Genomic DNA, 142,534 nt, shown 5'->3' on the forward strand with positions numbered 1-142,534 from the left:
GTGACCTAATGGATAGAGTTCTGAGCTTGAAGTCAAGAGCTCCTGAATTCTGATACTCCAAGATTCACTGGATATGCCATCATAAGAAATCCACTTAACCTCAAACAGCTCTTTAGGATTTACCAACATCATAAATAGATTATGATTTGTATTAATGGAAGTTTCCTCTTATCCAGAGTGCCCATACAGGAAATACACATTAACAGGAGAAAGACATATGCTGAAGGGGCTATGGGAAAACAAATATATTAATTCACTGTTGGTGGAGCTGTAAACTGTTTCAGCAATTTGAAGCTATGCCCAAAAAGCTGCTAAATTGTCTACATTCTTTTTTCCAACAATTGTCTACATTCTTTTTTCCAACAATACCATTTCTATGAGATCAAAGAAAGAGGAAAAGGATCCGTATATGTACAAAAATATTTTGTGGGAGCAAAGGATTGGAAATCGAGAGGGTTTTCCTAAAGTGAAGAATGGCTGAACAAGTTATCAACTACATATGTGATGGAATACTATTTTGCTGGAAAAAATGATGGAAATTATTTCAGAGAAACATTGGAGGAGACTTGAATGAATTAATGCACAATGATGTGAGTGGAACCAAGAGTTCAACTGACACAATAAAAGCAATATCAGGAAGGCAAACAAAAAAAAGACTGGAACTCTGATAAACACAATGACAAATAACAATACCAAAGGACTCGAGATGAAACAGGCTACACAATTTCTGCTAGAGAGATGATGGATTAAGAATATGGATTGGAACTTTTTTAAATCAAGTTCCATTAGGAAATTTCTTTTGCTAGACTATACATGTTTTTAACCAGGATTTCACTTTTTTGTTTTTCCAATGTAGAGGAGCAGCAAAGAACAAAAATCTGGAAAGAAAATGTAATTAGTTAAAAAAAAAGTGACCAGGGAAAAGATATAATCCAATATGACCCTAGGAGTGGTGATACATGATGGAAGAAGCAAACATTCAACCATAACCTTTCTCTCCCCAGAAGTCACAAACTGAACAGTGCAGTCCCCCTTGGAGACAATTAATTCTGATAAAAGTGGCATGTATTTGTATAATTACTTATCTGTTTTAAATTAGCACTCATATATCATACATATTTAAATACTACCATAGGAGCTTTAAGTTCAAACGGTTTATATTCATAAGCACTTCTAGTTTCCTCAGATGCTTCTCTCCTTTCCTCCAGGGGTGAGTGAAAGGGCTTCATATAGTAAAACATAATTATTTTTTAAACATTCTTTTTAATTTTTGGTTGGTATTTTCTTTCACAGGATAACTAATAAGGAAAGATATATTTGATTGACTACAAGCATAAAACCAATGTCAAATTGTCTGCCTTCTCAATAAGGTGAGTGAGGGAGAAAGATAATTTTAAATTCAAAATTTAAAAAAAATGAATAGTAAAACATAATTCTTAAATGCTGATCCTCTCACAGTTTACAAGGAAATTACATAAAGTAAGTGGCCCTAACTTTTGATACCATTATTTTTCTATTAAAATGGCATTATATGCAGGAATCTCTGATCCTCTTTCTACTATTTCATGTTCATTGGTTGAGCTATGTAGAATTAATCCTCTCCCCCCATTCACCATCTCTTACAAGTTTATTCATCAAGTCAGGTTACTAAATATTTATTAATTGCCTACTATGTTTTCCAGGTACTGTGCTAAGTACTGTGAATATAAAGAAAGACAACTGCTCTCATGGAGTTCACAATCTAATGGGAAGACAACCTTAAAATGACTAATAAACACAGACACACACCTATATATAGACTATGTATGTATGCAAGTAAACAGATAGATATAATATAGATACAAATATGCATATAAATATAATACACACACACACACACACACACATATATCTGATAGGGAAGGCATTAGCAACGTGGAGGACTGGGAAAGGTTTCATGAAGAAGGCAGGATTTTAGCTGAGACTTCCAAAAGGCAGAATAAGGATAAAAAGCTGTCTCGGGGCGGGGGGTGGTAGGGGACAGTCAGTGAAAATGCTCAGAGTTGGGACGTGGTGTGATTTGTACAAGGAACAGCAAGTAGGTGGTGAAGTTGGAATAGTCTCATTGCTAATGGAGTATCCAGATATAGTCAATGTCAGATCAAATGCAGAATAAGACTCTCCCTGCCTCAATGGTCATCGTATTTCCTCTCTGTCTTTGCATTTGTTTTACCCATGTCCTTTCCTCAAATTCATGTTCAACATATCCTAAAATCATATTATTTCTCTTTCTCTTTAAGTCCTCTTAACCACTTCAGTTGGCATCAACCTGGGATTCTATCAGATAAAGCATACCTCTAACCCCTGTTCATTAGAAAGCATTTCAATTTTTTTAAACAAGTATTTATTAAGCATCTACTATCTTCCAGGCAGTGTTCTTTATAAAACTTTATTCTGAACTTTACAAAATTGTCTCATTTGATCCTCTCAACAACCCTGGGAAGTAAATGTTATTATCTGTTTGACACATGGTGAAACTGAGGCAGAGAGAGAGGATAAGTGACTTGCTCAGGGTCACATAGCTAATTTAAGTGTCTAATAATAATAATAATAATAATAATAATAATAATAATAATAGTAAATAATGTTTGTCCTTCATTTTTTTTAGGTTTTTTGCAAGGCAAATGGGGTTAAGTGGCTTGCCCAGGACCACACAGCTAGGTAATTATTATTAAGTGTATGAGGCCAGATTTGAACTCAGGTACTCCTAACTCCAGGGCTGGTGCTCTATCCACTGTACCACCTAGCCACCCCAGTGCCACCTAGCTGCCCCTTGTCCTTCATTTTCAAAGAAAACTAGGGAGATGGCAGGTGATGCCATGTCAATCAGAAGGAGTGATGTCATGACAAACAGAAGAATTGTATTTGAATGAAGAGGTGCTGCGCGAAGTCACCAGCCTCACCTTTCTCCTCCAGAGCCACCTGGGTCCAGTGGCCAGATATGACTGGAGATAGCCCTGGAAGTGAGGCAATCAGGGTTAAGTAACTTGTCCAAGGTCACACAGCTAGTAAGTGTCAGAGGCTGGATTCAAATTCCTGTTCTCCTGATTCCAAGACTGGTGTTCTATCACTGTGCCATCTAGCTACTCAATTTAAGTGTCTAAGGTCAGATCTGAATTCATGTTTTTCTGACTTTGGTCTCAGAGCTCTGTTGACCACTACTCTCTCAATAGTCTGTGGCATAAAACCAGTGTTGAATTATGCATGATAAAGGTCATAAGAGTATATACAGGTTTGCAAAGCACCTCCTTAGTCACTTAATCTAACTAGTTTAACTCTGTGGAAACTGAGAACAGTATATGGTTATGTCATGCAAAAGCTTGCACCAACTAGAGGATGGTTAAGATGTTATCAACTGCAAATAGAATTTAATGAGCATTCTGTGGCCATAATCCAATTCAGAGTGAATTAGTTTCCACCAGAGTACCAGAATTATTGAGCTCTCAGGAAGTCCTTCCAATATCATATTTGTTTCTTCTAATGATGCCTAAGAACTCCCCAGATTCAGTCTTACTCATCAGCCCCCACTAGCAACTAAATATATGTGATTTGTACAATCAATTTATTAAACACTCCATCAAGAAAAAAATGGATTTTACTTGGTTTTATTACTTCATGATTTGACAGCATGTACTCATCAGTGAGAGGTCTAAATATGGTTTGTATCATTTTTGATGGACTGGGCATAAGTTAAAGGGCCCTGAGACTGACTCCAAAAACTTCTTTGATGAACTCCATATTTTCTCTGGATTTGAAAACTTTGCTACCAAGGGAATTCTAAACTTACTGTGTCCAGAAGTATTTTGGGGGATATTCCAGCGAATAGTCTTAGATTTGTTCCCTGGAGTATCTGCTAGTGTGCAGGCATAAAAAAAAGGTTGGGTGTTTTTTCTCCTAAAATTAAAATAGTTATTATTTTCCTGCTGATGTTTTAAATTTGATTTAGGTTTATTTAAAGAATGCCATTCTAGATTTTCTAAATCAAAGTCATATACTTTCTCTTGTATTTTCTGTTTCTTTTTAGTCTCTGTAAAATTGCAAGAATGATCCATTTTCATAGCCTTCTCTTTGGGCAGTTCAACATTATGCTTCTTTTCATCTTTTTTGTCCAAACTTAGAATAATTTTCTCATTACTTTTTTTGCATCTCAGTCTGATGCTTGAGTCTTTTAGGGAAGCCAACGGATAGCTTAAATGACTCCATGTCTTCCTTGGAAGCCTCTCTTCTCTGAGTAATGAATTTGTCATGGATTGAGTTTCTAATGAGCTATCTGACAACAAATAAGGTGAATTAATTTTAGGGTGCAATTTCCTTTTTCTATGTTGATGAGTTTTATAGTAAGGTAGTGATATAAGGGAGTTTTGCCCTGCAGAAGCTTGATTATTTTGAGGAATTAAATTTCCTTTCTGGCAAACTGGCTTTGTTTTATTCTTGACTTGTTTTGTCTTGAATTTGTTCAAAGAACTGAATTCCTCTAACTTAAATGGAATGTCAAAATATATTTCCTTCTGATCCTGGCTTACAGGACCACCTTCTGATAAAGGTACATTTTCCCAGGATTTTTTAAAAGTCCTAAAGATCACAGTTGGTGTCTGGAAATGCATTTCTATATCTTCTTTTTCCTTGGAAGGAGGTGGAGAGTTCTTTAATTCAACAGATCCCTGGACGTTTTCCTCAATTTGAATGGAATCTTTAGACTTGGGAAAGGGGGCTTTTAAGTTATCACTATCAACATTTACTTCAGCTCCCTTCACTTTCTGAAGGTCAGATACTTTTGAGTCCACAGAGCTATCAATATTTGCTAGTGTAGCTTTTGGAGGACCAGGGGTAGTTTTGTTTATCTTTGGAGATGTTTTGAAACAGTCATTGAGTTTCTCTTCTTCTGGATGTTTTCTAGAGGAAGATTCACTATCTTTCTGTGTTAAACACTGAAAGTCAAGAACAGTGCTGGAGCAATTAAGAGAAAGGTTTTTTCCTGAATTTGTCCTGTTGTCCAATACTGTAGGAATGTCTTCAGAAGGCCAAAGTGATACTGTAAATGACCTCAGTGATTTTATAATTGATGGAGGCACTTTATAGGGGTTCTGCTTTTTGAAAGACATGTGTTCTTCTAATTTCTCTTTATCAATAGACAAGTGAATTTGACTTCCAACATCATTTACAGTCTTACATTTTTTATTAAGCTTAGGTCTAGGGGGAATAGCTACTGTGGGGGACAATGCCTCACCAGGAAGACCCAAGAGAAACATAAGATATTTGTGTTGTAAATTAAGAATTATTTGATGAAGACAATTGGGCTCCATAAATGGCAATTTTGTGCTCCTTGACTTTGTGATTTTATTAGTAGGATAAACTGAGTCTAATCGAGATTTTCTTTGGACCTGATTATTTACCATTTTAATGGATTCTTCCACTACTCCAGGAATCATATTCATTTTGACCTCTAATGTTTTCACTAAAAAATGTATAACAAGTTTTTTTAAATCATTGGTTGTGAATCTCTGGAAAACTAGAGGCAGCGATCCTCTCTTATTTTCAGCAGGCATATATAAAGACTTTTGATTTAACCTTAACTGCATATTGACCGCCACAGCTTGTTCAATGTTTTTATTGATGTAATTTGTGACATTTAATTTGTTAACAATCACTGCATTCATACTGCTGACAGGGAATAATTCTTTTGTTGCATTCTCACATTTTGTTAATTTTGAGGGAATACCACCTTTCTGTTCAGCTGCCATTTCTTCCAAATGACATGGCAAACTCCTCCTTGTTTCATCTTCAATGAACAGTGAAGAGATGACACTTTTCACAGTTTTTCCTTCTTCTGGACCACATATGTTTTTTGGAAGACTGGGGATAAAGCTTTGGGAAGGGGAACACATGAGTGAATTTGAAAAACCAAGTTTCTGTTTTTCACGGATGTGTGATTCTAATTTTTCCTTAACTTCTCTTTTAATAACTATCATATTTTTTTCAATATGTTTAGCCTTACATTTCTGATACATCATTGCAGATATTGGAGTTATAATCTTTGGAATGCTTTTCTTAAATGAATTCTGGTTATTAAAAGGGAGTCCAAAAAGAAACATCAGATATTTGTGCTTTAAGTTCATCTCTATGGAATCAACCTCTTCCTGAGGGATAAAGTTTAATTTTCTACATCTTGGAAATACTCGCCTATCACTGTGAGCTTCTTTTGAAATACATGGTATGATGAGAGAAGATAATTTTTGGTAAGATTCAATTACTATTTTATGGATCCTTCCCTGAATCAATTCAAGTACCTTTTTATGGAAATGAAAAATAAGATTTGCTTTTTCATTAGCAGTGAGCCTATCAAGAACAGAGTTAGAGGATAATTGTGATTTGACGTTCCCATCTACTACATTGTCTCCAGCCTTAAGAAAATTTTTCTTTCTTCCACCAGGGTGTGTAGAGACCATTTCTTCTGTGATATGTGCCATAATTTGCTCGTGACCCTCTTTCACAAGAAGTGTATCCTCCTTAGGAAGCTTCTCTGTTTTTCTATCAATTTCCAAGTTTCTCTTAGGAGGAATTTTTAGGCGAATCTCAAGGGAACTCTGCATTTCTCCACAGACTGGAGGAGAAAATGCTGTTTTTTTCACGTTTGGTGAAAATTGTGATATTTTTTTTTGAAGTGAAACAGGAATGGATGTGCTTCTAGGCTCCATAACACCTCTAGTTTTCATGTAGCGTTCAAGAGACTTTTTTGTTTCTTCAGGAATTGGAAGAGAAAATAATTTTTTTTTCAAATCCAATATGACTTCTACTGATTTCTTTTTAATGGAGCATGGACTATGAGCAGAAGCATCTATAGAATTTGAAACAGCTTCAGTGATATGAGACTCTAAGGACTTTATGATTTCATCACAAATCGGAGAACATACTGATTTTTTCACATCTTCTAGTGTTTGTATTGATTTTTTTTCAGGAGGAAGGGAAATAGATGAATCTGAAAGTTGACCAACTGCAGAATGTAAATTGTTCATGTCTGCTTTTCCTTGTACAGTTTTCATTTTCCTGGAGTTTTGACTGGGTGTAAAATTAAAGATAGATTCTAAAATATTTTTTGTTGTTTTATGGGTTCTAAGGGACTTTTTGACTTTTTCTTCACAATTTAAAGATAATGAATTTGATTCATCTGAAGGTGCATCACCAGATTTTGAAATGTGATCAGAAGACTTTGGAATGTTTTCAGAAACCAAATAAGCCACTGACTCTTTTACATTTTCTCCTGAGCAAGAATAAGGCTTGGAGGTAATGTTTGATTCTGAAGAGTCTTCAGATTTTGGCTGTTTCTCAAGAGATAAGTTGATTTCTTCACAAACTGGAACACAACACTCTGAACTGTTAACATCAATTACTGATTCTGCTGTGGTTGTCTTTAGATCTGTATTTGACTTTGCTAGATTTGAATCAATTTCATTTATTCCACAAAATTCAGAATTTTTTATTTCTGGAGATGGTATTACATTTTTAATGTCTTCCATTATTTGCATGTCCATTGTACCTGGACATGGATTGGACATGGTCGTGTTCCTACATTTTGAATCAATTTCAGTTTCTACTTTGGACTCAGACTGTTTGATTTCTTCACAAATTAGAGGAATACATACTGAATTATTATTGTCTTTCATTATTTTTACATATTTGATTTTAATTTTAGGGGAACTGAGAAAAGTGGTATGGATAGCTTGTAAAATATCTGTTGTTTTTATGTGACTCTCAAGTGATCCTTCGATTTCTTCAAAACTTGGAGGACATACTGATTTTTTTGATTTTTCCAAGGTTTCTTCTGATGTGTGTTTAAGTGAAGGTATACAGGACTTATCACTCTGAGATTTTGAAATTGTTATTGGTAAACAATTTTGGTCCTGCTGCTCCTCCTTATTGGTAGTGAAACATTCTTGCTGATTTGCATATTCTGTCTGGGTCATGCAATCTCTTGGGCCAACACACTCTACCTGCTGTGCCTTAATTAGTGATTCTTCTTCTTGGGAGGGTGCAGTTTGGAGACTGGAACCCCCTTTCAAGTCAAGTAGAGGTTCACTCTTGACTTTACTTAATGACACCTCTGCTTCTTGAGATTGATCTTGTATTATTTTGTCCACGTCTTCCCCTAATGCTTCTCTTTTCTTCTGTTTTTCACTTTGAAGTGGAGCAAAAATAGAACAGAGAAAAGATTTTAATACCACTCTTGGATGCAGAGTCTTCTGTAATTTAAGTCTTTTTCCAGATCTGGAACAGTCATACCCATACATGTTCGTTTTATTTGGTTCTTTCTTTCCCAGTAAATTTGACATTTCACAAGTCTTTGGGTCAATAGCATAATTTATTTTCTTTGTATCGTGTATTTTATTTGCCTTCTCAACTTGAAATGAAAACTTCTTGGGGGGAGAAATAGAATTCAAAACAGTTTGATGTGTATACTTGGTTTGGGGGGTAACTTGCTCTAAAGCAAGAAATTCTGTCTTAGTTGTATATGGTGGGCAAATGTTTTCTTTGTTGTTTGCTCTGATTATATCAGTGTCTTGGCTTTGTTGTGTTTTGTCATCTGAGTACTCTGAACTAAGTGTACAGGTATCTGCTGTTTTTTTAAATTCACATTTATTTTTCAATGATTGAGGCGTTTTCTGTGCATATATCTTCTCTGGTGACTTTTTGTTCTGTCCCTGTGAAGGAGGTTTGATTTTTGTGCCTCCTAACTTATCTACCCTTGTCCTTCCTCTATAATGACCAATATATGAGTTGGGCACAGAAACCCGTAGAGTTCTCAAGGCTGAATCTGGTAAGATGTTCCATAGATTCATTTCATAAATACTATATGTTTTTCCAATGTTACATTCCAATTTCCTTTTAGTAGCTAATGTACTATAATATGGGTTATTAAATAGGTGTGAAAATGGAGTTTTTTTTGCCTTGAGACTTATAATTCTGGGACGCATTGTACTTTTCAAGTTTGTTGAACACATTTCATTTTTGTACTTTCTTTGAGATGAGATAGATACACAAGTACTAGGCACTACTGAACACTCTTGCAGCTCTTCCTTTGAATTTAAAATGTTTAGATTCTTCATAATATTTAGTAAATGTGGATTTACTGCTTCATCACTTCTCAGAGATAAAATTGGTGGACTTTGATCTAAAAAGTTAGTTGTAAATTGTTCCTGCTTCTCATAATAAGAATTCTGGAACTTTGAAAACCCTTGGACTTTTACTGAAGTTTGGATATTTATGTTGTTTTGGATCTGATTACTATCTTGGTCCTGGTTTGGGATTTCAGTCTGGACTGAAACTTCAGATTGTGATGAAGCCTGAGAACGGACAAAAATTTTGGACCTGTTATCATCATAGCTATGAAATGATGACTCTGGGGTCATTTTCCCTCTTTTATGAGAAATTTTTTCAAATGGGTACAGCGGTGCTTGATTCAATTTGGCAAAGCTGGAGCTTTGATAAGTAGTTTTAATCTTTAATACAGGCTGAGATTTTGAAGGGATTTGATTTTTCAAATTCTCTTCTAGAAGCTTAATTTGGTTTCTAGGAAGATATAAATGAGCTGAAGGGCATGGTGTCCAGTCTAGGTCATCATTTTCTACTGTTATCTTGGATTTTCTGAAAAAGTTATGATCAGAAGAAAATCGTACATTCTTATTTTTATTTACACGCATTTTCCTTACTGGTAATAATTTTCTTGATGAAGTGGAGTTTAGTGGAGATTCAAACATAACATGAGAAAATCTCCCATGGTTTGGAGGGGGCTTTCTCTGTACTAAATTTAAAACCGAAGGAGATGAAATAGCTTCACTTGAAAATGACAGTCGACTTCCACTCACACTTGGCCAACTTAATTGACTTTCACTAGTCCCAGACCATGTATTATATGAACCTGAAAGCATTTCATTGATGATGGCTTCTGTATTCTGGGGGTCAAGTGAAGAAAGAAGTTGATTTTTTGATAAAGCTCCAAATCTATAAGAAAATACAGAATGTGTACATAGAGTCACATGGCACATCTTTCTAATCTAGGTATGCTCTGATTAAGGAAAAAACTATGAAAGTAACAAATTTACAAAATAACTAAAGCATGAAGCTAAGCTACATTACACAAGAATTTGTTATTCAATCAACAAATCAGTTGATTAGGTGAAAGGAATTATTTTTATAAATTTTCAAGAATTTATTTTCCCCCTACCAAGATTGTAAGGTTTAAAAAACAAACAAACCAGGATCTGTATCAATCTATGGTTGTTGAGAATATGGCAATCCAGCATGGTGCAGTAAAATCAAATTAAGAGTTTGACTTTGACTCAGTTTTAATTTATATTTCAATTTGGAGTTTTGATAGAATTTTATTTTTCAGATTATATTCCAGAAGCCTACTGTATGGCCTACTAGTAAAAAGAGGATGTTGAATATTTTATATTATATCATTTTTGCCATTCATATCATCCTGATCTTTGTTCATGTTTTGGCTTTATTATACTGTTAATTACCCTGGGTAATTCATTTCACTACTCTTAGTCTCAATTTTCTCATCAGTAAATTGGAAATAATAATACTTATACTACTTATTTCCAGAAATCTTGTTTTTGATTACTTTTTGTTAAAGCACTACATAAACATGAATGAGCTATTGTTATTGTTGAGTCATTTCAGTTGTGTCTGACTTTCTGTGACAACATTTGAGGTTTTCTTGGAAAAGACATTAGAATGGTTTGCCATTTCCTTCTTCAGCTCATTTTTACAGAGGAGGACACTAAAACAAACAGGGTAAAATGACTTGCCCAGGTTTACAAGTTAGTGTCTAAGATCATATTTGAACTCAGGTCTTCCTGACTCTAGGTCTGGTGCTCTTTCTGCTGCTTCAGAGCACATAAGTTCAAATCCACACTCTAGTACATAAATGTCAAAATTTTCTCAAAATTTTACAACTACTAAGTCAAAGAGTTAATAATCTTAATTCCTCTGATTCTAAAATCAGTGTATTTCTTATTACACCAATAAAAGAGTTGGCATGTCAAATACTAATCATTCATTAAAACAAGATCCTTAGAGATCTCTCAAAACCACCAATGGATAGATTAAATGAATGCTAGACTACTAAACTAGTTTGAGTGATTGCATAAAGTGGAAAAATAACAAAATGTTCAAATTTGAACTCCCTAATTGAGTTGGTCTCTGCCTCCAATCAAATCAATTTAAATTAGTACTATAATCTAATATTCTACAAATTTCAGAAATGATACAGATGACAGTTCTCTCAACACAGGGAGTTTACATATAAATGTTTCAGATTTTTTTTTAAAGTCCTAAATGTAAGACAGGTAAGGTATTTTTCTAACTCCACTAAACATGAGAAGAAATGGTAATAATAGCATTTTATTGAAATTTAAGGTTTATTAAAGACACATTGCCTTGAATCATATCTGATGAATGTTAAGTAGGCATGAGTAGCATGCCTACTTAATATAAAGAATGACCTCAGCAAGTTAAATCACTGGGCAAATGCAATTAGACAATTATAGAGTAGCCTATTTAAAAAAGAACAGATTATAGAAATATAGGAGAACTAACATGATTACAATATTGTACTTAGATTCAGAAGAGATGTAGATTCAAATCCTGCCTCTGATGTTTATTAACTGAATGAATACAGGCTAATTATAAACTCTCTCAGAACTTCAGTTTTCTTATCTGTAAAATGCAGATAATACTAATTATACCCATATTTCTTTTTTGTTACAAAATTGTTTGTAAAGATTGTATGAGAAAAGGTAGGTAAACTGGTTTACAGATCTTTAAAGAGCTATATAAAAATGCCATTTGTTAGAAGATAGGGATAGTTTGCCTAAGTTGACCATAAAAATATGAATACAGAAAGACTAGGCAATGGGATCATATAAACTAATGAAGACTTTGAGAGTCTGCTGAGCTTGTCACTCCATCCTCAAAATCTGGGAAGATAGTTAGGACTGTCTTACAAACTTTCACTTTTTGAAGAGGCCAAATTTACTGCCAGACTCCTCCATCAAGGTCATTAATGTCAGATATCTCCAGGGGACTTACAATATGTAAACAATGCTTTGAGACAATATAACACTTAAGACCTAATCAAAGTCTCTAAACTGAGGACCTTCTACATATTATATGATTTTTTTAAATTATATGGGGATGGCTAGGTGGCACAGTGGATAGAGCACCGACCCTGGAGCGAGGAGTAACTGAGTTCAAATCCGACCTCAGACACTTAATAATTACCTAGCTGTGTGGCCTTGGGCAAGCCACTTAACCCCATTTGCCTTGCAAAAATCTAAAAAAAAATTACATTGCATTCCAAAATAGTCAAGGGAAATAATAAATTTATATTTCCTTTTATAATGTTTTATTTGAACTTTCCATTACTTCAGATTGGGTTTTAAAATTTTATATACTGTTTTAAAATTATATATGCCTTTGTCAGTGATATTGTTAGAAAATATCTCAGTACAAGGAGATTGTGTATAAATGTTTTAGATAGTAAGAGAGGAAAAGAAAGGAAAGAGGGAAAAAAAAGAACCCCACTAATAAAAGGTAGTATATCCTACTTCTAACTCCCTTAATCTGTTAGAATTTCCATGACAGGTATCATAACTAGGCAAAGAACATATGAAGTTAGGTAGCCAAGACTTTCTCAAGACTAAGGGGAAATAATGTCATAAGATAGAGAGGCAGAAGGCCTAGGGAGAATGAGTTTCTAAGTTTACCAGGCTAAGAAAGCAATGCATCCAAAGAGAAATCCAGGAAGCAGATTAAAGCATAAAACGCAGAATCATCTGGACTTGGTTCTTTTGCTTCGTTATTGGAGAAAACCAAAATGACATCACTATGTTTAAGGCAAATTACAGTGTGCCAACTGTGGCTGATCAGACCAATATGAGCTCAGAATGCTCTACCACAGGTCGGGCACAAATAGTCCATGGGAACTTTGTGCAGTGGCATATAAAACTAGAATGATTCAGAGAAGATTAGCAGGACCCTTGAGCAAGTATGGTACACAAATTCCTGAAGCATTCCATATTAGTTGGAGTGATAGTTCTAAAACAGAGATTCTTAACCTGAGGTACACAGAAACCCAAGAATTTAGTGGACAGATTTCAAGGCATCTGAAAAACTTACATGGGTACAAATACATCTTTAGTGTCACTAATCACTAAGCAAAACTTATCATTTCCTTCAATTATAAATGTAGGTAACAAACATTAACCTGAGTAATAAACTAGGGGCGGCTAAGTGGCGTAGTAGATAAAGCACTGGCGTTGGAGTCAGGAGTACCTGGGTTCAAATCCAGTCTCAGACACTTAATTACCTAGCTGTGTGGCCTTGGGCAAGCCACTTAACCTCATTTGCCTTGCAAAAAACCTGAGTAATAAACTGCCAAAAAGTAGAGTGGGATGATCAGAGACAAAGAAGACTTCTTGGCTGCTAAAGGTGCCTTTTGAGGACCCCTTACCTATGTGATTCTTCCAATTCCATTCCTCCTGTTTTTTAAAGACCCAAACTAGTTAACAGCTAGACTGACTCCCTGTTGTCTTTCTAAGAAGTTAGAGACACTTCATTCTGACCATTAAAAAAGAATTGCTCTGTAAAGTAGTAGTAATGGGAAACAAGAAAAAGTGATCATGCCATCTTAGAATTGATACTAGCAATGAAAAGTAATGCACAGATAAGCATCCAAAATCTTTAAAATGTTTAGGAAAAAGATACCCATGATTCTATATTACACATTTGAGCCTCTAAGAGAATTAGGAGTTTTTAGAAAACAAAATTCTGACAATGTCATCACAAATAATATCAAAGAAGAAAAGGAGAGTCCATTTTAAAAAATCAAAGTATTCATTTTGAATATTAAGACCATATTAATACAAGAAATAAGATAAAACAAATGTAACATGTATAAAATTAAATGGAAATAGTTTGAATTCACTAATTAAAAATCAAAGATTTAAAATTTGCACTTTAATTTGCCTGATCACAAAGGAAACTGCACCTCACATATCAAGGGACACCTGGAAATTTTGCCCAGACCCTCACTGGCTTAATGCACTAGAGGAATCATGGAAGAGTTTTCAAGCAGGCATTCTAGTTTCTCACCTGAAGAGGAGGGGTTGGTTTCTAGCTGGACCCAGTTCCTAAATACCTGTGAGAAGAATTCCAAGTTATCTGGAAAGACAGGGACCAGGCTTTTTTCTGAAATGAAAACTATTTTCTTTGCCTTTTTCCATCAGTGCCTTTGGGTTGGGGAAGCCCATTTTCAGATTTAAGGCCTTTGGTGAGAACTCAGTAAGCAACAACATGGTTGTTTTCACTTGTTTTATATAACTCAGCAAGTGGAGACAATTATGATTTTTGCTTACATGTGCAGGATTGTTTAAATCTGTGCCACACTGACTGATTTCTCTTTAGCCTTTAGAAAACAATAGAAAAGGCTGCTTATGCCTCCCCAGGACTTCAGAGGACTGTTCTGGATTGGGGAAAGAAACATAGCATGCCAAATGCACTTGTCAATTGACCTAAATAGCAAATTTTATAAGGGAGGAGAATGTAAGGGGGAATTGGTCAGTGAGGATCCAGTTCTGAAAGCATGTAGTTTTTGGTAAGACTGCTTCTGGTTGAGGCAGCTAGGTGGCGCAGTGGATAAAGCACCAGCCCTGGAGTCAGGAGTACCTGGGTTCAAATCCCGTCTCAGACACTTATTACCTAGCTAAGCGGCCTTGGGCAAGCCACTTAACCCCGTTTGCCTTGAAAAACCTATTAAAAAAAAGACTGCTTCTGGATGTTCCCCCCAGATATCCCATGGTCAGGGGGAAATCTCTTCTCCCTTCTTCCTTCACAGTCTCAATTTGTGTTTCTCTCTTCTCCAAAAAAGACACTTAGATTATCAAATAACATCTTCCTCTGCATCACAGGGCTATCCAGAATATTGTCAAATACACAAAAAGTGCCTCTCCACTTCAAAACACATTCAGTGTTTTGTAACTGTTTCCTGTGTGCTTATTATATGATGAAAAATAGCCTTTGAATTGACCACTGAACTGGAGCTGAGTATGCATGCAAATGGCTCTAAAGCAGATATGACCAGTTGGTTATCAGGTATAAGGATTGTTCCTTGAGTTGCAGATTGATAAAAATGGTGAGGTCTGTGGGAGGTGTTGAGCTTCTTAACGAAAAACAAAGAGTGACCTGGATAACATGGAATTTTATTTTGCTTGACTATGTATAACTGTTACAAAGGTTTTTTTTTTCTTTTTTTCAATTGGAGGAAAGATAGAAGTGAAAGTAAATACTTATGAGCTGAACATTTTTTTTAAATCAAAAAGTGACTTAGCTTTTTGATGATAGCACCAAGAGTCTGGAAAGGGCAATAAAATCAAATGGTGTGAATTCCAAAGGAGATGAGGTTGAAGATGTGATATCTAGCTGAATGACAAAAGCAGAGGAAGGGCATGGAAGTGGCAATGGAATGGTACCCAAAGGACAAACTCTGCATATCCTTTGACAGATTACTAATCAGTTTGTAACCCAGTTCAGAATAAAGGGGAAAGAATCTGCATGTACAAAAATATTTATGGCAACTCTTTTTGTGGTGACAATGAATTGGAAATTGAGGGGATGACCATTAATTGGGGAATGGCTGAACAAGTTATGTTATATGAATGTAATGTAATGCTATTTTGCTATAAGAAATGATGAGCAGAAAAACCTAGAGAGTCTTAAGTGAACTGATGCTGAGAGAAGTGAGCAGAACCAGAGAACATTGTACACAGTAACAGTAACTTTGTACAATAATTAATTAGGATTGATTTAGCGCTTCTCAACAATACAGCAATTCAAGACAATTTCAAAAGACTCATGATGGAAAAACCATGTCCAGAGGAAGAATTATGGAGTCTGAATGCAGGTCAAAGAATACTATTTTCCCCTTTTTTGGCTTTTTTTCTTTCTTGTGATTTTTCCTTTTTTTTGTTCTGATTCTTCTTCCACAACAAGACTAATGTGGAAATATGTTTAACGTGATTAGACATGTAAACCTATATCAGATTGCTTAATGTCTTGGTAAGGAGGGAGGAAAGAAAGAAAGAAAATTTTGGAACTCAAAATCTTACAGAAATGAATATTGAAAACTATCTTTATAGATAATTTTAAAAATAAAAATAAGTTTTCAAAAAAAGAGACCTAGGTCTTATACTAAAAAAATACTTCTATCCCACCATGATCAGAACTAATCTGCAGTATTGTTTCAGTTCTGAGTAAACATATTTTAGGAAGAACATGTATATGCTAGAAAATGGAAAGATAGGAACTAGGTTAAGTGAAAGATCTGTGAATAGTTTGTGAAAATTGATTGAATGAATAGGAATGACTAGCCTAGAAAAGACAAAATTCAGGTTTATCAAGAAATTAGTTTTGGTTTGCTTGTTGCCAGAAAGCAGAACTAGGATGAGTGGGTAGAAGTTTCAAAATGGGTAGATTTAGAATTTAAAAAAAATCAGTGTAACATACTACTTCAGAAACTGTTGAAAAAGTAATGGTTCTACAAATAAATATAGTGCTTTTAGTTAAAAAAAAAGTAAATAGACTGCTTTTTTAAAGTTGCAGTGGTGCCACAAAGGTTGTATCCTTACAATTGCTATTCCTCATATTATAACCATTTTTTTAATTACATCCCTAAACATCTTAGAATTGAAAACCTTTTCTGAAAATAAAAAAATGAATAAAATTTGACAAAGATTGGCTAATGTAGCTTAATGCCAAGATGTTTCACTTACCTTCTTTCTGGAGGTAATTGAGTACATGGCCAGTTCTCTATAGGCAAATAGGGGAAAAATCAATTAATAAGATAGCTCAATTAGGGTATGTTTTATATCAAATAGGAAGTTGTCAAAATGGCACTATATTTACCATATCCCAAGTTTTTCAGGAAAGGATTTTCTTCCTCCTATTTTAAAGAAGAAAGTGATGAGTTAGAAAAGTAAACCAATGTGCTTTTCTATTTTTATATGAAGTTGGTGGACTTGAAAGGGGTAGGAGCAAGCTGCCTATTAGTGATAGATTCAAAATAAGTATATCAGCAAAAAGTGACAAAAATAACCAAGATTTCTGACTTGGATGTTTAATCAAATTGGAGACAACAAAATAAACCTCCTCTCCTTAAATTCACCACATTGACTCTTACCTCCAAAGAATCTGAGCTGCTTTCCCTCTGGATATTTCCTTTTGAACTCTTTTTCTGACAAGTCCTACAAAGTTCCAGGAAGAGTAGCTCAAAAGAAACGACCAGGAAGGTTATGACAAAAACAACTTTCCAGTCATAGACAGAACCCCAGGACTCAAGATAGTCCCATAATATATCAAATGCTTCTTCTTCCATTATTGTTATCTCTCCTCCCTAAACTCAACAATATCAGCTTTTTAGAGTAATATAATATAATAGTTTGGGGATGATGTTCCATTCTTAAATCCTCAAATTAGAATGCCCCCAAACACTCATAGTTGGAATAGCCAATTTTTCATAACCACAGTCAGTGCTCTGACAGGGAAGTATCACTACATCTATTATGCTATCAAGTCTAGCAGTGATTGGTCTTGGCCTTGGTTGTAGTATGAAACGTGTCATAGTGGGTCTAAATATGATATGAGCTCAGGCTCATATCAAATGAGTCTAACTACCAAGAGACACATTCAGGACCATTAGTCCCCTAATCTATTAAAACCTAGAAGATCTAGAAAAATAAACCCTACTGATTTCGGAAAGTATCATAAAACTTGTCTTGTTTTCAGTCATGTCTCTATTCTTTGTGACCGTATTTAGAATTTTCTTGGCAAAGAACTAGAGTGGTTGACTATTTCCTTCTTCAGTTCATTTTATAGATGAAGAAACTGAGACAAACAGGGTTAAGTGACTTATCCAGAGTCACCCAACTAGTAAATTCTGGAGCTGGATCTGAAGTCAGATCTTGATTTCAAGCCTGGAACTCTATCCATTGTGCCATTTATTTGCCTTTTACAAATTTTCATGATTCCCCTTTAGGGTTTTTTTGGCAAAGATACTGGAGTGGTCTGTAATTTCCTTTTTTCCACTTAACCTTTAGAGGTTGAGTGACTTGTATAAGGGTCATAGAGTTAATAAGCACCTGAAGTCAATCATTCTTTAAATTGACTAACAAGCATTTATTAAACAAAAAATTCTGGGAATATAAAGTCAAAAATAAAATGACCCAAGCTTCAAGCAGATTAAATCCTATAAGAATAAAGAATTAGATCTAGAAAGTATGTTAAAGTACTCTTAGTTTTACCATTTCATTTAGTTGAAATTTAAAAGGTCACCCAGGTATCAACTGTCAAAACTGAGGGAAACAATTTTTAGGAGCAACCATTCTCTTGCCAAATCCTAAAAAGCTTCTATAGGTAGAAATTGTGTTTTTTTGTTGTTAATTATTTAACTGTTGAGAACCTATTAAAAGAATTTAAAGGGATTATTTGTATGTTGTCTTTTGATGAGTTGCTTCAGTCATATCTGACTTTTTGTAACCTTATTTTGAGTTTTCTTTCTTTTGGGGGCGGGGAGATTTGAAAGGCAGTGGGGTTAAGTGATTTGCCCAAGGTCATACAGCTAGGTAATTATTAAGTGTCTTGAGTTCAAATTTGAACTCAGGTCCTCTTAACTCCAGGGCCTACCCACTATGCCACCTAGCTGCCTTCTATTTTGAGTTTTCTTGGCAAAGATACTGAATGGTTTGCCATTTCATAGATGATGAACTGAGGCAAAGAAGATTATAGTCACTTACCCAGGGCCAGATTTGAACTCCTGAAGGTGAGTCTTCCTGATTTCAAGTCCAGTGCTCCATTCAATGTGCAACCTAGCTGCTCTCTGTATTTTGTTTGACTGTGGTATTGTAGAGTTAGGCTCGGAAATTGGGATTCCTGCATGCACTTTCAGGCTCAGATACTTTCTAGATATGGGAACCCTACATGGCTGTTTTTTTTTAACTTTGCTGAGAGTCATGTTCCTTCTCTATAAACAGGGTCACATAAAATTCACCACAGACCTTGAAGAATTGTTAGGAGGAAGCTGTAAGCCACAAAGTTCTATAAATGTGAGCTATTGTGCATTAATTTTGTCATCAATTCTCCAGTAGTATGGTCAATATGGTGCAATGGAATGGACACTGGAAATGGAATCAGAGGATTATGAACCCATTATTAATTTCTATCTGTGTGATCTTGGGAAGTTCCTCAAATCTAGAACAAAAAAGTTGGACTAGATTACCTTTAAGATCTCTTCCAGTTCTAAAATCTAGGTTCCTAAGGACTAAATACTGATTTGTAGACATGGCTATTGTTTGAAGAAAATGATGATTTCTAGTTCTGTCTCTTACAGACTACAAGGAAACATTAGTTAACATCATCATCATCATCATCATAATAACAACAATAATAATAAAAATAAAAATAATAATGATAATAATCTTCCTTAGTAAAATCTTGAGCCAAATTGAATTCTTATAATTGTGGAATGGCTAAAAAATATTAGTAGGAAGCTACAGGAAGTCATGAAATCCTGATTATTAAGTTCATTACAAATTTGTTTCCTGATCTCAATTGGACCCTCACTGGCTCAAGGAGGCAAGTTTTCCATTCAATTAGTCCATAAATATTTATTAAGCACCTATTAAGTGTCTCATACTGTGCTAAATGCTGGAGCTATAAAAAAGAGTGAAAAGCCCTCAAGAAGTTTACAATCTAATGGGAGAAACAACATGCAAATAAATATATAAACAAATATATGCATATATACATACATATATAAATATAATATATATAATACTATAAATACATACTATAGATATATATAAAATATATATACAAAATAAATAGGAAATAATTAGAATAAAGAGGGGTTGTAGAAGGATTCCTGTAAAAGATGCAATTTCAGTTGTCTTCAAAGTTCAATAGGAGGAGGAAGAAGAAAGAGGAAGAATATTTTAAGGCTGGGTGACAGTGAAAGAAAATCCCTGGAGGTGAGAGCTAGTTTATGGAACAGCCAAGAAGTATACTCTTGCCTAACTGATTTTCTTTCACACTTAAGAGTGACTGTTCTAGGTGCTCTAGTCTTTTCTCAAGTCTCCCTAAGCACTTTATGTCTGCACTATTCAGTTGAGGAGCTCACTTCATACTTCACTGAAAAAGCTGAGGTCATATAAGTATTCTGTCTTCTCACCTTCTCATATGCATCCACCTGACATCATCACTCATTATCTCTTGTATTTCTATCTTTCTTCCAAATCTTGACCCTCTATGTGTACCTTTGATTCTACCACCTCTCATCTTCTCTAGAAAATTGCTCCCATTCTTTTTTCTTCAGTCTCTCCCAATTGAGTGGCTCCTTCCCTGTGGCCTATGAAAATACCCATGTCATTCCTCCTACCCCATGCTTAAAAAATTCCTCACTTGATCCTCCCATTCCTTTTACCTCTATCCCTTTATGGCTCCTCCCCTTCTTGCTGAAGTGCCTTGAGAAAGCCATTATAGGACTTCTGACCAAGATGACTGAGAGAAGACAGGCACAGTTCTAAAGTCTCCTGAACTTTCTCCATCTATCATATGAAACAAAACTCTCTTAACAGAAATCTGATCCACAAAAACCAGAAAGAAAAGCCAGGATAAAGAACATCTACCTCAGAATTTGTCTCCTGCAGCAGCATTAGAGGAATTCAGGCAGGTGAGTCTGGGCTCAGCTCAGTCCCAGATCAGCCAGATTAGCAGCTGAATTAGAGCAGGGGAGTGTGAGGACCTGATATAACAGCAGTGGGCTACACAGCAGGGGCTTGAGTCAACTAGGGAGCTTGGTACTGTCCCTCTGGAGCATGCTGACAGGGCTCGGGGGAGAGTTCCAGTGGAGGAGAGCTGCAGACACCATCGCTGGGCTCCTCTGGTCTGAGGAACTCTGAGTCCACACCTCCATTGTGGCTGAGGCCTCTTCCCAGAACAAACAATTGCAGACTACTTCTGCCTCAGACACAGGTGTGTGAGCAGAAGAACCAGCCCAGCTGAAAATAGGGAGAGGAATGACCTCACCCCAGGGTAAAGCCCACCATTGACTGAAGGCAAAAGAATTCAATAGCTACAACTCCTTCCTTCAAGCAAAGGGAGAAGGCCTCAATCAAGGTCACAGACACTCCAGAGAAAGCAACCAGCACCTTCTACTGGCCAGCCAGAGAAATTGCATTCAGTGAGTAAAGCCTCTAGTGATCCCAAACCCCTGTGAATCAGCCCCTCCCCAACTCAAGGTCTTAGCAAAATGAGGAAGGGTCAGCAGAAAGGTGGAGCCATAGAAAAATTCTTGGAAGGAAAAGACCCTAATTCAGAGAGATCTAGAACCTCTGAGAAGAATACAATCTGGTTTTCAGCACAGAAAGACTTGCTTGAAGAAATAAGGAAGGAGTTTAAAAATCAACTGGAAAATTTGGGAGAGACAAATGAATACCTTGCAACAAGAAAACAAATCCTTAGAAAATACAATTAGACAAATACAAAGGAGAATAAGTCTCTCAGATCCTCAATAGGACAAATACAAAATGAGAATAAATCTTTCAGATCCTCAATTGGGCAAATACAAAATGAAAATAATTCTCTCAGATCCTCAATTGGGCAAATGCAAAAAGAAAATAATTCTCTCAAAACCTCAATTGGTCAAATGGAAAGCTCTTTCAAAAGTAGAATTGACCAATTGGAAAAGGAGTTGCAAAAGGTTAATGAAGAAAACTTCTCCCTAAAAAAAAAAAGAATGGAGTCTGCAGAAACTAATGACTCCATGAGACAGCAAGAACCAGTTAAACAAAATCAAAAATAGAAAAAATAGAAGAAAATGTAAAATAACTCATCAGCAAAACCACTGACCTTGAGAAAAGATCGAGGAGGGACAACCTGAGAATTATTGGACTTCCTGAAAACATTGATGAGAAAAAAAGCCTGGACTTAATATTACAGCATCTAGTGATAGAAAACTGCCCTGATATCATGGAACCAGGGAGCAAAGTAATTATTGAAAGAATACATCGATCCCTTCCAGAAAAAGATCCTAAAATGAAAACACCTAGGAATGTTGTGGCTAAATTCCAGAACTATCAGATAAAAGAGAAAATCCTGAGAGCAGCCAGAAAGAAACAATTTGAATATCAAGGAGCCACAGTAAGGATTACACAGGACCTGGCTGCATCAACATTAAGAGATTGAAGGGCCTGGAACAAGATATTTAGAAGAGCAAAGGAGCTTGGAATGCAGCCAAGAATCCACTATTCCAAAAAGCTGAGCCTTCTCTTCTAGGGAAAAAGATGTAGATTTAATGAAATGGAAGAATTCCAAAAATTCCTGATGAAAAGACCAGAGCTAAATAGAAAATTTGGACATCAAACAGAAGGTTCAAGAGACACATGAAAAGGTAAAAAAAAACCCCAAGCAAACAGGGGGTGGTAAAAGAAAAAAACCCCCTACAATACAATAAGTTGAAACTGGCTATATCCCAGCATGGGGAAAAAGATTCTCACAAATCTTGAGAATTGTAACTCTAACAGAGAGAATATACCTAGCCAGAAATGATGAACATTCATGATCTATCCATGAGACTGCTATCTAATGGGATGTAACTGGCTTTAATCCCACTTGGGAGAAAGACTAATAACTCTCAAGAATTTTAACTCTATTAGATAGAATGTACTTAGCTAGAAGTGACAGATACTCAGAATTTTCTATGACTCAGATAGAATGATCTAAAAAACACTAGCTCCTTAAAAAGGGGGACAGGAAAGAGACAGGAGGAGGGAAGGGATTGAATGGGGGTAAGTCTCATTACACTAAGAGATACAAAATACCTATGGTAATAGAGGGGAAGAAGGGAGGAGATGAGAAACACCTGGATCTTCTCATCTGACTTGGCTTAAAGTCAACCTACACATACTTAGTTAACTTATAAAACATCTAACCTTTTAAGTATTAAAAGGGGAAAAGGGGAGGGGGGAAGGAGAAATGGAGGGGGAGTGGGGGGAAAAGTGGAACTAACAAAAGGAAGGGAAGGGAAAAGGGAGAAAGGGAAAGGGGAAAGAAAGGGAAGGGGGTGATATAGGAGGGCAAACCCACTGAAGGGGGTGGTCCTCAGAAACAAAATATTGGGGAATTCTGATAAGGGGGAGAAGGGGGAAAATACAAACAGAGGGAAGATAGCATGAAGGACAGTAAAGAATTAGTAATCATAACTTTGAATGTGAATGGGATGAACTCTCCCTCAAAACTAAGTTAATAGCAGAGTGCATTAAAAACCAGAATCCTACAATATGCTGCTTACAAGAAACTCATTTGAAGCAGAGAGATGCATATAGAGTAAAGGTAAAAGGTTGGAACAAAATATATTTTGCTTCAGCTGAAGTAAAAAAAAAGCAGGGGTAGCAATCCTTATCTAAGAAAAAGCAGCAGCAAAAATAGATAGCATTAAAAGAGATAAGGAAGGAAACTTTATTCTCCTAAAAGGTACCATAGACAATAAAATGATTTCAATACTGAATAGATATGCACCCAATGGGATAGCATCCAAATTCTTAGAGGAGAAGCTGAAAGAACTACAGGAAGACATAGACCACAAAACTCTACTCGTGAGAGACCTCAACCTCTTGATCTCAGATCTAATATAAATAGAATCATAGAATTAACAAGAAAGAAGTTAAAGAGGTAAATAGATTGTTAGAAAAACTACATATGGTAGAATTATGGAGGAAATTGAATGGGTATAGAAAGGAATATAGATTTTTTTTCCTGCAGTACATGGAACTTACATAAAAATTGACCATACTAGGACATAAAAACCTAATGATCAACTGCAGAAAGGCAGAAATAGTGAACACATCTTTCTCAAATCACAATGCAATAAAAGTCATACAAAATATTGGGCCAAGGAGATATAGACCCACAACAAATTGGAAACTGAATAACCTCATTTTACAGAATGAGTCGACCAAAAAACGAATTATAGAAAGAATTAACCATTTTATCCTAGATAATGACAATAGTGAAACAACATACCTAAGCCTATGGAATTCATTCAAAGAGACTCTCAGGGGATATATGATAGCTTTAAAAGCTTACATGAATAAATTGGAGAAAGAGGAAATCAATGAACTAAATATGCAACTAAAAAATAGAGAAAGAACAAATCAAAAATCCTCAATTAAATACCAAATTATAAATTCTAAAAATTAAAGGAGAAATTAATAAAATAGAAAGCAAAAAAAACTATTGAATTAATAAATAAAACCAAAAGTTAGTATTATGAAAAAAACAATAAAATTCATAAACCTCTGGTCAATTTGATTTTAAAAAAAGAAGAAAACCAAATTGCTAGTATCATAAATGAAAATGGTGAACTCACCACCAATGAGGAGGAAATTAAAGTAATAATTCAAAATTATTTTGCCCAACTCTATGCCAATAAATTTGATAATCTAAGTGAAGTGGATGAATATTTACAAAAATATAAGTTACTGAGGTTAAATGAATAGTAGATTAAATACCTAAACAGCCCTATTTCAGAAAAAGAAATTCAACAAGCCATCATTGAACTCCCTAAGAAAAAATCTCCAGGGCCTGATGGATTCACAAGTGAATTCTACCAAACATTTAAGGGACAATTGGTTCCAATTCTATATAAACTCTTTGGAAAAATAGGGAAAGATGGAACTCTGCCTAACTCTTTCTATGAAACCAATATGGTGCTTTTACCTAAACCAGGAAGAGTTAAAACAGAGAAAGAAAATTATTGACCTATCTCCCTGATGAATATAGATGCAAAAATCTTAAATAAAATCTTAGCAAAACAATTACAACAAGTTATCACTTGGATAATACATTATGATCAAGAAGGATTTATCCCAGGAACGCAGGGTTGGTTCAATATTAGTAAAACTGTTAGTATACTCAATAATATCAACAACAAACCTATCAGAAATTATATGATCATATCAATAGATGCTGAAAAAGCCTTTGACAAAATAAAGCACTCATTCCTACTAAAAACAGTAGAGAGAGTGTAGGAATAAATGGACTGTTCCTTAGAATAATTAGCAGTATCTATTTGAAACCATCAACAAGCATTATATTCAATGAGGAGAGGCTAGAGGCATTCCCAGTAAGATCAGGGGTGAAACAAGGGTGCCCATTATGACCACTACTATTCAATATTTTATTAGAAATGTTAGCTTCAGCAATTAGAGAAGAAAAAGAAATTGAAGGAATTAGAATTGGGAAGGAAGAGACAAAACTCTCACTCTTTGCAGATGACGTGATGGTCTACCTAGAGAATCCAAAGAAATCATCCAACAAACTACTGGAAACAATTTGCAATTTTAGCAAAGTTACAGGTTATAACATAAACCCTCATAAATCCTCAACTTTTCTATATATGTCTAGCAAGATACAGCAGGAAGAGCTAGAAAGAGAAATCCCATTTAAAGTAACCTCAGACAATATAAAATACCTGGGAGTCTATTTGCTTTTTTAAAACAATTATAAAACACTTCTCACACAAATTAAATCAGATTTAAATAACTGGGCAAATATCAACTGCTCATGGATAGGTAGAGCTAATATAATAAAAATGATAATTCTACCAAAACTAAACTACCTGTTTAGTGCCCTACCAATCAAAATTCCAAAAAATTACTTTAATGAATTAGAAAAAAATTGTAAGTAAATTCATCTGGAGAAATAAAAAGTCAAGAATTTCCAGGAACTTAATAAAAAAAGTTCAAAAGAATGGGGCTTAGACCTATCTGATCTAAAATTATATTATAAAGCATCAATCATCAAAACTGTTTCATATTAGCTAAAAAGTAGAGTGGTGGACCAGTGGAATAGATAAGGTACAAAAACAGGACAGGATTATAGTAATCTGCTGTTTGATAAACCCAAAAGTCCAGCTATTGGGATAAAAACTCTCTCTTTGATAAAAACTGCTGGGAAAATTGGAAGTTAGTATGGAAGAAACTTAGATTAGATCAACACCTAACACCCTTTACCAAGATAAGATCCAAATGGATACGGGATTTAGACATAAAAATAATACTATAAGCAAATTAGAAGATCAAGGACTAGTTTACCTGTCAGATCTATGGAAAGGGGAGCAGTTTATAACTAAGGAAGAGTTGGAGAACATCACCAAAAACCAACTAGATGATTTTGATTACATTAAATTAAAAAGCTTTTGCACAGATAAAAACCACTGTAACCAAGATCAAAAGAAATGTAGTAAATTGGGAAACAATCTTTACAACTAATTATTCTGACAAAGGACTCATTTCTAAAATATACAGAGAACTGAGTCATATTTTTAAAACAAAAAGTCATTCCCCAGTTGACAAATGGTCAAAGGATATGCAAAGGCAATTTACAGATGAGATCAAAGTACTCCATAGCCATACGAAAAATTGATCTAAATCATTAATTATTAGAGAAATGCAAATTAAAACTTCTCTGAGGTACCACCTCACACCTCTCAGACTGGCTAATATGACCAGAAAGGATAATGATCATTGTTGTAAGGGTTGTGGGAAATCTGGGACACTATTACACTATTGGTGGAGCTGTGAACTCATCCAAGCTTTCTGGAGAGAAATTTGGACCTACACCCAATAGGCAACAAAAATGTGCATACCCTTTGACCCAGCAATACCACTACTGGGTCTATACCCTGAAGCGATCATGAAAAAGGACAAAAACATCACTTGTACAAAAATATTTATAGCCCCCCTGTTTGTGGTGGCAAAGAATTGGAAATCAAGTAAATGCCCTTCAGTTGGGGAATGACTTGGCAAACTGTGGTATATGTATGTCATGGGACACTATTGTTCTATTAGAAACCAGGAAGGGTAGGATTTCAGGGAAGCCTGGAGGGATTTGCCAGAGCTGATGCTGAGTGAGATGAGCAGAACCAGAAAAACACTGTACACCCTAAGAGCAATATAGGGGTGATATTCAGCCTTGAAGGACTCGCTCATTCCATCAGTGCAACAATCAGGAACAATTTTGGTATGTCTGCAAAGGGGAGTGTCCTCTGTATCCAGATGAGTGGAGTTTGAACAAATTTCAAAGATTATTCCCTTAAATTTAGAAAAAAACACAGATATCTTATTGTCAGATCATTTTATCTCTAAGACTTTTTGTCTCTTCCTTAAGGATATGATTTCTCTCTCATCACACTTAATTTGGATCAGTGTACAACAGGGAAACAAAGTAAAGACTGACATATTGCTTTCAGTGGGGGTGGGGTGGGGGGGGAAGTGATATTGGGGGGGAAATTAAAAAAAAAGAAAGCCATCATACTCTGTGTCTCTAGTTTCTCTCCTCTCACTCTCTTCTAAAACCTCTGCACCTCATCTTCCTATATCATCATTCAAATGAAACTGCTCTCTCTGAAGTTGTGATCTTAATTCCCAAATTTAATTCCCTTTTTTCAATCTTCATCTTTTTCTGTACAATCTGACAGTTTGGGATCACTTCCTCTTCCTCAATACTTTTTGGTCCCTGGGTCTTCCCTTTTTTCTGACCACTTTTCAGCCTCTTTTTTTGGATTTCATTCCATGTCACACTTATTATCCATGGGTATCCCCAAGGCTCTTGTAAGCCCTTTTCTCCATTTTATACTATATCATTTGATGATCTCATCATTTCCCATTGATTTAATTATCATCTTTCTGCAGATGATTCCAAGATCATCAGCCACCTGCTTAACATTCCATATCAGATTTCTATAAACATCTCAAATTCAACTTGTCTAAAACAGAACTTATCTTTTCTCCAAAACTCTAGCTTTTCCAACTTACCTAGCACTATCAATATTACCACAATCCTCCGGTTTCCTTAGGCTCACGACCTTAATGTTAATCTTGATGTCACTCTCTAATTTTCAACATCTCTTATTACATAAAACCAACCAGTTACCAAAGCTTGTCATTTCTACCTTCTAAATATCTCATTTACATCTTTTCCCCAATGACACAGCCAGTTCTCTAGTTCAGTCTCTTATCACCTCTCTCTGGTCTATTGCAATAGCTTTCTTTTTTAAATTTTATTTTCTGACATACATTTGTTCTCTTCCATCTTCCTTTCTCCTCTTGCTTCAAATCTCTCCCTCCTCCAATTTACCCTCCAGAAAGCAGGCAAGATAATTTCTAAAGCACAGATCTGATCTGTCTCATGCTGCCCATATACAACACACAGACATATATTCAATAAATTCCAGTGGCTCTTATTACTTATTACCTTTAGGATCCAATGTAAATTGCTTGGTTTGGTATTTAAAGCTTTTCATAATTTGTTCATGCATTCTGTTTTCTATCTCCATGCTTCTCTGACAACTTCACATGGAAAATTCTGCCATCTTACCATCTCTGGCTTCCTGCAATATTCAATTTGAATGCCACCATTTACAGGATGCCTCCAGTTTCCTCCAAGTATTAGAGTCTTCTCTAAGATTGCTTTTTACCAACATTGTTTACATATTGTATATACCTAATTATCTTCATGAAATCTTCCCCCCAACTAGAATGCAATGTCTAGAATGTGCAAAGAATTGTTTCTGTTTCTGCTTTTCTTTCTAAGTCCACATGTATAAGGAAATATGCTTATTGAGTGATAGTATATGAATGTATAGATTATTACTGCAAAATTATGGAGATTGTGAAAAGATCATGAAAAGAATAGAAGCAAGATAACTACATACAAGCTGCATACAATTTTTTTAAAAAACATCACTAACTCTAATTAGTAATCAATCTTTTTCCTAGAGAGCAGATGATTAAACATGTCTTCTCTCTTGGGGGAAAAGTGAGCATCTATGAATGGGAAATGTTGCATATGCTATTAGAAATTATCAATTGTTTGTTTTGCTTAACTCTGTTATAAGGAAAGAGTTCATATGAGAGTAGGGAGGGAGGGGAAGGACAATATATGAAAAAAGGAATACACTTTTTTTTAATTGCTCTCAATGTGAATTGCTTTATTCTGTTCTGGTTTCTCTAGATATTTCCTAGTAAACCATTACATTGTAGTGCAATGATACTTCACCATGATTCAAAGCATGTCTTTTGGTCTCTCCATACAGCAACTGTTGTTAAGTACTGTCAGAAACAATGGTGAGATGGAGTGAGACTTTTGTGATCAATAGATTCCAATTCTCCTTCCCTCAAAGTCTTTACTAGCTACAGATCCTTTAGATCACATACTCTCCTAAATCCAACAACCATCATCCTTAGTCAAAAGTGGCTAGAACACTGGAACTGGAACCAAAAGATTTAGGACTAGTCTTGAATTCTCTCCCTGCTATGTATCTTTGTTCAAATTTCTCTCAATCTGTTTCTTTCCTGTCAGAATTTAAAGCTTGCATTTCCTATGAACAATCCCTTCCATGTGTAAATCCTCTGATCTCAAGGTAACAACCTCTGGCAAGGAGTTGACTGGCCACCAAAACAACAAACAAAGCAAAAACCTTGGAATTTAGGAAGAGTAGAATTTGGGAAGAATAGAAACTAACACAAGAGCAGTCTTCAGACAGGAGGCTGAAGTTTTTTCACTTAGTATAGCAAGAGTTCGGGGGACTCTTAAGGAAAGGAGAGGGGAGAAATGGTGTTCATCCTACAGCACTTTATGACTCATAGTAGCTAGTGCCTCTGGAGGCAGAAATTGCTTCTTAGAAGGATTATTTCATCTAGTATAGAATATTAGAACAAAAATTAACATTCTAAAGACCTTAAAGGATGAGGTTTATCACATAATTTTATAGTTAAAACAAACCCAAAGAGTTGGAAAGATATGTCCTTCTAGTATGTAGTATAAGTATAAATGTAGTTGGCAAACAATTAGCTTTTTTTTAATGAGAACAGAAATTATACATGATCTAAAATATATCTACATAGAATATGATGGTTTATGTTGGGTTCTTTCCTAGGCACAATATCTTTTTGTTACTTATTTTAATATTTTAACATGGGTTAACTCCAGTTTAGACTGCTGAAGAAACCATTCTTTTAAGAATGAAAAGGAACAATAGCTCCCCCTCCTGCTTGAGATCTATCTTTACATGAGGGTAAATCAAGACCTATTTTGGGTTTGTTTGTTTGTTTTCCCTATTTTAGATGTTAATCAATGTCCCTAGAGTGTCACACTATTTCTTTAAATAAATTTTACTGGGGCCTTTATCTTTACATCACAGAAATTTTTGGATATACTCCCACCTTTTCCTATAAGCCATGTCTTTACCAAAAGCACATCTGGGCAGGTCACTTAACTCTGTTTATCTCAATTTTTCATTTATAAAATGACCTAGAGAAAGAAATGGTAGTCCAGTAGTTTTTGCTAAAAAAACCCCAAATGGGGTCATAAAGAATCTGACATGACTGAACAACAAAGATAGAGCTAAAACAAAATTATGTCTATGAATGTATGCTTCCCCCTATTTCCTTGACTCTCAAAGGAGCTTTCATTATATGTTTACTAGGATCAAGATAGTTTATTATAACTATTAAGATTTAGGCTTCCTTTACATGCTGTTTTAATTTACATTAGTTATAGCCACATATTTTTTCTGCTTTTTTGCTTCCTTTCATTCTGCATCTGCAATTCATATAAACCCTTTGTTTCTCTGAATTCTCATTCATGCAAAGGCATTTAATGCTATAGCATAGGGGAAAAAGCAGCAATGAAACATTACTCCCATAAAAATAGGGCATACTCTTCCACAAATAAATATACTACCCCTAGGAAGACTAGATAGAGGTAGGGAACATGTGGAACCAGATAGAGGCTGAGTACACATATTTGGAACAGTCAAAAGGTCTGTTGGGTTCTATGGTCCATATGTAGTATCTACCAGGTGTGGCTTTCTTTTCTGTGCCTATCTTCATAGTCACTCTTTGGCAGTGCTCTTTGCTCCTATGATTGCTACCAATAGATTGATTGGCATGAAGCTTCTCTTTTCCTAACCTGACTTTAATTACTATCTTCAATAAAGGTGCTACTCTATCATAAGACAGAAAATGATTTCTTTCCCTTTTTTTATCTTAAAACTAGGGGGTGTTGCTAACAAGGGTTTTGGAAAGTGAAATCATGAATCCAGAAGTGGATTGGGGGAAACAGATGGCAGAGGCAATGGGCATCCCTTCTCAGACCTTTGACAGTAATAAATATTATTTTCTCTCTAGGAGACTCTCCACATAGCAACCAAGTTCTTAAAAACAAATATAGCAACCCCAGCTACATCGGCTTAGATCTCTAAAGGCAGGGTCTCTTGTTAGAAATCTTTAAGGACATCAGCAATTTTTTGCAGCATCTTGCTTAACAACTTATTGCCAAACTGTACTCAGTAAGCAATGGAGTGTATAGAGTAGCAGGGAGGATGAGCATCTCTGATGTGAGGCCTCACTCAGTCTTTTTCAAGATGATCCAACTACCTTTGGTGTCCATCTGTCACCCAACTCTTCCCTATGGCTCCAAGAAGTTGTAGTATGTGCAGTGACAACATCCTGGTAAAAATGATTTGGCAGATGGGTTAAACCAAGTTGCAGATAAACAATGGCCTCAAACTCAGCAGTGAATTAGGGGGCTGTCTACCCCAAGCATGTAAGGCCTTTCTGTAGGGCAATGGGCCAATGAGAAGAATTTGTTCCAATGGTCAAGGTGGCTGAAGCAAGCATTGTGGTGAGCTTAGAGCTTGATCAGAGTTTGAAAACACCAAGGTCATCCCAGACCATTACCAATCATCTTGACTTTTATCTTCACTTGCCAATGACTCAAAGTCAATGACTCAAACAGAATGAGAATGATGATTTTGTGTATGAAGACATGACCTCATGATGTCATTGATGCTCTTTGAGAATGACGAATACCAGTAAGCATCATTTTATTTTATTTTTTTATTTTTGCAAGGCAAATGGGGTTAAGTGGCTTGCCCAAGGCCACACAGCTAGGTAATCATTAAGTGTCTGAGACCAGATTTGAACCCAGGTATTCTTGACTCCAAGGCCAGTGCTTTATCCACTACGCCACCTAGCCACCCCTAGTAAGCATCATTTTAGAGGCTACCTTTACAAGAACTCCAAAGGGCTTCTTTGGGGCCTGATGCTTAAGGGTCTCAATTCAAAATTCTTTGGCTTCTTAGTCAAATAAATAGAAGGGGGAAAAAGGTAAAGGAACAAATATTAAACCCAAAGGGCAAGGCCATGTACGTTCTCCTGCCTTTATTAGTTATATGGTTAAAGTCATCACAGTTTAAGCTCTAATCTCATCACCATGCATACTCAAACCTTGACTGACATCATTTTCCTCTGCTAGGGAGGGCTGAAGGGCAAGTACCTCCTCCCACTTTCTTTTCCTTTCCCTCCCCTACCTTTTTCCTGCCTGTTTTTGCAAGTTATTTCCCCTCATTAGAATGTAGCTCTCGGACTACTGGAGCCATTTTTCTTTTTAATAATTGTATCCCCTTAGTTTATTTTCTCACTCAAATCTCACTCTTGTTAGACAGAAATCATGATCTACTTTAGGTAAATAGAAAAGTGGATATTTGCAAATTTAAGTCAATTTTTGATGAGCAGTGGATAGAGTGTCAGACCTGAAGTCAAGATGAATTTAAATTTGACTTGTTACTAGCTTAGTGATTCTGGACAAGTCACTTAACCTCCAACTATCTTAGTTTCCTCATCTGGAAAATGTTAATAGCTTTCCCTCCCAGGGAGGTGATAAGGATTAAATAAATTGTAAAGCCCCTAAGACAATGCCCAAAAGATAGTTAAGCACTATCCAGTTATCAATTCCACATCATGACCTTGCCCATAGCAGTTTCTATATATCATGAGTGTGCATAAGAAATTAAATGTGAATTTTATGGAAGTTTTGTGGAAGCTGCAAAATGCTACTTGAAGGTCAGGAGATGCCATAGAAAAAAAAGTTTAGAAACTCAGAAATTCATAAACTACATGTATAGCATAATACAATTATCAACATGTTTTATCTTTTAATACTATAGTGCTGCAGACAACTTCTCTGGTACAAAAGGTCAAAAAATTTCACGCAGATTTTCCAGATCAAGGAAGGCACCTACTCCTCATTATGTGGAAGGAATATTAGCTATTCCTGACATTGAATGTCCCTCATCAAATTAACCCTATGAATATTCATATATATATAACTATATTTAATATATAACTATTTAATATATAACCATATATTATATTTATTATATATAATATTATATATTATATAATATTATATATATTATATATACTATATATTATATATTATATATTATATATTATATATTTATATATTTATTATTATATTGCTATATAATATATAATATTTATTATTATACTATTTAATATATAACTATATTGAAATGTATTTCTATTATATTTACATCACCTCCCTTCCACCACCACTCCAATTCCCTCCTGTAGTACTAAACTGTTTGGATCCAATACTGTGTTTAGCTACCTCCATGGAATATTACATAAAGACCCTGCAAGAGAAAAGTTCTCCAGAAATGTACCTAAGTTATGAGTTCATAGCAGCACATAATATCAGAGGTAGAAGGTACAACAGACATGACTATTCCCTTTGAAAAAATACCCAAGTGGTCATTCAGTCTTTTCTTCAAGGAATTAGTGAGAGAAAAGTCTCATGAAAAAAGTCCATTTCACCTTAAATTGAAAAAAGTTCCTTACTTGCAGCTAAAATCAGTTTCTCTGTAACTTAAATCTCTCCAAGATAAATAGAAGAATCCAGTTCCCCCACCCATCCAAAGAAACCCCTTCAATTCTTGAATACAGACATCATATTCTTTCTAAGTCTCCTTTTCTTCAGACTCATCTCCAGTTCAATTAACCCTCAGATGGAAAGATCTAGAGATTTTATACCATTCCTTGTTGTTTTCCAGAGAACATTCTAGAGCTCATCAATAACTTTTCTGAAAGAAGACATTGAAAATTGAATAAAAATTTCCAGGTATGAGCTACTCAGGAGAGAGAATCCCAATTACCTTAAGTTTTTTAGCTGCTATATCACACAATTGACTCAAATTTTACTGAATTAAAACCACCAGATTAATGACTATCTAATCATGTTATCTTGTATTTGGGAAGGAAATTTTTTAACCTAAATGTAGATATAGTAAATAAAGCAGTATTAATATAGTAAAAATAGAATATCTATAAATGTAAGTAAACACAAATATACTTTGTGTAATATAAATAAGATTATATTTATTGGTTGATATGAATGGTTTCTTTTGCTTACCTATAATTTTTGATATGCTGGAGGATATATTTCTATTGGAGAAGGAGGAGATAGAGTCAACAGAAATTGAGTGATGTGAAAAAGCATCAATTAAATCTTAGAATAAAAATCTTTTATATCATCTCTATTAAATCTCATTTTACTAGAGTGAGTTCAACGTCCTATACTATTGGGATCTTCTGGAATCCTATTTAATCCAAAGTGTTAGTTATAATTCCTAGCTTAGTACCATTTGAAATGGTGTAAGCTAGTTTATAATCTATACCTTTATTCAAGTCATTAATAAAGAAAATATTCACTTTGGAGATATATATATATATATATATATATATATATATATATATATATTAAGTTTTTGTTTCAATGAAATTCTTCCTCTTTTTGCAGTCACTATACTAACCTCACTGTGGTATATAAATATTATAGGGATAAATAAAAAATGTCAAGCATTTATGGCTATTCTAGGAGGTTTTTTGGGTATATATGTAAAGTGATCTGAAGTTAACTTTCACTTTCTCTCTTTGTTCTTGATTATCAGAGAAAGTGTAAAGTTATACTACTTACATGACTAGTTTTATTTATTTATCCAAATCTATAATTTCACCAGTTTTAGGCACCAGACTAAAGGATAATTTTATCTACTCTTTAAAATACCAATATATCAAGAGTACTGTATAGTTTAGTTTTTTAAAAGAAATTTCTAAAGAAATATTTGATGACTATCAAATTATGTAACAACAGAGTAGTGGGAAAAACTATATATTTAATATTTGAAAAAGTTGATTTCATAACAGCCACTTAAATCTATTATAACCTGACTATTTTTACATCTTTTTTTTTAACATGTTAAGATTTGATTTTAAAGCACATTATTAAAGACAGATCTAAGAGGTCTAACATATGCCTCACAAATCTGAGAGATTTGCTGTGTTCCTTATCAAATCAAATATACAAATCTCAAATGACACATGGCTTTTAATCAATGAATTATTTCTTGTCCAGTTCAATGACTTCTTGGATCCAAGAAAGAACACATGAATTGATTTCCTCCACAACATCATCTGCAGATCGTCCTTTCACATTCATGGAATGACTGCCTTTTTTAACCCAATGGATCTGAGTAGGAGCCTTCATTGATTTTGTAACTTTCTCCAGTAATTTCTAAAAGAAAACATATATATAGAGGAAAGCAGATTTAATATTAGTTTTGTGATTATGCTATCTTCCATCTTCTCATCTACCAAGTTAAGTTACTAGAACCTTCCCCTCTTTTAATATATGCAAAGATACTCATCTAATGTCTGAGAACCCATCTCTCTCAGCTCCAGAGGGACAACAATTTACTAAGCATTTATTATTGATAATTATGTATTAGTTGAAGGTCAGCTGAATTGTATATAGTACTCCCAAAGACAAATTCAGATGTTTGGGGTACTGTTTTAATCTTCACATGCTAGCATATTATTGAAAATTTATTTTCAATTATTAAACATTTTCTCTCCCTCTCACACACTGAAAAAAAAGTCAAGCAAATAGATTCCTGCATTGTAGTATCTAAAAGTGTGTGTCTCATTCTGCATCTTGAATTTAGATAGATCAAATTCTTCACCAGTGATCTTCTAGAATCATGTTGGATCATGACTAAGTCGTCCTTATATCCTTTAAAATGATCCATTTTTACAATGTTTTAGTATAAAGTCAGTGTATTAACATCCTTGTCAAAATATAAGATTATTCCGGGAATAATTTTTACAAAGGAATAATACAGCCGACTGTTAAAAAAGTTGAAATAGCCTATAGAGTTAATAATATAGCTAGAACAGAAAAATGAAAAGTTATCAACACTCAAAATTTCAATTTTCCTGTTACTATTTGTGAGCATTTATTTCCACTCAGCCAACGAACCCTTACCCAACATCCAAAATGGGTTAGTGTAACTGGGATCCATGGTCTCTGAGTCTCTCATGTCTGAGGATACTCTGAGGTCAGCTTCTCTGAACTGATTCTGAATTTCCCAAAGAAGTTTATTTCTCCCTGAAGAACTGCAGGGAGATTCTACTAAATACCAATAGATGAGGTACTACTAAATAAATAGATGAAGTTCTACTAAATAAATAAATAAATGTGGTTCTACTAAATGGTTTAAAACCATGGTTTTTACCTTTTCACACATATCATCTGCTGAGCCTGAAACAAAGAGCACAGGGCCTTTTATCACCAGCAAACTTTCATTCCGGAGCTTATGTTGTTGCTTTGGACGATGAAGCGGATAAGAAAAGCAAATAAGACCTCGGATAAAGTCATCAACATCTTCTGGTTCAGTTTGACACATCACAGAGGCAGCTGCTCTAGAACCCATTGAACGACCTAGAATCATTTTGTTTTAAAAATCAAAAGTTAGCCAAGAAGACTGACATTAGTGTTACCATAAAGTCCAGCATTAAAACTCATTTCCCACACAAGGGAGAGTGTACATTTTTCACATCTACAAAAGGAATGTGGCAGTTAGAGAAGCAGAGGCCTTGAAGATCCTAGAGAAACAATAAAAGGTTAATAACAAGTTTTGCCTATACAGATAAATGTCCAGCTGCCTTGATTTTCTGAAGTGAGACTCACAGACTGCAAGCTGGAAGGGGCCTTACAAGTCTCTTTTTGAACTTTAAATGAAGTCTCTACAAAGACCCTAAAGCTACAGAACCCAGAAAAAAAGAGTGAAACAAGTTCTCAACTCAAGATATCATGGGGGAACATCAGTAAAGGGGGAGTATAGTCCAGCGTGGGTAGGAGGTGGGAAAGCCAGGGGAAGGCTCTTAGCCACAGCACAGTTCATATCCAGGTTCAGCAAGTCAGAGGTGCAATAAGCTAGCAATGAGTGTTCCAACACCAGCTCAAAAGACAAAGTTCAAGCCCCAGGAACACTGAGATAGGTCTGAGGTTGGACTGCCCTAACACAGAGAACAAATTAATTACAAATGAAGCACAAGCAACACCATAGATGAGCAGCAAGTCAGGGACCAGACTCTAAGCCCCCTGCACAAAAAACTTGGGACTATACTTCCTGTGCCCTGGGAGCAGAGATTAACTATCAAAATGAACAAAAAAAAGCACAATAATCACAGATAGCTACTATTCTGAGGTTAGTAAAAAAAAGGCCATCTCAGAAGAGGAAAGTAATGATAAAGTGCCTACATGTGAAGCCTCAGAGGGGGTTTTTGAATTGGTCACAAATCCAAAAAGAACTCTTAGAGCCCAAAAAGGATTTTAAAAACCAAAGAAGAGAGGAAGAAGAAAAATGGAGAAAAGAAATGAGAGTCATGCAGGAGAGTTATGAAAAATTGTTTGAAGAAAACAAAACCTTTAAAGAGTAGTGGTACAGTGGCAGAGCACTGGCCCTGGAGTCAGGAGGATCTATGTTCAAATCTAACCTCAGACATTTAATAATTATCTAGTTGTCTAACCTTGGGCAAGTCACTTAACCCCTTTGCCTTGCAAAATAAAAAAAAAGTAAAATTGGCCAAATGGAAAAAGAAATCAATGCCTTTAAAAAAAGAATGGCCAGGGCAGCTAGATGGTGCAGTGGACAGAGTACTGTCCCTGGAATCAGGAGGACCTGAGTTCAAATCTGACCTCAGACACAATAATTACCTAGCTGTGTGATTGTGAGCCATGGGCAAGTTAACCCCACTGCCTTGCAAAAACTAAAAAAAAATAAATAAATAAGAATGGTCAACTGGAAAAGGAATATAATTCATCTAAAAATAAAACTAAAAGCTAACTGAAGAAAATAAAACCCTAAAAATTAGACCAGATAAATGACTGATGATGCTATGAGACATCAAACAAAACCGAAAGGCTGAACAAAAGAAGAAAATGTAAAGTACCTCTTAGGAAAAATGACCAACCTGGAAAAAAGATCCAGAATATAGACAGTTGAAAGGAGCATCCTTAGACAGAGGGTGTGGGTAGAAATTGGCCATTATGTGGTTGAACTTTTAACTCTTGAAGATTACATTTCTCCTGGGATGGTGAAAGGAAGGGTACTTGGAAATAGGGTATGAGTATAAAGTAATTATAATTTGATGATGCTTATGGGTCATGAGAATTGTATTTTCTTTTTCTTTCTTTCTTTTTTTTTTTTTTAGGTTTTTGGCAAGGCAAATGGGGTTAAGTGGCTTGCCCAAGGCCACACAGCTAGGTAATTATTAAGTGTCTGAGGCCGGATTTGAATCCAGGTACTGCTGACTCCAAGGCCAGTGCTTTATCCACTATGCCACCTAGCTGCCCCAGAGAATTGTATTTCTAATGGGACAGTTGGGGGGAAGGGTACTTGGACAGAGGGTATCTGTATGAAGTCAGTGATGAAGATTATAAATCAGTCAATCAATTATCCCTTGAGAACTGTACTTATATCAGGATGACAAACAACAACATTAAAAGAATTCAAATATTTTCATGTTACAGATGAAGAAATTGGGCCCTAGAAGTGTTAAGTCAAAGTTTTGTTCAGGGTCACACAGATTAGTAATGAGTGGGAAAACTGGACATGAAACCCTGATCTTCCTTCTCTGAGGATAACACTAATGTGCCTGAACAATTATGAATTAAGGGAAAATGCCATCCTCCTTTCTCCTTTGTATCATGTAAAATAGACAGCAGTTATAAAGGAAAGGTGCTATGAAATTCTACTAAGTAATCATTCTAAACAGTTTTTAAAAGGATCCTAATATTAGCATCTTGTTCATAGTAATTTTATTCCTTTTCTATCATTTCCTCAATATTTTAAGACTCCCTAATTTTGTCAATATGGGTGCTCCCTTCCACCAAAAGAGGTCACATCACTTCTATGATTTAAAGGCTGCCTTTATGAGATACCATGGACTCAAAATTCATCACCCAGGAGCCAACATGATGAACCTCTTCTCCAATGAACTTCACCTGTATTAAAAAATGGAGAGAAAGATCTTTAAATAACAAAATCCAATGATCAGCAACTTACCTCCAAGGAAAATGCCTGCAAGTCTGTATTCATCTGAAGTCTTCAGATAATCCTAAGAAAAATGAACCAAAAATGGTAAAGAAATTAATGTAGAAAATATTCCTCTGTGCAGGAAAGATGCTAGCCATAGGAAAATATATAATGTGGGTGGTCCTTAGATCCTTCTAAAATCAAATACTTGGTATAGTTCTGACCTTGAGATTGATGTTTGCTATCAGAAGAGAACACTAAATGTGTATGTAACTAAAAAATTGATCATTATTAGTAGTCTCCAGGTAAAGGTTGGATGGCTTCTTGCTGAGGATGTTAGAAAAGGTGTTCCTATTCAATGATGGACTGATTCTAATAAGCACAAAAGATTTGGAACACGGGAATTGCTATGTTCTGCCTTCATCTGCTCCCAACTGACTATCTTTGTTTCTAGGAGTAACATTTTAGAAAAGACAATGACAAATGGAAGAGTGTCCCCAGGAGGGTAACCAGGACAGTGAGCGAAGTCATTACTTCCTAACCAGCCCTCTTTATTCCAGTCAAAAGACCATTAGCTGTTTGCCAAATCTGCCACCTCCAACCTCCATGAATATGGACTGGCATCCCCCATGCCTGAAATATACTCCTTCCTCCTATTAATCTTTCAGTATCTTCTTTTTAGGTTTTTTCAAGGCAAATGGGGTTAAGTGGCTTACCCAAGGCCACACAGCTAGGTAATTATTAAGTGTCTGAGACCAGATTTGAACCCAGGTACTCCTGACTCCAGGGCCGGTGCTTTATCCACTGCGTCACCTAGCTGCCCCAGTCTTTCAGTATCTTTATTGTCATTCAAGGCTCATTTCAGATACCATTTACTCCAAAAAAACCTTTCCCCCTAGTACTGTAGTACATATACATATCTTCTCCCACCCCAACTACTGCTAAAGGACTCCATCTAGCTCTCTCCTTGATCTTCATCAATGTCTATGTTGCATTAAACTTATCTTCATCTATTTGTTATCCATAATTCGCTGTCAAGGGGAATTTAAAATCAGTTTAAGGAAAATGATGATTTTGTAGTATCCCAAGTACAACAGTGTTTAAGATACATTTGTTTAATTTAACAGGGACTGAAGAATAAGGAGTAATGAAGGTAGATGAGAGGGGAAAAAAAAGAACTATCTTTAGGCATTGGATATCATGTCTGTAAATGGACAAGGTTCATTAGGTTTTACTTAGATACACAGGCAAGAACTTTAATAGGTGAAAGTTCCAACAAAAATTTTGGCTTAATGATAGAAAAAACTTCCTACAAGTCAGTTGTCCAAAATCAAAATGAACTGCCTCAAAAGATGAGGGCTTTCTCAGATGGGGACTTGGTGGTGACTTTCAACCATGGACTTAACAGGTGACTAGTCAGCTTTTCAGGTCCCTTCCAACTCTGAGATTTTGTAAGAAATTCCACAACAAAATAACATTTTGTAGGTATAGTAAGATGCTGCCATATTAGGAGAATCACAAAATGCTTTTCTTTTATATCTGCTGTCTACTTCAAAAGACAAAATGATACAGAGAAAAAGAAAATGGCATTCTCTCTTAATCCATTATTGTTCAGGCACAACAGTATTATCCTCAAAGGGGAGTCAGCAAAAAAGAGCACACAATTTGGAGAGGGAAGAGCTGGGTTTCATGTCCCAGCTTTCCCACCCATACCAATCTATGTAATGGTAAAGATGGTACTGCATAGACAGAGTATTCCCTCTTCCATCACCAATTTAGTGGAGTTCATTTGTCTTAGACAAATTGAGCTCTCTATTGAGCTTTCAGCATAGACTAAAGTTCTTGTTGAGAGAGCTAGCTATACAGACATCTCTGGGATTCTACTTCTTATGAACCTCCTCAACTCTATGAAAATCCATGAAAAAGATACCACCCAAGATTCTAAAGATATTTCTATTTTTTTAGTTCCACAAACATTTATTAATTGCAAAGCACTATGTTAAGTACAAAAGCGAATGTAAAATATGACACATGGTACCTTAAGGAACTTTCAATCAGTACTAGAACAATTAAAACATGAATACAAAATATAAGAGCAAATATTACAAAGGAAGGAGTTCCATTCACTTTAAAGCAAACAAAGCATTAGAGAGGGAATAGTATTTTATCTAGGTTTTGAGGATGGGTAGGATTTTAATTGGGAAAGATGTTGAAGGTGGCACTGCTTTACAGGGCACCAAATACAGGTGGGGAACAGTGAATTGTCTTATTCAGCTGGAATAGACTATAAGGTGAGTAGTCAGAGCTCAAGTTGGAGAAATAGATGGCAACTTAACTAGTTGGGGGGCTTCAAGGTAGGCTAAGAAATTTAGACTTTTTTAATAAGCAACAGGAACAGAGTTGAATTTTAGAGGCATAATCTGACAGTGTTAAGCTAGTCTGGAGAAGGAACAAGGCCTAAAGTTTTTCTGTAACCCCATAACTAATATCTGTTTAGAATTTCAGAGCTATATCAATACTTTCAAATTCCTTGGAAATGTCACAGGGTTGAAATTGTGATGCTGGGTTTATCACCAAGGAAACAACTCTCCCATACAACAAAGAAGAATCTGATGATAAAAAATTTTAATTTGCCACCAAAAAAAGTTATTTGTAAGGCTATATCTTCTACAGTCCTTCATTTTCTGCCAAATGAACCCTAAACTACTAAAATAGATATTCAAGGTAATTAACAATCTGACCTAAATATCCTTTAGTGCTTTATCATTCACCAACCATCTCCATGAAGACTTTTTGAATTCACCTATGGCCAAGAATGATAGCTCCCTCTGGAATTCCCATGTAATTTTGTTTATATTTTTCAGATGGCACTTTTCATAAACCATAATTTATTTCAGTTATTTTTGTTTTAGGTTTTTGCAAGGCAAATGGGGTTAAGTGGCTTGCCCAAGGCCACACAGCTAGGTTAATTATTAAGTGTATGAGTCTGGGCTTGAACTCAGGTACTCCTGACTCCGGGGCCGGTGGTTTATCCACTACGCCACCTAGCCACCCCTATTTCAGTTATTGGTAGATGCTTCATTATCATTTTTAATTTTAAAAAATAGTGAACATTTGTATAGAACTCGGTTTTATAACTGCCTTATTTACATCCTTTACCTCATTTAATTTTCACTTATAAAGTACTAAAATTATCTTTATTATGAGGAAACTGAAGCTGAGAGAGGTTAAGTGATCTGGCAAAGGACTCACCACTAGAGCACCAGCCTTAGAGTCAGGAAACCTGAGTTCAAATCAGGCCTCAGATACTGACACATATTAGTTTTTTGTTACCCTGGGCAAGTCACTTAACCTCAACTGCCTTGCCAAAAAAAAAAAGCAAAAAAGGAAAAGGAAACACTTCCTGAATCTTGTGCTCAGCCCTCTCTATCAACAATGCCAACCACAATGAAGAAAATGATAATATCATATTCAGGTTTGGGTGCCTCGCATAAAAGTAAGTTTTCTGTAAGTTTTGTTGAAGAAATGCACCAGAAATGCTAGCTAAAATCAGAATGGAATATATTTATTTTTCCTGGATTTTCTTCAACAGACTTGCCTTTATGAAACATAGCAATTGACTTATCTTACCAAAACTGCTTTATATGCCTTTATTCTGTGTGTAATATTGAGGCCTTTGCAAGTAAACCTCAGGCACAAGATCCCATGACTTGCAAGACAGTTTGCCAATGACTTCAAGTGAGGAAAATTCATATCTCCTGCAGCTCCATGGGTAAGAATCACTGCATATAGTAACACCTGGTCAGTTAATTTCTTGTCAGGGACAGAACAAATGGCATCTAGGTTCTTGTTTCCAAAAGGTATTTTCAGTTTAACCTACAACCAAAAGGAAAAATAATTACTAGTGAACCTGAGTAACAGAAGTCAGATTGTTTAACTCTGCCACAGGTTACAATGCCTGCTCTCAAAAGAGAACAAGATGTAAACAGATAAGAATATTGAAGGAGGTTGAAATTGGAAGGAAAAGATGACTGGAAGGAAAAAAAAGGGAGAGCAAAAGAGAAGCCCAAGAATCCAGAAATAAAGTCAATGAATGAACACATACATTACCTCTGTATAATTACTCATTTTCTCAGTATGCATTCTTTGAAGCAAATACCTTTGATCTGAAATTAGAAAAAAATATTAAGGAGAACTACCTCTTTATGCATCTGAGACTTACACATTACAAGCCACTTGCCACTTTGAATAGATTGTGATCACACCAAATATTAATTATTGAAGGTTCTTTTCATCATTTCCCATGGTTCCCATGGATACTCTTCATTGGTTTTGTGACCAAAGAGAGTAAGTGAGTAATAAATAGAACAGAGTATGATACCAAGGCAACATGACACAACCTATGAGATCATTTTTTGGGACTCCTTCCCATGGGTAATATCAGCAATGATGATATTGAGAGAGGTACCATTATCCTCATTTTGCAGAAGATGAATTTGAGAGAAATTAAGTATCTTAGTCAAGGTTACACAACTAGTAATGTCTGAGGAAAAATTTGAAACTCAAGTCTTTCTTTATTGCTAGTCCGGCAATCTATCTACTACTCATACCAAGCTGCCAGTAAAATGATGGAATTGACCTTGATTAGTTTCCAAGGTCCTTACCAGGGTTAATATTATGATCTTATGTTCGGCTGGTTTGAACAATGAAAATGGAAATATGGATCAAATTAGCCAACTGGAAGAGGCTGCTTCCTCTCCATAAGAGGAAGTAGTAGAATCCCAGAGATGTCTGTACAGCTCTCTCAACAAGAACCTTGGTCTAAGCTCAATAGTGATTTCTGAGACAAATGAACTCCACTAAATTGGTGATGGAAGAGAGAATACTGTCTAGGTAGTACCATCTTTACCATTACAGAATCAGAGATCAAGAGTTGAAAAAGTATCTTAGAGGCCAATTACTCTAATCATCTTTTACAGTTAAGGAAAGTGAAGCCCATTAGGTTAGGTGACATGCCCAAGTATATATGTAGTGTCAGGGGAAGATTTTTTTTTTGCTACATTCTCTGAATATAGAACAATGCTCTTTCCAATGTAATGCACAAAATATTATCTCGGGAAGACCATGCCTTCCCCATCTTTGACTTTTAGAATCCTTCACTTTCTACTAGCAATTTAATGCATTAAGAATTTAATTTATAGAAGGCACCACACTCAACCAGAGTGTTTATAGATGGATAAGATGAGGCTTCTTCTATGAAGAAATTTCAAGTCACCTCCTCCAGGAAGTCTTTTCTGATTAATTGCTTGACTTGGTTAAAAATATGCTCTTCTTAAGTTTTCTTTAGAGAAAGCATGTCAACTGGACTCCTTTGGCCCCAACACTTCCAGTATTATACTTACTGACATACATCTTATAATTCAACATCATAACAGAATATAAGTGATTTTTTTTAGTATCTTACTATTTCCACTACTTATACTTGTGCCTTGAATGTAGTAAATATTAATAAGTGTTTGCTAAATTGAAATGAACAGAATTCTAAACATCATTAATCCCAGACACAATGTAGCACTAGGGTGTTCTAACATTACTTAGATAGTCCTCTTCTATTTTTTTATTACTACCTGTCAAAGCCTTCTCCTGTTCATATCAAAGACCTGGTTGAACTAGCCCTTCTTATCTTTTCTAGAAACTTAAACTTATCCTTTTTCCTGCTCTCTCTCAACCTCTGAGAACTCAGTTTTTGTTGGGGCAACGGTTTGAAGAAACATTCTATCTACAACATTCAGGAGTGTATTAATCATAGGCATGCAATGACAATCTATAAAGTCTTTAGGTTGGGTCACTGGAACAGGACTGATCTTGTCTGTCTGAAAAAACATTAACAAATTAACATACACATGGGAACAGACCAGGAAGACTAGTCTTTTCATTCTAAAGAAGGAAAAACTGAACTTCAGAAAAAAGACATGTTTAAGGTCATACATAAAAAGGATTTTTCACACAAAAACAGAGGGTAGCTAGGTGACACAGCAGATGGAGCACTGGCCATGGAGTTAGGAAGACTCATCTTCTCAGTTTCCTCATCTGTAAATGAGGTGGGGAAGAATTTGGCAACTCATTCCATTATCTTTGCCAAAAAATTCCCAAATAAAGTCAACTGAAACAACTCAGTGTAATACAAAGAAAATAAAAAGGAAAAAATTTATCAGAATATAATCAGTCAACAAGTATTCATAGATGGTGAAAACACAACAAAAAGCAATAGTGGTCTCTGCCTTTGAGTACCTTACATTCATAAAGAGAAAAAAATATCTTTTAAGAAGAAGATGGCAAACTCATTAAGTTTCTCCCTTGATGAAATGGGGTCAAAATGGCAGGGATTCACCTGAACTCTCCCAAATTCCCTCACAACTTTAAAATAATACCTCAAATAAAATTCTCATCTGGAACTCTGAGAAGCAAAATCTACAGAAGATTGGAGTGAAACAATCCAGCCAAAGATGCCTTAGGAGACTGTTAAAAAAGTTCTGTCTCCAGGTGGTACCTGGCAAGCCAGCCTCAGGTCTTGGAGGTGGCCACATAGACAACCATAGCTTCTAAAGCTCTCAACCCACAAAGAGTAAGCAAGTCAGAGAACTTGTCAAAAGAAGATTATGGGGAGCTCTTTGCCCATTCACAGTTCCAGATCACAATCACAGGACAAAGATTAGAATTAGATTACTGTTACATGAAAGCAGGAACCCTGGCCATGGTTCCAGGGCAGAGAAAAGGGTTTCTGGTCACTTGCTTATAAGGAAGCAGGAGTCCTGAGCTCAGGGGTACAGAAGAAAGGAGTACTAGCTCCTGCAATTGCAGGAAAGCAAAGTCCAGATCATATTTCAAGAGACATAAGTAGCAATATAGTCACATGGAAATAAAGGCCCTGGTCAGAGGTCCAGGGTGAAGAAAATTTTGGTAGCTGAGAGAGTGTTGCTCAGGTCTGAAAACCAGTGATCATACCTTCCATACTGTAGATACTGCTACCTTGGAAAAACTGAACTAGTTCTGAAAGCAGAAGCATAAAAAACCCTGAAACTTGAGACAATGTCCTCCTCCAACCTGGGAGCAGGGCATAATTTTAATATAAAGTTAAAAGTCAAGAAATAGGCTAAAAAATGAGTACCCAATGACTTCAAAAAAGAACCAGACCATAGGAAGTTACTACTGGTTGCTTCAAGGAACAAACTCATTAGAAAACAAATCAAAATAGCTACATGCAAAGCCTCAAAGAAAAATGTGGATTGGACATAAGCCCAAAAAGAATATTTGGAAGATTTCAAAAAGGATTTTAAAAATCAAATTGAATAAAGAAAAAATTGAGAAGAAACTGAGTAGCACAAGAAACTTATGAAAAGAGAGACAACAGCTCGAAACACACACACACACACAAAATGAAGAAAATAATACCTTAAAAAACAGAATTGGCCAAAGGGAAAACCCACAAAAATCCCATAAAGAAAAGGTTTCCTTAGAAAGCAGAGCTACAAAAGCTCACTTAAGAAAACAATTTCTTAAAAATTAGAACTGGGGGCAGCTAGGTAGTGCAGTGGATAAAGTACCAGCCCTAGAGTCAGGGATACCTGCATTCAAATCTGGTCCCAGATACTTAGTAATTGCCTAGCTGTGTGGCCTTGGGCTAACCACTTAACCCCATTTGCCTTGCAGAAAACTAAAAAAAAATTAGAACTGGGCAAGTAGAAGCTAATGACTTTATGAGACATCAAGAAAAAAATGATCAAATAAAAAGAACTAAAAAATAAAATAATCATCCCAATGAGAAAAAAAAAACCTTAATTTGGAAAATGCACTAAGGAGAAATAATTTAAGAACTATAAAACTACATGAAAGCCATGAATAAGAAAAGAGCCTATATATCATATTTGAAGAAATTATCAAGGAAAACTGACTTGATAGCATAGAATCCTAAAAGAGCTAGGTAATTATTAAGTGTCTGAGGCCAGATTTGAATTCAGGTTCTCCTGACTCCAGGGCTGGTGCTCCATTCACTGCAACACCTAACTGCCCCCCATTATTAGTTCTATAACCTGAACAGATCATATTAAAGGTAAAAGAAACTATATTTACAAAAATATTTATAGCAGCTCTTTCTGTAGTGACAAAGAATTGGAAATTGAGGGAATGCCCATCAATTGGGGAATGGCTGAGCAAGTTGGGGTATATGAATGTAATCAAATACCATTGTGCTACAAAGAAATAACTAGCTGAAAAATTTCAGAAAATCTGGAAAGACATGAACTGATGCCGAGTGAAGATGCTGAGCAGAACTAGAAGAACATTGTACACAGTTATAGAAACATTGTGCCATGATCAACTATGATTGACTGAGCTCTTCTCAGCAGTACAATGATTCAAGACAATTCCAAAAAGACCCATGACAGAAAATGCTATCCACATCCAGGTAAAACAAAACAAAACAAAAAAACAACAAAAAACTTATGGAGTCTGAATGCAGATGAAAGCAAACTATTTTCATTTTATTTTTCCCCTTTTGTTCCATTTCTTCTTTTACAACATGAACAACGTGGAAATATGCTTAACATAATTTCACATGTATAACTATCAGATTACTTGCTGCCTTGGGTGGATGGGTGGGGGACATGAGGAAGGGAGGGAGAAAAATTTGGAACTCAAAATCTTTATAAAAAAATTAGTGTTGGAAACTATCTTTACATGTAATTAGAAAAATACTATTTACATAAAAAGAGATCACAAAATTAAAATTCCCAGGAATATTATAGTCAAATTCCAGAACTCCGAGGTAAAGGAGAAATGCTGCAAGTAGTCAGAAAAAAAAATTAAATATGGAGTCCTGTAAGGATAAGACATTTTTTATTTATATTATTTATATTATTCATACAAAAGGGAAATACACAATTAGTAATCATAACTGTGCATGGAAATGGGATGAACCCATATGCTGTTTGCAAGAAATATACTTGAAACAGAGACATATACAGAAACAAAAGACTAGAGCAGAATCTATTTCATTTCAGCTGAAATTTTTAAAAAAGCAGGGGTGGTAGGGTAGCTAGTAGTTCAGTGGAACTGGCCCTTGAGTTAGGAAAACCTGAATTCTAATCTGACCTTAGATATTTGATACTAGCTATGTAACCTTGGGCAAGTCTCTTAATCCCACTGTCTCACAAAAACAAAATAAAAAATCAGTAGTAGCAATCATGTCAGACATAGCAAAATCAAAAATATACCTAATTAAAAGGGAGAAGGAAAGAAGGTAGATCTTGCTAAAAGATACCACAAACAATGAATTACCAATACTCAATATATTCACACACACACACACACACACACACACACCTACACACCTCAGGGAGTGGAGCCAAGATGGTGACAGAAGAGCCTCTCCTAGGTATTCTCTCCAAAGTATTTCAAAAATATTAAAATTATGGCTCTAACTAAATTTTCAAGAGACAGAACCCACAGAAAGATCCAGTGAGGCAATTCTCCAGTCCAGGGTGACCTGGAAAATAGTAGAAAAACTCTGTTCCATGGGGTCAGAGGGGCAGCCCACCACAGTGAAGGAACTTCAGCCTCCTGAGAATAGTCCTAGGGCAACTGGGAGCTGTGGCTCCTGGCAGCAGAAGCAGTTTCCTGACATGCACCCCAGGGAGCACCAAGCACAACTTGGAAGATCAGATCTGATCACAGTTAGGCCCCCCCAAAGAACAGGGACCCCCTCAGCCCCATGGCAGAGGGGTACACTTGTGGTCATTCACAGACCAGGAGAACATTCAGAGCCTCACACACTGAGGTCCTTGTGGGGGTGTCTCAATAAAACTCAAAAGCTCAGGAAGCACCCCAAAAGCAGGTGCAGGCTGGGGAAACGAGTAAGCAGAATAAAAATGAACTGTACCATTGACAAATGCTTTGTCTATGATCCCATGAAGGATCAAAATATTCAATCTGAATTTGAGGAAGTCCAACCTTCTGTATGTAGAGATTCCAAGAAATACAGAAATTAGGCTCAAAAAAAGATTTTGAAATCAAGTAAGGGAGATAGAAGAAAAAATTGGGAAAAGAAATGAGAAAGATGCAGGAAAAACATGAAAAAGAAGTCAGCAGCTTATTCAAGGAGATCCAAAAAAATACTGAAGAAAATAACGTTAAAAACCAGCTTAGGTCAAATGGATAAAACAGTTCAAAAAGTTATTGAGGAGAAAAATGCCTTAAAAACCAGAACTGGCCAGATGGAAAAGGAGATAAGAAAGCTCTCTGAGGAGAACAAATCTTTCAGATGCAGAATGGAGCTAAAGGAAGCTGATGTCTTAGTGAGAAATCAAGATACAATACTTCAACACCAAAAGAATGAAAAATTAGAAGAAAATGTGAAATATCTCATTGAAAAAAACAACTGATTTAGAAAACAGATTCAGGAAAGATAATTTAAAAATTATTGGTATACCTGAAAGTCATGATCAAGAAAAGAACCATGACCTCATTTCTTTTTTTTTTTTTTTTTTTTTTTTAGGTTTTTGCAAGGCAAATGGGGTTAAGTAGTTTGCCCAAGGCCAAACAGCTAGGTCATTCATTATTAAGTGTCTGAGGCTGAATTTGAACCCAGGTAGTCCTGTCTCCAGTGCTGGTGCTCTATCCACTGTGCCACCTAGCCGCCCCTATGACCTCATTTTTAAAAGAATTCCTACAGAAAAATTGCCCTGATATCCTAGAAGCAGAGGGCAAAATAGAAATTGAAAGAATCCATCGATCTCCTCCAGAAAGAGATACAAAAAAAAAAAAAAAAAAACAACTCCCAGGAATATTATAGGCCAAGTTCCAGAACTCCCAAATCAAAGAGAAAATATTACAAGCAACCAGAAGGACACAATTCAAATATCATGGAGCTGCAGTCAGGATCATACAGGACTTAGCAGCAACTACATTAAGGCTCATAGGACTTGGAATATAATATTCGGGAAGGCAAAAGAGCTTGGAATGCAACTGAGAATCAACTACCCAGAAAAACTGAACATCCTCTTCCAGGGGAAAGGATAGACTTTCAGTGAAACAGGGGAATTTCAAATGTTCCTGTTGAAATGACCAGAGCTGAACAGAAAGTTTGACCTTCCAGTACAGGATTCAGGTGAAGCATAGCAAGTGGAGAAGGGTAAATTATGAGGAACTTAATGATGATGAACTGCATGTATTCCTACATAGAAAAATGATACTGATAATACTCATATGAACCTTCTTATTTAATAGAGCAGGTAGGAGGAGCTTTTATAGGTGAATCAAAGGAGGAAGCTGAATTTGAAGATGTAATATGTTGTAAAAATGGAGTCAAGGGCTAAAAGGGATTTCCCTTTTAAGGAGTAAGAGAAAGGAGAGGAAGAATAGGCTAAGATATTTCATATAAAAGATATTTTTTTTTTTGCAATGAGCTTTTTCAGTATGGAAGTAGGGAAAGCAAGGGGGAATGAGGAAACCTTCACTCTCATCATAAATGGCTCAGACAGGAAACAGCATACACACTCAATAGGGTATAGACATCTAGAGAAAAAAAGGAGAAAAGGGGGACAGGGGAAGTGGAGGGGATGTGGGCAATAGAGGAGAGGGTAGATCATGGCAGAGAATAGTCAGATATAACACAATTTCTTTTTTGCTTTTTGCAAGGTGCTGGGATTGGGTGGCCTGTCTGGAACCACCAGCCGGGTAGTTGCTGGGTCTCTGGGGTGGTATGTGGGCTTGGGGTCTTTTGGCCCCAGGGCCAGTACTCTGTCCACTGTGCTACTCAGCTACCCTACAACACATCTTAGAAGAGGGAAAGAATGAAAGGAGAGAGAAAATATAATAGATGGTAGTAGGGAGGGATGAATGGAGGGAATTACAATCAGCAACAGCAACTGTGGAAAAATATGGAATAAGTTCTGTGATAGATTTATGATAAAGAATGTGATCCACTCGAGCTAATGGTATCAGAACACAGACTGAAACACATTTTTTCTCTTTCTTTTACTTTATTTCTCATGAGGTTCTATATTTTTGTGAAGGAGGGGGTATTACCTTAAGCAAGAATATTTTAGTTATGTGTAAATAAAAAATAAAGAAATATAGATATAGATACATAGATATATAGGTATACCTTTAAAACTATGGTATTCCAATTCTTATTTTTTGGTTGTCATGCAAAAAATTTCCATAACAGTCATGTTATGAAAGAAAACACAGTCCCTCCACCCTAAAAAAACCCTGAAGAAAAAGAGAGCTTTAAAAAATGCTTCAATCTACATCAGTTCTTTCTCTGGGGACAGATAGAATTTTTCATCATAAGTCCTTAAGAATTGTCTTGGATCATTGTATTGCTGAGAAGATCATTCACAGATAATTATCCTACAATATTGCTGTTACTTTGTACACCACATATTTCACTGTGTAATAGCTTCACCATGATCAGTGCATCAATAAATCCAGGTTTTCCTGAGACCACAGAGTAGTAGTATTACATGATAACCACATACAATTTGTTTGGCCATTTCCCAATTGAAAGACATTCCCTTAATTTCTAATTTCTATGCTACCAGAAAAAATCTGCTATAAATATTTTTGTACAATACAGGTTCTTTTTCTTTTCTTTTCTTTTTAATTTTTTTTGGCTAACAGACCAGTGGTGGTATTGCTAAGTCAATGGGTATGTATTGTTGTATAACCGTATGGGCATAGTTCCAAATTGCTCTAAAGAATGGTTGAGTCAAATCGGGAGCAATTTTGGGCTGTCTGCAAAGGAGAGTGCCATCTGTATCCAGTTAAGGAGCTGTGGAGTTTGAACAAAATTCAAGGACTATTCCCTTTAATTTAGAAAAAAACAGATATGTTATTGTCTGATCTTGTTACCTCTTAGAATTCTTGTCTTTTCTCTAAGGATATGATTTCTCTCTCATCACACCCAATTTGGATCAAGGTACAACATGGAATCAAAGTAAAGACTGACAGATTGCTTTCCACGAGGCAGGGGGGAGGGAAGTAAGATGGGGGGGGGAATTGTAAAACTCAAATAATATCTTTACTAAAAAATTAATAAAAAAAAGAAATGGGGGGAGAGGAGGAGGAGAGGGGGAAGGATACAAAAACAGATTTAGCAGTTTTATATCTTAAACTATATTATAAGGTGAGAACATTATTAAAGTGTAAAATGAATTAAAAAAAAAGAATGATTGAATCACTCATTTTTCCCACATCACATCCCCTCCAAAATTAGTCATGTTTCTTTTCTGTCCTATTAACAAATGTAATAGATATGAGGAAGTACCTCAGTACTATTTCAATTTGTATTTCTAAAATCAATAGTGGCTCCAGATAGCTTTGATTACTTCATCTGAAAACTGGTGTTGTCTTTTGTAAATTTGTAAATTGAGGAATGACTCTTATTTTTACAAATTTGACTCAGTTCTCTGTATGTAAGAGAAATGAGGTTATAAGAGAAATTTAATGTAAAATTTATCTCAGGATTGCTGACTATATTTCCCCCTTCATCTCATTTCTCCACATTTTTTCTATTCTTTCTCTCCTTTCACTTTGTTCTTCCTCAAAAGTGTCTTGCTTCTGACTACCCCTACCTCAATCATCCTCTCTTCTAGAACTCCCCTCTGCTGTTTCTTACTTCTCTCCCCATCAGTTTTCCTGTAGGGTAAATATAAATTTCTAAACCCAATGCTGTTATTTTCTCTTTTAGCAAATTTTGATAAGATTAAGTTAGTTTCACTCATTCCCTCTTACCTCCTCTCTCTTCCCCTTCACTGTAAAAGCTTTTTCTTGGCTCTTTTATGTTAGATATAATTTACCCAATTGTACCTCTCCTTTTCCCTTGCCCCAGGCTCTTTCACCCCTTAATTTTATGTTTTTTAGATATCATCACTTCATTTTCAACTCACTTTGTTTTCTCTCTCTCTCTCTCTCTCTCTCTCTCTCTCTATATATATATATATATATATATATATATATATATATATATATATATTCCTTCCAACTTCCTTAATAAGAAGAAAGTTTGGGTATCCATACTATATTTGTGTCATAAAAGGAATTAGGTAGGGACTCTATCTAAAAGGATGAAGGAAACCAAAACTAGTTTCTATAGTATTGGAATTAATTGTTCTTTAAATGTTTGGTAGAATTCATTTATAAATTCATCTGGTCCTGGGGTTTTTTCCATAAATGACTTTGTTCAATTTCTTTTTCTAAAATAGAGTTGTTTAAGTATTCTATTTTCTATATTTTTGTAAATTTTCATCCATTTCACTTAGATTTATTAGTATGTAATTAGATTAAATAGTTCCTAATAATTGCTTTAATTTTACCTTCACTGGTTGTAAATTTATTCTTCATTCTTGATACTGGTAATTTGGTTGTCTTTCTTTTTTAAATCAAGTTAAGATATGGTTCATCTATTTCATTGTTTTTTTCCCCCCATAAAACCAGCTTCTAGTTTTATTTATTAGTTCAATAGTTTTCTTTCTGTTTGATAAGATTAAACTATTTACATTCCATTATGGAAAGGTGATGCTGTAATGCATAAGAATCAAAACAGATCAATTTTCTTAATATTGATGCAAAATTTTTAAATAAAATATCAGCAAGGAGATTACAGCAATATATCACAAGGATCATACACTATAACCAGGAATGCAGAGCTAGTTCAATATTAAGAAAATTATCAGTATATATGACTATAAAAATAACAAGACCTTTATTAAAGAACCATTTTGGTCTCAGGACCCTCTTTCACAATTAAAAATTACTAATACTTCAAAGAGCTTTTTTAAAATGTGAGTTATAGCTACTAATATTTGCATTATTAGAAATTAAAACTGATATTTTTAAAAATTGTTAATTCATTAAAAACAAATCCATAACATTGTAAGATAAATAACATATAGTTTTTAAATAATTACATATATTTTTTAAAATGTAGCAAGGAAAATGACATTTTTACATACTTTTGCAAATCTTTTTAATTTCTAGCTTAATAATAGAAGACAGTTTGATTCTCATATCTGTTCCTACTTACTTGTTTTGGCTGAAGTATATGAAGAACATTTTGCGTCATATATATAGCACAGTTGGAAAAGGTAGGAGTGTTGTAATAGAATAGTAACAATAGTTTGTGAAAATAGTTTTGGTTTTTTGGTTCAATCTCCTGAGGATCCTCCTACCACACTTGGACAACAGATTCTCTAAGCAACCCTATAAGAATATAAATTATAAAGAAAGTGCTGGGGGATGGAGCCAAGATGGCAGCATGAAGGCTGCATTTCCTGGAAACTCCTTTCTCCCAAAACTCCAAAAGCCAACAAATTATGACTCTAGCCAAAATTTAGAGGGGCAGAACCCACAGAAAGATGGAGTGATACATTTTTCCAAACCAAGATAATTTAGAAGTTCCACAGTTAAGATGTGTTTCACCAGGACCCAGGACTAAGACCTGGTTACAGCACAGCCCCAGAACAGCTTGAAGGAATGAGGAGAGAATTCTGCTATACCAGAATGAGCATGGAGTGAAGGGGCACTAAGGGGCACTGGCTGCAGAACCTGTAAGGAGAATCTGGAGAAAACAGCTTGCACCCCCAAGAGCACAGCCCACAGATGGTAAGGAGGACAAGGAAGGCTGAAGAAAATTCTCTTCTCTCCCTGGGGGCAGGACTCTGCTGTTTGCCCACACTCAGTTCCAGGTTGCAGTTTGGGCTTCCATACTAAGTAGCCAACTAGGACCCCTCCTTACAGGTCCAGAGCAGAAGGACGTGCAGTGGTCATCTACATATCAAAGCAAGGCAAGAGAGCATAAGACCTTGGAGGAATAAAGGTCCCAGTGGGGTGCCCCCCCCCCCAAAAAAACACCAAAGCCTTGGAAGTTCTGTAAATTAGTCTTGGACTGAGGAAATGAGTAAAGAACAGAAAAAGAAGAATCTGATCATAGAAAATTACTTTAGTCCCATGTAAGATCAAAACACATACTCAGATGATGACAAAATCGAAGCTTCCGTTATCCAAACCTCCAAGAGAAACAGAAAATGGGCTCAGACAATGGATGAGCTAAAAAAAAAAAAAAGATGCTGAAATGCAATTAAGGGAGATGGAGGAAAAATTGGGAGGAGAAATGAGAGTGATTCAAAAAAACCCCATGACAACCAAATCAACAGCTTGGTGAAAGAAATACAAAAAAAATACTGAAGAAAATAATGTTAAAAACCAGTTTAGTGAGGTGGCTAGGTGGCAAGTCAGGAGTACCTGAGTTCAAATCCAGCCTCAGACACTTAATAATTACTTAGCTGTGTAGCCTTGGGCAAGCTACTTAACCCCACTGCCTTGCAAAAAATGCAAAAAAACCCAAACAAACAAAAAAGCTTAAGCCTAATGGAAAAAGCAAAACAAAAGGAAAATGAGGAGAAGAATGCCTTAAAAAAGCAGAATTGGCCAACTGGAAAAGGAGATAAAAAAGCTCTCTGAAGAAAATAACTCCTTCAAATGTAGAATGGAACTAAAGGAAGCTGATGACTTTGCAAGAAATCAGGAAGAAATAAAACTTAGCAAAAAAGCCAAAAATTAGAAGAAAATGTGAAATATCTCATTGGAAAAAACAACCAACCTCAAAAAACAGATCCAGAAAAAATAATTTAAAAATTATTGGACTATCTGAAAGCCATGATCAAGAAAAGAGCCTCGACTTCATTTATCAAGAAATAATACAATAGAATTGCCCTGAGATCCTAGAAGCAGGGGGTTAAAAAATAGAAATTGAGAGGATTCACCGGTCACCCCAGGAAAAAGAGATCCCAAATGAAAAACTTCCAGGAATATTATAGCCAAATTTCAAAACTCCGAAATCAAAGAGAAAATTCTAAAAGCTGCCAGAAACGAACAATTCAACTACTGAGGCTCCATAGTCAGGATTACACAGGATCTGGCAGCATCTACATTAAGGGCTCATAGGGATTGGAATATGATATTTCAGAAAGCAAAAGATCTTGGTTTAAAACTGAGAATCAACTACTAAGCAAAAATGAACATCCTCTTTCAGGGGAAAAGATGGACTTTCAATGAAGCAGGGGACTTTCAAACTTTCCTATTGAAACAACTAGAGCTGAACAAAAAATTTGATCTCCAAGTACAGGACTCTGGTGAAGCACAGAGGGGGTGGAAGAGAAGGACTAACTATGAGGAACTTATGAACTATTTGTATTCCTGCATGGGAAGAAGATATTGATAACTCATATGAACTTTCTCATTCATAAGAGTTGTTTGTAGGAGTATACACACACACACACACACACATATAACACAGGAAGGAACAGAATATAATGGTATATTACAGTAAAAAGATGGAGTCAATGGGTGATAAAGGAAAGTACAGGGAGGAAGGGAAAGGAGATGAAGAAGCTACAAAATTTCACATAAGAGTCAAGGAAAAAGCTTTTTCAATGAAGTGGAAAGGGGGAAGGCAAGGGGGGAATAGGTGAGCCTTCATTCTCATCAGAAATGACTCAGAGAGGAAATAACATACACACTTAAAAGGGTGAGGAAATCTATCTTAATCTAGAGAAAAACGAGAAGAAAGGGATGGAATAAAGGGGAATGGGGGGAGGGAAGGGGGAATAGGTGATAGAATAGAGGGAAGATTGAGGGAGAGGGTACTCAGATACAACACACTTTTGGACAGGGCCAGGATGAAAGGAGAGAGAATAGAATAAATGAGAATGGGGAGAAATAGATTGGAGGTACAACTAGTAATAGCAACTGAGGGAAAAATATTGGAGCAACTTCTCTGGTAGACTTATGATAAAGAAAGCAACTCAGCCCAGAGACAGAGTCCTTGGAATCTGAACATAGACTGAGGTACATTTTTTTTCTCTCTCACTATTCTTGAGGTTTGTCATCTTCCTGGGGGGGGGGGGGGGAAGGGGGGTTATGTATATTCTTATAACAAAATTATTGTAATAGTAGTAATAATAAATTAAAGATCACTTGCAAAAAAAAAAAAAAAGAAGATTCAGGGAAGCCTGGAAGGATCTGCATGAATTGATGCTGAGACAGATGAGCAGAACCAGAAAAAGATTGTACACTCTAACAGCAACATGGGGGTGATGACCAACCTTGATATCTAAAACCAATAGTTATCATATATAAGAGGGGTAAACTAGACATCTTTGCAATAAAATCACAAGTGAAATAAGGATACCACCTGGTTACCATTTCTAAGTAATATTATACTAAAAATTTTGGGTGTAGCAATTAAGACAAGAAAATGAAATGGAGAGGAAAAAACTCACTTTATGCAGGTGAACCAATGACGTACTTGAAGAATTCTAGAGTGAATTAAAAATTAAAACAATAACTTCAGCAAACTTGCAAGACATAAAATAAATCCACACAATCATCAACATTTTCAAATGATGCTAATAAAACTCAGCAGAAACATAGATGGAAAGTGAAATTTCCTTCAAAATAATCATAGAGGGTGACTAGGTAGCACAATGGAGAGCCCTGGAGTCAGGAGTACCTGAGTTCAAATCTGTTGTCAGACACTTAATAATTACCTAGCCCTGTGACCTTGGGCAAGCCACTTAACCCTATTTGCCTTGCAAAAAAACCTAAAAAGGAAAAGGAAAAAAAAAAACAACCATTGAGGGTGGCTAGGGGGCACAGTGGAGAGAGCACTGGCTCTGAGTTCAAAATTGACCTCAGGCACTTAATAATTACCTAGCTGTGTGGCCTTGGGCAAGCCCCTTAACCCTACTGCCTTGCAAATGCAAAGCAAAATAACCATAGAACTTACAATATACTTGAGAACTGACATACCATAGTTCCCAATGAAAACTGTATCAATACAACTACAAACCACTGTTTATCAAAACAAAGACCCAAATAATTAGGAAAAATGCTAATTGTCATAGATAGGAAAGATCAATATAATAAAAATGACAGTACTACCCCAAATAATGTCCTTTTTCAAAAGCTGCTTCAGTCAACTAAAGGACTATTTTACATAACTAGAAAAAATAATAACAAAATTCATAAGGATAAAAGATCTCAAGGGAAATAATGAAAATAAAAGTACCAGTAGCGGAACCAGATCTTTAACTATATATCTAATATTTAGTGTTAAAACAGTCGATGGAACAGACAAAAATAAAAATAAGGGGAAAAAACCCAACAATGGGTTGGGGATAAGAGGGAAAGAAAATATATTTCGATCATTTTTTTTTTAAAGCAGCAGAATGCAAAGACTGGCACTGAACTCCCCCTTGTATCGCTTACTACCTCCGTGACCTCGTGCCTCAGTTTCCCCGCCTGTAAAAGGAGGAAGACCTCGGTCTGCCCGGGATCCTCTGCCCTGTGTCCCTCTGGCTCCCCGCGGCCTCCCCGCATTGGCTGGGAAGGTTCCCCACCCCCACCCACAGCCGCTTCCCCTCTAGGACGCAAAGCCGGCCTGAATGGGCCAGGGTGGCCTGTGGAGGCGCAATTGACACGCCGGGAAACTTTGTGAATGGGACTTACGGTGACTAACATTTACTATTAACTTGGGGGTGTGGCGGGGGATGGCGGGAAAGCTGCGGCTGCGGGAGGCCCCGGGGTGGGGCGCCGGCTCGGCAGTCTCCAGTCCAAGGGCAATTCCTCCAATCAGCGCGCGACACGCAGCACCCGGAACACGGGTCCAGCCAATCACACACCGGGGGGAGGGCGGGAAGCCCCGCTTAGGCAATTAATTGATCGAATCCGGAAGTTCTAATCGTGCTAGGGTGGAGATTCTCCGGTGGTGCACGTGTACGTAAAGCAGTGCACGGAATGGGGGGAGGGGCTCACTCGCTGGAACCCGGCTTACCTGGAAAGAGTAAGAGTCGGCGGGCGGGATTCGCTGCGCTGGGGACTTTAGCCACGCCCCCCGACGCAAGACCTGGGCTCTGATTTGCCCTTTCCCCGGATCTCGGCCCCGCCCCCCGGGCACCGCGCGACTCCGCGAGACCTCGCGCAGGCGCCCCACCAGCAGGGACTGTCACTCATCCTCCCCGCCGGCCCCGCCCCCTTTCAAAAAAGAAGGGGAAAAAAAGCTCCTTCTTAAGGGATCCATTTGTTTCCGATTTTATGTGACTCCATTAACTTTTGCACCTTGGGTTTTCTTTGCGATGATTTGCAGCTTCCCCAGTGTGTTCGAATTTTATGAGGAATTCAGGCAGGTAGGGGGGGTCATAGGGCAAGTCCGGTTTGAACTCCGACCTTCATGATCCCGCGCTCTGCGCGCCACTAGGTCCCAAGAAACGGAATAGAGATCCTCTAATCCAAAAGTCCTCAACGGGGTCCATGAACTTGTTTAAGATTTTGATTACAGTATTCCAGTAGCTGATTTCCTTTGTAATCATGCATTTTTTTAAAAAAATATACAAATTTATTTTTAAAATTCATTTATATTTTCAATTTCTTGTAAAGGTAGTTTTTGACGATCATTTATTGTCAGGTTTTTGAGTTTCACATTTTTCTCCCTTCTTTCCTCCATACCCCTGATAGTAATCCAATATAAGGTATACAGTTATAACTATGTTAAACAGATTTCCATGGTAATCATTTTGTGAAAGAAGAATCAGAACAAAAGGGGGGAAAACCATAAGAGGGGGAAAAAAAACATAAAGCATAATAGGAATTTAAAAAATTGAAAATAGTAAATTTTAGTCTGCATTCAGACTCCATAGTTCCTTCTCTAGGTGTGGATGATGTTTTCTATCACAAGACCTTTAGGATTGTCTTTGATTATCCCTGAGTTGAGCAAACTCATCACAGTTGAGCACACAATATTTCATGCATTTTATTTTAAAAACATCATTCTGAAAAGGAGTCCCATAAGCTTCACTAAAGAGATCCATGACACCCATAAAAAGGTTAAGGATTCTAGCTAAAGCCATCACTTTGCAGAGGCAGGAATCTATTTTCTCAGAACTGGGACAGGGGAAATGGGCAAAGTCATCCAGGTAGTCAATAGCAGAAAAGTGATCCCACCTGGGGAACCCTTTTACTCTAAACACAGATTTGTGGTTAGATTTTTCTAAGGACACAAAACTGCTCCCTTCCACTCTCCTGGCCCATATCTAGCTCTCTTTTCTGTTGTATCCAGTATATGTTGAGGAACAAAATTGCCAAAGCATTTTGTTATCAGTCTATTAACCCCTTCAAATAGCTCTGTGGAAAGTGACACATGATATCAGAATATAAATTTGGAAGGACACTGAGAACATTTTTTAATCTCCTTTAAGTGGGCACTAATTGCCTTGACAAGTGCATCCATTTAAAAATTTTCCCAAAAACTTGCTAATGAAATTTCACAAGGAAAATTTCACAGTGATCAAAAGATAAAATGAACTCTTACCCCTCCTCCCCAAGATTCTCCAAACCTATCTCAGCTTGTAAAGGGTCTGGGGCAATGAGAAAGGAATTCTCAGCATTTCATAAATGTTTTCAGAACTTAAAGTACTAGGAGATTTGATATTCTTTTTTTTTTTTTGGCATCACTTAGCTACCCTCAAGATCAAATATTCTTTTTTTGTTGTTGTTTTAGGTTTTTGCAAGGCAAATGGGGTTAAGTGGTTTGCCCAAGGCCACACAGCTAGGTAATTATTAAGTGTATGAAGCTGGATTTGAACTCAGGTACTCCTGACTCCAGGGCTGGTGTTCTATCCACTGTGCCACCTAGCTACCCCAAGAGCAAATATTATTTAGTTGTTCAGGACTCAGTCCTGAGCTTCTTAACTTAGCTGTGGGAAAATACTCCTAATTCCAAAGACTAATAATAATGATGTGGAAATTTCCAAAGGAGATTGTTTTATCTGTCAAGGCTGGAAGAGTTAGTCGTTAGTGTGTATGTACAGATTGCATCTAGAAAGTCCTTCTTTCATATCAATATCATGGGAAGAGATTCAAAGACTGCAAGGACAAAGATCAGAAAGCAACAAATAACCTAAAATGATTTGATGGGGCTTTGTAATGAAACGATAGTATTTAACATTAGAATGGTATATGGCACATAATAGGTATTTAACTTTAAAATAGCGGATGACACATAGTTGATATTTAATTTTAGTATTTCAATAAATATTTTTTTCATTCATTCTCTTCTCCATCCTTTTTGCTTCAGTCCCCCAATTTATCTTCCTATTTATGTTTGAGTTGTTTTAGGTGTCACTTTTCTCTAATTTAAACCTTCTAGTTGATGCTGGGATACTCCAAAATTGCTTTAGATGATTCATGATTCACATAAGCAATAATGCATATAATAAGGTTGACTAATTAAATGTCTTTATACATTTTGTTTTATGAATAGGCAAGTTCCAAAGAAAGAAAGAAGCTAGATGGCACAGTGGATGGAGCACCAGCCCTGGAGTCAGGAGTACCTGAGTTCAAATCCAGCCTCAGACAATTAATAATTTCCTAGTTGTGTGGCCTTGGACAAGCCACTTAACCCCATTTGTCTTGCAAAAACCTGAAAAAAAAAAAGGAAAGACAACCAAGTGATTGATAACTATATGAAAAAATGCTTCAAATCACTAATAGAGAAAAGTAAATTTCAACCAACTCTGAGAGTCAATTCATGCCTATCAGAATGACAAAGTTACAAAGAAAGAAATATTGAAAGAGGAAACACACACATTAATGCATTGTTAGTGGAAAAATTAATTGGAACAACTTTTCTAGAAAATAATCTGGAATTACTCCCCAAAAGTTACTAAGGCACTCCTGACTGCCCAGTTGACTTTATCTCCCATTCCATAGAAACCTCTTTACCTTGGAAGCTCACCATACACTTGAATTTCAAAGACTGAAAGTACCATCCATCCCTCTGATTGTCTTCTTCCTCCCACATCTGCATTTTAAGAAGGATGCGCAGATGAGCCATGTCTTCATCTCTCCCAATCCATTCCTAAATATCAAGACTTTTTTTAAACCATTCTCTGACCTTGTATTTTTGTCTTGCCCCTTTACTCAACTTACTTTTCAGTTTCCTTTTTCTTTGCATTCCATCATTAGAATGTAAACTTCTTGAGGGCAGGGATTATTCTTCTTGTATCTGTATTTTCTGCACTCAACCTGTGGCTGAGATAGTAAGTACTTAATAAATGCATTTTGAATTTACTTAGTGATCTAACTTGACCCACTGATACTATAGCCTAAAGGAATCAAAGGAATGTATGTATTTATGTATAAAAATATTCATAACAAATCTTTTTTTGTGTGTTGGCAAAGTACTGAACACTAAGCACCTATCAATTGGGGAAATGGCTGAACAAATTGTAGTATATGAATAAAATAAAATACTTTCATTGTTTAATTGTGTCTGACTCTTCATGACCCCAGGGACCAAAAAGTCCATGGGATTTTCTTGGCAAGGATACTGGAGTGGTTTTTCCATTTCCTTCTCCAAAGAATTAAAGCAAACAGAGGATGTGATTTACCCAGTCTCTTTGAACTCAGGTCTTCCTGACTCCAGGCCCAGAGTTCTTATCTACTGAACCATTTAGGTGCTATAATGAAATACTTTTATACAATTTTTATTTCAATGATAAAAGGAGTGAGAAATCTGGTAGGGCTTTATGAACTGGCACAGAGTGAAGAGAACCGAATCAGGTAAATATTTTATATAATAACTACATTGTAAAGACATGCAAGTTTGATGGACTCACACAAAAATTCTGACCAATGACTACAGATGAGACTTTTGTTTTTCTGGACAGCTAATTCAAGTATTTGTTTTGCTTGACTTACAAATATGTAAATATTTGTAATCAGGGCTTTGTTTTTCTTTCTTTCTCAAACTTAGGTTAGTCAAAGAAGAGGAAGGGGAAGATGAGGAAATGCCGATGTAAAAATAAAATAAAATTAAGCTAAGAAAAAAGAACTCTGACCAATTCAACAACCCACCATGATTTCAGAATTAATGATGAACTATGCTGAAAGGAAGGATTCAAAACAGAGAATGAAAGATATATTTTTAGAAGTGAATAGTTTTAAGAATTCATTTTGATTTGACTATACATATTTTACAAATTTACAAATAGATTCTTTTTAAAAATAATTTGTATAGACTGGGGATACTATCAATTCTTGTTAATAAAAAATTATAAAATGAAAGATTACATGTATACATATGCATACACACATATATTCCTTAGTATGTAGGGAGAGGGAAAAATTTGTTGCCAAAGTAAGCAGATGGCATTTTTGCTTTCCTATATTCTAAAGATGCTATTTATCTTTAGTCAATTTAGTCAATCATTCAAAAAACATTAAAGGTCTAGCTTTGATGCTTCTATGATCTGTGATGTCAATGTTGTAGATCTGGGATCAAAGTCTCTCATTGTACATTACAATCCATTAATGACTTTTCATTCTGTGTGATTTGTGTCCTTGAAACATGGTTTAGTGGGAAAAGCCTGCATTAGGAATCCAGAAAATGCTACATTCTAATCTTGGTTCACCTGCCTACTACTTTTGTAAATTGGATTTTTATTACTGATTTTGATTTAAAAATGTTATTCTCCCCCCAAAATACATTTTTTCTACAGAATCAAAATGGGGATCATTTAGTGTCAATAAAAAAAGAAATTGTAAAATTATCTGAGGGAGTCATGGGGAAGGAGGGAGATGGGCAGGAGGGAGAAAGAGAGAAGGAAAGCTGACCTAGTACAATGCCCTTGAAATACATCTGATACACAGTATGGGATATGAATAATAATTCTATAAAGAACAAGAAGAAATCAGTGACACAAAAACCATGCAAAGAAAGAGCTAAGGATTGAGGGCTGAGAAATGGCCTTAAATTAATTTGTCAAAGACAATCTGGTACTTTGAGGTAACATAATTGCTTTGAATAACATAATATTCCTGGATAAATTCAGATGTATTTGCTTTCCCCCAAAAAAATGATTCAAAGTTTCACTTCTTATTGATAAAAGCAGGATCCTTATATTAGTTTGAGGCTTTCCTCCATATACAGCTAGCAAATTATTGGACTTTAGGGAAATAAGTCAAAAGAACTTGGTTCATAAATGTATTAATTTTTTCTTAAATGTAACAAAATTTATAAACCAGCATTTAGGGTTACAGGATCTGGTGGAATACTGAAGTGGGATCTTTGATAAACTAAGAGCATCATGATGACTCTAAGATAATAAAAATTATATGGAAAATAGAATTTTATTTACTCTAACTCTCCAGCCATATCTCCTTATTCAGTTTCATATATTCAAGATTTTAGATAAACTGGTTATTCTCTGTCTTTGGCATCCCTCCCATTTCTTACATTTATACAAACCACCCTGAATCCTCGTATTTGCCTCTAAGATTCCCTCTCTTCTTTTAAAGTTTAGCTCAATGACCATCTCTGTGATGAAGTCGAACTTGATCCCACCAGAGCAGCTGTTTGTATTCTTGCATTTCTCAAATTACCTTGTAAATATTTCCCCTACAGCTTCCATTGTGGCTACCCTGCTCAATAAAATCCAGCTGCTCCCTATTTATAACCTCTAGGATCAAATGCAAACTCCCCTGTTTATCTTTTAAAGCCTTTCACAACCTGGCTCCAACTTAACCTTCCAGCCTTAGTATATATTACTTTTATATGTTTCAGTCATACCAGACTTCTAGATGTCCCTAAGCTATTTTATCCATACCTTAACCAAGACTCCCATGACTGGAATGTAATTTCCTCACTTATGCCTTTTAAAAGCTCTGGTTTCCTTCAAATTTCAGCTCATACATCATTTTCCACTTTTCACAAGAAACTTTTCCTGATATTCTCAGCTGCCAGAGCTTCATTTCTACTTTATCTGTTTTTATTATGTAGCAAGACATTGGAGAATAGTATCTGGGGGCAGAAAAGCCTCATTTGCTCTCTACATGAGAATCTGTGAGTTGGAAAGAATGTTCCTTTCCCCTTGAGCCGAGGAAAAAGCTCTGAGAGTCAGACATGTCAGTAGCAAACCCCATAGGTCAATAGAGTCCCTTATTTGGTAGAACTATCGAGAGTCAGGAGAGCTAGCAGGAGAGAGGAGAGAGTATGGAGATAATATAGCTGGATTCAACAATCAATGGACCTCTGGATTGTCTTTGCAGCAGTAATGGAAACAGCCTTGGGTGGAGGGAGGAGGAGAAGGGTCTAATGGGGTGGGGGATAAGGGAATCTGAGAGCTCTGAATTCCCTTAAGAAGTGTTGATACCAGGGGCAGATTCACATGTTCCTCACTGCCCCCCACCCCAGTTCCAATCTTTGTACTGTCCAAGTCAAATTTTTAAAATCATATTTCTGATCAAAAATTGCTTTCTCAGCCATCAATTGGATTTGTAAGTCTGATTGTTAGCCTCTATTCTCTTCAGGGTCTCTGTCTCTCCAGCTATAAATATGAAGACTGACTGTGTGAAAGAGCATGGTGCCCTTCAATTACATCTACAAGTTTGGCTTTCACAGTTGCATCAACAATTAGATTAAGACCATCTTGAACAGGCAGGAAAACTGATCTGGTTATCTCTCTAAGAGATTTAAATAAATTCTCATGCATTTTGGAAAGGGAAAACTCATTGTTTTATATATCTATATCAAATTTGATAATAAAGGAGACAGTAGTCCTGTTGCTATTTGGATCTTTTTCAGTTCTGATATAGAGCAGACCTTATGGATGGATAAGAGGGCCATAAAGTAATCAATGACACCTTTATTTACTTTATGTGTAACCTGATTGACTGCCAAATTTTTTTGATTCTTTGTATGATTTCTATGAATACTTTCTCCACATTAAACTTTTGATTGATATCTTTAATGATGTCTTCCACCTATAGATTTTTTGGTAAGATCTTAGAGAATAAAACTTCATATATAACCTAACTTTTTATTTCATTTTTAGCTTAAAATAATTAAGGATTAACACTTTTCTCTTTGGAGGTGAAAAAATCAGCTAAGAGATATGAACCAGATTAAAGTATAATTGAGAAATGTTTAGCAAAATAAATAAAAATAAACTATATCATAAAAATTTAAAATTTTAGTGAATCTAAGTTGGAAAAATAATAATTTATCCTGGACATTCTACTTATTCCATCCAAAGATCAATAGTGAGGTGGGGGGAGACCATTCCCTTTTTCATTCAAATGGACTTATTGACTGATTAGCACTTTATAGCCTCTCAGACTATAGAGAACCTTCTTAATAGAGATGTTGATCAATAAGCAATTAAGCATCTACTAGGTCTACAACACAGTGGCAAATGTTGGGGATACAAAGACAAAAAGAAAGAACTTTAAAGGACCTTAGATTTCATTAAGGAAGCATGCACCCATTTAAGTGTGTGTGTGTATATATATACATATACAAACATATAAAGTGTGTATGTATATATATACACATACAAATATATAAAGTGTATATATATACATATACAAATATATAAAGTATGTATACATATACATATACACATATATATATATATATATATATATATATATGCTAATTTTGGAATGAGAAGCACTGGCAGTGGGTGGGGCAGAAAGAACTAAAGAGAACTAGATTCTAGTCCTTACTTTCTATGAGACTTCCCTTCCCTCCTTTCTTAAAGCAACTAGTGTCTAGAGCTCTGGTCTTAGAGTCAGGAAGACCTGAGTTCAAACTCTACCTCAGATGCACTAGCTGTGTGACCCTGGGAAAGTCATTTAACCTCTCACAGTCTGTTTCCTCAAATATACAATGAGGATAACAACACCTAGGTTCCTAGGGTTATGATGGAGATCAAATGAGGTAATAGTTAGCATAGTGCCTGAATAATAAATGCTAAATAAAGATTTCTCTCTCTGTGTCTCAGTTCTTTTCTCTATAAAATGGATATAGTAGATTTCTAATGGTCCTTTCATCTCTGAAATCGTATGATTGTTTAAGGGTACGGTTGAAACTACCCTTGACTAATTGTAACAAGGTCTTATTATCATATGTAGAAGATAAAATATATTTTCAGAAATTCAGTTTATAGCCCTAGTCTTAAACTACTTACAGGTCATAGATTAAAAACTTCTAGATGATAGATTAATTCTCTGAACCCACTGAGATGCTATTAAGTGGATATGAATTTGTTAAGCTATTTCTTTCATATACTAAATGTTACTCCAGTGGTGGGGAACCAGCATAGCTTCCTAAATTCTTATGTGGCTTAATTTGGTAGGCCTGTAGGAAAGACCTGTAGATATCAAATCCAAATTTATTTGTTTTAGGAGACCTTTCCTTTTCTTCTCCTTGGGGGGAGAGGAGAAGTAGTTATAAATAGTGATACCAGAAAAAAAGGAGTAAAAAATATTAAAATATTTTTTAAAATACACAGAAGAAAACAGAAAAAAAGGTCAGAAGGGGACAGACAAGCATTGAGTGTTGGAACAAATGTATTTAATATTACTTATTATACTAGGACTTAAAAATCAAACTTCAAGAGTTAACAAATGTTCTTAAACTTTTTTTCCTCAGTACCCTATACACTTATAAAAACTGGGGCCCCCAAAGAGCTTTTGTTTATGTCAGTTACATATATTGAGATTTACTATATTATAAATGAAAACTGACATTTAAAAATATTAATTTAAAATAATAAATCTATTATGTATTAACATCAGTTTTTTACAAAAAATAACTATTTTCCAAAAAACAAATAGTGATAATGGCATTGTTTTATACACACACACACACACACACACATATTATATATATATATATATATATATATATATATATATATATATATATATATGTATATAATGCAAATCTCTAGGGTCTGATTTAACGGAATTCAAATAGTTTCTCAATTCTGCCTTTTTATTTAAACCTGTGGTACTATGTTGTTTTGGGTAAAGTACATGAAAATCTGGCCTCAGACATGAAAAAACATGTGTATGCATACATATGTGTATATGCACACATGCATATATACCCATGCTTCATAATGGAAATGTATGCATGCATATGTATATGTGTCTATAGGATCCCAGGGGTTCACAGACCACACTGAGAGAACCAGTATAATTTCACAATATCATATAATCCAATTTTTTTTGTTCTTTGCATTAGGAAAGCTTATTTGTTAACTTCATTATTTAAAAAAGAAAGTTTCATTTCCTTTTTTCAGATGAAGAAACTATCCCAGAGAAGTTGAAAGACTTGTCCAAGATCACACAGCTAGAACACCATAGCCTCCTGACTCCAAGTTCAATGTTTTTTTCACTCTGGCATTTTCTCTTTCCCTTTGATACATGGAGCATCTCTAAGTTGCACAGTGTATAAGCAGTTCCTTTTTCATACATCAAAATTTCTCAATGACAAATAGTGTTTTCTGATAAATAAAATGTCTTCCCAAAACACAACAAATGATTTTCAGTCACACATTGAGTGCTTTCCAGTTAAATTTAGGCATGAAGACCATCTGGTTTATTTAACAGCAAACACATTTAAGGGTAATATACACATCCTTACTTCTATATTTCCCAGGTACATTATATCCTATTTAAAAAGACTATGAGTGACCAAGGCAACTGAAGAAACTTCAATGAGTCTAAATCGAAATCAGAAAGTTCTTGAATCTGTCTAACAGACCATAATCTTCAATAACAAAACAAATCAAAATAATTTATTAATTATATACTATGTGACACTAGAGGCATAACTTGGGCATTAATGGACAGGGTTACAAGAAATCCTAATATGAAAAGTACAAGTGATGGAAGGACTATAAGAAAACAGTGACTTTAGTTCTTTACTGGAAAGCAATTTATAACTAAGTCCCCAGTTACCAAACTGTGCATACCCTTTTACCTAATAGTACTATTATTATATTGGACAAATTATGGTATAGGAACATAATGGAATATTGCTCTGCTGTAGGAAATGACCAAAGAGATGATTTAAAGAAGTCTGGGGAAACTTGTATGAATTGATACAAAGTGAAGTGAGAAAAACCAAGAGAATAATTTTTGCAATAATACATTGTAAAGAAATAACTCTAATCAATACAATGAATAATCATAATTCCAGGAGATCTATGAAGAATTATGCTATCACCCTGTGACAGGGAAATTATGGACTCTAGATACTGAATAAGACACATTTTGTGGATGTGACTGAGGAAGGAATATGTTTTATTCAATTATAAATATTTATTCCAAGGTCTATTTTTTCCTTTATTTTTTTCTTTAACCAATTTGGGAGGTGGTAGATTTGAGAGAAAGAAAAAATGAATGATAATTAAAAAGTGAAATTTGATTAAAATATTTCTTTGATTCTAAGATTCTACTCTTCAAAATTACTTTTAATATTTAGTACTATGAGAATTACTAGTAACTTGAAAGAATGAATATATATTTCCTGAAATGACAAGTTCATCTTGAGAAAAACCCTGAACTTACTTTTTTTGAAAAATTATTTCATTTTGAAGATATAATTAACAATTCATCACAAGACTTTTAACATATTGATGATTTTATTCTTTTATTACAAAACTGTAAAAATGTTTTAAAGTTCTGAGAATAACACTGCATAATAAAAGAAAAAAATTGTCTTTTCCTGTATGAAATATTGCACTGCAAAGGTTTTTTTTTTGTTCCCTTAAGTACTCTAATAAAAATAATCTTTTTTTCCTTGAGGAACTATTCTGAGCACCAGCATTTCAAGAAAAGACATTTCTTAACTTCAGAGTTCATCTTTGGCCTGAAATGACAAAGAATAAAGTTATTAATATCTACACAATATTTTAATTCCTATTTTTGTATTTTTAAAATTGTTCCTTAGTGTGTAAAATAGAAAGGAGAATGGGGGTTCTCACTATGGGGCCTCTGGACCCAAGGTAAACATTTTGTATGGAAGAAATTGGGTGAAAATGAATGCCAAGAACTGTCACTATGGAGAAAAGATAATATAGAAGGAAGAAAGAAGAAGGAAGAGGGATAAGGAATAAGGAGAACTGGGTTTTAGTTCTGTCTTTGATTATAATATTGTCAAATATTTGGATGTGTGATTTTAGGCAACTGAAACCAGGGGAATTCCTTTTCCCATATGCAAGTCTCAGACTTGATAATTTCTAAGTTTTTCTATATTTACCTTCAATCATAAAACAGGCAGGGTGTGGGAGACAGGCAGTTCTTCCCAGTCCTTACTTTGCCTAAGTGATGTATGTGGGGTATAATTATAATCTCATTATGTAGAATAGCTAATCTCTTTTTCTTCCTTCTTTCCTTCCTCTAATTTCCTATCAATTGCGTCCAAGTCTCTGGTGAGTTTACCACAAGGATAAACTAGAGAAGGTTGACTGAGTGGTAGATTATGCAATAATTATAACAATTGTAGGTATAACCTTACATTATAAAAATAACACCCCCCCCAAATTAAGACCATTATGCTAGTGTAGAGGGATGAATGACTAGCCAATATGAATGTGGGTAACATAACTTTTTCATATTATCATTGCAATAGGGACCTAAAAGAGAAAAATAATAATACAAGACTCATTCTTAAGGAGAAACTCTGGCTCTAATTGAAATTTAAAAATGATAAGAGTTTGTAGAATCCAGGAATATGGTCCCTCAAAATCAATTCTGCAAAACTATCAATACTTACAGGAGAAATCATTTAATCTATTTTAAAAAATGAAATATAGTCTTCAAGCATTAAAGATATAATAAAATAGATATTATTAGATGTCTATTCACTTTCAAAACATAGAGGTCTTTATATATATTCTACTAATAAATTTTACATAAGATTCTAGAAAACGCAACCCTTGATCTCATAGATTTTTAACATTTTTTTTGATCTCATAGACTTTTAATAAAATGTTGATTTGACCTTTTCACAAGATCCGAATCCCTATATCTGTTGTTGTTTGTCCTTTTTTCTCAAGGAGGATCGTGATTTAAGGGAGGTGATGCCATAACTTGCAAGTGAGTTAGATTTATATGACATGGTGCTGTGCAAAGTTATCAGCTTCACTTTCTCATCTGGAGCCATCTGGAGCCAGTGAACAGACATGCATCATTATGACTGGGGATGGTCCTGGATTCAGTAAGACCTGATTTTTAAAGCTAGGTCTTTCCCTCAGATCAGTTTGAATGAGGCAAAGCCCATTCAGTGATTAAGTTTAGGAAAGAGAGAGATGATCTAAAGAGACAAAGAATGACAACTTTCCAAAAAGAAGAAGGAAACAAAAAATATTGTTGGAAGGTTAGGACCCTCATGAAACTTCAGTGGTTAAGGCACACGAGAAAGATCTAATGAATATATATGCATATATATATATATATATATATATATATATATATATATATATGTGTTTTTATTCAAAAGGAATCTGTCCTCTGTCATTGAATCCTTTATTTTGACATATTTGATACCTTTACTCACTCTCATCATTGGGCATCTCCTGAATCATTGAAAAAATATGCTGGATGGATCCATCAATTTGTGACCCCAGCTTAGAGTTTTCTGGGCAAAGATACTGGAGTGGTTTGCCATTTCCTTCTCCTACTCATTTTAGTGATGGAAACTGAGACCAACAGGGTTAGGGGATTTGCCCAGGCTCACACAGTTGAGTGTCTGAAGCCAGATTTGAACTCAGAAAGTGGGGTCTCAATTCACTACTTCATCTAGCTGCCTGGGCAAATAGTAGAGCAAAGTAATCCTTTTATTTATCTCTGATTAATTCTCTAACAAACTCTCCACAGTGGTTTTTTCAAAGTTAGGCTCCAATCTATTGTCCAATCCTTTTCCCTCCTGACAGATGGCCTACCCTCCTATTTATAAAGGAAATTGAGAACATCTATTATGAACTTCCTCATTTTCCTAACTCTATAGCCCAAAACCTATTTTATTCTTCTCTTATCCTTTTCTCTTTTCTTCTAATCTCTGAGGATACGGTACTGCTTATCTCTGCCAACACTAACCCTTTCAGTTTGCCTTTCAATCTTACTAGAGCAATTATTACCCTATCTTGCTTTATAATCTTGAATTTCTCCCTTTCTTCTGGCTTCTTTTTTTCACTTTTTTGAAAATAAGCAATCTCATCTCAGGAATACTTTATTTTTTTTATTTTTAGGTTTTTTTTGCAAGGCAATGGGGTTAAGTGGCTTGCCCAAGGCCACACAGCTAGGTAATTCTTAAGTGTCTGAGGCTGGATTTGAACTCAGGTACTACGGACTCCAGGGCCAGTGCTCTATCCACTATGCAACCTAGCCGCCCCCTCAGGAATACTTTAAAACCAACAAACATTTCCCTTGACCATACTATGTCTCAAGTTATCATTTTATTTCTCTTCAGCAGTATTTCTGCAATTAACTAGTTCTAAATGAACCTGAATAGACTTTCCTGCCTAACATCAATGAAACATAATTGCACAGGTGATCAGCTAATTAGACAGCTAAGACCCAGCAATGGATCAAATGCCTGGCTTGGAATCTGGAAGATCCAAGTCAAAATTCCATACTATACATATATTGACTGTATGACTGGGTAAGTCATTTAACCTCTGTGAGCCTCAAGATCCTTTGCTACAAATTGGAGAAAATAAAGGCACCTTCTCACAGGATTGTCCAGAGAATCAAAGAGGGAAATTTATGTAAAGCATTTTGTAAATCTTAAAGCATTACACATATTCTGGATAGTATTATAGCTACAATCATTGTGATTATTAAACTTCTGTTTTAAGATCTCTAGTAATGAGAAACATTTCTCCAAACAGACTATTATGCTTTTAGATTGATCTATTGCAAAGATTTTTTTCCCTTTATACTGATCTGAGACATGCCTTTCTGGGAAGAAGAAACCAAAGCTAACCTTGTTCTAACTATTGTGCCAGACTAACACTGTAGGTTACTAAGGCAGGTATGTCAAAGGAATATCATAACCATAACACAGTTTGATTTCTATACATTTAACAAAGCTTCTCATTTTGTCTTTGTGGGTAAAATTAAAATGTGCTAGGGAAAATTCTGAATCAGATCTTAACCTGATCTAAAAGGTGGTAATTAATACATTGATTAGATTCAATTTATGTATTCCAACTTTATATATTTTTAGGTTTTTTTGCAAGGCAAATGGGGTTTAGTGGCTTGCCCAAGGCCACACAGCTAGGTCATTATTAAGTGTCTGAGACCAGATTTGAACCCAGGTACTCCTGACTTCAGGGCTGGTGCTTTATCCACTGCGCCTCCTAGCCACCCCCAATTTATGTATTCCAAAGATTCATCCATGAAATCTCATATTAGGAATGGCAATTCGAATAGGGGACAGATGTGAGAAAGTATTATGGAAGTATAATTAAAGGGACATGGCAAACTGGATTTGGAGTGAGTGAGTGAGTGAGTCAAGGATATCACCATAGGAGAATAAATGAATAGCATCACCAGTAACAGTACAAAGAGTAAAGTCAGAAGAAGCACAGTTTGGTGAAATGGAACAATAGCCGAACCTACCATTTTTCTATGGCAATTACAGGGAAAGAGGTCATCTTCAGACTGAGATTCCACCTTCTCCATGCCATCTCGAACTTTGGGTTCAGTCACTTGTAAACTAGCATATTCCTAGTTAAAAAAGAATACTACATTTCCATTCTAAGATACAGAACTTCCAATACCTTTTGAGGAATTGAATATGTTAGAATTTTACTTTTATGCAGTAAATGTTTGCTGAATTAAATTGAATCTAACCTAACAAGTGTCTTGCCACAGACTTCTGATATGGTAAAATCCCTCACCCATCACAGTCAGTGCTGTCCCTGCTACATTGGGTCCCACCCTTGGGGAAGAGGTTGGGGGATCACATTCCCCAGCAGCCTAGTGGGGAGTCCCATGGGATGAAGGGGGCTGTCCCATTTGCCACCTAGAGGGAGGAACCCCCAAGTGAGGCAGGGACAGCACCCTGCACTACCTTCTAAATTAAAAGAAAAAAATGGGTGTTCGGAAGCACATTCTTAGAGACCCTTGCTATATCAAGCTTTAATGCACACTAGAGTAAAGCTACATTGCATTTTTCAATCCTGAAACAGATTCTGGACACAGGGATCCATTAAGTCCATATTATTTATTACTACTTGCTCTGCATTAGACTTTTCATGTTGTCAGATTTTATTATCAATTGTGTTTAGATTGCTAGCCCTAATAATTTCCATCTATGGCAACAATTTCCTAGTTTTTTTCCCTGATTGTTTTTAAAGAAGCATAGCAAAGAGTCAAAATATGATTTATAGTGTTTAAAGAGACCTTATTGTAGCAAATATTTCACAAGAAACACATTACAGACCAATTCATTGATAAATAGATCACCACTTATTCCCTAAGGTTAACTGCATATTCCCAATTTATAGTGACCTTTTCCATTATTTGTCCTTTGGTTTTTTGATTATGTATAATGTGTCCCTGATTTTCTATCATTCACAATTACAAAAAGATATAGTTATACGATTGTGTGTGTGAGTTTACAAATTATCTAGCAGAATATCACCTATACCATGGAAGTATTTACACCATAAGTTTTGTTTATATCACCTTTGCAAATACTGACCTGGAAAAGCTTGAAATAATAACAAAATATGTTATCACCCATGAGGTTGTTTCTTGCAAATTCTTGTCCTGCTTTTGCTATTGCCTTTGCCTATGGAGAAAAACATTATTCATTTTTATATAACTTTACAACTAGCTTTCTTTTTTGAAGTGAATAAAATGTTCCAATGTATTCATCAAAGTAATGAGGGAAGTCAGAAAAACAGAAGATGGCATAGACAGGGATTTTTATCTGGGAAAGGAAATGTTTAATTCTCCTCACAGACCAAGCAAAGGCATATTAAAGCAAGGTGGTTTGGGAATTCAAATTAGAGAGAAAAATACCAAACAAGAATTGGAAGAAATTTCTCCCTCCCTAAGGATATATAAAATAAATGAGAAGACATTTCATGAAATGAATAAGAACTCAATTTCAATTCTATGCCTTTTAGTGAGCAATTATTTTAGAGGGTGCTTTCCTAAAACTTCTCATTTCTAATGAAAACTACAATTATCCCCTTACGGGTGGAGGAGTGCTAGCTTCCTATCAAAATGCCTAATGATCCCTTCATTTTCTTGCCACTGGCAGTGATCCATTTGCTGTATTAGATAGCATAGCTGCTGCTGGTTTACATACTACAAAGTCACTGATTATGAAATGCATACAACTTAACGCTAGATTTTTGGTGAACATATATGTAGTGGGGAATTAGACTGAGTTTCTCCTCCAGTGTAAACTATGAGGGTGGAAGAGGAGGGAAATTAAAATAGCTTCCATGGGGGAAAAGTTTATTCTTTTCTGGAGGAGGTCTACACAATATGATCCCAAGACTTGCTAGATCCAGAACATTTAAATTACCAATTTTCTAGACTTCTCCTTTGAGTCCCTCTCCCAGTACATTTTTCTCTTCCCACCTTCCTCCACTCCTCCTTTTTAGTTTTCTTTTGAGTATTATCTTTCTCCACTAGGTTGAAAACAATTTGAGAGCAAAAACTTTTGTTTTCATTTTTATATCTTTACCACTTAGCAGAGGGTTTGGTAATAGACTCTTAACAAATTTCTAAACAATATTTCTACCACTAATTTGGGGCAGGTAGGAGGCATAGAAGATAGAGTACTGGCCCTAGGTCAGGAGAACCTGAGTTCAAATCCAGCCTCAAACAGTTAATAATTACCAAGTTTGTGTGACCTTGGGTAAATACAAACCCTATTCTATTACAAAAAAAACAAACAAAACCAAAACTAAAATATTTCTTAATAATATTTCAAATCTTCACCTTCTCATCTATCACATTGCTCTGCATACAGTCAATGCTTAATACATAGTTGTTGAATTGAGATGATGAAAGTTTTGCCTTACCTCTTCATCATGGTCTTTAGCCCATTGAAGTTTTTCCAATAGATCACTCAGGTTGCTTTCCACTGGTATGTAATGTTTCCAAGGCTGCAGTTCTTGGTAAAAGTGTTCATAATAAATAGAGTCTTGCTTTAGCACAACACTGTTGCCAACTAGTAGATAAGGCAGCCGGTATGCTGCAACAGTACCATCTACATTAATCTGATACTTGTGCTGTAAAACAAGATACACCAGACAAGAATTGCAATTAGGTTTCCTTCTCACTCCCCCAGACACAGTTTGAGCAAATGATTCCCCCCCTTTCACCATTCAGTTAATGTTATCATGTTCATGTTCTATTGTTCCATGTATACTAACTGGGAACTAAATGTTCAATTTGGATGCTGACCTGAGATCACAAAATCAGCAACAAGGCTAACTTTGAAAGAACTTTTTTTTTTTAATGGGAGATTTTACTCAGAAGGTGACAGAGTAAGGAATATTATGTCTATTTGTGAAAATATAATGGCTGTAGTGGTTTATTTATTTCACATGTGTGCCTAATGAGATCACGTTCTGTCTCTCTTAAACACCAGATGGCAACACAAATGTCTTCTGGGAATAACAAGCCTTGGGACAAAAGAGCTTGAAAACTGGAATGCTTACAGAACTATTATAACTGGAAACTTCTAATATATAGAAAATATTTTGGATTGAAAAAATAAAAAAGTTAGTGAAAATAATAGAGGCCCTTGAGAACTCAGAAGTAAAGTAGTTACACTAATGTACACTTTATAGAACTGTGGGTTAGTTGGTTTGACCACATTTGGAATAAAAAAAACTGGAACAATTTATATATTAAAAAAAGTCATTAAATTGTATAGCCCCTGACCCAGAAATACTAATTATAGGGATATAGTTCAGCAATCAACAACATAATAATCCAAATATGTGTTAATATTTTTGTATTTTTTTAATTTTTTAATTTTGTATTTGTATATTTTGTAATAAGAAAAAAATTTGGAAAATAGAAGCCTATCATCTGGAAAATGGCTAAACAAATTCATGTTGTGAATTCTTTGCAACACAAATTCAGAAAAATAGATTTGATAGAACTTTTTGTATTCTCTGCACCTAGCACAGTACCTTAATCTAAAGTGCCTCATAAATGTTTTGTGCAGCTGTCAATGGTAGGAGATATGTAACAAAACATTTAATGATTAATAAAAAGGGTAGAACTAAAAAAGTCAAACATGTAATTTTAATTATAAAAACAAATTAATGTGAAGTGAAATGAGCAAAAACAAGAGAACATTATCTCAATGGCAGCAAAAAATAATTTTAAGGAAAACAACTTTAAAAGACTTCCATTCTCTGATCAAAGCAATGAACAATAATGACTTCAAAAGACTGATAATTAAAAATACCTTTCATCTCTTGTCAGAGGATAGACTTAGATGTGAATTCACAGCCATGGTCAACATGTTGATTTGCTTTGCTGAATTATATATGTGTCTTTATCTATATGGAAGGGGTTCTATTGGGGAGTTGTGGAAGGATGATTGACCAGTAGGTAATGAAACATATGCAACAAAAAACACCCAGTAAAATATTTTTTTAGTGGCAGCTAGGTGTCACAGTGGATAGAGCACTGACCCTGGAGTCAGGAGTACCTGAGTTCAAATCTGCCCTCAGACACTTAATAATTACTCAGCTGTGTGGCCTTGGGCAAGTCATTTAACCCCATTTGCCTTGCCAAAAAAACCCCCCTAAAAATATTTTTTAAATGCACAGACGAAAACATAAAAAAGTGCAGAAGGGGATACAGATAAGAGAATTTTGTTATTATCTTGTTAAATTTAATATATACCAAAGCAAACTGTTACAATTCAGTTTCTTATAAAAATTCCTTTATTCTTTGCATAGTAAAAATGTTGTGTTTGCTGATGATTGATAATTTCACACACAAAAAAAGAAATATTACAGGCAATAAGACATGCTGGCATGGAAAACCCAGTATATATGCAGGTTCCTAATCACAGAGTTAGCATCTTACCTTGGTTCATCTGCTTGCCTCCTTCCTCTATCACCACCACAGAATTTTCAAAGATTACTCAGTAAGCCTAATGTGAATTATTCCACAGACTGGAAAAGGATTTGGTGGGATGAGGCTATTCTCCATACTAAGAGCAATTCATGTTAGCCCCTTTTGCTCTTAGCGAAACAGTGGTGATAAGGCAATTGGCCTGAGGCTAGTATGTTTCCCCCAAAGGACTTGGGAATAGCCACCTGGAGGCCAATAATTCTTATCCTGAGCCAGTTATAAATAATATATGTGTGTGTGTGTGTGTGTGTGTGTGTGTGTGTGTGTGTGTGTGTGTGTGTGTGGCTTTGGGAAAAGAGAGAATGGGTTTAAGGTTTTATGGGCAAAATGCTTTAATAAAACAAAATTTAGAATTTAAATGAAGATAAACATTTGAGAATTACAAAAGTTAATTACAAAAATTAAAACCCCTGAGAAAAAGTTATGAAAACAATGATGTCTTACCTTAAAGAAATCAAAAAATGAAATGTGCTTCACAATAGGCCCATATAAACTTTCATCGTGTTTAAAAAAGAAAAAGTTGGTAAAAGCAGCATCTATAAGTTCTGGATGTTTTCTACTGAGTTTTACAAGCTCAAGTCTTTCTTTCCGGCTGTCTCGTCCTCTCCAGAGGGCTGTAGTATTTTTGTTTTCCCATGGGGGTCCTGTGTTAGCTTGGACAGACATCATATCCAAACTCACTCTAGAAGATAGAAAAATCAAAAGAATTTTCCCTCTAAAATTGTCATATCATTGATTCACAAGTTTTACGTATTAGAAATCATATAATTACATAATCCTAAATAATCACAGAATGAATAACTCATAGATCAATGTTTTATTAGGATAATAGTCAGTAGAGAAACAAAACTCCTGCTCTGAGAAAACTTTAAGTGACTTCTTACCGGCCCATAGTTTCTAAAACAGAGTCAGTCAAATCATAGGTTGGCATCACAATATCTTTGGAATCAGTAGATCCACACCAGGAAAATATGGGATGTAGGTTTGCATTGGATTTCCTTTTCTCCAAAGGCCAATCTCCTAAATTAACAAAAAACTCAACATCTGGCATTTTCACCTAAGAAAATAAAAATTAATTCTGGTGATTTACTGATATTAGAATAATTAGTTGTTTCATAGTTTTTTCTTAGAATACTATTTTATCAGTCAAATCAGAAATGAAAATCCAATGAAAAGGTGGAATTATTCTTTCTATTAAATTTACTTGGCCTGGAATCACTGAGTTTCCATTACTAATTTTGATTGACAAATGTTTCTCTAAAAAAAGATCCATATTTTTTTCTACAAAAGAAAATCCGAATAACTTAATAACAATAAAATAAGAAATCTCTTTAGAGAGGGAGGGAGATGGAGAAGCAAGGGAAGGAATGTGGAAAAAAGGAGAGGGAAAGAATTGGGAGGAAGAGGAAGAAGTTAGGAAGAAAAGAGACTGGTATGGGGGGACATACTGGACTCGTAGATATGCTTTGAAAACAAGTTAAAAATTCAGTTTTTGATCTAACATTTATCTTTACATCATGAAAAATATAACCAGTTATTTTTCTACTGGCTGAAAAAAATTAATATTCACTGCATTATATAAAGCCTATTTTCTTTATCTTAATAATGAGGCAGAACAGAATGAAGATGGAGTCAGAAGCACCTTGCTTCAAATCTGAACTCTGATATTTAATGGTTCTGTAACTCTAAGCAAGGCAATTAACTTCTTGTGAGCCTCAGGCAAGTCTCTCAGACTTATCTACCAAATTTTAGAGGGATTACCATTTGTATTAGTGATAGAATTAGAGGTTCTGGCATTTGATTTTTTTAAAATAATTTACTTTTATATATCATTTACAAAGCATTGCTTAAATGATCTTATTAGCTTGTTAAATAGCTCTGCTGGGATTGATAGGGCAGATGTTATTATTCCATTTTATAGATCAGGAAACCATATATTTATGTTTATATTTTTTTACTTGTAAAGTAGATTTATTTCCCAAGCGAGATTTCCATTGTGTTAGTAGGAGAGAAGAATTAAAAACTCAACCTAGTACTCAAAGCAAAGGAGTTATTCTCCCCTCTCTCCCCGACACCTCTGTTTCTATCTCTCAGCTGATTCTCTTACTATGCTACAATATTCATTGTTTCTTCTACAAAAGAGAGATAAGAATTCTTCTTATATAGTTCCATACTTGCATAATATTTGTTGAGTGCATTGTGATCCTCCGACCTATTTGCCCTGACCATGGAAGTGCTTTACAAATGTTTGTTGTTTGACTGATTATTTCATTTACATTATACATTATAAAACAAGGAAATAAAACAGAACAAATGTCTTTGATTCAATAAATATTTGTTGAATATTTGACTGATTCAATAATTAACTGAACAAGCATTTATTAAATCCTTACTATGCAGCAGGCACTGTGCTAGTATTAGGAATGAGGAGACAAAAATAAAATGCCTCTTGCCCTCAAGGAACTTATATGGGGGAAAAGGGTATGGAGTATCAATCAAATAGATAAGAGATACATTATACAAAGGAGATACAAGATAATTTGGGGGGACGAGCTATTTAGGGAATCAGCAAAAATTTCTTATAAGTAGCATTTGAGCTGAAGGAAGCTCATAACTCATTTCAGGGTGGCTGAGGTGAAGAGCCAGTTATTTCAGATACTGAGGACATCTGGTTCAAAGGAAAAAGAGAGAGGAGCTGTAAATGTGTATAACAACAGCATGAGGATCACTTTGATTGCAATATAAAGTGCTATAAGGAGAGAAATGTACAAAAAATTTGGAAAGGTAAAGCAGCAACTACAGTGTGAGTGGTTTAAAATTTCATAGGAAATTTTGTTTTTATTCTAGAGGCAACTGGATGTTCCTGGAGTTTCCTGAGCAGGAGAGTGACATGGTAAGAATTTAGGTTTAAGAATATCAATTTGTGGTGATGAGGTGGATAGAGCACCACCCCTGGAGGAACTGAGTTCAAATCTGGTCTCAGACCTAGCTGTGTGACCTTGGGCAAGTCACTTAACCACATTGCCTTACAAAAAAAATAAAGATAAGGAAATGAAAAAAAATATATCAATTTGCGGGGCGGCTAGGTGGTGTTGTGGATAGGCACTGGCCTTGGAGTCAGGAGTACCTGGGTTCAAATCCAGTCTCAGACACTTAATAATTACCTAGCTGTGTGGCCTTGGGCAAGCCACTTAACCCCATTTGCCTTGCAAAAACCTAAAATGTATATGTGTATATATATATATATATATATATATATACACATATATATACATATTTATATCAATTTACTATATGTGTGGAGGATGAATTGGAGAGACTAGGGCAGGGAGATAGAAATTCTGCAATCTACAGGCCATTATATTGGTCCAAATAAAAGGTAACGAGGTCCTGAACTAGCATAGTTGCCACATGACTAGATAGAAAGGAATGATATCAGATTGTGGAAGTATTATTGACAAGCCTTAGCTATAGGTTAGATAGAGGAGAAAGGTGAAGGCAGAGCTGAGAATGATTGTGAACTTAGGTGACTAGGTGGAGTTTTCAATGGAAATATGGCTGTTAACCAGGGAAGGTGGTTTTGGGGGAAAATTTTTTTTTAAAATTTTGAACAATGGAAAAATCCAATTGGAGACGTCTAATAGACAAGTTTGTGGAATCAACAGTTGGTGTCTTTCATCAGCAAGTCTAATATTAATTATTTATATATGGATGTCAAAATATTACACTAAAATCTTCATCCTATCCCCTCTCAATGCATGTAGGCTTTACATATTGAAGAATCCAAAATATTTCATTTTATGGCTGTTTAATCTATGAGGTTGTCCTCTGATTTGGACTGTAAGGAAAATATTTAAACAATGCTATAATACAGAACACCAGTGATATTTAACAGTCTATAATATTACATAGAAAGAAGCATTTGAGATGGGTATTTTAATCAAGAGATAAAATATACTTACTTTTCTGGTCAAAGAAAGTAGTATGGCATCCATGAAAATCCTAAAACCTACATGTTCACCATGAGTCTTTATATAAATCTGAAAGAAAATTTTAAATCAGTCATACCAGTCAAAACATATCGCTTTAAGAAGAAGAAAGTAATATGATATTGCTATTTTTATAAAATCCTAGTTATATATATAATATACATGATACAAAATAATAATAGTAGAAAAGAAATGAAGAACATTACTTCATATATTATTGTACTGTGTAAATTCAGTGACCCTCCATGTTTTAATCTTCCTTGACTTTAGGAAGGGTGGTCCTGCATGCAAGGACACTGCACTAAATCTACTAATGGTATTATTTTCATTGCTAATTCCATCTCCTCATAATGATACTCATACTCATTTATCCCATCTCTTAATTAAAATCCTGGACTGATCAAAATACATAAAGAACTAAGGCAGCACTTACTCCACCTCCTCACAATGGAATAATCCAATCAAACTATCTTTGCCCTAAAAAGGAAGATGTTTACTCTTATCTATAAAAGCTGGTCACCTGTTAAAGCTGGGGAGTCCCAGCACTTACCCACCAATACATTCTTTCTTGTTGTTAATAAACTCCTTTTTAAACTTTCTCTTAGCTAGGTTTTACCTCTTTAATCAATGCAAAGGACCAAACATAGAATATTCCTTTTAACAGTACCTTGTTATCTTTTAAGGTATAGTGGCACAAGCTCTGTCTTTGTCCAAACCTCTGTGGTATTTCTACTGCAATCTTATCTGGATCCACTGTGGGGAAAGGTGCAAGGTCTCTCTGGATCTGGGGGATGCTTTGAGGGCAGTTCATCTCCTCTAGCCAGATAGCACTGTCTTCAATAGGACAGTTACAGTTTTCATGGTAGACAGGTCCTAATTACATATACAAGTCATATATCAAAGTTTAGCAGCAATTATGTCATTTAGTATTCTTACATTCACAATACATTACAACCATTACATTAAAAAAAATTTTGGACAAATTAGAGGGGAATGATAGATTATTAAATATTATATTATTATGCTAGAATATTTTAGTGCCAATTTTTCTAGTAACCAAACTTACCTGGGGGGTCAAGAAGAATCCATTATATACCAAATTCTGTAATGTGTTAAAAAAAAGATTATGTTACAATTGTGCTGTCCTTTTGAGTTCAAGTCGTGATCCCCACTGAGTTAAGCAAGAAGACAACTGTTACCACCACCAAGGACAAGTGCTTATATTAAAAGTAAGAATGATTGTATCTTTAGGGAACTTAATAGAGTAGATTGATACTGGGTCTTAAGTCATTCAGGTAGTAATTGGTAGGGTTAGGATACTTTGTTAATATTAAAATATATTGTCTAAATAAAGGGCTACTTCTATTTAGGATTAAATTTTGTATTATTGATAGTAAACAATTTTAATGGGTACATATTTTTAAAAGAAGACTAAGATTGTTCCTGTGATTTTCATGAAACCCTGAACTGAACTTAATTCATAGAGTGATTGGAGAGATTATATATATCTAAATTTATAGTTTACACTTTGGGAGTAAGAAAATGAATTGACAGAAAGGCAGCATACTATAATGAAAAGTGTGGAAAACAAAATCAGAAAACCTGAAAATTAATTGTAGCCATATGAGTTGTAAAAGCACCTTGTAAACTATGAAATGTTATTCAAAGGTAAAGAATTACTGCTAAATATTAACAATTTTCTTGCTGAAAATTTAAAGCCCTAGACTATTTCAATATCTTCATTTCTTTTTTTCTCTTTTAATTTTATTTTAATTATCAAATAACTACTTTCTCTCTCTACCCATTAAAATGACAAAAAAATAAAAAAAACCCAAAATCACACCCTTACTTCTTTTTTCCCCCGATCATCCAGCTTTTGGGTTTCCTCTGGAAATTACAGTCACCAAGTTTTAATATTCACTTAATAAATTGTCCTTATCTAACTAAAATCCTATTTTGATGTGTCAATAAGGAATGAAAATGACTCTATATCCCAAAATTCTATAAAAGAATATCATAGGATCTGAGTTCAAATCCAACCTCAGACTCATAATAATTACCTAACTGTGTGACCTTGGGTAAGTTAACTCCACTACCTGAAAAAAAAAAGAGCATCATAACCCCAGATAGGTTCTTTCAAGCTGGAAAGGTTTTAATCTACCCAAGGATTCAGATTACATATCTATTGTCCAAGTAACTGAATAGATAAATATTGGGACATGTGGTTTTTCTCAGCTGACCCTTTTTTGACTACAAAACTCAAGAAGACAGTCTACTAAGATGTAGAAGTATTTGCATTAGCAAGCATATCCACATTAATGAAATCAGGAATGCTTAAACTATGAAGGCAATTACTTTTCCCAACATTCTGACTACAAATTTAAAATTCTAAACTGTCAAATAACTACTTATTGGGCCATTTTCTATCCTGAATTTGAATTTCCCTTTGGGAAATGCATCATTATTTTCTTATTTTACTTGTTGAAAAAGAGGTTATGTCTTTCTCAAGAACTGCCAATTGTGTCAGTTCAAGGAGCATAAAGTTTTGTAATTCTTCACTTTTTAGGTAGACATGATGACACCCTCCTTAGAAATTTTAAAATGATCTTTGCTTCCCCAATATTATTCAACCTATTCTAAGTGATTTGGGTGAAATAAGTTGTAATTAGATTGTAAATTCCTTTATATTCTCCACAGTTTCTTGCACAGTGCTGTGAACATCATTTAATATTTAATGAAATATTGGGTAGGAGAAGAAAAAGTGGCCATATTTATGGTCATAAATATCTTTTATTAAAAATGACTGAATAACTTAAAAATTATCAAACTGTTTTACAATCTATAAACATGTCATGTTGTAGCTGCAAAAATATTTGGTTTTCCTCACTTAGCTGCCAAGACCAAGCTAGTTAGGTTCAGGGGAAGATTGCCCACTCTCTAGGGGGTTATTGGAGGTGGGGGGAAGAATGCCAAGAACCATGAAGACAGTTTAATAATAGATGGAGGGCTTGTTGTGATTTTAACATTTGATAGTATATACATCCATGAAATAATGGTGAATTTTTATGAGAAAATAAAACCACAATTGCTTATTTGTCTAGTTTTTCCTTCATAGATTGTACTTTTTTTTATCTAAATATTCTCATTCTTCTTTAGCTAAGCTATAAATTCTTTTCTGATCCAGTCTTGGAAGAACTTTTTTCTTTTTGTCAAGTTTCTCAAGCATTACTTTCATATGAATTCACTTTAATTTATTCTTTTTTTGGCGGCCTAGTTCCCTTATCTCTTTCAGATTAGGTGTGCCATAGTTACAGATTTCATTATTGACTGGCATGGGAGTTTTTTTTTTAGGTTCTTTTTTTGTTTGCAAGGCAAAGGGGTTAAGTGGCTTGCCCAAGGCCATACAGCTAGGTAATTATTAAGTGTCTGAGGTTGGATTTGAACTCAGGTCCTCCTGACTCCAGGGCTGGTGCTCTATCCACTGCGCCACCTAGCCACTCCGGCATGGGAGTTTTTAGACACGCTGCTTCTAATCTGGGCCCATTTGCACCTTTTTAGCTAACCCAGTCCCTAGGTTAGCTAAATGAATGTCAGACTTAATACAGATGATCAATTTACTATGGCTCAGAAATCCCAAGCTCAAGCAATACATCAGCCTCAGTCTCTAGGATAGCAGAGATTATAGAAGTGTACTACATTTTCTATTTCAAATGACTTAGTAAGGGTCTTCAAAATAAAATGTTTATGTTTCTAAATGTTTCTATCAAGGAATTAGAAATTATTATTTGTTTCTGGGTTTTCAAGAAATATGCAAAATTGCTGCAATTAATCATTTCTTAATTACCTTTCAAAATATATGGAGACTTGGCTACATGCTGACCCTGGAATTTAACTTCTATCTTTAGATTTTTATAGCTTGCATACATTCTGTATCTCACAATGAAGGATCCATCCTTTCGGTCCAAAACCTGTACGCCAACTCGTGTGAACTGTTCATCTGGAGCTGAGATCTTAACATGGAATACCTTTTCACCTGGAGAGGAAGTGAACCTATAACAGGAATTATGACAAGTTTATAAGGACATAAAAATCATCTATTAATAAAGTTCTCTAACCGTTCTCCAAATTGTGTCCACAGGAAATTTGTAGCTTAATCATGATAATAAAGAGCCTTTATTACTCTCCTTTGCCTTTTATTTTATTCTCTCCTTTTCATTTTCTGATAAATACTTCTGGTACAGAAGTAGCAAAAATGTACCACAGATGCAGAAAGATGGAGAAAAGGCAGTTGAGGAAGCAATGATGTTTGCAATAGAAAACTTTCCAAGAAAAGTGTTTGACATATCTATGTGAACAAGATTAATCTTGCATATAACTACTTTAAACAAACAGAAGCGAAGATCTTAAAAAAGAATGATTAGTGAGCTATAATACATACATATATATATATATATATATTAGGACATTGATTTTTCTGAATATCTGAGCAATCAAATAATATGATGACCAAAGTCACCATCCTTTAATTTTAAAACCAAATAGAGCATTTAAAATTAATGTTCCTATTCAAAAACAAACTTTTCTATATCTGTATTAACTGGCCCATCCAAAGATTCTGCTTCTACAGAACTCTTAGAAGAACATTCATTACTAGGGATTTTAAAATCATTGACTATTAAAAACTTGGCAAAATGAACCTCTTACAGTGGTGATATTTCTCTTCTAACAATAATTCAGGGACTTCATACTTTGCTACCTCTCTGTTAGAAATAATTTTGCAGTTTTCCTTGGACATGTTTAACTTCAAGGGCAGACCACTAGATGGAGCTGAAATGAAGCTTGTAATCTAGATTAAAAATTGGGTCGAAATTGATTTTAGATGTCTTAAACATGAATCAATCAGTCTAAAAGTGTTTATTAAGCACCTACCACATGTCAGGCACTGTAAGTAATCACTGTGATTACAAAGAAAGTAAAAAACCTGATCTCTGCTTCCCAAAAACTTATTCATTCTTACTGCTGAAAAAGTTAAGAGATTTTAAAACAAAGGAGGTTCTCACTATGCAAATGAAATATTGAAGGATTAGGGTGAAACAGAGGGGTTTCCAAGTTCTTGATAATTCTCTATCATGTTTAAGAAAATGTGTCAATAAAAGGTTTGGTGGTCAGGCTTTATTGGCCAATTAAAGGTAGAAGGTGGGAGAACTGGCATATATAAGGTTAACAGTATTTGCTATAGAGGAATTCAGAATTTTTTTTAAAATCTGAAAATTCTAAAAAATAAAATTTGTTTGAAGAATTTCACTTGTTTCCTCCCTTCCTCTTTCCCCCCACTTCCCGGAAATAACCTATGAAATTAAGTTGGATTTAAGCCATGCTCAAAAATAAAATTAAGGAGAATCTAACTTACTTACTTCTGACCTGAGGAATCCACAGCCTGAATATAGAAATACCGGGCAGGCAGAACAACATTGGCTTTTAGGCCAGGTCCCCATATCAAACAGTTTTCTGGGTTTAGTTGTTGCTCTTCACCGTTTGCAGCAAATGCTGGAGTTGTTCCCAGAAAGAGGTAGCAAAGCAACAAAATGCTAAACATTTACAAAATTTATTGTTGAAACAGCACACTGACAATGAAGCTTCTAATGCAGTCAGCACCAGTAGGGAACGTGCCACTTCGTCCTGTGAAGAAACGTTCATTCACCAGTTATAGCTGCAAACACATCAGCTAATTGCAACAGCAAGTACATTCGAAGTCAATTTTCCTTAACAACAACAAAAACAACAACAATAATAATAATAAATAATAATAATGCAAAGTTCAAATACCTCTACTTTACTCCAGGAGAGTTACCCGCAGGAGATGGGGATTCTCTTTAAAGTATGCTAACCCTGCAGAGGATTCAACTAAATACCACACCGTTCCTTCTGCAATGAATAAAATTAACTTTTCTTTTACACGCTTGCAGCCAGAGCATCACCTTGGGTGAGTGGGCCTCCAAGACCAGCCAAAGATGAATACAAAAGTGATTGGCTCTGTTCTCAGACTAGCTAAATAATCTCTTTTCCAGACGGATGTAATTGTTAAACATATCTTTGACTTCAGGGGCATTCTGGGATCTGTAGTTCACGTAATTGAAATAGTGGAGATCTGAGGGATAGCATTTAGCAGAATCTCATTTATTCCACACAATACCTGTTTTTAGCGAGAAGAAAAAATATCATTAATTCTAATCAGTATTCAGAATATGAAGCACTGCAGCCTGGAGTCACAAAGAACCCTATATGCTTCTCCAAAACTCACCTCTTAGAAATTTACACTTTTATAATCATTGAATATCTCTATAGTCATGGATCAGAACTTAAATTTGAACAAAGCATCACTTTGAAATTGAGTGATTCTTAATTGCAGAATTGAATACTTCAGAAAGGAATATCTTTTCTCTTCCTTACTACCCTCAAAAGATAGTGGACGTGGAGAGTCTTCTGGAAATAGGAAAAGAAACTTCAGTTCCCAGAGTCCTGTAGGACAGGATTTAAGTGAGACAATGAGAGAGGGAGAGAGGGAAGGAAAGATTGCATTGTGGAAGTTGTAGTATTTTTAGACAAAGTTGGGGTATTGTAGTGACCAGAGGTCTCCTTCATTAGGCAAGCAGGAGCTACCTACTAACTGGGTTGGTCTTAAATTTGTATACTACAGGCTCCTCCCCATTGCATAGCCTAGAGAAGGGTCTTAATCTAAGACCTCACAATAAACAAGTATCATCAGTGGACCCAGGTTCCTACTTATCTTAGAAGGGTAAAATCTGCTAAAAGTTGAAGAAAAAAATATTTAAGTTTTTTTTTAATGTAATAATTAATGTTGCTTCTTAAGTAGTGGCTTAGAAGGTAGGAACACCTAGATTCAGAGTCAGATTATAAGAGAAGAAATGATAGAGAAAACTGTTTAATAGTTCTATTCATCAGATTTATTCAAGTTTCTATTCAGTTTTCTTCAGAAGATTCTTTCTAGCTGTCTAAGTATAAAAAGTAGGAACACAAAGAATTTCAGAGTTTAGTTTGAGTCTCTGATTCTAAATTCCTATATGAAAGAAGACAAGAACATTGCACATTACAGTGCTCTCCACTGGGTATCATCTCCTTCATAAATAAAGCTTTGCTATGTATTATCAGATTACTATATATTATTAACATATAGCAGTGGGTTTGGCATCCCTACATGAAATAAACATTTATTAAGCACCTACTACATGCTTACAATATGAGTCCATCTACCAATTCTCCCTTAAGTATCTTCTTTGCTCTTCAAAGGGGAATGCAAAATTATTACTTTCTTTTTAGGTAGAGAGTGTTGTTAGTTATTAATGGTAGATATATAATACAAAGCATAAGATAAATAGAAGAAACTTGTTTCAACAAAGAATTTTATTTTAATTTTTGATGAATTCTCTTTAATGCTCTGTTGATTGACATGATTATCTCTTTCCAAAACAATCTACATTATAGAAGAAGGTGATTCATAATGCTAACTAACAATTAAAATTAGGATATCTGACTAAATGGAAAGTGATATTTTTCAGACCACATCTTTTTCAAAATAACTTCATTTTTAACAAATGGGTTTCATAAAGGCTTAATCAAGTCAAGAACTTTGGAATTCAGCAACCCAGCTCCCTTTTTTTGCATAATAACCTATGTTATGATAATTCTGACTTTGTTAGTTAGATAAAACCTTACCCTTAGTGAGAAAAACTCTAATTCCTAGTGCAACAAATACAACTATTCCTAACTTGATATCTTAAACTGTGGGGAGTGGGGGGTGGGGGGTTGTTTGTGTGACTGCATGTACATGATTCATGTAGTTTTGAGCCTTCCACAAATTCTAATACAGATATTGCACAGATTTAGAATTCTATAATTTTTTATTTTTATGCCACCTTTAATAATACCTTATTGTGGCACCTTTAGCAAATCTAAGCTTTTGGTCTATCACTAAAATTAAGGCAATAACATTTTCCTATTTTCCTATCTCTTTGGGATAAGTGTTCATTTTAGCAATATTAAAGAGTGACCTGAACATGAGAGATTTATATATAATCCATAATACATTCACCATATTTTAAGATTTAATTTTCTGAGTAAAGTGAAAGACTTCAATTAAATGTCTAATATTAAAAGAAGCTGATGAATTTGTATTAAAAGAAATTAAGGATGCTCAAACTCTATTAAGTTTGTGCTTAAAAGTGGATTCCTTGTAATGCAGAGTGTATGTTCCTACAGAAGCAATGGTAAATATGGTGGTCAGATTCCCAAGGTGGCTGATAAAAGCCCTTTTGACCCATAGAGAACTCAAGATACAGGACTTGTGTTATATCTAATCATTGAATTTAGAAATCGAAGGGATAAAAAATACCAATGGATAGCCATTTTCAGCTAGATGAGACTTAGAGGTTACTTAATTAATTCCCATTTGAGACAAGGAAATTGAGACCCAGAAAAAGAAAGTTGAGTGCCCAAGGTCATCTGCCAAATCAGTGGCAGACACAGAGCTAGAACCCAGTTTTCTAGCTTCATAATTTGGGGGATTCTTTCCACTAAGACACAGCTAACTACCATGAGTGTTGCTTCTTTGTACAATTGAATTCAAAATTCTAAATCAGGATATAGGAATACATCTCCCCTTACTCTTGAAAGTTCTGACACACGTTCCTTATACTCTCATTATCTGCCAAAGAGCAAGAAAAGAATTCTACCAGCTCCAAACTGTAGATACAGGTTCTACAAGTTGAGGCAGAAGTTTTCAACATTAAGGCATAGATAGCTAGGTTCCAAGAACAAGGTGAAAGTTCCATTGAACTCTCTACTTTACTCAGATCTCATCTAGAATACTACCATCAGTCTGGACTGCCACAGCTTAAAAATGACACTGACAAGTGTCCAGAAACAGATAATTAGGCTGATGAAAGGTCTTGCAGCTATGTATAAGATTAGTTGAAGAACATGGACATATTTAGCCAAGAGAAAAGAAGAATCAGGAGAAACATTAATAACTGTCTTCAAATATTTGAAGGTCTAGCATGGAAGGAGGATTAGATTTCTTTCTGTTTGGCCCAAGCAGGCAGGACCAGGAAGAATGGGTAGTAGTTGACAAAGAATCTATGCTTACTCTTCCTCTATAACAATTAGAAATGTCTCAAAATTTCTGCTCCTTGGAAGTTTTCAGAAGTGACCATTTCGCTGAAATTTCGTTTGGGATTGAATTGGATTAGCTGGTTTCTGGGGTCTCTTACAATTCTGCATTTTTGTTATTCTGTGGGTTTGTGGTTTACAGAGAGCTTGGAGGGTAGAGATGAAAACTCCAGCTGAGGCATGGGAAGGGAAAGCTGTGGAAATAGGATAAAGCACCCAGGAATTGAAGAGTTAGGAGCTGTTAGGGGTGTAATTCTCAGAAAAACTTTTTGGTCCCAGGCTAGATGTCTAAGCACCTCTATTTGTTTCTTCTCATTGAATTCAAGGAGTTGCCTTTCAACTGCAGGCACCTATTGCTTTGAACAGGGTTTTGCTCTTGTCCTTCTTCCTTGGAATAAATAATCTCAGTTTCTTTACTATCCTCCTGTTCCCAAAAATATGCCCACATGATTCTGGAGGTTTGCTGAAGGTGTTTATTGCTAAAAACAATGGGAAACAGGCAATCAAAGGGTTCTCAATGCTTCTCTCTTTCCAATACTCCCACTGTGTAGTTTAAGTTTCACTTAAACTATTAGTTACCAAAGAAGTCTTTGGCCACACAAAGGAATCAGATATGATTCACCCTTCTTCCAAGGGAAAAATCAGCTCAGGAAGACTTGAAAAGCTTATCAAAAAAAAGAGTGGGAACTCTGGAATGAAAGATGGTTGGAAAATCGATTGGGACCCAATGGGGTTTGTGGAGAATCATAAGGAAGGAAGCCTTAGAGGTTTTAACCCTCACATTTTTACATTGATCAGGCCCTGGGGTCAAACTGATAAAATGAGAAACTGGATACAAGAATCAAATCTCATCTGAAATTAAAATGAGTGCTTTAAGAAAAAAAGATGAACATAGTCTAGTGATAAATCACAAAGTACTTAGAATCATACATTTCTAGATTCAAACCCCTGCTTTACTACTTGGGCAAATCACTTAATACCCATGAGTCTCTATTTCTTCTTCTTTTAAATGAGATTAGTTAGAAAGTATACTATCATGGTTAGAGAATTTATCTTAGAAATAGGAAGACCTAGAATCAAATCCTACCTTTTACACATGAGACCACATATTCATCGTTTAACTTCTCAATATACCCAGTCAACTTCTGAAATAGGTATGGACAAGCACTGATAGAGGGAGTTTGCATACTAGATGTTACTGAAGGACAGCATCATGAAATGGAAAGAGTGATGTTTTGAAAATGTAACTTAGTACTTCTTTTGACCAAAGACCTTGACCTTTGACTTTCTGGGGGATCGCTATTAGTCTAGATGATTACAAAGGTCATTAATCTCTAAATCTTAGATCTCATTTAAATGAAATCATGTCTCATCCAAGAAAACAAAACACTAGTAATTATATTTCCTGTTCCATTGGAGGAAAATCAGAGTTAGAAAGAACCTCAAAGGCCAACATGTTCAACCCATATCTGAACAAGAATGCCCACTACAATACTTTAAAAAAAATTGCTATCTGGTCTCCATTGGGGTAAACCCATTTTGAACCTAAACCTCCCAAATTCCTGGGGCAGACTCAATCTACTTTAAACTTCCTCCATCCCCCTAACCCAAGCCTATTGATCCTACTATTGTCCATGGAGTTTTCTTGACAAAGATACTGTAGTGGTTTGCCTTTTCCTTTTCCAGGGGATTAAGGCAAACAGAGGTTAAGTGACTTGCCCAGGTTCATACATACAGGAAGTAAGTACCTTATTCCCCATGTATAAGATGCACCTTAATTTTGGGGCCTGAAATTTGAAAAAAATGTATTACATAAAGTTATTGAACTCAAGTTTTATTCATCATAAAAATTCATACCACTCATCATTGTCAAAGCTCCCATCCATTAGCTTGTCCTCATCTGTGTTTGATGACAAATTGCTGTCTTAGGAGAGGCTCTGACTGCTCTCCTGCCTATGCTCTGGTCTGTGTTTGACCACAAGTACTCCCTGGGCAAGTCTGGTGCTTGGACATATGCTTAGTCCATTCCATTTCAAGAACCTGATGCACCAATTGTGTCCTCCTTTGAAATCAGTCACATCTTTTTCTTTTTTTATCAGCAATTCTTCTTGCCTCATGCTGAAACATCTTTGTGGACACAGGAATTCCACTTGCCCTTTGCTCTTCAATCCATATCTTCAATTCCCTCTGTAACTCAGGCCATTTCCCTGACTTGCCTCTCATGGCCTTCTTCTGGCATGGTGCTTTTCAGGAGGGTTTCTTCTTCTTGTAGCCAGTCTCGGATTTGGAGGAGGACCAACAGCATGTGTAGCACCATGATTTCCATTCACTTTTTTTTTTTTAGGTTTTTTGCAAGGCAAATGTGGTTAAGTGGCTTGCTCAAGGCCACACAGCTAGGTAATTATTAAGTGACTGAGACTGGATTTGAACCCAGGTACTCCTGACTCCAAGGCTGGTGCTTTATCTACTACGCCACCTAGCCGCCCTCCATTCACATTTGCAAGCTGAATTCCTTTTAACTTGAATTCAGCCCTGTACAAAAATCTTTTCTCAGCCATTTCTGGGAATAACATGTCAAAATGTAACCTAATATATTGGTAACATATATGAAACAAGAAGTGTGAAAAAGTGGGTAACTCAAGTAAAAAAAAATCTACAACAACTGTATAAAATGCTCCCAGTTTTTAGACCCTAAATTTTTTTGAAAAAGAGTATGTAGGGAAATACAGTATCTGAGATATTTGAACTCAGGTCTTCTTAACTGCAGGCTCAGGACCCTCTCCATTGCACTACACAACTGTCTCCTTTAAAATTTAATCTTTGTTCCTACATTCTCAGAACTAGGATATAATAGATGTTTAATAAATGATTGATGATTGAGTAGTTTAGTGATTTTCTAAAATTTTGAAATTTGTGTTTAATTATTTCTTTGTGACCCCACTTGGGGTTTTCTTGGAAAAGATCCTGGAATGGTTGGTCATTTTCTTCCTTCTCCAAATAATTTTACAGATAAAGAAACTGAGGCAAACAGGCTTAAGTGAATTGCCTAGGGTCACACAGTGAGTTAAATGTCTAAGACCAGTTTTGAATTTAGGAACATTAGCTTTTCAGACTTCAGGCCTAGCACTCTATCCACTGTACCACCTAGGTGCCTCATCCAAACTTTGGGAATCCCTGATGTGGATCCATACCTAAATTGTGCCAGTCCCTGGGGTAAAGTTAACCTAAATTTAAACTTAATCTAAATCTTAACCATGTCATCCTGATGACAAACTAAATCTAAAACTAAACCTAAACCTTACCTTAGCTCAAAAGAAATAGATATCAGGGAAGCTAGGTGGTGCAGTGGATAGAGCACTGGCCCTGGAATCAGGAGTACCCAAATTCAAATCTGCCCTCCAGACACTTAATAATTACCTAGCTGTGTGACCGTGGGCAAGACACTTAACCCCATTTGCCTTGCAAAAAAAAAAAAAAAAAAAAGGAAGAAATAGATATCAAGAGCAGAACCTCTAGGGGCAGTAGTCTAAGAAAAAGTCCTTAAGAGAAATTGTAGCATTGTAGAGTGCTAAAGGAAGGCTATTGACCTGGGGTCTGATTCTGACTCCACCTAGTATGGTCAAAAATTGTAGCAGGTGAAAGATGAAGTGAATGAGGAAAACAGAGGTTTGATCATCTGAGACTATCACTTAATTAATGCAGGCCATTTGCCTAACAAATCAGCCCTGAGCTGAGGAAGACACCTGGTTCCAATCTGTTAGGCAATTGGCCTGTATTGCTTAATAAATTGATAGCATTAGGAGATCAAACTTTTGAATCTTCAGTCCTTTCAGGTTTCATCCACCACAAAGAAAGATCTTTAAAAAAAAATCTATGAGGGCTGACTTGTAAAATGAGTCCTTTCGTCTTTTAATATTATCACAGGGACTTCAAAATAGGGAAAGGGGGACATGACTTAAAATTCTTTACAATCTATGTCAAACTTCATGCCACTCTTAACTCATTAGCAAAGGGTTTCTCACATAGTAAGGATTTAATAAATACTTTCTGAATGGCAGATGGTTTCTTCAATCAATCTTTTGGTAGCACAGTCTTTAGTCAACTTGAAGATTTCAAATGCCCCAATCTGAATCTGCTATAGCTATTGGAACTAAGAAGAAATTTGAGGAAAGGTCTTGAAGCATCAAGTCCTATTAAATCCGCTGGAGCCTTTCGTCATCTAAGTCTGCTTTCTCCTACATTTCCTTTATCCGCGTCCCTTTTCAGGTTCGGAGCCAGAACTGGTCCAGTTGCTACTTCTGTCTTTCCCCTCCCCACTGGCTGCCCCGAGCTTAGCTAGGGTTAGACAGTAGGCATTGGGACCCGGCCTCTTCCAAGCAGAGTTCATTTTTGCTTTAGTGAATAAAGGAATACAGATGCGTACAACCTTTCCTGCAGCAGCCACTGTGACCTTTCCCCGGGGACAACAGAAGCTGGCAGAAAACCGCGACTTCACAGTAAGCCCGAGCATCTTCCTCCGACCCTCCCTCCGGCCCCCCATTTGGGAAGGGGGCCCTCAGCTTCCGGTGCTGGGGACTGGGCGGTCTGTCCCTGCATCCTCTGACAGGCTGGGCCTTTCTCCACCCCTTCTCTTACTTAGCCAACCCCGGGGAGGTAGCAACCAGATCTCCGGAGGGGAGGGAGACGGGGCTAGCTGGAGCTGGCACCGCGAGGCTGCTCCGGCTCTGCTCTGCAGCTGCCCAGGGTGAGTGAGTGCGTGCGTGAGTGCGTGCATGCGGCCGGTCCTGGGGCTACCTCGAGCCCTCCCCAAGCCCTGTGGGGCGAGCCCTTAGCCGCCGCCAGACCACAAGGGCTAGCAGCTCTCCCCTCCAGCTCCCCGCTCCTCCGACCAGTCGCGGTGCCACTTCAACCCGCCCCCCCCCGCCGACGACCCTGGCTCCTACCTTCCTGCCCCACTTCCCTCCCCCTCTGCCGGCCTCCAAGCTGAGCCAAGGGAGCAAACACGGGGTCCCCGAGAGGGACAGCAGTCCTGGTCCTCAGGCCACCTCCCCCTCCCTCCCCACAGCTACCCAAGCCATCAGGATGCTAATCCCTTGTGTGCCCTTAGCAGGATCTAGCTCTGGAAGAGACCTTAGAGGTCAGCTAGGCAGTCCAGGCTTCCTTTTGGAGATCCTGAGCTCTTTTTTCAGGCTTAGGAAGGAGGAAGGGGAAGAAAGAGTATGATCTGAAGGATACATGAAAACTAAGGTGGGGAAGGGGAATGGAGGGGAGAAAGCTGGCTTCAGACCTGTGGTTCGTTGTTGTCTGCTGGGACTAACGCTACAGAGAAAGGTGATTTACGATCTAGTCCTGGTTCTGCTGTTGACTTGATATTTGACCTTGATAAAGTCATTTAACTGCACTAATGCCTCAGTTTCCCCTATGTAAAAATGGGTTCACTAGTAGAAGTCTTGGGGGTAGTATTGACTTTTGGAGGATTAGCTTCTTAGGGCATCCCCCCCTCTTTAAACTTGACATCCAACAATCATAACTCACAAAGCAACAGCGACAAATTAGGTGGTTTTCTGTTTTGCAAAGGCTTTTTTTGTTTTTTACTGGTTTTAATATGATTCTTTTAAACAATAAACTTCTGCTTTTAAAATATTCATCTGAGGTTCAGTTTACATACAACTTTTCAGGAATGACTGTAAGGTGAGGAGAACTTGTTATAAATGTGTTTATAAATATATTAAGAAGATCTTTGTTATAGAAGAATCCAGAACTGAGCTTACAGGGTTTTAGGTGCATTTCATTAACTCTTAAATACCAGTGCTTGACATGACCAGTTATTTGGCAACCTGTCTGGACTACAATTAATAAATAGATGGAAAGAAGCTTCAGAAGAGCCTAAATAGATAATATAAATTTAATAATAACAATAAAACCTTTTATAGTTTTTTTCTGTTTTACAAATAATTTTCCTCAAAACCTCTCCTAGGTAGGTAGTGCATTTATTATTAACATCATATAAAATATAAGGAAACTGCAGCTCATAGAGGTTAAGGGACTTACTCCCAGATCTAGTAAGTATCAGATCTGGGATTTGATTCTGTCTGCCAACTCCAAGTTAATTAATTTTGGGAATTTCAGTAAGAAGCTCTATTCTTATTGTATGTGCAATTCTAAAAAGTTTAGTTATTTGTTTTCATAGTTCATGTTAGATTTCAAACAGCTAATTAGAAGAAGAAGCTTCTAGAGATAGCACATTGATAGTACCAATAAGGGAGAGATTATTATTTGACGATTTCATTCATTCATTCATTCATTCATTCATTATTTGTCAGTGGAAACTGTTCAAGGTACCATGCCAGGGAATGGGGATACAAAGACAAAAAATAAAATACTTATAACTTTAAGGAATCACTCTTCACTGGGAATAATCAGCATGTTGAAAAACATACCAACATTAAATACAAATATTATGGTGATTGATTTGGATCTCATATATGGTAAAAATTTGCCATCTAATTAGAATAGTTCTACAAAATTTGGGGGAAGACACAATACCTACGAGATCAAGAAAATCATTTTGTTCTTGAACTGAGAGTAAGGAAAGAGAATGAATATTATAAAATATTTTACCAAAATATGTCAGTCTGGGCAAGTTGCTGTATCTACTTTAATAACTCCTGGGAGATTCACTGTTTTACAGTGCTATACAATAATTGTATTCATACATATGACCTTGAGTAATGTAGAAAAGCTTTAATTATGTTCAGTGTTTTATGTTTGAGAAGGGAGAGAAATATGTAATAAGTTTTTGAAAGCCTTCTATCCATGATGGCCATATTGGTTTTTTTCTTTCTATTGTTTAGAAGAAGCTCAAATATTAGGAAAATAAAACATTGTGTTATCTGAACAACATATAAATGTTAGGAAAGAAATAAAAAAGTAAAATCTCCCTGTCTTCTTCTAGAATGATTTCTCTTATCTTTTAAATTGCAAGAAAAGTTATATATCTGCACATATATATAGCTACATGTATATATGTATGCAAGTATGTATATGTATATACATTTATATATATTCACCTAAAGCTTTAATATCAAAGTTGATATTGTATTTATAATAAAGAAGAATGGGGACAGCACGGATAATAGTACTCTCTCTCTATATATATATATATATAATATTTAAAAATTAGATATGACAGAGTTTTCAAATTTCCTTGGCTAGGTCAGAGCTGGTAGCAAGTACAAATATGAGAAAATTGATTTTAATACACTTCCCTTTTTTCCAATGGAGCTGTCAGTGAACAAGGCAAATATGGAGAATAAGAAGAATCTGTTCCTCAAAATTCTTTGTATTACATTATTAATCTTATCTAGTGTTTACTATTCATTTTAAAGATATTATTTGGATATGATTTCTTTTTCAACACATTCAATTTGGATCAATGTGTAGCATGGAAACAATTAAAAAGACTATCAGATTGCCTTCTGTGGGGGGTGGGGGAGGGAAGTGAGATTAGGGGGAAAATTGTAAAATTCAAAAACAAATAAATTTTAAAAAAAGATATTCTTTGTTTATGATACAAGAGAAATAACTAAAACCACTAAATAACTAAAGAACTAAATAGTTCTTATAGTCTATATTGACAGGACACACAAGTTCAGGTGGAAGGCACCTCAGGAGCCATCTTGTATAAATCAAACTATCAATAGGAATTTTTTTCTCCAAAATTCCCAACAATGGTTAGCATGCTTCTAATAGAAGAACTCTAGTTATGGACAGCAGGGGCATCCATTTCTGAAATTATTACAAAGCTGATTCTTACATCTAGATGAAGATTTCCTGGATGTATTGTCACTATTACTCCTAATTTTTCCTCTGGAGCTAAGTAGAATAAGTTTTATCCTTTTTTATTGTTAGAAATATTTGAATATAGCAATTACAGCACCTACCCCTGAGTCTTATCTTCTCTAGATTAAACATGCCCAATTCCTTCACTGACATGGTCTCCTGTCTTATCATGATTTCTTCCCATGGAATTCCTAAAATTAAATATTGATCATTAGGTTTGGCAAGTCTCATGAGGCTATTATATCCTAGATATACCTCTCAGGAAGATAACATACTTCCTTTTTGATGTGATTAGATCAGCATGACTCTCTTGGTGCCTCTCAACAGTATCACCATGTACTTCAACTCATCTTTTTTTCCCCTCTGACTTTTTCCCCTTGGCCTCTCTCTAGATTCTGCTTATGAATCTTCATCATTATTCCTTCCTGCGGTGTTATCTTCTCTCAAGTGGATGCAGTTTTATTATCTATAGGAAGTATATATCTAAATAGGTATTCAGTTTCAAAGATCTAATAGTCCTGTCCCTCTTGCTTTTAGGGGATATATTCTTCTACATTCCAATTTCCTGACATAAATTAGAATTCTTGAGTTTCTATTTTTTTTCTTTCTTTGAAGTGGAGCTCCATTGATTTTCCATCCACATGGCCTATATTACTCTTTGAATCTATTATCACCTGTGACAACTCAGGTGTGTTTCTGAACATTGATCTGAGAACCAGGTTGAAAAAGATATCCCACAAACACATAGATGTCATGAAAGCCACCAACACTTAATGTCGTGAAAACAATCTCCTGATTTTATTGTTTAATATTCAGATTTTTATAAGAAAATTTATCTCAGACATGGCAAGTAAGATGAAACCCAGCTGCATAACTTCCCTGATTAGATTTATGATGTTTTTCCTTGAAGTCTGTAGATTTCCTTATCAGAAAGCTTCCCACACACTCCTAGCTCCATAGATGTTTAGGTCAGGGTTCATTGGTGAGCCAACCAAACCATTAATGAGCAAGAATACATGCTTATCCTTGGTTACTTTAGTTCCAGGGTACATCTGTGTCCTCACTTCTATGGAAGTTGGCCTTCAACATTTGATCAAAGACACTGTGTGAGAAACTTGGTTACCTCCTAAGGAATTTATATAAGAGAAAGGAGTAATTTCAGAGCCAGATTGAGAATTTGGAAGAGATGAGTGAGGTTATAGAGAGCAAAGCCAAGAACTGTAACTAGTTCACTGGGGCAACTAGTGAAGGAAAATGAAAAGGTAGTCCTTAGCTGTCAAAGAGAAAGGAGATATTCAAGAGGACTGAATTCCACAGGCTAATCAGAGCGGAAGAACAAGGCTGACTCTACCAGTACAATAGACACTAGTCAATCTCTAATATAATCTGCTGTTTCAATACCAAATATTTCCAGTAACTTGAATTTCTTTTTTTCTAGGGGTTTTTTTTTTGGTAAGGCAGATGGGGTTAAGTGGTTTGCCCAAGGCCACACAGCTAGGTAATTATTAAGTGTCTTAGGCCACATTTGAACTCAGGTACTTCTGACTCCAGTGCTCTATTCACTGTGCCACCTAGCTGCCCCTAACTTGAATTTTTTGATCAACCACAAAGAGTTCAGTGGGTTAAAGAGATAGCTCTGAATGTCAATTTAGATAAAGAGATCAACCTCTGTCTGTTAGGAATTTTCTTACTGGGAGAACATTTTTAACTAAACTCAAGTTTTTCATCATGAATAAAAACTGTAAAGCCACAAAAGAAGGATCTTTAGGGTCATGAATGTTGCCCCTAATCTTAAATTGAGCTAATAATTATATTTGGTGTTGTACATTCCTCTAATCCTTCTGGCTTCTCCCAAAATTGAGAGACTAATCTTTATTTTGCATACCTGGGAATGTTATTTGACCCCAATGGACACATATATTACAATGTTACAAGGAACAGAGAAAATTGCCATTGTCTTCTGTACTTGTTAAATCTGGGTCACTGTTGTTGTGTTCATTGCTAACTACTATAACCTACCAGTATAGCAAACTTCTAGCCATTTGGACAGGGATCCAGTCATTGGAGTAGCTGATTTGGATCTATCTTTGGTATAAAATTTTTCTCTCTAATTAGCACATTTTTACTGAATCTCCAATATAAATCAAAGTTGCCTTTGTTGTCTGTTAGGTTGTTAAAAAAACATTATTAGAGAGAAATCACCTACATCTCAATATATCCCTTTATCCATGAAAGAAAAAAATTTATCAAAACTAACCCACCCCTAAAGAATAATTTGGTATTATAGGCAGTGTTTCATACCCATAAATCATCCAACTCTGCAAAGAAGCCTGAAAATGTGTCTCTTCATAATTCGTGTCTGGGATCGAGATGGGTAATTATAATTTCCCACAACTAAGTTTTGATTTTATAACATTAGTGTTACATTCATACAATTCACTTAGCCCAAGTCCTTCCACAAATTGATGACTATCTACATTGTTTCTATTTATTTGCTACTATAAAATTTCTAGTATGAATATTTTTATCTTTATTTTTGTCATTGATTTTTTTTAACCTTGTATCCTTTGGTGGAATCTCTGGGTAAAAGGCTATTTGCATTTTAGTCAATCTAGTCACTTAATTTCAAATTGCTTTCTGGAATGGCTTGACTAATCACAGTTTCACTAACAATGTAGCAATCTTTCTACAAGCTTTGCAACAGTGACTATTCCCACTTTTGGTCATCTTTGCTAATTTACTGGGTGCAAGGTTAAACCTCAGAGTTATTTTTGATTTTTTTGCATTTATGTTAGTGCTTTGGAACATTCATTTGGTTAATAGTTTGTAATTATTATATTGAGAAATATCCATATCTTTTACCTGTGATTACTTAGGTGGGAATCTAACTTCTAGCTATGTCTTGCCTTTTTTTTCTCAAATGATAAGACTTCTAGTTTATACTTGCCCTTGTCCTCTTATTGTTTGTATCTTCAGTGACAATATTCCTTATAGTACTGAACAAAAATTCAAATAATATTGCTTCCAATAAGAAAGTTTTTATCTCTTCTAAGTATACTTTTACTCTATTAAAATACTTGATTTTTGAAATGTATTTTAACAGAAAAGCACATTAAGATCAATATCTAATATTTATTATACAGTTTCATAAAAAGAGATTATGATGTGGTACAATACTGATCATAGAATTGGGAAGAGCTGGGTTCAAGTCTTACCTCTGACATACTGGTTATAAGACAATGGCAAGTCAAAAAAAACCTAACATAATGTGATACCCTCCCACTTTTCTAGTTTAATTATACTTTACTTCACCACATATACTTGTCGATCCAGTGATTTTCTTGCTATTCCTTTTATAAGACACTTTGTCTTCCTATTCTATGCATTTTCATTGCCTGACCCCAATATCTGAAAATATCTCCTTTATTTTTGCCTCTTAGCTTCCTGGCTCCAAATTCCAACCAAGAACACATCTTCTCCGAGAAATCTCTCCAGATCTTCCTTAATGTTAATAATAGCTTCCCTTACTTGATCCCTCCCCACTTTATCCAGTTTTTAAATTTCATTTCTTCATAGTTGATTGCATATTATTTCTTTTTATTAGACTGTGAGTTCTTTGAAAACAGGGACTGTCTTTGCTTTTTTTTTTAAATCTACACTCCTTAACATAGAACTGGTATATAGGAGGTTCTAAATAAATAACTATTGATTTGACTTAATCTATATGTGTATGAGGTCTGATCTGTACTAGCAGCAGTGGGAAATACAATTCTTGGAGTTGCTGTATCAATGAAATCAAAGTTTACTTCAAAACAATAATACATTTGCTTAAGGAATGCTAAGGTGAACAAAAGTTGTTTTAAAATGCAATGCATGGATTTAAAGCAGATTACAGTGAATATAATAAAATAGTGGAATGGGTTTGGGAATCTCCTAAAAATAATTAGAGTATGTATATATATATTAATATATATATATATATGAATATATATTTTGTTAAGAAGTTCTTTCATTTAGATAATATTTCCTTCTCCCCCATCCCTATTTTTACTTGCCATTTTACCCACCCAGACTCCTATAAATAAGCAATTTATTTTATTAGATTTTTCAAGGCAATGGGGTTAAGTGGCTTGCCCAAGGCGACATGGCTAGGTAATTATTAAGTGTCTGAGGCCAAATTTGAACTCAAGTACTCCTGACTCCAAGGCCAGTGCACTATCCACTGTGCTACCTAGCCACCCCCATAAATAAGCTATTTGCTCAAGGACATACGTCTCATAAAGGGAACAGTCAGGAACTCAAGGCTTTCTTATTGGGCTACAGTCTTCCCTGTGGAATTCATTAATCCTTTGAATACTTGTTATTTTCTATATGTTTTATTAATTTTTTATAAAAGCACTTTTTATTTTTAATAAAGTCTTTGAAGGTTGCCAATATTTTTATTTCTACTTATGGTTGGGATGGGGGTTAGAGTACCTGACCTGTTGGGTTCCTTTTAGCGTCCACATTTTGTGCTTCTCTAAATAAGGAAATGGTTGGAGGAGCTACCTGTTTTGCCAAGAATTGGAAAGATCAAAAGAATGGTGGAATGGGGATTAAGACCTTTGAAAGTTTGTGCTTTATAGATGAGTGCCCCCCACAGAGCAAAGTTTCTCCTTGAGTTACTTTTTATTATGTTCCCTAGAGGTTCTCTGTTGCATTCTTTCTCTATCTCCACTTCTCAAGTCCAGTATTCAATTACTTGTTTAAACTTTACTTTCTTCCAAATGTAACCAGTCTGGACTTGAAAACAAACCCTTTTCTTAAATTGTTAGGTTTGCTTCTTATCAGGGCAGATTTCTATATAGGTTATTTATTCTTTGCTGATTGAGACATTTTAGTGAATTTCTGTGAAGTTCATCTTTCATATTTTGACTTTCCATAGTATTTCATCTTAAAAAAGCAAAGTTAACAATTTCTTAGCACCTAGAACAATGATTGACACATAATAGGCACCTGCCTGTTGATTTGCAAAATAAATGTTTCTTTTTAAAACGACAGAAACAGTGACTACCAGCTGCTCCAGAAGCCATTATAAATCACTAAGGGCAAATACCATTTAATAGTAAACATTTCTTTTTCTTTTTGGGACATGTACTTGCTTGCTGATATATTTCTCTTTGTCCCTCCCTCTTGTATTTAGGTGATCCAAGTAACCCTATGTAAATCATTGGAGAATGCTGTAAGCTGTTAAAGTTATTGCAAGAAATCTTCCCGGAAATAACATTTTGCCATTTCATTCAATGCCTAACATTATAGACACAGAAAGATCAAATGATTCTGGAAATAGTGACCATAAACCTGAAAGAAAGTCTCCAGAGCAGAATTTGAAAGTTGCTGTCAAATCTTTCTGCCCCACTGATGCTCAAACAGCACCACTGGGTCCTGATGGAGATGGTCGTTATCCATGGAGTTGTCCAGTGACTCATACTCGGGAAAAAATCTATGCCATCTGCTCAGACTATGCCTTTCTCAATCAGGCAACATCAATCTATAAAATCCCAAATTCTACTCTTTCTTCTTGCCTTTCCAACAGCACTTCTGTAACTGTTGGAAATAATTCATCCAGATACATTGGTATCCCAACTAGTTCATCAGAGATCATCTACAATGAAGATAGTAACTTGGAAAGCTTATCTAATAGTTTTGGCAAACTGCCACTTGCCTGGGAAATTGATAAGTCAGAATTTAATGGAGTGACTGCAAACTTGAAAAATAAATCAGGTAAGGAATTACTCAATTTTAATGTAAAGAAAAATTCAGGCTTTTTAATAAGGACATACTTAGAGAGATAAATGATTTAAACTATTCCCCCCCAATACAAGAAATAAGCATGTATACCTTTGTCTTTTGGAAGCTGCTTCACATACTATCTTGATAACTTGAAGTTAACACCTTTTTTTAAAAGAAACAATGCATTTAATTAATATATTTCCTTTGTATATTCAGTTTTGTATAATGTCCTCTATTTGTAGGTTTAAGTTTTAGTGGAGTCTTTACATACATTCATAATGGGGATGATATATGGAACATATAGTTTTATGTTCACGTTACATTTGGGCAAACTTGGACTAAGTGAAGTTAAATGAATTGTCCTGCTTTACTCTGCACACCAGTGGCTAAGCTAAAAGTAGAACCCAGATCTACCAACCTGATAGACATTATGGGGAAAATGCTTTAAAGTGCCACCTGTGCCCCTTCTTCCTTTCTTCAAATTCTGTTGGTTTGTGTGGGAGTGATTGAAGTATAGGGGAAGTAAGGATTTACTTTTAGGTTGTAAACTCTTTTATATCTTTCATTCCACTAACCTCTACCTCAATTTCACCCCAAGAATAGTTAGCAAAATGGCCTCAATTGCCTTCTGCGATATTAAATGACTTTGAGGCTTTGAGCCTGTTCACTAATAAGTAAGAATGTTTGGATTTCATGTCATATGCTTATTTGGAATGTACAATAGACATAGGTCTCATGAATATTATAGGAATTAAATGCTAAAGAAGAGAAAGAACATATGAACACAAACAGCTGTGCTGGCCTATTTGAGTTTTGATTGGGAGACTGAGATTGGCTGTGCACAGCCCTGTACTTTAATCTCAGATCTCTTGCCTGTTAGGTCCCAGTTCCAATTTTTTAAAGTGACTGAAATATGATTAGATACCCAGGAAGCATGGCAGGAGACAGGTTTTCTTTTTTTCTGTGATTCTCATGGTGGGTGGGTGGGGAATCAGTCATTGAATCATAGACTATTATGACTGAAAAGGACCTTGGAGATTATGTATTCACTTTTTACATATGAAGGAATCAAGGGTCAGAGAGATAAGTACCCAATTTGGCACAGGAAGCTTTGGTAATATTTTGCTAGTGGTAGTTAAGCCCTGTGAAAAATTAAATTGTTTCTGAGAAGGATCAGAAGGAATGATTCACGAATTTCATCTAGAATAATGAAGCCAATAGTTGGCTACATTACGTATGATTATAGTTTAGATAAGGTGTTTTAATGTGGATTAAAGTTGATGCCTAGTGTTTTACTGGTCTTTCTCTTAGTACATGTCTGAATATTTACATTTCAAGATTGTTGAAAGACTAATGAAAGAGGCAGTGTGAGTGGATAAAATCATGTGGTCATGAGGCCCTGGTTCATATCCTGCCTCTGACACATACTAGCTATATAACTATGTACAAGGAACTTCTAGGTAACTCAGGCAACTATGAGAGACTATAAAGTAAAAAATGAGTTGCTGTTCTACCTACAAACTCCTGAAAAGACTATGATAAGAAATTACTAGCCTTTACATAATTCAGATCAATAAAATAACATGTATTTTATTTAGAAAAAGAAAAACACATAAGACAACTAAGCATTTTTAAATGTTTAATCTATTCAATCATTTCAATTTGCTTATTTTTTAAAAAGTACCAAGTCTGTAATCCAGAAGACCTAAGTTCAAATCTTTTTCTGATTTTTACTAATTTTGTGAGCATAATCAAGATCTTCTCTCAGTCCCAGAGTCTTCATTAATAAAATGGGGACAATAATCTGTTTTGTATAACTTATAAATTGTTATGAGACCCAAATGAAATATTTTTATAAAGAACTCTATAATCTTTTTTTGAGGTTTTTTTTTTGCAAAGCAATGGGATTGAGTGGCTCTCCAAGGCTACACAACTAGGTAATTATTAAGTATCTGAGGCCAAATTTGAACTCAGGGACTTCTGACTCCAGGGCCGGGGCTCTATCCACTGTGCCACCTAGCCACCCTGAGAACTTTATAATCTTTCAAATGGAATATACATTGGGAGCAGCTAGGTGGCACAGTAGATAGAGCACTGGCCCTGGAGTCAGGAGGACCTGAGTTCAAACCTTACCTCAGGCACTTAATAATTGCCTAGCTGTGTGATCTTGGACAAGTCATTTAACCCCATTGCCTTAAATAAATAAAATTTTAAAAAATGGAATATACATGTCAGTTATTATTAATTTAAATAGATCTTCAATGAAATTAGAATTTTATTATTTTATAGGTCTTTTTAATGTTTTGGGGCTCTAGTCCTGGCACCAATGATATTTTTAAATATTGTATGTATTTAATTATTTCAAAAAAATCCATGATCTAAAATTGCCAAAATCATTAATGCTTTTAATTATTTTATTACAAAATATAATTTTATGGTTTTGTAAATAAAATTACTTTTCTAAAAGGCAACTTAAAACATTGTCATATCTCACTTTCTATGTGTGACTAGAGTTTGTTAATTTATAAGCTGAGTAGCAGATATATGAGGCTCTGGGAAAGAAGCATATTTAGTATTTCTTAGAAATTTCTTTTTTATAGCAAGGGTACATTCCTAGAAATAAATAAGTTATTTAACTATGCTTGAGAGTATCATTTTTAATGCTATTGAAAAAAATCCTTTTTTAAGTTTTATTGTAAATTTGGAAATGATTGTAATTGGAACATACTATGAAAGCAATAATTCCAAGATTTCCTTTTTCAGGCAATGTGAAGAAACAAGTTTCCAAAAAAAAGACTTCAGAAAAAAAGGGAAAACACAACAAAGAGTGTCCTCAGTATTCTACTCTTGAAGATATAAAGCAGCGGAAAGTATTAGACCTCAGGCGATGGTAGTATATTAATGGCTGTTATCAAATAGTTAAGATTATCTTTGACTTAAACATTTTGTTACTACTAGTTTATATGAAATTTCAGTGCTAATATGGTCAATGCCTATTTTTCATGTAGGAAGGTGAAGATATAAAGAGATGTAAAATAGTACATATCCTTATGGGGCTTGCAGTTTATGGTTTATAGAGGCAGGAAATATACATAAAAGACACAACAACAAAGTATATGTAGGTTCAAATCTCATTTTTTTCTACTTTTTGTCATGTCACTTAATCTCTGGATCACAGTTTCCTCATCTGTAAAATGAAGGAAATGGAAATAATAATTTCTAAGGTGTCTTTGAATGAAGTACTGGGCTTTGACGTAAAGAAGAAATGAGTTCAGATCCTACCTCAGGCATGTAACCATCCTGTTCAAGTCACTTAACTTCATCTTCAATTTCTTCATCTAGAAAATGAAGGGGTTGGATTTGAGAGGAGAGAGAGAGATCATCAAGGACAAGACAATCCAGAAATGGGGGAAACAGTATTTAAATTGAACTTGATGGAAAGCTAGAATATAAATAAATTGAAATGGGGAAGAGGACATTTCAGGCTGGGAATGTATGAGCAAAGGTGCCCAGGTAGGAATTTGATTCTTTGATAAAAAGTAAAACAATTTGGTTTTATGTAGGGCATTAGTGAGAAGAGAAGGTTGGAGAAGAAGGTGAAGGCTATAGTGTTAAATGTTTTAAGTATCAGTTAAAGGAACTGGGTTTGTCCTATGGGGAATAGAAGATGATGAAAGGTTTACAGGAGTGAAGTATGTAATTCTGTCTTTGAGAACATGTCATTGGTATTCATATTGCAGCATGATTTAGATTTTTTTTTTTTTAGTTTTTTTGGAAGGCAATGGGATTACGTCCTTAAGGTCACACAGCTAGGTAATTATTAAGTGCCTGAGATCAGGTCCTCCTGACTCCAGGGCTGGCACTCTGTCCACTGTACCACCTAGCTGCTCTGATTTAGATTTTTATGACAATGCTTACCTATTTGTTATCAAAGAATTGAAATAGGAAGTAGGTGTGACATGTGTTCTTTGGAGAGTTTGTATACTTTTTCTATTTTTGGCCAATTCTAGATGGTTAATATGAAAAATAATATAGATTACGGTTTATCAAAGTTTCCTGTTTTCCTTTCCCCCCAACTTTAGGGGGAATAAGAATTTTACAGAATGAAATATATATGGGTTATGTTTTCCCTTTCCCGGAACAACTACACTGCTTATTAACCCTGTAGGTAGAGCATAAGCAGGGGATGAAAGATGAGTCAAATTCAGTATTTCTAGAGTCTTTTTTCACTATCCTGAACTGTTTAAGCAAATTTCTCTTTATAGAAATTAGGTTATAAATTCCTTGAGGTGTTGGAAAAAGGACATTGGAATAGGAACCTGGCTATTGGTATTGTGTCTGCTACTAAAAAACTATGTGACCTTGGACAAGTCAGTCAACATTTCTGGGCTTCAATTCCCTTTATTTTTTTTTAAATGATCAAAATTGGATAATCTCTAAGGACCTATAGTTCTACTGTTTGGTATCAGGGATCCTTATTTTTATGTTTATGGGTTGTGTTCTAAATAATCAGGGAGGTAGTGCTCAAATACAGGTCTTTCAGGGCCACAGAAAGATTGAAAGGAATAGTAAAGTAGAAAGAACACTGAACTCTAGAAATCTAAAGACCTACCCCTAGGCTCTAACCTTAGGTCATCAAACATTTATCGGGTACTTACTACATGTCAGTCACTTAAAGTGCTGGGGATAGAAAGAAAGACAAAAACAATCCTTAATTTCAAGGAGCTCATATTCTGATGAAAGACAACATGAAACAAATATGTATATGCAAGCAGTATACAGAATTGATGGAAGATCAGAGAGAAGGCATCAGCAGTGCCTTCAATAGTAGGGATGAAGATTAGGGTTGGATAAACTGAAAAGGCCGCTTTTAGAAACTGGAATCTGGGAGGAATGTTGAAGGAGGCTAGGAAAGTAAAGAAGTGAAGGAGGCGAGGAAGGAAAGCATTTTCTGTATGGGGAAAAGCCATTGAAAAGGCTAATGAGAGATGGAGTTATATCTATACAGATGATTCCTAGGTCTATTTATCCAACCTTAACTCTTCTCTTGATTTCTAGTTTTCTTCTTCAAGTTCTTTGTTTTTCTATTTGCTTTTCCTTATGATATAATGCCTTTCTTCCTCATCTTATCCTCATAAAATTTCTTTCTTCCTTCAAAACACAGCTTAAATAAGCTTCTTTTTGGGGAAACTTTTTTTTTTTTTAGTTTTTGCAAGGCAATGGGGTTAAGTGACTTGCCCAAGGCCACAGAGCTACATAATTATTAAGTGTCTGAGGCCAGATTTGAACTCAAGTTTTGACCCCAGGGCTGGTGCTCTATCCACTGTGCCACCTAGCCGCCTCTTTGGGAAACTTTTCCTGTTCTTCCAACTGCTCTTGTCTTTCCTGCCAAATTACTTTGTATTTAACAATTATTTTGTATTTATATTTTCATATGAAACTGTTGCTTTCTTCATTAAAACTTTTGAAAATAGAGATTGATTCGTTAATTGTTTGTATTCCCAGTACTGTACCTGGCAAATAGTAGGTGGCTTAATAAATGCTTATTGATAGATATTTCATAAACTGAAATATGAAATTATCACATGGATTTTGAAAAATTATTCATGTTCATCTTGTATTCCAATAATCAAAATAAGCCATTCTCTTCTTAGGTACTGTATCAGTCGACCTCAGTATAAGACTTCCTGTGGTATCTCCTCATTGATATCTTGTTGGAATTTCTTGTATAGCACAATGGGAGCTGGAAAGTAAGTCATACATATTCATTGATATACAGTGTTAACAATTTTTTTTTTTTGAATTTGACTTAAGGCATCTGCTTAGCCTATGTTCAGATGCACATCCCCCCCCCCCCCCCACCTTAATACTGGGTCTCCTTATCTCACACTGACAAAGTTGAAGGACTTGTGAATCCAATGTCACTAGTGATTGACATAGGAATATTAACCTATTCCTTCTAGTTTGTGCTTTTCTGCTTCTCTTTGGCCCTCAAGTTGGAAACCAAGCAACCAAATTGGTTGCTATTTGGTGCTAGTCTTAGTGTGGATACCTGATTGACCTGGCTCACAGAAAAATTAGAATTACTAAGATCAAGCAATCTGCTGGCTCCAGTCTCTCTGAAAACAGGGACTATTGAAATGTGTTGCCTCACCCAGCTCATACTTGTATTTAAAGTAGTATTTCTGGGATAATTTGTCTTTTTTTAAAGTAATTATTTTTCTTACATGGACATCTGTCTAGCTATCTAGTTATCTAGCTAGCTAGCTATCAGGAATTGTGGCTGGTCCTTATGCTGATCAGAGTTCCTCAGTCTTTCAAAGTTATTTGAACTAATAATACTTTTGTTATTATATAAATATGTATGTATTATAAATGATGCTTTTCTTGTAGCCTTCCACCTGTTACTCAGGAAGAGGCATTACACATTTTGGGGTTTCAACCCCCATTTGAAGATATTCGGTTTGGTCCTTTTACTGGAAATACCACATTAATGAGGTATGAAATACCTTTGTGAAAATTCAATTTTTATTTTATTTTCAGGTCCAAATTCTCCATCACCCCACATATCCTTTTACAGATCCTATCCCTCACTAAGAAAGCAAGAAAAACAAAATCTGTTACAAACATTTATGTTCAAGTAAAGAAAATTCTTGAGTTGACCATACCCAAAAATATACCACATTAAAGAAGAATGAAGCAGGCTTAGTGAAAATTCACTTTTATTTTATTTTCAGATCTGAAACATCTTTTTTACATTTTCTCTCTCAACTCCCTAGCCCCACAGAGAAAGCAAGAGAAACAAAACCTGTTACAGATATGCAATGTCAAACAAAACAAATTCTCCTGTTGACTATCTTATTCATATATGTATGTATGAATATATATGCATGTGCTCACATATTAAAATGTGTGTGATTACATAAACACACACAACGTGACCTCATTTTCCACTCTGAGTCCATCACCTCTCTATTTGGGGGTAGGTCATAAGTTTCATGAGAATTTTTAATCATTACATTGATCAGAGTTTCTCAGTTTTTCAAAATTATTTGTCTTGATATAAGTATTATCATTATTCTTTTGTAACTTTTCCTCTTAGTCCTGTTTACTTCACTTTGCATTAGATTTTGCAAATGAAAGCAGTCTATACATAATAGTATAACTTCTAACTTTGAATCATAGATCCTAATTTTTATTTTTATTCTTAAGATAGATTTTGTTGCTATTTTTCATCTGTATATTAGTCAACTCACAAATTTCCCCTAAGATTAAACATTCCTTTATGAGAAAGAAAGAGGTAAGTTAAACATAAGATATAGTAATCACATTTGATAATATGGTTGTATAATGTTCTGTCCTTAGAAGGTCTCTGCCTCCTTCCTGTGAAAATGGAGAAAGCAGGCTTCATTACCTGTTCTCTAAAAACCTTCATTTTTTTAGTTATTTAAGAGTTTAATGATCTTTAAATGATCTTTTCGTTTGTATTATTGTAGTTTTTTGTACATTGTTCTCTCACATTACTACATCAGTTTATAGAACTCTTTCCACGTTTCTCTGAATTCTTTATATTATTCCTTCCTTACTATACAATAATAATGACATTCATATATTGTTTTTCCCCCTCTTGCTATTACCCAGCCAATGGAACCTACTTTGTTTCCAGTTAATTATTTATTTTTAAAGGTATTAGTACTACAGGCTGTTTACTTGATAGAAAGGCACATATTTTATTTGAAGTTCCTATAAATATTATCATTATTATTATGAATGTTATTGTTTGACTCTTAATGTTTCATTTGAATTTGTGTTGGTTGTTTTTTTCCAAAACAAATCTATTCCATAATAAGCCTTTTTTTTTTTGCATTTTCAGATGGTTTAGACAAATTAATGACCACTTCCATGTAAAAGGCTGTTCTTATGTTCTCTATAAACCTCATGGGAAGAACAAAACAGCAGGAGAAACTGGTAAGTTTAATTAAGATAATTGAGATTATTTTTCTTTTAGCATATTTTGAGTATAACTTTTTATACTAGTCACCAAAGTTAAAGAATAATTTATCAATTTTTCTATAACAGCATAATATCTTAGATTTAGAGCCAACAAAGAATCTTACAAATCATATATTCCAACTTTCATTTTATTGGAAACTGAGACATCAAGAAGTTAAAGAACTTGGACAGTAAGTGCCAAAAGCTAGAATATGAACCCAGGTTCTCTGACTCCAAATCTATCAATCTTTCCACTAAAGTGTGATAAATCAAATACTGTGTCTCTCTTAATTTATTGTAAAAGAAAGGACCAAAGGCTGTTGACCCAATGGAAAGGCACAAAGAGCTGTTATTTAGGTAGGCCTAGGTGGTGTAAAATTGTACATATTATACAGTTTTAAAAAAAAGAAAGCATCTTTCTTTCCTTCCTTTTTTTAAAATCCTTTTCATAGTGGCAAAGAAATAAAATTGAACAATTGTCTACTTAATTTAATCAGCATAGATGACCTGTGTACATAATTCAGGTGGTTTTCTTTTTTTTGTTTTTCTGATAGGCTCCACTTCTACCATGGTCCAATTCAGCAGAAACATACTTCCCCTTCTAGACTTCCCTTTCCTTGGTGCTTTGTAAACCTAGACAAAGAATCATTTAAAGTATGTAGAGACTTATTATTTTTAATTTTGACCAGATGCCAAAGCAAGGGAGGGGTGGGAAAGAAACCCTGCTAATTCTTATTTGGAGATCTATTATTTCTATTGGAATAACAATATGAAATTTGGAGCTGAAAATCTTGTGATTGCCATTTGGCAGTTACAGGTCGATTTATCAAACTGCTCTGCCTCTCACAAACTTTTTTTTAAAAATCATTCTATTTCACTTACATAAATTGGATTTTGGCAGGGGCAGTTGTGCTATAGTGAAAAGAAAGCTAATTACAGATTCATAAACTCTGGGTCATTATGCCCTAATTGCCAATTGCAGACTGGGTGGACTTGGTAAGTCACATAACCTGGACAGATCTCAGTCCCTTATTTTTAAAATATTTTGTAAAAAATTTATTAAAAATTTGTAAAAATTTGTAAAAAATAACATTCAACTTCATAGAATTTTTGTGAGTATCAAATGAGGTAATGTAGGTAAAATGCTCTAGAAGTCTTAGCTGTTGTTGGCCATCTATAATTAGCATGTCATTCCTGATTAATTATCCCGGAAAGTAAAATTTCCTGAGGCATAAAAAGACATATTGAACTGCAAAGCCTCATGATATTTATTCTTAAATCCATGGTGGGTAATAATCCAGAGTTTCCCCTTTGACCTTACATTTTCAAGATTGGCCAATTTTTCAGAAAATAATTTCAGACATGATGAGGAAAGAATCAAAGGGGCAGGCCTAAGGAATTTATATTCATCTTTATCATAAATATTTGAGTTTTTGGTCTCACAATATTAAATTTAATTTATCTAATCTAAATTTAATCTAAATTAATCTAAAACTAATATTTATCATAGGTCAAAATATGCTAAATATAAAAATATACTTAATATTGAAATTTTTTCACTAATTTTTTTCAAATTATCTTCATGGAAAAAGAGAAAAAGGTAGATATTTTAGAGTTCAAATTTTTGTGATTATTAGTGGGCTTACTCTAGTCTAGAATGTAGATTTATGTGTATTCATCTATATATTTATAGAATATATATATATATTCCCCCCTTAAAACATATTTATAAAGGTGAATAGATTTTACTATAGAAGTACCTAGTCAAAACATCTTTTCCCCTTCTGTTCACATTTAATTTTATTTCCCATTATATTCACAATAAGCAATAAATTCGATATTTCCTGTTTCTAACTAGTTTTAGATAACTCACCAGGCCTCTGGTTATTTATATGAGAGTCAGGTATAGTTTAGTCACAGCTTTCTGAGAGTAAGAGGTTGCTATTGATTTATTTAGAATGCTGTCTAGTAGATCTATATTACTGGAATGCTCAAAATTTCACCTCTTGTTTTATAAATAATCTTCAGATTACTTAAAATTAGTTTGTAGCGCCTCATTGGTTTTTAATTCTCAGAAACACTTCTTAGTCCTTGCTGTCTCCAAGAATAAACTTCATTCCCCCGCTTCACTCTTCTCCATAACACTCCTCTCACCCCCCATCAAAGCTCATTGGTGGAACTACAGGGACTTATGTAACATAAACTCAGGTTAATAACTTCACTTTCATTTTCTGTAGTAGTCTATTATGATTTTATTGTTATATTAAATCGCATTCATAATATAGAAACAATTTTTACAAAGTTCCACGATTTGGATGACTTGAAAATATTAATTTTGGGGCTATAATTTTTTGATTTTTTTTGTTTATCATCCTCACTTGCCTCTGACTTCTCCCTTTACCACTCACTAGAGGTCCCTTATTTTATATACAGATATATACCATATGACAAGTAAATAATAGTCAGCAAACCAATTAATACCTTGGCTATCTGTAAATATATGTTTTATGTAACAACTATAATTCTTTACCTTTTGGCGAGAGAGACAGAAGTCTTGCTTTACCATTATTCTAGTGAAGTCATTTAATAATAATCATTCCATGGATCAGAGTTCAGAAGTCTTTCAGTTTTGCTTTTCTTTTTTGTTATTGTGATCATCTTGTAAATGGTTCTCATTTCATTCTGTACAAGTTCATAAAGTCTTCCTAAGTTGCTCTGACTTATTTTTGTATATGTCTTTTCTCCCATCTTTAACCCCTTTGGTATTATGTGCTAGTAGTTGTATCACTGATCTTTTGAGGTATTATTTACTGTTGAGCAGCTACATGGAACAATGAATAGAGTTTAGGACTTGGAGGCAGGGAAACAAATTCAAGTCCTGTCTGGGACATTTATTGACCTTGGGCAAGTAACTTAACTTTTCTCAACCTATTTCTTTTTCATACTCATCTCATATAGTTCATGAGAGCATCAATTAAGATAGCATGTAAAAAGCTTTGAAAATCTCAAGGCACAAAATAAATGCTAGCTATCGATATTATACCTTAAAATTATTTCCCATAATACTTGTTCAAACTTACAGCTCTACTAACAGTCCAAATAGTATTCCTGTCTTTCTGGAGGTGTTTTTGTCTTTTATTGATCTGAAGGTCATAAAATCAGGCCTTAGAGTTGTTTGACTTTGCATTTTTCTTTTTTCACCCAGAGCCACACAGCCTGTCTGTGTCAAAGGTGGGATTTGAACCCAGGTCTGCTGACTCCAAGGGCAGCTCTTTATCTATTATGTTCTGCCATTAATCTCGGTTTTCTTATTAGTGATTGGAAACATTTGTTTGATAGCTTACATTGCTTCTTTTTATAACTGGTTTTTGATAATGATCATAAAATTTGCTAACTATTCTTCTTTACCAGATAGTTCTCATGAATTTCTATTGATTATATAGTTTGCATCTCAGACCTATAGCATATATTTCTTACAGTTTAATTTCTTCTAATTCTATTGTTCTAATTCTACTGCATTGATTTTGTTTGTGCAAAAGTTTTTAAATTTGTATAATCAGTTGTCAATTTTTTTTCTTTCACTACCTTTATTCATTATTTAGTTAAGAATTCTCCCTCTTAGGTATTTTTGTCCTTTTATTTAGTACTAATTTTTTCATGATATGACTTTTTATATTTAGATTGTATATACATTTTCAACTTATTGTAATAAATGGCATATGATTAATTTAAACTTAATTTTTGCTAAACAATTTTTCAGTTTTTTAAGTCTCTCCATTCATTTTAGGTCAAATAGGATTTTTTTACCCAAATGTTAATATGATTGGGTTTATTGAAAACTAGGCTACTGTGGTGGGTCTTGTTTAACTAGTTTGTTCAATTGAGAAGCCTATTTTTTGGTTAATATAAAATAGTTTTGATAGACATTGCCAGATCTCAAATCATACTATTAAACAATGGTAGATCCACTTCATTCCAACTGTTTTTCATTGTTTCCTTTAAGTCTCTTAACCTTTAGTGTATTTAGAAGAATTCTGTTATTTTGTCTAGAACCAAAAAGTTCTATAAAATTTCCTATTCTTTTTTCCTTTCTTATTTCCTCATCATTCCTCAGAATTTGTTGCTGTTCATTTGTTTTTCAGTTGTGTCCCACTCTTCATGAACTTTCAGCATTTGATATAATTCAATTCAGTTCAATGTGATTCATGTGGCTTTTTACTCAAGAAACCAAATATTGTTTAACAGCATTTCAGAATGTAGCATAAAGCACTTCATTGTTAGTGTGCTATAGATAGCAGAATAATACTAATACTATTAATAATAATAATTTGTCCTATTTTCTGACACTAAAGCTGTGTCAACATGTACAACTTGTTCATTGCTTTGATGGATTCTGCTAATCATTTTAGTCAACCTGAAAAACATCATACAGATAGAAAACTTATATCTCTTCATATATAGTCCAGACTATCCAGTCATTTACTTGTTTACACTTCTTCATATATAGTCCAGACTATCTAGTCATTTACTTGTTTACTATTAATATGACTTTTCTGCCCTCCTACTACTATTTTTAGTTTTTTTTATTTTGAGGTTTTTAAGGTCTTTTCCAATCAATATGTCTATCATAAACAAAATATAACCAAACACGCACATACAGTTTTCACTAATTTTTAAAAAATTTAATTTGGTTGAATTCACTAATATGTTTTTGGCCTCCAGAGTCAAGCATCTAACTAGTTGACATCCATTATGTTCATTTGTGTATATGTCTTTGTTTAGAGACATTTGTTATCAGGAATAATACTTTAATTTTTAATGGCAAAAGCATACTTTGAAACTCACAAGGATCAGCAATATGTAAAATATTATCATAATCCTCTCATTTTCAATTATTGCTATTATGATAAACTCATACCATGTGTTAGCACAGAAATCATCTTTTCTGAGGGGAGTAGTCTTAAATATGAAGTAATTTTTGACACACTTTAATATAAAGTCTCCATTATCTTAATGAATTTTATAGCTTATAGAAAGCTATAATGGAAACTATAAAATTGTGTATTTTGCTAACAACTTCTCTAACATGAATCAGTTATCACTGACTTCACTTAGAGTCCCCCAAATATACAGAGATTCTTCATAAACACATTTTAGCATCCTTAAATGCCAGACTTCAGCCCACATTGCCTCGGAAAGGAATAGAAGAATCATTTTCTGTATTGCTCATCACTGACATTCCAGTACCTCTGAGATCAGTGCTTACCAAACAACCAATGGACTAAGACTGCTTTCTTGGTGTTCCACATTCTTTCCAGAACCAGTGATGGTCAGGTGAATACACATATTGAGGAACAGGTCAGATGGTGGGAGAAGGGACATTTTGGCAATATACATTGAGCTTTGTGACATATATTATTACTCCCTTGGAGAAGTCTGTCATTAATGAACTCTGTTTTAGGGAGATGGTGTAGGGTTTGAGACTATCTTTGCTACACATATCATTTTCTTTTTCTTTCCTCATATATTGTCCTTTTTTACCTTTAGCTTTTGTTTCTTAACAAGAGATAGTAGGCATGAAGTATTATGTGTATTCTGGCACATTTACAAACAAAAACGTTGAAATACACAAATATTGATCAACATTTCTGAACTATGTATGGGGGGTTACCAAAATAAATAATAGCTGATGTCTATGTTCTTGGGTCAAAAGTTATTCCTGAAGGCAGAGTGGGAAATTGATGACTGAAATGGAACAAGATATGAATTCAAAAAGAAAGGGGAACCAGAGGAAGCCATATATATAAATAAATGGTACTGAAGAGGATGGATATCCTGCCTAGCAAAGAATTAAAGGTTATCTGGCATGCTCTAAACTATTGTAAGGTTGCCTTCATAGCTATGACCCAGGAGTTTATAATCAAAGGAAAAGGGTGGGACTACTTCTACCTTATTCTTTCACCCTTACCTAGTTGTGACTCCCTTCGACTAAGAGAAATTTTACCAATCCTTTGCTTTTTTGAATAGCAGCAGCAATCTAGGGAAGAACTGTAGGGTCAGGTGAGTGGACTTAGAATGAACCAGACTGATTGATGTGTTTCATCAAGTTTGACCATATAATGGGTGTATGAAGGGATTCCAAGTGACAGTGTAAATTCTGATACTATAAAAGTAAATATACATAGTGTGAAAAAAACATTATGAGGAAAGAGACAAGTCAGATGTTAACATTTCATAGGTGCCATCTGTTGGGGGAAAGGGACAAACTTTAGGCTATAATTATGGTAGAAGGGTCCTGGATCAGAGAAAGTTTAGGAAGAATCATTCTAGAATTCCAAAGTTTTTCTCTGAAATGTGTATGACCTCTGAAGGTCCATTCCAACTCTAAGATTCTATTCCATTATTTTAATAGGGATTGACGTTAGACTTACTGGCTGGTAACTTCCAGGATCACTTCTCTTCCTCTTTTGAAGATCAGTACTGCATTTGCTTTTTTCCAATATTCTGGTACCTCCCCAGTTCTTCATGACTTTTCAAAAATAAATATTTATGGTTCGGTAAGTTTATTAGCAAATTCCCTTAACACTTCAGGGTGCATGTCTCTTAGTTCTACTGACATTTATATGTTTAAAATTATCCCCAGTCTATCCATCTGCTTTATCCTTTCCTAAAAATTACCATCTTTTTAAATTTTTTTTCTGAGTAGTGAGCAAAAACCTATTTGAATTTCCATTTTTCTGAAAAAAAGAAAAAACCCTCAATTTTCCTTGTTCAGTTATTGTTTCCCTTTCTTCAAAGACGTTTTAATGTCTTGTGGCTTTCTGTTTTCTTTACTTTTTTATTTCCATTTTATACTTCTCAGCATTTCTTATTCTTTTGTGTACTCTTGAAAAGACATGTCTGTTCCTATTTAACTTTGATTTCTTAAAAATAGTACTTGTTCTACACTTGTGACTTTCTTTAGGTTTCCCGATTCATTAGTTGTCTTCTTGATGTCTAACACCATTTTTTCACCAATTCCTTTTCTTATAAAGGTATATTCAGAGAACTTGGAAACTCTTTAACACCACACTTTTCTAATTTAACTGTAAATTATGTAGTGCTATTTAGCTACTGATTCTGTTATAAAAATGTCTTTCATTTGTATGGTTTTTTCTCCTTTCTCTTCTGTTAATCCTCTTCTCCACCCTTTCCCCAACCTTGTGCTTTGTCCTCCACAGTATGTGGTAGAGAAATGTTGGGCCCTAGGTTGGTGATCAAGCAATATTATTGACTTACATTTGGCAATGTTAACATTCAGGTCTTTGAAGTAAAATTTTTAGATTTGATTAATTTAAGAGTTGGTATAGAGAATTTGCATTTTTATTTCTCTTGTCATAGAGCTTCACATTCATTGCCAAAGTGTGTCTATGGTTTAGATGTGTGTGTGTATGTACATATATATATATATATATATATATATATATATATTTAGATTCATATATTTTATGTTTGCATGAATGTATTTTGTCTATTGATTGATCCTGGAGAGAGACATATATGTGTATATATATATATATGCACATTTATGTGTATGTGTATGCATATTTACAAGTATTGTTTTGTGTGTATAAATGTGTACAATCATATACACATTTACATACATGTATATATATATATATATAATATTAATGATCTTCCATGAAAATATTTGCTATCAGGAGTATCTGGGTTCAAATCCGGTCTCAAACATTTAATAATTACCTAGCTGTGTGGCCTTGGGCAAGCCACTCAACCCCATTTGCCTTGCAAAAACCTAAACCTTCCCCGCCAAAAAAACCCCCAAGTAATACCTTGGAGAAATATTTTAACAATCTATGTCTATCTTCAAAATATAGATAACATTTGCACCTCATATCACAGATTGATTGAAATATGAAATGCTTTGAAATGAGAATATATTTATAAAAGGCATTATAGCATATTTAGAAATAGTTTTATATTTTTATTTTTTCCTGAACATCATGCAAACAAAATTATTTCAGCTAAACAATGAAATAATTCTGTATTTTAGGAAAAAAATTGGATAGTTTTAAGTGAATGGATATGCCTCCCCCCTCCCTCTTTGGATGTCATATACATTTTGACAATTTTCAAATCTTAGGGACTTGTACATTAATTTTAGCATGAATAAATGCTTCATGATTCAACTAAGCCAGTTCTGTTGAATACTATTGTGTTTTAAATTTAAAAACTCTATCTTGTATCCTACTCAAGAGATCATGTAAAGGTGCTTTTTCCATCTAGGAATTTATAAAAGCATAGAGTCAGCATTAGATAATGTAAGTAATGTGCCTAAACTTTAGGAATGAAGATTTCAAAATATTTTTAAGAAAGCTAAATGTGATTCAGTCTTTAATGATCTAATAGTTCAAGAGGTAAATGATTATAAAAAAATAAGTTTTGGCTAACTTCTCAGTGTTACAAATGGACAGAGCTAATACAAAGTGTTTAGACATGTTGATCTGAAAATTTTATTTCCTGTAAATCAGAGGCATTGAATTGTCATATTAGTACATATGATAACACCACAAAAATCAATATCTATTTACCATAAGGCCCCACTTTCTAAAATTAAAACTAGGTTAATTTATAAAATGTAATATCAGTCTGTTCCCTTAATTATACTTTTTATAAACACACCTTACATGGTTCCTAATTGTCTGTCCCTAGTCTTAACTGTACTAATGAGGAAGAAATGAGGGCAATCAGATAAAGAAGTTGATGTTTCTACACATAGAAACCTTTAAGGCCAGATTTAAGAAGGACATGCATAAGACATAGGATTGGCAAAAAATCAAGAGCAATGGGAATAATGCAGAAATAGCCTATATTTAGGACTCAGAGGGAGTTTAGATTTGAAAAAATCATGTTGAAATAAAGAGAAATTTTCCTTTAAAATTCTGCTTAGAATAAAAAACAAGGGAAGGAAAGTCTTAATGATTGGGAAGGTGATTATTGTGAACAGATGGGCTCTAAAAATTATTATATGACATGTTATGACAGAGGTATCTTGCTCTTGTCTTCTCTATTAACAAAAGTGACTTTCAAAATAGGATGGAACACATATTGAAAAGGAGAGAGAGAGAGAGACAGAGACAGACAGACAGACATACTGCTTTAAACACATTCAAAAGTTTAAGCCTGACAAATTATATCTTAAGATATTGCAGATATTGTAGATATTGTTACCTGTGAAATTATGTATGAGAGAGATATCAAAAGGCTTAAAAATAGGGAAACTGTTGTTTTACTTTCCAAAAAAAGGTGATTTTGGAAATTACATCTTAGTGAACTTAGTTTTGATCATTGACAGAATTCTAAAATTCTTAGAAAAGAATTTGATTAAATGTCATGTAAGTTCATATAAAAGAAATGCAAGGCTAAGTCATTAGGCTTCCATTTCCTCAAATGTAAACTGAAGAAATTGAACTATATATTTACTCTATGCTATGTACTCTGTGTATATGTATGTGTGGTTGTTTATATATATATATATATATATATATATATATATATATATATATGTATATGTGTGTGTGTGTTTATGTATATATTATATATGTAATTTATAAAATTAATAATATAGTCTGATGGATGGTTTTATCAAAGATAAAAATTTATATTTGTTATTTCATATGTTAATATGCATAAATAGATACAATACAAATTATAGTATAGTATAAAAATAATGAATATATAATATTACATAATTATATTCATGTTATATACATACATAATTATATTATATATAATATCCTATAAGCTTTGACACAACTATAAATATGTATAATAGATCACATATACATGGAAAAAAAGAGCTCTTTCTCTACTTATTTCTACTTATATTTAATTTGGTTATGCTTCTCATATTTCTTAACCCTTAGTTGATTTCTTTTTATTTCAAACTTTGTCTACAAGATTTTAAGTTAAAATACTTTTCAATTTAGTAATTTACTAAATTAATGTGATACGAATTCTATAAATTATTGGATTACTCCTGTGATAGCTAAGGATTATCCAGATCATATGGAGTAATTAGATTTGTTTTGCAAAAAAATGCTTTTTTTTTACAATCTAAAAAACTGAGTAATTTAATATGAAGAATTTTGCCTCTTGGACTTTTCAAGCTTTCATCCTTAACTCTATATGAAGGATCTTTTCCACTTTGTTAGTAGCATTTTGATATCTTTTCCTAGTAAAAATATACCCTTTTCTGAAAAATGCTGGATTTTGATAATGATCCTATATTTTGGAAAAGAAGGAATGAACTTAAAGACTTCTGAGTGTCAGAGGCTTAGTAGAAAAATTGGTTTCTACCTTTATTCATCTTTTATTTAAAGATGCCTATTTAATCAGTGGATAATTGAAGCACTGGTATTAAATTATATTAAAATAAAACCTGGAAAAATATATATCCTACCTCACACTTCTTTATATACTTACTTTATTATAGTTATTTGCATCTCTATCAAAGTTCCAGTCTATTGTCACTTTGTAAGATGGAAATAACCTTGGATTTTTGAAAATTTCATTAAAAGAGCATAAATGTTGTTGGATCCTGTAAGTCTCAAAAGTCTGACTATAGATTTAACTCTAGATTCTGTATCTAAGGCCGAACTTGACTAAAGTATAACTTCACCTGCTTGGCTTTGGGTGGTAAATACTTTTCAGTACAACTCACATTAATTATCTATAGAAGTCATATTAGAAGCAGCATGGTAAAATCTTTGTGGAAGGAGATCCTCACCAATGGATCTTGGAATTATTGGAAGGAATATGTAATACTCCATATCATGTCTATTTTGATGAATCATCATACAGGATAGGTGACTATGTATCTCAAAGATTATGTCAATCAATGAAAAGCTTCAGCAGTCCTACAAAGCTGGAAAGACTTTGAGTATAGTCTTGGTGATGGATTATATGTCATTAATCTCAGGACCTAGTAAATTCTGAGAGGATCATAGGTATATTTGTTGTTGTTGATCCTTTGTTCTCAAAGAAAACCAATGTTTTGACTTACAAGTGAATTAGATTTAAACATAACAGAGCCATCCAAGGTTATTGGACTCACTTCAGAGTCATGAGTCCAGTGACAAAACATAGATCAAGGTGACTGATGATGATCCTGGATGCAATGGGAGACCATGGCCTTTTTAAGCTAAATCCTTTCCCAGGTCTGAGTTTCATTTTAGATTTACAGCTTGAAAGGACCTAGGAGGACAGAGAATTCAAATCTCTCATTTTATAGTTTAAGAAAATTGCAAAGAAGCTGCCCAAGGTCACATAGGAAATATTAGAGGAGTGGTATAAACCCAGGTCTTCCTGACTCCAAATCCAAGACTCTATCAATTAACCAATGCTGTTTCTTCACTGGAGCATTAACCCCAAGTGATAAATTATTTTGGCTATAAGCACCTCATTAAGTCATCTTTAAGCCATACTTCAGTGAGTTTCAGATTTTATCTGCATCAGTGGAGGAAGCATATAAATGATGGATCTTTGAAGTATGTGCATCATGGTCTCAGATACTTGGTATTTATTAGTTGTATGGCCTTGGGCATGTCACTTAACCATGATTGCTTCGCTTCCAGGGACATTTCTGCTAGTTCTAATTCATATCTGGCCATTGGATCAATATGGCTCTGGAGGAGAAAGTGATGTGACTTAACACTTCACCCCACTACTCAAGTCCCATTCATGTGCATGTCATAGCATCACCTCCCTGATGTCATGGTCTTCTTTGGAAATGAAGGACAAACATCATATCCTACTAGACTACAGTTTCTATAAAAGCCCAATATGGCCTCCTAACTAAATTTTGCATCTCCCTTATTACCTAACACAGCAATCTGTGAATAGTACATTCTTTTTTTTTTTTGTTAAACTGATTTGTTGAATTAAAGTGTTATGTAATATTCTAATCTCTGAAGTCAAATAAAGTCAGGAAGCATTTGTTAAGCATATACTTTCTGTTTGGTACTTGTGAAGTACTGAGGTTATAAAGAAAAAGAAATAGATCCTGTCTTAAAGGAGTTTATAATCTAATGGGAAGAAATATTTTGCAAACAACAATGTAAGATCAAAAAATGGACAGGATAAATTGTCTCAGAGGGAGGTTAACATTATGGGATATGGAGAATGACTTTTTTTTGGTAGAAAGTGGGATCATAGCTGTTACTTGAAGAAAGTTAGGAAAATGAGAAAAGGATATAAGAAGACATAGGATATAGCCAATCAAAGAAGAAAGACTTGGGAAAGGGAATAGAGTCACTGGATCATAGAGTTCATGGAAGGGAGTAAGATGTAAGGAGACTGGAAGGGTTATGAAGAGATCATATTATTGAAGATTTTAAAAGCCAGAGATTTTTATAGTTGATCCTAGAGATAATAGGAAACTACTAGAGATTATTATAAGAAGAATGACAGTCAAACCCTCTCTTTAGGAAGATCACTTTGATGATATATATTTACACATATATGAAGAGATGTTTTGAAGGAAGAATAGCCAGGAAATGACAATGGATTTCTAGATGGTGAGTGAGAGTAAAGAGTTGAAAATGACCCCAGGTTACAAACCTGGGTATCTTGAATTAGATGATACTCTTGATAGAACATTAGGAAATTTGAACCTGGATTTTGTATAAGTATCTTATTTTCTCTCCCCCCCCCCTTATTTTTCCATTTCCTATCTAGGTCAATGTAGAAGAATAAGTCCCTTTGAATTTAGCACCATGTCTGCAATATACTAGGTGTTTTAATAAATGCTGTTGACTGACTAGTGCATAAAAAATAAAGAAGCAGCCATTTTTATGACTTGAGAACATGACCAGTAGATGCTTGCCAAATCTATTTCCTATTTAATGCTAGCGTACATCTATGGGGATTGAAATAAATGAAGCCTTTTTGTAGTGCCTCTAGTAGCGATAGTATCAGATTAAATAGAAAGTATTTAGAAAATCCTTTAGTGTTTATGGAAAATTTTTCTTTCCCTAGGTACAACTATACTTATTTCCATGAAATGAAGAATTGTTTTTGAATGATACTGCATTTGAACTGTATTAGGAAACAGTAGGAGTTTATGGCAAAAATTGTTGTTTTTGTTGTTGCTTCTGAGGCAGCTGCTGTACTATAGGGTTTCCTTACTCTACTAACACAAATGAGCCATTAAATAATTTTCTAATATTTTAAGTATTTTCTACTAAAAAAGTAAAATTTATATTTCTTTGATGTGATTAAATTTAACAAATGTATTGATCATCTACTTATGTATAGACACTTGGAGAGATAAGATGATAAATGATGTCATCCCTGCTCTCATAAGCTTTCACTTTGGTTATGGCATTTAGTATGTATGGAAATCATAATAATGTAGAATGGTTCCTGGTAATTGCTTAAGAAAAGGCTAAACAAAGTGCTCTGGAAATGGGTCTTCATGAAAGCCTTGAAAGGCTTCATGTTGCAAGATGACATTTGAGATAGACATTAAAGGATGATGTGGATTATAAGAGGTTCAGATGGAAGATGAGGAGGGTCTGAGGGCATTTCAGGCATAGAACAAAAATGTAGAGGTGGGAAAATCTGAGTTGTGGGTCATATTGTAACATACATTAATGATAATAAGATATTATATTGTACTTTATGATTTACAAAGAATCCTGGGCAAGCATTTACCCTCTCTAGGTTTCATTTTCCTTATCTATAAAATAATAACTCACAGTTCTATGTCCTTCCTAAAGATGAAGTTTGACCATCTCATTCCCTGGCTCAAGAACTTTCAGTGACTTCCTACTCCATCTAGCATAAAATATAAATTTCTCAGATTGGCATTTAAAACTTTTCATAGTCTGACTTCAACTTGTCTTTCCAGGATAATTTCACATTATTCTAGTCTCCTCTTTCAGAATTCTACATTCTAGCCAAATAGTCTTATATTTTCCCCTCAAGTTTGCCATTCTTCCTCCTGCATTTATGACTGTGCCTAGGATATCCTTAGTACCTTCAATGTTCCCCCCTTTTTTCCTAGAATCATCTCTTGTCATCTTATGGAAGTCCTTTCTTGATGTCTTTGGTTGTTAGGTCTGTCTTGTCTTCAAATTGTCATGAATATATTTATTTGTTAACATGTTGTATCTCCCCAGTAGAATGTAAGCTCTTTAAGGGCTGACACTGCTTGTTTTTTGTTTTTCTATCTTTGCATTTTAATATGTAGTATAGTATTTTGTACACAGCAGAGACTTGAAACTTTGGAATTAATGTGTGACATGGGAGATCCTGGCAAGGGGCTGCTCAGCATAACATGCCATCATTAAAGAAGGCATTGTGCTCTATCAGTGGAGCAGAATTACAGTAGCTCAAAATAAACATAAAATGCACACATATAGAGATATCTCTACCCTAAATTGTTCTGATAAGTCATAGTTGGACACATTGTAACTTGATCCCAACAGAGTCATGTCATTTTGGTCCTTTTTGAGCATGAAGTACAATGACTAACCAACCAATAGGAACTTAATAAATGCTTATTGATCACAGAGTACTTTAAAGGTTTACAAAATACTTTTTCCTCAACAATCTTGTGAGATACATAGTGTGTCAAAGTTATCCTGATTTTAAAGATGAGGAATGAATTAGATTAGGTGAATTCTTAAATTACCTTATAATTTTAAAATCCTTGATTCAGCTAAGTGGTGCACTGGGCCTGAAGTCAGGAATCTGATCTCAGACATTTTAGATCTTTTAACCTTCATTTACCCCAGTTACTTCATCTGTAAATTGGGCATATTAACATCTATCTCTCAGGGTTGTTGTGATGATCAAACGAGAATAATTTTATATGCTTGCACATAGTAGGCAATATAAATGTTAGTTCTAATGTGTGTGTGTATATATATATATATGTATGTATATGTATATATATATATATATATATATATATATATATGTGTGTGTGTGTTTAGAGTCATTATTATAGAAAGGTCACTTTTATGTTTAGTCATTTTTTAGATGTCAAACTATACTATGAACTGGTGATACCTACAACAGCAAACCCAAAGCAAACCAAATCCTGTAGCTTCTATCCTCAATATCCTAGAGCACATGTTCTAATATATATATATATATATATATATATATATATATATATATATATATATATATACACCAATAACTAGTTATATATAAGGTCTATACTGAACAGTAGGAGGGTAATCTTAAAGCAGCAAGCAGCAATCACTAACTTCTTCAGAGAATGGGATTTGAGTCAAGACATGAAGCCAGGGAAACTTAGAAGTACAGGTGAGGGGGCAGAATATTATAGGCATAGTGGAGTAATCCTAGAAAAAGCATGGCAATAGGAAATTGTGTCTCTGAAGTAAACTTAAGTAGGCTGATCTATCTGAATCACAGCATGAGTGGAGGAGGGTATTGTCTAACATGAGTGGTAAAATAGAAAAGAGTGATATTAGAAAGTTTTAAATCCTAGAAGAGTTTCTTTTGATTCTGGAAGTAATAGGTAAGCACTGAAATTCAATGAGAGATAGAGAAAAGTGGGGATATGTTAGTTATCTTGAAAGTAGAAACAATAAGATTTGGCAAAATACTGGATTTGTGAGATGAGGAAGAAAAAGAAGTGAGGAATGATCCTGAGAGTTACTCAGAGAATGGTGGTGCCCTTGATAGTGAAAGGGAAATAAAAGCACTTTTTAAAGACTTTGCTGAGTATACATAGATTTGTCTTGAGAGTGTTAATGCTTTTAATATTTTTAGTATTTCTTTTATTTGTTCTTGTTTGGAATGGATTTATTTCCCCATTTGTGCCTTCAATGTGTCATTTAAGAATATTTTCATATGTTTCTTTGTCAAATCAATTTTAACTGAAAAGGAGTTATTCTCCACTCTCCCTCCCCTTTTAAAAATTTGTTTTTTTTATCATCTTTCCCTTCTTCCATCCTGTTTGTCTTTTACCTTTCCTTTTACCCACAATGAGCTCTCTCATTAGACTTATTTCAATTATTATTCTCCTTTTACACATTGTACTTCCTTTTCAACAGGTGCCAAGTAAATAACTATTTTTCTACCTGGTTCTTTCATTACATTTTTGAATATTGAATATAAAAGTTTATTTAATTCTTAAATATTTAGATTATTTTTGAATTAGATAATTATTAAAAACTATTCTTTGTATTTTTGCAGTAACATATAACTTTTCTAGAATCATAGAAAGTAGCATACTCAATTTTTTCCAAGTCATATTTTATACATTTTAGATCTTGTATGCATTTTCATTTATATTATTATAATGTGTCACTTTTTATATTTTGGGACCTTAAATAAGAATTCTAAAAAAGGTTTTCCTTTGATATTTTGATGGATTCATGATTTTATTGTTGTGAAAACTCCCCCTACCAATTTAGATAGCAATTATTCCATACCTTATTTTGTATAAAGCAATTCTAATGCATAAATTTTCATAAATTCTATACAGGAGATTTATTTAATGCATTGTTGGTATTAATCAGATTCATTTAATATTTTGAGAGACTCCAAAATAACATTTGTCAACTTGGTGTTTCTTATTTTCAGAACCTGTGTAGTCTGCTTTTTTCCCTGATCTTACATATCCTCAATTATGACATTTATTCCATTCCTCTTAAGCAAGCAAAGCCTCATAGATAATAATTATCCTATCTTTTGTTCTTTGAATCCCCCACATTTTGGACTCTCTCAAGATTTTAATGTTCAGTTATTAGTAATATTTCATAAAAGAGATTGAAATTTGCTTTGGCAATTGGCTTGGGAATATTGAAAATACAGTGAATGTTCCCAAATGTGTTCTATCTTACTTTTATCTACTTACTCAATTTCAAACTTAGTTGATTGTTCAGTTATACTTATTGTCTAAGATTTGTGGGTATTATGAATATGTACAAGTAAATAGATATATGGCTATGTATGAGTTCAGATGCAAATGAACTAACTTGATGGTCTCCTTGTCTACCTAATTATATGTCATATAATGTCATCTGGGCAATATTTTTTTAACATTTCATTTTTGTGGTGTGAATAATTAAATCTCTTTTTACTTACTGTGATTTTAACTGAGGTTTTTACCATTCTATACAATAAGTATGACATCATCTTTAAAGAGGGTCATTTGGAAAACTTTATCATTAATAGGGAAGCTTCTCAATCACTGTAATTATGAATTAAACAAATCTGTAGGAGAGAGCTTATATAATATGGTAATGCATTTTGGGGGGATTTACATTTATTGAGAAAGACCTATAGAAGGGATTGTCCTTGGAAAATGATTTGAAAGCACACAGATCTAGTGTAGTGCTGAGGATTATAAGTAAGTATCCTTTGTCTCCTTAGTTCTGTGCTGCAATCATTATATAGGTTTTTCTTAGCTATCTTCAGCTATTTTAGTAGCCACAAAATCAATTAACTGTCTTCCTTATTATTATCCTGATTCGGAAGCTATCATCCACTTCAGTTATTGTTAGTATTTCTGCCTTAATGGAATTTTAAGTGAATGAATAATTTAGTTTTTTTTACTGGAAATACAAGTTAATTGAACTTCAGTTCATGGTCTTAGTTCTGAGGCTTGGTAAGAACTATTTTCTTGGCATAATACATCTCTATGTTACTTGATAGATAAGTGTCAGAAATATACAAGTAAAATGGTTGAGAAGGTGAGAAGTTTACTGCTATTTCTGCCAGAAAGATGGGCTATCACCTTAGCTCTTAAATATTATAAGTTCTCTGTATTTGAATTAGGACTTTTCATGTTGGGAAGTTTGTTGATTTATGAGATTTACATTTATGAGAGTTACATTGTAAATCAGGGGAGAAAGATACTGAATTGATGATAAAATTTTATGGAATGTTAGAACATGTACTACTCGAAATATGTCAGTGTTTTATACTTTCAGTTTAAAATTATAAGGTTTTCTTGACTGAAATGCTTTTTTTCCTCTGGGGTACAAGCTAAAATTTGAAACAGCTGACAACTTGTCCTTTGTTAATGCATTCAGCAATTTTCTTTGTGTACCATGTGACATTTTCCTCATAGAAATTTCTGAGAAATGCTGTCATTCATTTTCTGGAGACTCAGGTATTTATTTCTTTGTAGCTTCGGGAGCATTGTCAAAATTAACACATGGACTGAAAGATGACTCACTGGCTTACATTTATCATTGCCAGAATCATTACTTTTGTCCAATTGGATTTGAAGCGACACCAATTAAAGCTAATAAAGCATATAGGTAAGCATTATCAATGGGAATTCTTCAACAGTGATATATTTTTTCTTTTTTTCAGAAAGTTATCTGTTTTTTAGTCTGGTTCCATAGCAAATGAGAGTTGGCTTCCTATTTCACTAGGCACTCAAAACAGGAGTAAGTGTATCTTTTGTTGATACATGAATCTGTTCACAATGTTTTTCAATTTTATTTTATTATATATGATCAAAGCCTTAATTAGAAAAAATAATATTGAAAGGAATCTTTGGAAAAATCAAAGACAAAGGCACTTCAAACATGACACAGGAACTATACCTTTAAAAAGTTTGTAAACACAGAAAAATTAGGCATCTCAATCCTAGTTCTCTATATGAACTCCATAGAAATGAATATTTTTATGAAAGGTGGAAGTAATATGCTGGCATGGTTAAAAGTACTAGGGAAATATTATGCTGTCAATCTTGGTTGAGGATGGAGAAGACAAATAATATTGATAAATTAAAAATCCTCTGGGAATAGCATCCATCTGGATAATTTCATCTTGGATACAGAAGATTCCTGAGGTATAATCTGAATTTTTTAGGATTGATTGTAATGATTGGAAATGAACAGAAAACAGATTTTAGATGCTGCTGAAGGAAGAACCATTCAAATGACCTGTTTAAATGGGAATAAAATATCTTGGGGAACAAATATAAGCCAGGAACATATGTCTTTCTTTATCAAAATATTCTCCTAAACTCTAGAGAAGCATGGAATGAATTACAGGAACTGATGCTGAGTTAAGGAAGTAGAACCAAAAGAACATTATACCCATTCACAACAATATTGTGAGTTGATCAACCTTGATGGATGCAACTCCTCTCAGCAGTTTAGAGCTAGGACAACCTTAGGAGATCAGCTATCCCCATTTAGAAGAAGAAAAACAAAATAAAACAGAGTAAAACAAAAACCCTTCAGAATCTGAATGAACTCTACATTTTAAAAAATTGCTATGTATTTCTTTCCTGTCTCATGTTTTTCTTTCTTTTCCCTTAATCCTAATTCCTCATACCAAAAATGACTAATCTGTAACCATGTGTATGTACACAATATTCATTTGACTGTTCACTGCTGGGGGGGGCGGGTGGAAAGGGAGGGTGGAAGGAAATTATGTAACTTAAAAATATGCAAAAGCATGTGGATGAGTATTGAAAAACTTTCATAACATGTAATTGAAAAAATAAATTAGGAAAAAACATTCTGCTAAGGATAGCAGCAAAACCTTCCTAAGAGAAACAGTGCACTTCTCAATGAGAAATATCTTACAAAAATAAGGTAGGGAGGAAATCCATATCCTAGAATAAATCTTTTGTTCCCTATTTTTCCTTTAGTAGGAAGTTTCTGGCAATGAAGTGTGTTATTGGAAGTCATGCTCATCATTAAAAGAAGTGTTGATCTGGAGTTTCCATTGTTTCAGTGATAAGGCATCCTCATCATTATAGAAATGATGATATGGAATTTCCATAGCTTCAGTGATATCTTCTAATTTTATTTTACTTCAGAAAACTATATGAAATGTAAATTTCCTTTTTAAACTTTTAAGGGCTATTATTTCCATTTCACTTTCCCAAACTTGCATTAGTCTTCTGTTAAATGATCAACAAAGAACATTTCTCTTTTTCCAGAGTTGAGATGTAGTGTACTTCAACTCTTCTGCTCCCAGTCATTGAGAACATGTGATGAGACTAAATGTTAAGCTCCATTTTCCTCATGATTGTCAGAAAATTTTACAAAGCCTAAATTCTTATAGTTTTCTGAGTTTTTAGTGACTACTGTAGTAATCTATTTTTTCTATTGGAAGAAAATCTTGTTATAGTTAATGCAAAAGTCTTAAAGAAACTAAAGACCTTCATTCTGATTAAGGCATTGGCCCATATTGTGTCCTGAGTTTATTCTGAATGTATTTTGTATTTAGCAGGAGTCACTTGTTGCAGCAAGAAGTAGAATACTGGATCTTAATTGGAGAGCCAAGTAGAAAACATCCTACCATTCACTGTAAAAAGTAAGTTGAGGCACTATTGAATTGCATTTAATTCTTTATCTGGGCTTGCCTGCAGCTAAAGGAAAATATACAGTTTTGTGCATTAGTCACTATCATTATGTGCATTTACCATGTGATTTTTTTAAAAGGAAAACTCCGTTATTGACCTAGAATTTTGGATAAAAAGTCTCCATATATTGTTGTAAAGACCATTGCTTATATTATGTTTTATAATGGTAAAAGGATCATTTGAAAAATAAAGTATTGGCATGGTAAAACTCATCTGATTCAACTAATATTTTTCAAGTCATTTTTGTACAGTTTTAAAAGGAGTTCAGGTAACATGGGTTTGAATCCTATTATCTTCCTTAATGACTGGACATTTCACTTAACTTCTCTGTGCCTCAGTTTCCTAAAATGTAAAATGAGGAGGTTGGACAGACTAGATGAATACTAAGGTCTAAATCTGTGAACTTAACATTTAGCAAATATTTACTAAAGACACTCAGATAAAAAGGCCAACATGAAATCATTCTGCTCTCATAGATTCTATTAACCATTAACATTGTAGCAATTTGCCAAGATGAAAATGTTCATTAAAATTTTACTCTAGTTGTTTTCCTTAGAACGATTATTTTTATCCCCGAGTATTATGTTCTTCACATCCAGAGACAGAAAGGACTTCACCAGAAAGCATCTAGTTCTTTTTAAAGAAAAAAAAAACTCATATTTTTTTCTTTATTCTAGATGGGCAGACATTGTTGTTGACCTTAACACACAAAATCCAGAGTACCTTGATATTCGGCACCTGGAAAGGGGATTACAATATAGAAAAACAAAGAAGGTAAGACAAGATTCTACCAGAAGATGCATTTCCCAACTCACAAAAAAGTGCCATCCAAGCTAAAAATACTTTGATATTATGCCTTTTCTCCCTCTAGTCCTTTGAATTACTGCCTACAAAAAAAGTAGAGTTAATTAGAGCAGGAAAGAAAGAATACAAAATGTATGGGGAGAATTAAATGGGATACAAAGGGTTCTTTTTATTTTAGACAATGGGGGAGAGGAAGAGGGAGGGGTAGGGGGAGACCAGAAAATGGAGGTATTGTAGTTGAGGGTGTTGTACGGCTCAATGAAAGGAATAGGGTTGAGAAATGCTTTGGACCTTTGGAAATTTGAAGAAAGGCATGCAGGAAGAGGAGAGACAGGAAGATGGAGGCAGAATCTGGAAAGTGCACTATACTTTTGAGGGAGGAAAGAAAGGGTAATAATAAGGGGGCTTTAGTCAATCAATCAGCAAGCATTTATTAAGTATTTAGGTGCTCCTAACAGCAACATGGGGGTGATGACCAACCTTGATGGACTTGCCCATTCAATCAGTGCAACAATCAGGAACAATTTTGGAGTATCTGTGATGGAGAATACCATCTGTATCCAGAGAAAGAATCCTCCAGTTTGGGAAAAAAGCTATTACCTTTAACTTTGGGAAAATTTTTGGGGAAACCCCAGTATCTTACTATGTAATTCTTCTATCTCTTATACTTTATTTTCCTCCCTTAAGGATATGATTTCTCTCTCATCACATTCAACTTAGATCACTATATTCCACAAAAACAATATAAAGACTAACAGACAGCCTTCTGTGGGGGAGGGGAGGGAAGGAAGATTGGGGGGAAAATTGTAAAACTCAAAATAAATAAAATCTTAAAGAAAAACAAGTATTTAGGTGCTAGGCACTATGAATACACAGTGAACAACTCCATACACTTTAGGAAACTAGGCTGTATATTGGATGGAATGTTGGACTTTAGAGTCAGGATGGCCTAAGTTAGAATCCTGTCTGAGACACACATGAGCTGTATGATCTGTGAAATCGCTTAGTTTTTCTGTGCCTCAACTAACCTTTCTAAACTGTCTAAAGAAGATAATAACACCTACCTTTCCAGTATCTGAAGATCAAATGAGATAATATGTTAAACAATACAAAATGCTATTTTTTATTACATTTTGTTAAAAGAGACATATACCTTTGTGCATATAATCTTTCTTATCAAAATAAGACTCAAGAATTCAAGGCCCTATTATGTCACTTACTATATTCTATTTTGAATTATCCTTTGTTTATTTTTATATCTTACATTATGTGTTGATAGGTAAGATTATGTAGTTGATAATTGATCTTGGCAGCAGGAAGATGTGTTCAACTCTGTCTTTGCAATATATTAACCACTCAGTGGAGTACTTAATATTAGCACTCCAAAAAATATGTAAAACCCTAAGTAGATGATCTTTATCATTGGAGGAACTTCCCACACTAGGAGTTCCCTACAAGAGATGTAATCATAGGTCCAGATCCTCTCTCACCTCCAAAACCTCTTATCTTCCCAAATGCATTGTTGTAAATCCCCTGAGGGTTGGGACTGAATTTTATTTATCTCCCTGAACACTTAGCACAGGAACTTGTATATTAGGTGCTCAATGCTTCTTTATTGATTATTTGTCTTCCAGGTAGGGGGGAATCTCCATTGCATCATAGCCTTTCAGAGACTTAATTGGCAAAGATTTGGTCTTTGGAACTTCCCATTTGGTAATATCCGACAAGAATCACAACCCCCAGCACATACACAGGGACTTGCCAAATCTGAGAGTGAAGACAACATCTCTAAAAAGCATCATGGGCGTCTGGGTCGATCTTTGAGTGCTAGTTTTCATCAGGAGTCAGCGTGGAAAAAGATGTCCAGTATTAATGAAAGAAGAAATAGTGCCTATTTGGGTTACAGTGATTATGATGGAAATGATTAAATGAGTTGGGGACTACACAGTTGTATATGAAAATTTGGAGTAAGACATGCAGTAGTAAGGAATTTTACTAAGCTTGTGTTAAGTATGAATAGAACTTATCATGTGGGATAAAAGTCTTGTAGTTTTTCAGTACTTACACTTCTATATGATTGTGATGGTTGATTTCAGATATGTAAACTGATAAGCACAGAGTATTGTACTTGTAAAATTAAAGTAAATAAGCAATCAAATGGAAAGCAATTTTTTTTTAAAATCAAAATCAAACTGTGATTACTTAAACATGTTGAAGATAAAGTATATTTAATAGAATCAAATTATGAACTACTTAACCAAGCATGAAATTTCAAAATAACTATTCTCAGATGAACATTGAAGAGTATTCTTCATAGAGGATTAAAATGTAGGTCTTCATTATGCCTTTTAAAAACGGTAGCTGATAGAGCTACCAATTACCAATTTCAGCCAAGGTGTATAATGATAAAGGCTTATCTGAAATTGTGCAGTGTCCCTATACAAGTATCAGTATCATTACCACCAGGCTTGGCTTTTTGTTGGTTAACCTTTATCAGGAATCTCGACAAAGAGACATAAATGAAAGATCCTGGAATTGAGTATACTATCTATTGGTTGTTGGTAATTTAGTCCATTGACTCAATATATTCTTGCCTTTTTTGACCTGGTAAATTTCTGTAAAACCTAGATTAGAAATCTGAATCCTTTTTGTAATCCATGGAGTTTATAGATTTTTATTTAATTTGGGGAAAGGATGGCTTAAGTGCCTGGAACTTCAATCAACTATATAGTGATATTGAATGGAATCTCCTCAGACCTGATTGGTGCTACCATAGGATAGAGGAATAAGTTAATATTGATAATAAAGAATTTTTAAGGCACTGAATGTGATTAGACTGTTGCTTAGTCTTACTGCAACATCCATGAATCTGCTACTGAAGCTGATCTACATAATCAATTGATACATAAAGCAAGTGTTAAAGACAAAAAAACCCCCAACAAAACTAAGGGGGTAGATTTCACATGTTCTAGAAAACCTTTACTGGAGAAATTCTGAATCCTACTCTCATTGCTGTCAATTTGTGAATTATAGAAGCTGGGGTTTTCTTTTCAGGGTTTTTTTTTTTTGGGGGGGGGGTATTCAGATACCTTCCTTACTGTAAAATGTTGAGACTTTACTGCTAATAAAGGGTGATTCCTAGTTTATTTTTTAAAAATTCCATATCCATTATCCACTTGTATATTTTGCAAATGAGAACAAGGTAATAGGATGCTTTTTTTCTAAAGGGCATGCTAAACCTGTGCTTAAAAGGGTTAGGATTTATAGGTTGCTGATTTTGTTAACTAAGACTGGAACTTTTAGAAAACTTTGTTCTTTAAATAAAGTCTTTTTTAACTTTGTCATGTGAATATTTGTGAATTGGGACATTAAAGCTTAGTTTACTAGTTACTGGTTTTACTTGTTTAATTAATCTGAGTCAGGAAGAGTCAGTTCAATTCTAGCTACTAATATATAATGGGTTAGGTGATTTTGGGCAAGTAATCTAACTTCTCAGTGCCCTAGGCAGATTTCTAAGACCCTAAGTTTCAGAACATTTGCAGATTTATAATGGCAGGAGTTTCCTCATTTAGGAATTAACCTATACAGATGAAATCACAGGTCTGGGTAATAATTTGCTTTGTTTCCTAGCTGGTTTTGACTAAATATCTGAGGTTCTTTTAAGGGGACTCTATCAAGAAAACTAAAGCCCACTTTATGGGCTAAATGTATTTACCTAATTTTTATCTATTATTGTGTTCTGGGGATATGATCTAATATGTGGTATATATCAAAGTCTATTAAGTGATGCAGTGGATAGAATACCAGAGTTGTAGTCAGGAAGACTTATTTTTTTTTGAGTTAAAATCTGACCTTGGACAATAACTATGAGATCCTGGGAAATCCTGTTTTCTCAATTTTCTCATATGTAAAATGAGTTGGAGAAGGAAATGGCTATTTTGCCAAGAAATTCCCTATAGGGGTCCCAGTGTCAGACACAATTGAAAAAACTGAGCAACAAAAATATCTAAGAACATATCATGTAGCATAACTAATATATTTCTATAGGATTTGTTAAAAGGAAATGACTTTAAAAGCATGATAAAATTATTTCAATTGAGTAAAACAAGAAAAAAAGTTAAAATCGAGAATCCGTTAAGACTAAAGATTTAGATCACACTGGTAAAACATCTCATGGTTAAAATGTGCTCTACACATTTTTATTTAATCATGTCTATCCTATAAGAAAAATATTATAGCACAATGCTTTACACATAGTTGCAAGGAATATTATTTCCATCTTAGGGTTGAGGAATTGCGATTTGACAATGGGTGCAGTAAAAACATCCAATAAATACAGTGATTGCACCTGTAGTGTATTCAACTTTCTATCCTAGTAAACTGCACCCCTACTGAATGATGTTTCATTGCCTATTCTCATGGACCATTGTTAATTTTTCAATTTCATAGTTATTTCCTTTTTAGTAATATTTTAATTTATATCATTTTAGTCATTGTACATAGAGCTCTCTCTACCAATAAGTCACAGTCCCAATCCCTATTCCTAGGATCATAGAGTTTGAGCTAAAGAGAATCATTTAACATATAACATTTGAATGCTGAATTTGTCAAATATAGTCTGGCAATTGAGAGGTATGATTTTACTCCAGGAAATTCCTGAAAAAAAAGGGCAAGAACTCATACAATTCACAAACTGGTAGGGGTGAAAATGGAGGTTTTTGAGTAGAAAGGTGATATGATCTTTTAAATTATTCTAACACAGTTATATAAAATAATTTGGAGGCTAGTTAGTTAGGAGACAACAATAGTATGTACTCAAATTTTGATACTTTTAGTATAGAAAATAAAGATTGAATTAGAAACATTTCAAGAGAATCCTACTACTATGTACCACACCAGAGTATATCACTAACTTTCATTATATAGCACCGTGGAAAGAACCATAAGTTAGGAATAGTGAACTTAGTCAAAATGACTGCTAGTTTTATTATTTTTGTGACCTTGTCACATAATTTAAAATTGATGTTTCTTCAAGTCTAAAGTGTATTTTTCATTTGTCATTTTAAAATGTTGAATATATTTAGCTTTATTAAGTGAATATGCTAAGATCAGAAGTTAGAGACAAATTGCAGTTCCATATTAATGGAAGATGTTCCTATACATTTGCCATCAAAGATTTCCACAACATTTTCTCATTGTTTCAAGTTTTTATAAATCACTTAAAAATGAAGTAGTTAATTTTTTGCTATTTTAAGTAAGGCAACAATAGAAGAATAGTTCATAGAATTGGCTTTCAAGTCAGGATAACTTGGATTCCAACTTGATTCTGATTTTGGCTGAGTGATCTTGGGAAACTCTCTTCACCTCATTACCTGCTTAAGATTTTAAATTGTAGAGTAAATGCTGACATGCATTGGTAGTGAGTGTTACCTCAAATTTCCCTATGCAAATTCAATCATTCCTCAAATCATTTCCTAGACAAAGAAAAAAGACTTACAAAAGGCTTTGAATCAAATACACTAATTGTTTGGTTACTACAAACCAAATAACAAATATATACTTTATTTTTTAGGTTTTTTTTTTTGTAAGGCAAACAGGGTTAAGTGGCTTGCCCAAGGCCACACAGCTAGGTAATTATTAAGTGGTTGAGACCGGATTTGAACCCAGGTACTCCTGACTCCAAGGCCAGTGCTATATCCACTAGCCACCTAGCCGCCCCCAAATATATACTTTTAAAAACTGATCTGATATATTCCTAGAATAAGTGATCCACTCATGTTAAATACATGATCATCCCTAGGATCTTAATTTAGATTTTCAGCACTTTACAGATAGCTGTAGAGTTCATAGGAATTAATATTTTGATAAGTAAAAGGAATACTTTTTTTAATAATCAAAATGTCCCTGATTTGATCTAATACTCAAAGGGTTTTAGCTTAATCCAGGATTCCATAATTTATAAACCTACTATATTTGATTAGACTAAAAGAGAATATACTAGATTTTTGAATCAAAAGACTTGGGATTGAATCCTGATTGCCACTTACTATGTTACTGTGTGATAAGGTAAGTTACTTAACCTTGCTGGACTTTGTGAAATGAGAGGTTTGGACTAGATGACCAGTTAAATTTACAGGTTTAAATCTATGGCCATATGAATATAACCCAGTCCTATAGTATATATTTTTATTTAAGGCAATAGAATTAAGTGACTTGCCCGAGGTCACACAGCTAGGCAATTATTAAATGTCTGAGGTCAGACTTGAACAGGTCCTCTAGACTCCAGGGCCAGTGCTCTATCCACTGCACCACCTAGCTGCCCCAGTCCTATAGTATAGTATAGTATATTGATTAAGAGGCTCTCTTTTCGGTGATATAAACAGAGGCACATATTCTCTTTAGGGAATTGAGATCTCTTTTTTCCCTAAAGGGAAAGATTCCCAGAGAAACAAGGCCAACTCATGAGATCTAAATCTCTGTTTTCCCTAAAGGGAAAAAAAAAAGGAAAAAAAAACCCAAACATGTGCCTGGCAACTGTATAAGCCTAGGATGAAAAGAACAAGTAATGGACAGAGAGAGTTTATATACCTTTTAAACAAAGTATGGTAAGAAATTTTGGGTGAAAGGCTGGCTTATAAAAGTATGAGTCAGGGACCCCCTTCCCCTAAAGGCCTAAAGGGAGGGAGGAAGAGAATTATTTCAGGTGTCAAGAACACAAATTATTTGATATTTGATACACAAATCACAAGCTTTCTTGGTGATAAGCAGTCCACAGATTAAGTGACTTCAGAACAGGCAATAAGAAAAGAACTTGTCTCCCAAAATGGGATGTGTATGGTTAAGGATTAAATATTTACAGTAGAGTCTGAAGATAGGTGTTTCTTTTTCTTTTTTAGGTTTCTGAAAGGCATATGGGGTTAAGTGGCTTACCCAGGGCCACACAGCTAGGTAATTTTTAAGTGTCTGAGGATGGATTTGAACTCAGGTACTCCTGACTCCAAGGCTAGTGCTCTATCCACTGCACCACACCACACCACACCACGCCATGCCAACTAGCCGCCCCAAGATAGATATTTCTTGAAGGTCCATAAACCTCCAAATGGTTCAAGGTCTGCTTCATAGATGGTATACTGTTAATTGATTTCAAGATTGCTGATTTTTTACAAATCCAGTTGGGGTTACTCTGTCATTGCAAAAAGAGTTTTTAGTTTAATACAAGCAGTTGTCATACAGCTCTTTTTCATTACCTGGATAATTTGGGGGGGGGCTCATACAAATATAGCATAATCATTTGTAGATGATCCAGTGGTGATCAATGGTTGTAAGAGAGCATGAAGAAACATGGAGAACCTGATTTCTAAAATTTTCTCTTATAAAAAACTGCAGGAAGATAAAACTTTTGTTCCATTGTGTGATCACAGTGCATTTTGTGATCTCATTTGGGGCTTTCTTGACAAAAATACTGGAATGTTTTGCCATTTCCTGCTTCAGTTCATTTTGTAGTTAGGGCAGACACATACAGTTTCCTATCTGGAAGCCAGATTTCACTTCCAGAAAGTGAGTCTTCTTCCTCCAGGCCCAGGACTCTATCTACTGGGTTACCAAACTGCCTAATTAGATAAATTTACAACCGGAAAAAGAGGCTAAAATAATTTTTTCCCCTTTAAAATGTCCAAAAAAGTGTCATTTACTACCTTTGTTTTTACATCATCGTCATTTTCCAAATATGAAACAAATTTGGGGAAAAAAAGGCAAATAAGAAATGTTTCTTAAAAAAAAAAGAAATGAGGGGAGGCTAGGTGGCGCAGTGGATAGTGCACCGGCCCTGGAGTCAGGAGTACCTGAGTTCAAATCTAGCTTCAGAAATTTAATAATAACCTAGCTGTGTGGCCTTGGGCAAGCCACTTAACCCCATTGTCGTGCAACCCCCCCCCAAAAAAAAAACAAAAACCCAAAACCTAAAAAATGTTTCTTGATGTGGAGATGAATAATGAGTTCATAAATGACAAAAACCCTTTAAAATAACTTTTTGTTCAAAACAGACCTTAAACCATTTCAACCCACAAAATTTTGTTCATTGAAAATTTCCAACTAGAAAAGACTAAAATATTTTTTTCTTTTAAAACAGCA

At 34.8% G+C, this 142,534-nt stretch overlaps 4 protein-coding genes and 1 pseudogene across 11 annotated transcripts; 2 read left to right on the top strand and 3 right to left on the bottom strand.

The window, feature by feature from the left end:
• Positions 1–3,628: 3,628 nt before the first annotated feature.
• On the bottom strand, positions 3,629–17,652 carry CCDC168 (coiled-coil domain containing 168). The gene is made up of 4 exons (XM_074191983.1): positions 17,279–17,652; positions 17,005–17,041; positions 16,872–16,908; positions 3,629–10,035 (listed from the first exon to the last, which is right to left on the bottom strand). The coding sequence occupies exons 1-4, from the start codon at positions 17,471–17,473 to the stop codon at positions 3,705–3,707; spliced, it is 6,600 nt and encodes a 2,199-aa protein (XP_074048084.1). The 5' UTR covers positions 17,474–17,652; the 3' UTR covers positions 3,629–3,704.
• LOC141492385 (U6 spliceosomal RNA) lies at positions 13,028–13,127 on the top strand (annotated as a pseudogene).
• Positions 17,653–35,388: 17,736 nt separating the features above from the next.
• On the bottom strand, positions 35,389–59,361 carry TEX30 (testis expressed 30). 3 transcript variants are annotated; one of them, XM_074191986.1, is made up of 7 exons: positions 59,292–59,361; positions 57,739–57,774; positions 43,508–43,563; positions 43,028–43,273; positions 39,428–39,479; positions 36,593–36,798; positions 35,389–35,592 (listed from the first exon to the last, which is right to left on the bottom strand). In XM_074191986.1, exons 3-7 carry the CDS (start codon positions 43,538–43,540, stop codon positions 35,419–35,421), a joined length of 711 nt encoding a protein of 236 aa, XP_074048087.1. In that variant the 5' UTR covers positions 43,541–43,563; positions 57,739–57,774; positions 59,292–59,361; the 3' UTR covers positions 35,389–35,418. The 3 variants fall into 3 exon arrangements, with proteins under 3 accessions (XP_074048087.1, XP_074048088.1, XP_074048089.1); XM_074191987.1 differs by lacking the exon at positions 59,292–59,361 and adding an exon at positions 58,730–58,818; XM_074191988.1 differs by lacking the exon at positions 57,739–57,774 and having other exon boundaries at positions 59,292–59,328.
• A 10,589-nt stretch (positions 59,362–69,950) lies between these two features.
• Positions 69,951–88,503, bottom strand: POGLUT2 (protein O-glucosyltransferase 2). 3 transcript variants are annotated; one of them, XM_074191990.1, is made up of 11 exons: positions 88,255–88,502; positions 87,843–88,107; positions 86,273–86,478; positions 83,096–83,301; positions 82,402–82,479; positions 79,324–79,496; positions 78,884–79,121; positions 76,360–76,569; positions 75,021–75,110; positions 73,934–74,041; positions 69,951–70,178 (listed from the first exon to the last, which is right to left on the bottom strand). In XM_074191990.1, exons 2-11 carry the CDS (start codon positions 88,022–88,024, stop codon positions 70,161–70,163), a joined length of 1,509 nt encoding a protein of 502 aa, XP_074048091.1. In that variant the 5' UTR covers positions 88,025–88,107; positions 88,255–88,502; the 3' UTR covers positions 69,951–70,160. The 3 variants fall into 3 exon arrangements, with proteins under 3 accessions (XP_074048091.1, XP_074048090.1, XP_074048092.1); XM_074191989.1 differs by lacking the exon at positions 69,951–70,178 and having other exon boundaries at positions 70,185–74,041; positions 88,255–88,503; XM_074191991.1 differs by lacking the exons at positions 69,951–70,178; positions 87,843–88,107; positions 88,255–88,502 and adding an exon at positions 83,495–83,530 and having other exon boundaries at positions 70,185–74,041; positions 86,273–86,359.
• Positions 88,504–96,259: 7,756 nt separating this feature from the next.
• BIVM (basic, immunoglobulin-like variable motif containing) lies at positions 96,260–137,781 on the top strand. Of its 4 annotated transcripts, none has more exons than XM_074191997.1 (10): positions 96,260–96,358; positions 104,639–105,219; positions 107,992–108,118; positions 110,883–110,978; positions 111,622–111,726; positions 113,102–113,196; positions 131,399–131,531; positions 133,465–133,551; positions 134,278–134,374; positions 136,039–137,779. In XM_074191997.1, the coding sequence occupies exons 2-10, from the start codon at positions 104,739–104,741 to the stop codon at positions 136,330–136,332; spliced, it is 1,515 nt and encodes a 504-aa protein (XP_074048098.1). In that variant the 5' UTR covers positions 96,260–96,358; positions 104,639–104,738; the 3' UTR covers positions 136,333–137,779. The 4 variants fall into 4 exon arrangements, with proteins under 4 accessions (XP_074048098.1, XP_074048099.1, XP_074048100.1 ...); XM_074191998.1 differs by having other exon boundaries at positions 133,468–133,551; XM_074191999.1 differs by lacking the exon at positions 111,622–111,726 and having other exon boundaries at positions 136,039–137,780.
• The last annotated feature ends 4,753 nt before the right edge of the window (positions 137,782–142,534 follow it).

This window comes from Macrotis lagotis, chromosome 6 (assembly GCF_037893015.1).
Source record: "Macrotis lagotis isolate mMagLag1 chromosome 6, bilby.v1.9.chrom.fasta, whole genome shotgun sequence".
NCBI classification, from domain to species: domain Eukaryota; kingdom Metazoa; phylum Chordata; class Mammalia; order Peramelemorphia; family Peramelidae; genus Macrotis; species Macrotis lagotis.

Excerpts from the sequence above, each read along its gene's own strand:
- CCDC168 (XM_074191983.1), bottom strand. The coding sequence starts at position 17,473 with ATGGAAGAAGAAGCATTTGATATATTATGGGACTATCTTGAGTCCTGG. Across the intron at positions 17,042-17,278 it reads GCAGCTCAGATTCTTTGGAG|GAGGAAGAAAATCCTTTCCT; the intron begins GTAAGAGTCAAT and ends TCTTTAAAATAG. Across the intron at positions 10,036-16,871 it reads CAATTACCTCCAGAAAGAAG|ATTTGGAGCTTTATCAAAAA; the intron begins GTAAGTGAAACA and ends ATTTTCTTATAG.
- TEX30 (XM_074191986.1), bottom strand. The coding sequence starts at position 43,540 with ATGCATACTGAGAAAATGAGTAATTATACAGAG. Across the intron at positions 39,480-43,027 it reads AGGCATATAAAGCAGTTTTG|GATTATCTGAAGACTTCAGA; the intron begins GTAAGATAAGTC and ends CATTTTTCTTAG. Across the intron at positions 36,799-39,427 it reads TGCAGGCATTTTCCTTGGAG|GTCGTTCAATGGGTTCTAGA; the intron begins GTAAGTTGCTGA and ends AAATGATTCTAG.
- POGLUT2 (XM_074191989.1), bottom strand. The coding sequence starts at position 88,024 with ATGTTTAGCATTTTGTTGCTTTGCTACCTCTTTCTGGGAACAACTCCA. Across the intron at positions 76,570-78,883 it reads CATTTTTTGATTTCTTTAAG|CACAAGTATCAGATTAATGT; the intron begins GTAAGACATCAT and ends CTTGTTTTACAG. Across the intron at positions 74,042-75,020 it reads ATTATTTCAAGCTTTTCCAG|GAATATGCTAGTTTACAAGT; the intron begins GTCAGTATTTGC and ends TTTTTTAACTAG.
- BIVM (XM_074191997.1), top strand. The coding sequence starts at position 104,739 with ATGCCTAACATTATAGACACAGAAAGATCAAATGATTCTGGAAATAGT. Across the intron at positions 131,532-133,464 it reads AAAGCTAATAAAGCATATAG|CAGGAGTCACTTGTTGCAGC; the intron begins GTAAGCATTATC and ends TTTTGTATTTAG. Across the intron at positions 134,375-136,038 it reads AATATAGAAAAACAAAGAAG|GTAGGGGGGAATCTCCATTG; the intron begins GTAAGACAAGAT and ends TTTGTCTTCCAG.